General features: G+C 40.1%; 1 protein-coding gene and 1 non-coding gene across 3 annotated transcripts; one reads left to right on the forward strand and one right to left on the reverse strand.

The window, feature by feature from the left end:
- The first annotated feature begins 15,066 nt into the window (after nt 1-15,066).
- On the forward strand, nt 15,067-44,132 carry LOC148025097 (inner membrane protein PPF-1, chloroplastic-like). Of its 2 annotated transcripts, none has more exons than XM_087694807.1 (11): nt 15,067-15,592; nt 26,858-26,968; nt 28,037-28,111; nt 29,160-29,220; nt 29,320-29,393; nt 29,658-29,762; nt 29,863-29,970; nt 30,079-30,182; nt 43,275-43,442; nt 43,545-43,687; nt 43,793-44,132. In XM_087694807.1, exons 1-11 carry the CDS (start codon nt 15,209-15,211, stop codon nt 43,813-43,815), a joined length of 1,356 nt encoding a protein of 451 aa, XP_087550933.1. In that variant the 5' UTR covers nt 15,067-15,208; the 3' UTR covers nt 43,816-44,132. The 2 variants fall into 2 exon arrangements, with proteins under 2 accessions (XP_087550933.1, XP_087550932.1); XM_087694806.1 differs by having other exon boundaries at nt 15,069-15,592; nt 43,545-43,719.
- Nucleotides 44,133-47,885: 3,753 nt separating this feature from the next.
- On the reverse strand, nt 47,886-47,958 carry TRNAR-CCU (transfer RNA arginine (anticodon CCU)). The gene has a single exon. It is a non-coding gene; the product is annotated as a tRNA-Arg (tRNA).
- Between the last annotated feature and the right edge of the window lie 84,395 nt (nt 47,959-132,353).

A 132,353-nucleotide genomic window follows, 5' to 3' on the forward strand; every position in this document is an offset into this window, starting at 1 on the left:
TTAGGGCAATTGGAAGTGGTCATTGCTCTTAGAGCATTCACTTGTGTAGATCGAGTATCAGTTGAGCTAGCCACGGTGGATTGCACAGGCATATCCTTAGGTTGAGAGCTAAGGGGGGTGTCGTGTCCCACCTCTTGGACATTTGGAAGCTCTGATGTAGGTAGAGATTGGGATCAAGTAGCCGCACTTGACAAGTGTTGTGCTTCCCGTGTCCGTTTAGGGGAAGAGGGTGTAGGAGACTTGGGACTCCTAAGTGGCTTTGACACTGGCTGGGAGATTTGCTTGTGGCTGTTAGATGATTGTGCCATTTGCTTTGTTGAGCGATCAGCCTTGCCCTGAGCAATGTTGTGCCTATGATGCCTGTTATCCTCTTGGAAAATCAAAGGCTCTTTAGGCACTAATGGCTATTGTGCATGCTCAATGGCTACATATAACATCTGCTTATTAAGCATGCTAGGCTGTGGCTCTTTCTTTTGAACACTCATGTCTGGTTTCTTGCCTCGAGACCTAGAGTTTCTCTTAGATTTCCTCCTGTTCTTCGTTGCTTTTGATGCAACCTTGCCTTCAGCAGATAGAGATGGTTTAGTAGGGGATTTTGATACCCAAATCCATCGATTACCTACATAATACCCTTGAGCATGTAGCAACGCTTTGGATATCCATCGCGGCATTGTGCTGACCCTCCATCGATGCCTGCGTGTATAAGGCTTGGGCTTCTTTTGGGGTCTTTTACGATATTTGTAAGTCCAAAGCCCGTCCTTAGCATTGTCTCTTGACCTTCTTGTTTCAAGCCTGGCCTCACTCACTAGTTCTCGTCATTCGACCAATGCTTGTATTAACTCTTCCAACAAGTCCTTGCTCTCGTCAACAGGCTTGGCTGTTATGTCATCACCTTGCTTGCCTTTCCCTCGAGGTTTGATGAGGTCACCCTTGCTAAAGGTCGTGACTATCCTCACACCCGGTAGTGTCAGGTGTATCCTCTGTGCTACATAGTCGGCCTCACATTTGGTCGCCCTTTTGAAGGGTCTTCCCAGGAGGGTTTCCTTACCATATTTAGCATTATTTGGAGGAATATGAAATATGATAGGCAAGCTTTCCGTTTCAATTGTCGCAAGGATTTTGCACTTCCCTATGAGTGCTTGTGGGTATCCCCCATAAGGGCTAAGAGTTGCACTAGTCGGTGTGAGCTCTGGTTGGCCTAGTAGGGTCCATGATTCATAGGTTAAGATGTTAAAATCTGCTCCTTCATCAATCAGAGCATCAATAGTATGCTCTCTTTTCGCAGTGAGTTTGACCCTAAGATAAGCAGATGGTACTATGTCTTCATCTTCCGGGTTTTGGCTTGTAAATTTAAGCCTTCTGACAGATACCCTTGAGTCCCCACTTGCATGACTAGACGTGGATTCTCCACCAATGTCTTGGGTTGTCTGTGCAGTGTTGCTCAAGGTACATCTCTCATCAAGAGTGTCATGTCTATCATCTTGGCATTTGCATCTTGCTGATGTTGCATTCCGCTCTGACTAGACATGGTCTGAACACAATGTCTTTGTGTTCTCGTGGTGTGGCCTTTTTGCCCTTGATGGCTAGATTGGCCCATTGATGTTCTAGGGTCTCTGTTTCTCTCTGTTCGGGTATGGGCTTTTGGTTGCTCTTTTACAAGTAAGGATCCATGCTCGTGTAGAGCCATTACTACACTAGGGTCTAATTTGGAGGACCTGTCATGACGCGCATTTTCCCTCCAACCTACTTGGGGGAGGTGCAGAGGGGGCATAGCCCCCTCTGCGGGGGTCCGGGGGGGGGGGGGGGGGGGGGACAGTCCCCCCCGGCCCGCAAGACCATTACGATAAACACCATGCGCAATTTGAAGGACCGTTTATAGCCAAATTTTGAACTACTTGCTCTAAGTTTCAGCCCAGTGATAGATCTGTGATGTGCCTTTAGCTCTACATAGCCTTTGGGGTCAATTTCGGGGTTTAGATGTGTCAAAATTTGTGTTCTAGATACCTGTCCTTTGACAGTTTTTTGTTCGATTCTCAGATGTCTGATTTTCAGGAGTCCGATTACCAAAATCGAACGTCCGATTTTGGGTTGGTCCGATCGGCCCAGTGGTTCGATTTTGACCACGTCCGATTCTGAGATTCGGAGAGAAAAAGTGGTCCGATTCTGGGAATCGGATCGGACAGGGTGGTCCAATTCTAGTAGTCGGACGGCCCGATTTTGGTCACGTCCGATTTTGGGAATCGGATCGAAAAAGTGGTCCGATTTTTGGAGTGGTCCGATTCTGGACTCGACTGGTCCGATCCTGGACTGGTTCGATTCTGGGTGGTCCGATTCTGGACTGGTCCGATTCTGGGAATCGGATCAGAAGGGTGGTCCGATTTTCGGAGTGGCCCGATTTTGGGACTCGGACGGCCTGGTCCGACGGTGCAGATGGCGGCCCGCGAGTTGTGCGCGATGCCTCTAGGTCAACGTCTACTCCACCGAATCATCTAGCGCCTTTCAAATAGATACAAAACACTACAAGGAAATGCCAGACATGCCTGGAATCACTATGGTGCTCGAATCAAACGGCACTCCAAGGATCTATGCCCCTATTTCCCTGTTTTAGCCTGTTATATAGCAACAGAAAACCCTACTATTGCTTCTTTTTCTTTGTTTTTTCCTATCCTAAATGCATACAAATCACAAAGCAATCACCTACACTACTCCAACATGCTTTTCCAAATCCAAAAAACAAAAAACCTACTTGCTAAGGAGATCGAATACCTCTTCAAACTCCCTCGCTTCCTACCTATCTACCTCAAGCACCGATTCGGGGAAAACCCTACTCCAATGCTCGATTCGAAGCGCGCAAGCGCTCAAGGCTTGAATTCATTGGTCTCGGCAACGGAACCAAAATGTGGGAGCTTTCGCTCAATCGCCAAGACCCACGGACTGCTTATTGTTCAAGCGTTCCAAGCCGAGCACTAATGGCTACCTCTCACATAGCCGACGCGCCATCCATATCTACGGGTGTAGTGAGCTTACCTCTATACCGATTGAGTTACCTTCTCTCTTGCGTACTCCGGTAGCTCCACGATCCAAGTGCAAGCTTCAAGCAAGCTCCATCCCCAAGCTCCATGCTCCAAGCTCCATTGCCGCGAGCGAGACAAGAGAAGAGAAGAGAAGAGAAGAAGAGAGGAGAAGATGGAGAGCTTCTCCTCCCCGGTCCCTCACCCTCACACACTCACTCCCTCATACTCTCACACCCTCTCTCAAGCACAAGCTCAAGCAAGCAAGAAGAAGAAGAAAAAGAAGAAGAAGAAGAGGAGAGCTACTTTTGGCCACACACAAGAATGAGCTTTTCATTCACTTTTCAACTTTATATACAAAACCCTAAATCCCTTTTGGGCGGTCATCCCCTTTTCCCTTTTTTTACATGGACGGCCATAGCCTAGGCCCCTTTTTTCCATTGTCCTTCTATCTTCCTAGCTTCCTTTCCACCGCCCGTCTACATTTACAAATTGCACGGGTGAGAGCCCGGCGCTCCTTGAATTACACCACGATGCGCTTGCGCTCTTTTACAAAAGTTTTGACTTGCGCTTTTCCTTGTGCGCCTTTCTCCCTTATTTAGAACTCTTCTCCTTGTGCATCTTTGTCTTCCGTTTCTCTTTGCCTTGGCCTTTGTCTTTGTCTTCTGCTTTAGCTTTTCTGGATTTTCCACCTTCGTTCGTTTGAGGGTTAACAATAGCCCTCTCCCAGGAGTTACTGTAACCCCTGCGCATAGCCTCATCATAGGTGAAAGGCTCTCCTGCATCTGTAACCAAGACATAATGCATCAAGGGCTAAAATCTATCAGGTGGATGTTTGTCTCTAGTAGACCGTCTCACGGCAGGCTCTACTGCCTACCCAATTGCATGTCCAACACCCTGACCATGAGCATTAGCTGCAGCTGTAGGCTGTCCAACTGGCTGTGCGGGAGCTCTCGGCTCCTCCTAAAATATGACCCTGCAGATCTCAACATCTCTCTCAGGCTGCCTATGCATTTTGTCTTCATGGAAGACTACATCATGACTGCGGATGACTTTCCGTGCCTACGGATCCCAGAGACCATAACCCATCTCGCTTGCATCCCCATAACCAAGGAAAATGCATTTGACACTCTTGGGATCCAGCGTACTTCTCTTGTCCCTGGGCACATGGCAAAATGCCTCACATCCAAAGAGAGGGAGATGCGCATAAGAGGGGGGTTTTCCAGTCCATACCTCCTCTGCAACCTGGAAATCCAAACCACTAGAAGGTGATCTGTTTATGACATGCACAGCTATACTAACTGCCTCAGCCCAAAAGCTCTGTGGTAGGCCTACATGACTAAGCATACTGCGTACACACTCCTGGATGGTTCTATTCATCCACTCAGCCAAACCATTCTGAGGGGGGGGTGTAGGGGGCGGTCAACTGATACTTAATATCCCTCTTATCACATAACTGCTCAAAAGCACGTGAGACATACTCACCCCCATTATCTGTCCTTAGGCATTTTAGCCTATACCCAGACTAGTTCTCAACCAATGCAAGCCATCTCTGAAACACAGCCAAGACATCGGATTTCAGCTTAATGGGATAAGCCCAAACTTTCTGTGAAAAATCATCTATGAATGCAACAAAATACTTTGCACCACCCATAGACTGACAAGGCATGGGCCCACAGACATCCGAATGTACCAATGCCAAGGGCTCACTCATGCGTGGCCTACCAGACTTCTTATGCGTAGACCTAGTCTACCTGCCATAAAGACAATCCTCACATGAAGCAAAACATGCATAATCAAGGGGCGGTAAGTACTGCAAACTAGAAAACATTTTCATTCCCTTCAAAGACATATGGCCCAAACGGGCATGCCAAAGAGATACATGTGGGATAGAACCCACAGACAAAACATGATCAAGGGAAGAAGTTGATACAATCAAGGGGTAGAGACTGCCAACCTTGGCACCTCTCCCAATCACAAGTCTGCCACGAGTGATCTTCCATGCAGAGTCTCCAAAACATACATGATATCCTGCGTCATCAAGCTGTCCAGCTGACATGAGACTGCGTGTCAAAGCAAGTACATGACGTACATCTTGCATAACAAAACTGCTGCCAGAAGGAAACTGCAGCCTAACATCACCAATGCCCACAATATCAAGAGAGCTATCATCACCCAAGCACACAGAACCCAAAACAGTCTGGTATGAATGAAACCACTCTCGGCAAGGTGTCACATGAAAGGACACACTTGAGTCCAAGAGCCAACACTATGAATACATAGAGTGTATCTCTATCATCTGCGAAGCACTAGAAGAAGCTACTAGGATATAATCATCATCAACATTCTCAGGCTGCATAACATTGATCTCTTCAATTTTAACACTGGACTTTGCAAGTACTATGCTGCGATCAGAAGACTTATCCTGCACTTTGTCTTTCCCCTTATCTTTGCACCTTTCATTGCGCAATTCATGGCAATGTCGCCTAATATGGCCCTTTTTCCCACAATGGTGACAAGTAACATCTGCATTCTTGCCATGGGATTTGCTACATGACTTCTCACGAGATTTGGATCGAGATTTCTAAGAATCCTGTCCACGACCACTGCCACTGCCATGCTTTCCATATCCATCATTCTTGCCTCTAACTATCATAGCATGAGACGCACTAGAGGCATCCAAATTCTTACGGTTAACCTCTTCCTGTAGAAGAGCACTCTCAACATCAAATAATTTCAAGGTAGCAGTAGAGGCACATAATGCAGTGCATAATACATCCCATGATTTATTAAGAGTACTAAGCAAGAAAAGAGGAGTGACATCCTCTGCAAAAGTGATGTCCTGCGAAGTCAAGTTCTTGAGTATAGCATGGAATTGGCTCAACTGAGCAGACATAGTCACATTCTCCTTCATGCACAGATCCATAAGCTGCTTCAGCCAATACATCTGACTCGCTGGACTTTTCTTGTCATAGAGATTTTTTATCTTTTCCCACAACTGCCATGCACTTTGTTCTTCCTCAAAGACATTAGAGTGAACCTGTTCTGTGAGAGACAATACAATAGTGGACTTGCATAACTCATCAAGCTCAAGCCATTCCTCATCTGGCATAGTTGCAGGTGGATGCCCGCTTAACCTCAAAGGTTTGATCTGCGATTTCTATACCAATACCTGCCAAATATGGCTCTTCCAATAAGAGTAATTCGTACTATCAAGCTTAGTGATGTTGAAAATATCATGATTAGTGGACGAACTGCCATAATACAGGCTGGAAGACTGTACACAGTTCGAAACTGCTTGCTGTTTACTGCAGAAAATGACAAAAAAATCACCAAAATCGAGGAAAAATGGTGAAGAAAGTGGAACCAAAGCTGATGCCCACTAAGTACTAGTGAAAGTACATCATTGTAGAGTGTTTTAGCATGAAAAATCCATGCCAGTCCATATATATATGCTTGCTGTGATAAATTTCAGATTTCAGTAAAAGAGAGCTAACAGTGCCAAAATCGGATCCCAAGGCAATCAGATACTACCAATACCAAAGCTAGCATCATGCAGGCATAGCATAAGCATATGATGGTTGATAAGCATGAATCCAACACCCAAGTATGTCATACAAACATCTGCCAGTGAGTAGGCACACCCCCCAGGCAATGGGGCAAAGTGTTCCTACCACTACCAAAACTTGGCACAAGTAGGTATCAGTTCACGGTACGGATCCAAAACTGAGACTTAGCTCATAAGCATATAGTAAACCAAGACATATGATGTATCATCCCAAAAGGTAAGAAGTCCCAAAGTCTCAAGTTTCTGTAACTGCTCAATAGCATGTAACGGCTCAATGCATAAAAGTATCACCTGCTCAATGTATGATAAGCATTCAAGAATGCTCCCACTGGCACAAAAGCCGTATGTACGAGCTCAAGAGCTCAAGCCAAGGCAAGACACAATGCCAATGACATAAGTCCAAGATAATACATCAATAGTACATCCCGAACATGTAGGCGGTAGAGCATCCGTATGTAGCATCCATAAGCATGTAAGACATCAAGTACATCCCAATCCAAACTCTGACAAGCCAAGTAACATCCAAGACTGGTCCAGATAATCCAAAATGCATCCAAGGTGGAGCTTCAATGAGCACTCAAGCTCAACGTATGCATAGGGTAATCAACCGTGACATGAGCATCAAGCCGTAGGCAATGGGTATGCATAAACCCAAGAAGCATCACTGTCAAAGCATATACCAATGTCAATAAGTGTGGGCTGAAATAAGTTCAAGCTTCCAAAAGCATCCGGATTCAATAACAAGCTCAAAGCCATCCCTCGATGATCAATACATCATAGCATAACCCAAGACATACATCCGGAACCAATAGGCATATGTCAAAGCATGAAAGATAGCTTCAACCCAAGAGTATTCAGCATGCATTTATTGTTATAAACCGCATATTTCCAGCCCCAAAATCAGGCCAAAATCATAGCATTACATGTAGCTTCAATCCCCCCATCAATCGGGATGCAATAGGCATCAAACCGATTATGTAGACATGCCCAAACAAGCATAGACATACAAATACATGCTGTCTCAGACCTAAAATCTATTACAGAAGATTCTATCATCAAAATTTGGCAAATTCAACATTACCGCCGTGTCTGAAGCGTGCCAAAACCCCAACTTAGACTCTTACCTTGCCTGAATCGGGTTCCGAATGCCCGAGATATGACAAAAAGAGTGATTTTTGGGCCAGATTTTGAAACGGGCGCAAAAAAAACGTGAGCTAGTTGAGGGGGTCTGTTGTCCCACTTATCAACAATGGGGCCCAAAGGGGGCACAAATGAGGGCCAAAGAAGGCCTACACTAAGCCTCAGCAAGCCTTGATAGGCTAGAAGCAAGATCCAGGTGAAGGAAGCTCCAAGAGGTGTGAGCTATGGCTGCCCACAACTTGTTTACAGCCTGTGAGACATGAGAACTGAAGTAAACCCTGAAGAAAATGATCAAATACCTCTGATGTAATGTCCTGAAGGTGCCCAACAATGTCGAGAAGGTGCTCGGGAAGCCGGCGAGTGACGGGAGCTCGAAGGAGTCGGATATGGCTGCCGGGAAGGAGACCCAATGTAAGTAGGGAGTTGATGGGATGCCATGAACCAAGCTCAAGAGTTGAAAAGCAAAGCTCTGATACCAGTTGAAAGGGAGCGACAGATCGAAGGTTGGACTTGAGAGCTATGGCGGGAGAGAAAGAGCAAGAAAGGGGGAGACTAGAAATGGGAACTCCAATAGTCACAATGTGTGACCGGACCTTCCTTTATTCAAACTGTCACTAAAAGAATAAAGAATAAAGTAACGGTGACGGGCGCCCGGCACCTGCAGTGTGCAGTGGCAGTGACTGTTAGTGTACTAATACACGGGCGGCTAGGTAGAGGCGCCTTTACCCCCAACATATCCATCATTCCTGCCTCTAACTGTTATAGCATGTGACACACGAGAGGCATCCAAATTCTTACAGTTAACCTCTTCTTGCAGAAGAGCACTCTCAACATCAGATAATTTCAAGATAGTAGTAGAGGCACATAATGCAATGTGGAATACATCCCATGACTCATTAAGAGTACCAAGCAAGAAAAGAGGAGTGACATCCTCTGCAAAAGTGATGTCCTGCAAAGTCAAGTTCTTGAGTATAGCATGGAACTGGCTCAAGTGAGCAGACATAGTCGCATTCTCCTTCATGCACAGATCCATAAGCTACTTCAGCCAATACATCTGACTCGCTGGACTTTTCTTATCATAGAGATTCTTGATTTTATCCCACAACTGCCATGCACTTTGTTCTTCCTCAAACACATTGTAATGAGCCTGTTCTGTGAGAGATAATACAATAGTGGACTTGCATAACTCATCAAGCTTAAGCCATTCCTCATCTGGCATAGTTGCAGGCGGCTACTCGCTCAACGTCAATGGTTTGATCTGCGATTTCTGCACCAATACTTGCCAAATCTGGCTCTTCCAATAAGAGTAATTCGTACCATCAAGCTTAGTGATGTTGAAAATATCATGATTAGTGGACGAACTCGCCATAATGTAGGCTGAAAGACTGTAGGCAGTTCAAAATTGCTTGTTGTTTACTATAGAAAATGACCAAAATCGAGAGAAAATGGCGAGAAAAGTGTAACCAAAGCTGTTGCCCACCAGCAAGTACTAGTGAAAGTACATCATTTCAAAATATTTCAGCATGAGAAATCCATGTCAGCCTGGAGTTATATGCTTGCTGTTATAAATGACAACAGGATACTGTGAGAGTCAATTGCTGACCAAATCACTGCACCAAGTCAATAAATGACAGTCAAGACATGACCAGCCATAAACGGGCATAAATCAGCACCAAACAGTCATTAAGACCTTGAGTAAACACCCAAACATGTCACCAAAGCATCCGTCAGTAGTAGGCATACCCCCTGGATAGTAGGGCAAAGTATACATAACACTGGCAAGACCTGACACTAGTAGGTGTATACTCACAAGAGTGAAAACCCAAGCTCAGGTCAAAAGAAACTTCAAGATATCAGTTCATGAACCATGCAACATTTAAGTGTAAGAGATCCCAAAGTCTCAAGTATCTGCAAAATGCTCAGATAGCATAAACCTCCTGCTCAATGTCGATCAAGCATACAAGATGCTCCCACTGGCACAAAAGGTGGATAAACGAGCGCAACAGCTCAATCAAACCAAGTCAAAGTACCAAAGATAGGTAACCAAGACAATGCCTCAATAGTATCCCAAGAGCATGACGGCTACAAAGCAATTGTAGGTAGCATCCACCATGAGCAAGACATACATCCCAATAAAGATCTCTGACAACCAAAATGACATCCAATACAAAATTCCAGAATAGCAAATGAGAATCCAAGCCAAGTCTTCTGAGACCACTAAAGCTCAACAAGTACATGGTACACTGTGCCAAGACAAATGCATCAAGCCATAGGCGTCGGGTAAGCATGTACCCAAAGAGCATATAACTGTCAAAGCATTGACCACTGTCAAGCATAGACCGATGTCAATAAGTGCGGGCTAGAATAAGCTCAAGCTTCCAAAAGCATCCGGATCCAATGACAAGCTCGAAGTCGTCCCTCGATGATCAATACATCATAGCATAACCCAAGACATACACTCGGAACCAATAGGCATATGCCAAAGCATGAAAGATAGCTTCAGCCCAAGAGTATTCAGCATGCATTTACTATTATAAACTATGTATTTCCAGCCCCACAATCATGCCAAAATCATAGCATGACATGTAGCTTCAATCCCCCAATCAATCGGGATACAATAGGCATCAAACCGGTTATGTAGTCATGCCAAAACAAGCATAGGCATAAACTGTGAATGTAGCACTCAAATGTCTGTAGACTGTTTATAACGGTCCTGAAACACTATTTTCAGCCACCAAACCAATGCCTAATCCCCAAGGATCAATGCGAAGTATCAATACATGTGCAAAAAGCTTGAAATGGAGCCCAAACAAGTGCTTAATGCCAAGCTAGAGCTGGAGCTGAAGTAACTAGTGTGTGGCTGAATGAAATCTGTCCAAAATCAAGTGCAGATCAGTGTGATGATGTTGCTACTCCTGCTGGTCCACTTGGCAAGTCTGGAGAGATTGGAGGGCTCAAACATGAGCCAAAGAGGCCTTGGAACAAGCCTCTAGCAGACCACAACCAGTGGCAAAGAGATATGAATATTGGAAGCTTCAGTGGTGGCTGTCCTTTCACCTAGACATGTGGACTGAAATAAATCTCTAAAAATAATGGAGCTATGTTTGCCGGGAAGGAGACCCAATGCGAGTGGGGAGTTGATGGAAAACTGAGAATGCCACGAGCCAAGCTCAAAAGTCGAGAAGCCGAGCTCTGATACCAGTTGAAAGGTGAGAAGGATCGAAGCTTGCATGTGAGAGCTATGGCGGGAGAGCAAGAGCAAGAAAGAGAGAGACAAGAAATGGGAACTCCAACAGTCATAATGTGTGACCAGGCCTTCCTTTATTCAAACTGTCACTAAAAGAATAAAGAATAAAGTGATAGCGACGGGTGCCCACCACCTGTAGTGTGCAGTGGCGGTGACTGTCAGTGTAGTAATACATGGGCAGCTAGGCGGAGGCGCCTTTACCCCCAACATAATAAAATCTTCATGAGTGAATGAGGAGAGAGAGAGAGGATTCACTTCCTATTTGATGTGTTAAAATAACAAGGTGTGTATAGTGAGGCTATCAATATGACAAGGAAGAATCTACTAAGTAAAACATATGCAAGAGTGATAGGAAATATGTGTCATATTTGCAGACATTGACAACCTAAGAAGCTTCTACTATGCTGAAATCCACCCAAAACCAATAAGATATATCATATGAAACTTGCAAGAAATTATGGCAACCCAAAAGCATAAAGAGGTCAAATTGATTAGTGCTTGCACAAGAGATGAAGCTTTCATCTCTACCATGACCAAGGAATTGCCTTCAAATTGGAGATCCCTGTGAGGCCAACAATAGGCTGATTGAGATGAACCATATGTGTGCATTTAATTGGATATCGAAGAGCAATCGAAGCCTACATTCATGTTCTCCATATTTGCTTAGTTAGGTCGGAAGCTACTCCATCAACTGCAATCATGTTGGGGGGGTGAAAGGTGGATTTTCATGTCTTTTGTCCATGTGAGAGAGAGAGAGAGAGAGAGAGAGAGAGAGAGAGAGAGAGAGAGAGAGAGAGAGAGAGAGAGAGAGAGAGAGAGAGAGAGAGAGAGAGAGAGAGAGAGAGAGAGAGAGAGGAGAGTGGGGGAAACAGAGAGAAAGAAGCATTTACTACTCTCAACTTTCTTTTTGGGGGGGATTTCAAATTAGGTTTAGAAGTTATGTTGAGAAATAACAAATGATGTATGCTCTAGGAAGAGATGTCCTGAATCCCATATGCACAGTGAGGAGAGTGGAGAAGCTGAAAAGCTATAAATACATGTACTTGGTTCACTTTTCAATGCAATGTTATTTTGTACTTTGTACTTCAGTTTGTGTCTATGTCATGGTCAGCTCAAGATTGTGTTTATGAGTCCAAGCCTACATCTTGGAACCTAATTCACTTGAGCAATAGTTTGTCCTCTTGTCTATGTCACTATGAGTGTTCTTATCGACTTCCATCCTCCATAGTCAGTGCTATGCTCTAGATCCATGTTTTGTAACATGGTATCAGAGCCCAGTTGGACAGGGCACAGCTCATATTCTAACTCTCTAGTCTCCCTTCACCTCTAGTGATCTCTAACCGACTCACATTCAGCTCATGTCTCCAGCTTCAACTTCAAATCCCAGTTAGATCTTGTGGTAGCCATAGCCAGCAGATTGCACCTATCCACCTTGGAGCTTCTAGATCTCTTTCTACAGGCCATATCTTCTAGTGATTCCTTTTGGAGATATATTTTTTTGGAAGGTTTTGCCCCTCTGATCTGAGCTCCTAGCTCAGTTTCCAGCAAGGACTCAAGTTGAAGGAAAAGACAAGAATCAAATAATCACCATCAAGAAGGAAGAATAGTCAACCTTAAAGACCAAACATAGTATCTCTTGATACTACAGAGTGTGCATTCACATTATCTTGCACTTGTGTCTCTTGACACATCGAAATACAACTCTTTTGTTGAATAATTAAAGCTTATCAACATGGTAGAACTTGAGCACATAGCAAAGTTTAATGGAGAAGGTTTCCATGCATGGAAGGAAAAGACCATGTACCATCTCATGAGGAAAGACCTCTAGGATCTCTTTGAAAATGATGAAGGTGATGTAGATGATAGGGAAGAAGATTCAGAAAGCAGGATCCTTGTAGTAACTTCATAAAAAACCAAAGAATGGAAGAAGATGAATAATAAGGCACTAGGCATCATTGCCTAAGGACTAAGTGATGATGTGCTAAATCATATCTCTAGCATTAGAGATGCTAGAACCGCTTGGGAGGAACTTGACAGGATGTTTGGTACCCAAGCAAAGAATTCAAAGGTAAAATTACTCATGCAGTTTTATAAACTGGATATAAAAGACAATGCTTCCATGACCATACACATTAACAAATTCAAGAGCCTAAAAACCCAGCTTGCAACTCTTAAGAAGAATATTAATGAAGATGAAGCAATAGCCATATTGCTTGCAAGTGTAAACAAGGATCCATATGAGAATCTTGTGTCAACACTAAGTAATGTTCCCAGTCTCTCACTCAAAGATATTGAGCACTCACTGCTTGATGGAGAAAGCAAATTTAAAAGCAAGGATGTAAAAGAAACCAATTGAAGGGAAAATCTCTTATACACCAAAGGAGCTACTGGACCCAAAGGAAGAGGTTGAGGATTCAACACCGACAACAAAGGTCAAATGACATGTCATTATTGTGGTAAAACTGGCTATATTGCCAATGAATGTTTTCACAAGAAAAGAGTAGAGCATATGCATAATGACCACCACCAAAGTCAAATCATGAATGAAGAAGAAGATGCTTTTGCTACCATCAACAACTCTGACAGATTGTTCTAAGAAATTTGTTCCCATAGTGGATCTACTTTGTAAAAACCCTTGCCAAAGATATAAAGTCTCAAACTTTAACTTGACTAGGTTGCCTATGAGCTAGTCTCCCAAACCATGTTATCCTGTAGGGGGGGCAAAAAGCCAACAAGTGCAGGGACTCATCATTTGAGGGGGGGTGTTGAGAAATAACAAATGATGTATGCTCCAGGAAGAGATGTCCTGAATCTCATATGCATAGTGAGGAGAGTGGAGAAGCTAAAAAGCTATAAAGACATGTACTTGATTCACTTTTCAATACAATGCTATTTTGTATTTTGTACTTCATTCTGTGTCTCTATCGTGGTTAGCTCAAGATTGTGTTTATGAGTCCAAGCCTACATCTTGGAACCTAATTCACTTGAGCAATAATTTGTCCTCTTGTCTATGTCACTAAGAGTATTGTTATTGACTTCCGTCTTCCATAATCAATGCTATGCTATAGATCCGTGTTTTGTAACAAGTTAGGCATGGTATCATTTTGGTGCTTTAGGCATTATTGACCTATAGCCAAAATAAAGATATAGTATAGATATATAAGCACGAAGGTAAAGAGAGAAACAAAGTAAACTAATAAAATAGAAATAAATAGAATAGTAGCTTGCAAGCAAACTATTGTCCAACAAATGATGAAGTGCCTGATCACACATAGGTGAAAAGAAAACATCATTTATGAATATTTCCCAACCCCTTCTTGCAAATGCTATAGTTTCCCTTGCTTCTCGTGGGGGAGGTGAGACATACCAAAAACAAAAGGTGTTTGCTTTCTTTCTTTTCCTCTTCTCATTTTAAAAAATTAATGTAAAAAATGGTATTTATACCATCATATAGATGTGATAGGGAAATAAGTTTCACATAGACTCTAGTTCAGCTAAGAGACCATATTCTACTTTGTAAGCATTTTGAGGGTTTTGAAACGAGCAATTGATTCTTTAGAGTAACCAATTAGGAGTTTATTAGGAGGCAGCTTGAGGAGTTTCAATAGTAGGACTCTATTCCTAATTTTCCATAAATCAAGGATTATTACCGTTTTGTTAACATTCCAAATTGCTAGTGAAGTGGGATCTAAACTAGAGGAGTCACATCTCTTTATCTTCTTCACCTTCTACCCCTTGATATTCATCAACAAGAAAGCTCATGTTGTGAAAATTTGTTGGCAAGTAATCATTCCTTCTTGCTATGTTTCTTCCCTAACAATGAGAGCACGAGCACAAACAAATATATTCAAGGTTATGAGTAGTATTATTCCCACTTGATGGAGAGAGATCATTCCAAGTAATCATGCTTACTTTTTGTGATCATGAGAGAAATTTAGAATAATGGGAGGCCAAGCATCAGCATTACTTCATAATGAAAATAATAATAATAGGGTAAATTTATATTGTGAGATTTTTAACAGGGTCACACGTTGAGAGGCCATGTGTGCTTGATTTGTTGTATAGAAGTACCAAGCAAAAACACACACACACACCCCCCCCCCCCTCTCTCTCTCTCTCTCTCTCTCTCGTGCCTGTGTATCTATAGGACTCTGTGTGTGTGTGTCTGTCAGTGTGTGCGTGTGGTTTTTGAGAGAACGACAAACGCACTCGGCTTGAGAGAGGGGAGAGGAAGCGGCAGTTATGGCGACCTCTCTCTCCACTCACTGCCCCGCCCCCAATCCCTACACCAGACCCTCCCTGCCTTGCCCTTCGTCCAGCTCTTCGTTCCATTCGTGCTTTCGGCCCCTGCCATTCGGCGGTAGGGGAAGAAACCAATACAGCAGCAGGCGCCCCGCAGCAGGCCTCATCCGTGCGAGCTTCGAGCAATTCGACAACGTGGAGACGGCCGGCTCAGCCATATCTCAGACGTTTTCGGACCTCCTAGCCAGAGCGGAGGGGCTGCTTTACACATTGGCAGATGCGGCCGTCTCGACAGATGCAGCCCCAGCTGCGGCCGACACTGTCCAGAAGCAAAGTCGCGATTGGCTTAGCGGCCTCACAGATGTGCTGGAGTCTTTCCTGAAGGTATTATCCATGTCCGCCTTTGCCACTCTGCACATACGTTTGCGGTGAATGCTCCGAGCCATCTTGTAGTGAGGTGCACCTAATTTTAAATTTAGTAGACATCAGCCAATCACATGAGGTGCACCTAAACTTAAATTTAGTAGACCCCAGCCAATCACCTCCAGTCAGAAACCTTGGAGGATTAGAATGGCAAATGGTGATAAGGTTGCGTGGAGCATTAACTTATCGTCTTTCTCACCGATTTCTGCTAAATGTACAAAATGCTATTGATTTTCTCTGGTGTAGCCTTTTGATACCTTCTGGACAACCAGTAACATTTAGTCATGGTGTTGTTCGAAAAATCACGAAGTCTAGGATAGGTTTCAGACTAGTAAAGTGGAAGAAGGTTTATTTAAACATAAAGAATTGGTCAATGAGAATAAGATTTTTTAAAAATTATCTAGCATCTGAAAATAAATACATATCACGACACAATCAATTTGTTATTTGATTGCAAGACCAAATTGGAAGCTAGCTCTAAGTAATACTGTGTATCCTGTGTAATTAGGCTTTATAGGTTACTTGGAGTAACATTCAAGATGTAAGTGATCACACTATAGTTTTAACGATAACAAAAGATAGTCCTCCATGCCATTTCTTTGAGAATGAGTAATGGAAGAAGAAGAACACAACTCTTGACAATGGTGGAAGAGAGTCTACAAGATCTCGAATGAATGAATGAATGGGCAACAGAATTCAGAACTCAAGACATGAGATGTATTGTACAAACCACATAGGTGAACTATGATGGCACATGTTATGAACAATAGTATCTCTAGTTCCCTACTGTTCAAGTGGATGTGATTCGATACAACAAGAGTGGAGTGAAGTAAATATGGATTATAGGATGAGACGGGAGACAAATAGGCTAGCCCTAAATGAGTTGTTGTATTGGGTGACTAAGTTAAGTTGTGCAAAAATATCATTTGTTGGAGTGATCAAATCCCAAGTAGTTGACACTCGAATTCATAGAACGTGAGCATCATTGGATGTGAAATCACTTGCTATACGAAATTGAAATATTTATTAGGGAGCTTGTTCATGAAGAATGTAACCTGGTCGTTAAGGGTCTTAGGAGCCCCTACGGTGGAGAACTCGGCGAGTAATCGTTGATATTCAGCTGACTTAAGCTTAAGGTCATCCTGGTTTGTGATACTAAATTCTTGGAGCTCATAGTTGAGATTTATATGATGAGTTCTATCTTGAGTTGCATAATAGTGAGTCAAATGCTCCCATTGCTCCAATACAAGGTCAAAATACTGAAATTGAGAATGAAACTATGGGAATTGTCTTTGCATCAACTCAACAATGGTAGAGATGTTTCTAGCCTTACAAGAAGGGACCACCTTGTATGGAACAAGGCGAGGGTTTGGGTGGGATTCTAGTCCTTGCACATTGTCCACAAGCTCTGTGATTAAAGGACAAGGAGTCATTGGGGTGTTCATGGCTGCAAAGCAAAATGGACAGAGCTTATGAAAGAGTTTTGTGACTTTGAGATTCACTATAGAAAGTATGCAAGTAATATGGTTGCTGATGTTTTGAGTCAAATTGCTGAAGTTAATGTCTGATCCCTCTCTAAAATCTCGATTCTCTCTATATACCCTCTATTCTCTATATAAGGATATGCCCGTACTCGATCTCAGGGGGTGGCTCCATGTTGACCAAGGGACGAAGAAGATCCACCGTGTAATCTGAGAATACCACTTGAAAGGAGACCTTTGAAGATAGTCAGGAGACTGGATGAGCTGTGGAACGCGAAACGCAACCTCGAGAGAGAAGCCACTACCTTTATGACTCCATGCCGGAAGAAATACGAAGGTCTAGTCACCAAATTGCCCTTGAAGATCCAAGGGCCCCGATCTAAGTAGGTCCTCTAGATCTTGGGTATGAGTAGAGGAAATGATTGCTCAAAGAAGAGCCACTCCTCGAAAGTGAAAGGTGGTGGTGTGTGAAGAACTTCATGGCACATAGGGTCCCTCTCTGAATTAGAAGGAGTAAAAGTGGGAGCCCCCTCTGAAGCCGAAGAAGAACTGGAAGGAAATGATTGCTCAAAGGAGAGCCACTTCTCGAAAGTGAAAGGTGGTGGTGTGTGAAGAACTTCATGGCACATAGGGTCCCTCTCTGAATTAGAAGGAGTAGAAGTAGGAGCTCCCTCTGAAGTCGAAGAATTGGAAGCCCCCTCTGAGGGTGAAGTAAGAAAATCCCCCTCTGAATTTGAGTCTGAGAGAGAAAGGGAATCCAACCACTCATGGCGTAGGGACTGCAAAGCATCTAATGACGAAGGAAGTGCCACTGGTCGTGCTAAAGAAGGTATATGGGGCTCGGAAGAAGCCGGAAAGCACCCAGAAGTGGCCTCTCGAACTTGAGTGGAAGAGAGTGGAGAAGGAGGAGGCTTAAGATGAGCCAAGGGTGGGGAATAGTTGCGGGCTCTTAGGAGAGTGGACTGTGGAGGAGATGTGGGCCGTGGATGCCATTGTACCCAGAAGTGGGTGGGGGAAACCTCCGCGTAGTGGGGTGGTCTCTAAGAGAGCCTATCTCTTCATTAGGTCTTAGAGCTTCCGTGTGCTCGAAAGGACTTAGTGCGCGTTGGTTGCAGCTTATTGCCTTGAGCATAATACTCTGATGGCGGATGCAAAACGATCTCTGTGGCCTAGAAAGGAGAGGTGGCATAGGAAGTGCCAGGTGGAAGACGCATATACTCCATCTCCCAATGCGTAGTGGAAATGATAGAGAAATCATACGTTGATGCCGAACCCACCACCGGTCTTTGTGTTCTCTAACGAGGAGGATCTTTGTGGCCCTTTGAGCACCTCCGGCTCTGATACCATGTCGTGGCCAGAGAGAGAGTAGGGTTTGCGAGGGAAAACACAGTGTGTATGGTAAACACTGAGAGAGAAAAGAAACACAAAAGATGATCAAAGATGAATCATGATGATGAAGTATATTTGATACAAGGGTGCCACAGCACAAAGGAAACCCTGGAGTGCAGGAAGATTGCCAAAGAAGCCTCTGAGTCTCCAAATGCAGGATGAGGAGGTGTCGCCTCGAGTAGGGAGATTGCCGTCAACGGGTGAGGAGCCTCTGAATTTGCAAACACAAGGATGAAGAGTGGTACCTACGAGTAGGGAGGCAACTGATGAAGCCTTCGTCTACAAATGCAAGCGTGATGAGGTGACGCCAGCTGCTAGGAGTGACGCTAGGTGGTGAGGATGAGTCAGATGCTGAAAACACAGATGAAGACAACCTTGGTAGTGAAATGCCAGCTGTGGAGTGATGTCTAAAGGGTGGGAAGCAGCTAGGAACCAAATGCAAGGTGCGATTGCTTTTGATGAAGGTGATGCGTGTTGGAGAGAGATGACAAATGGTGAGGACCCTTCCTGGTAGTGAAACGCAAGAAGATGGAGCTACCAGAAGGGTGGAGGATGACACCGGATAGGGTGGATGCTGACGCGAAGAGAGTGTGGACTCCAAATGCAAGGTGTAGGAGCACATAAGATGTTGTTGCCAACAATGGAGGATGGATGCCAGCCGCGAAGAGTAGCACGCTGGCACCATAAACACAACCAACTAGAGATGAAGGCTCGCGCCAGGAGTGTGGAGATGGTGGTAGGAGAGGAGAGAGAGGATGGAAGAAGTGAGTGTCAGAAGACTGATGAAGAGAGAGTGCAAGTGACGGACTGAAGGATCAGCTGCAAGGAATGAATGAGAGAGTGGCCTATAAATAGGCACAGTCAGTCTTGGGTGGTGCCCCTTTTTGGGGCTGCAAACCCTAAACACAAAACACAAAAACGCAAAAATGCAAATTGCGGGTGAAGGGTTTCTCAACACACCGGCGGAGTATATGTTCTATCCCCAGGCACTTGTGCCACCTCTCTGTTTTGGGCCACAGAGTGTTTTTTGCATCAGCTTTCAAAATTTTATGCTCAAGGCAATAGGATCCATCCAATGCGCACTAAGCCCTTTCGAGCTACAGTATGATTGACGTACCATGGCCTCCTCGTGACCACTATAATGTGCTACGCAGGTTGCTTGTACTTCTTCTAGGGTTTTAGGAATGCCATCTCGATAACATGTGGTTCTATAGTTCGCTCCTTCAAGAGAGAGAGTGGTTGTTCAATACCTTTCATTACTTTGGCTCTGCAGTTCACTCCATTGAGAGAGACTAATTGTTGCCGTTGCCCTTGGCTTAACGTGAGCCTCATCTTTCCCCACCCTCGACTACTTAGGTTCAAGAGGTCACCTCTGGGAGTTCTTCGCCATCTTCAATACCCCAAATACCAATGACAGCTTCCACACCCTGGTGTTAGGCTACAAGCTTGTGTTTGCACTCTTGGTGGATCTCCTCCATCAGACATCATCTCTCACATACTTGCCGTCATCTTGGGAGTTGTGTTTGGTAGATTCTGACCACTGGTGTCATCACAGAGAATATTGGTGTTTGCTTTTGTAGCCTGTCATCATTCCTCTCATGTGGCGTTAGCATCCACACTCTTGGTGTCACCATTTGGGCTATCATCATCAGTGTTTGGCAGCTCACACATCTTTGGCATTTGCATTTTGCAGCTAGGCCATCTCCTCGGTATCTAAGGACTGCAGTTTGCTCCCTCGATAGCTGGTGATCATCTTTCTCATCCCTGACAGCATTAGAGGATTGTGCTTTGCTCCCTTGATAGTTGTCGTTCACCTTCTAGTGATCACTTCGATAGCCCATTGCTCGGAGGACTGTGTTCGCTCCCTTCACCATGCAAATTCCCTATAGGTGTTGCCACCTGATTCAAATAAGACCATGCAATTATGTTTCGAGCTTTGGCTGCGCTGTATAAGCCTTTTTTATCATAGCATGATTCATTGTTGTACACACTGTGTTTCTCCCTGCAAACCCTAGTGTCTCTCTAGTCTCTTTGTCATTTTTTGACATATGTTGTGTGCATATGTCTCCTGTAGAAAATTTAATTTGGAGCATTATCTTCCTTAGATTAACTTTGCTTATAACAATGCTAAACATTCAACAATTGGTTATAGCCCATTTATGCTTATGTATGGTTATGAGCCAAAATCATCGATTGCCATAGAGCTTAGGGGGGTGAAAATGCATTATCTTCCTTAGATGAAAATCTAATTTGGAGCATTATCTTCCTTAGATTAACTTTGCTTATAACAATGCTAAACATTCAACAATTGGTTATAGCCCATTTATGCTTATGTATGGTTATGAGCCAAAATCATCGATTACCATAGAGCTTAGGAGGGTGAAAATGCAGTCGATAGCGGAGTTTTCGCATGATATGCAAGAGATATTGATGATTGCTAGGAAAAGCATTAAAACAACCTAGGATCATACTTGACTTATGCTAAACAACATTGTACTCCTCGAGAGCTCCAAGAGGGCATTTGCGTTTTTCTTAAAGTCCTAAAGGAATTCAATTTAGGGATTACAAAGCAAGTGCTATAAACTGTCTTCAAGGCACTCTAGTGCTTTCCAAATTATTAAGAAGATAAGCAAGCGTATCCAATGAGCTGGATTTACCTTAGGAAATTTGAGTCCATTGTGTGTTCCACGTTAGTTGTTTGAAAAAACGATTGGGACAAGGTGAATTGATTGTTCCCATTGAGGAAGTTCAGAGGCTTGAGGGATACTGCTCGATATGTTCCACTCAAACCCGAATTGGTTCTTGACCTTAGGATTAAATGACCCTATCAGATTGTTTATCCCGAGTATTTGGTCAAGTGGAAAAGTTGCTTGGAGGGGGAGGCTACTTGGGAATTGGTACATTTGTTGAAGAGTTGTTTTCGTCTCTGTCCCTGATGATATTGCTAAGGACAACAATAATGCATAAGGGGAAAAGTGTCATGTCCTTATACATCCGGATGTGTGCTAATTGCATTGGTCACAACGGTCATGAAGTGACTTAGTGCGAATGAACCAAGGGCACTTCAGGGTTAGGGTAGCTGAGTCCAATTTATAGGACTCAAGGCTTTGTTGTGCACATTCATTGTGTGATCAACACTCTTGTTGGACTCTTGGCTTGAGGGCCAACACATCCATATACCGGGATGGTGTGGGTTGGTGGTATAGGATGCCAACCCTTGGGATGTGGTCGTGACTAGGAGTGTTGCTAGCTCGTAGGTTCGAGGGTGAGCCCGTTTGGCTCTATGGTTGGGAGGTGAGTCCTATGCCGAGTCTCTTGTATTCATGGATTTGGCTTGTGTCCTGTCTCTTGTGCAGGTTGGATCCTTGGGGGACGTCAGACCATCCTTACTTGGGTCTTTGCACGGAGGGCTCTGGAGACTGAAGTGTATGAGATGGACAGTGTGTTGTACTCTGAAGGATCTCGAAATGCAGCAAACAGCTTCAGAATATGTCTGGCAGCAGCAAACATAGTCCATTGAGTGGCTGGATTAGTGTCGGTGGTTGAAAAAAGGCAGAAACCTGCAAACATAGGCTGATATGCTGATGTGGCAGGCTGGCAGCAGGTGGAAGCCACAAAATGCAGCCTGATCTGATGGCAGCAGCAGTAAAAGCAGCCTCTGGGGCTGTCATGGCAGACTGGCAGGTGATAATCTGTGGTAAACGCAGGCAGTCAGGTAGATAGCAGCAGTAAATGCAGCATTTCCTGGAATGGAATAGATAGAAAACAGGTTGTCAGAAATAGGATAGGGCTGGAGAGCAGTCGCTAGGTGATGGAGAGGGCAGGGCAGCAGGTGCCAAATGACGACAGTAGTGGACAACTTGAATTGTGACATTCTCCGCAAACGGGGTGTGGACAGCAAAGATAAGGTACGTGCGAATTGCTAAAATGAGATTAGGCTGAGTGGTGGGTAGTTTGTCTATTTGTAGATGGACGTGCCCTCCCAAATTAGGATTTGGCTTATGAGACATATTTTTTCTAGGATCGCATTTATTTTTCATAAAAGTTTGGTAATTCTGAGTTTTGGGTCTCTTATTAGGAGCTAATTAAGAGAGAATGCATTTTTAGCTTAACACTCAGTAGGAGAGGATGGAAATTCTTGCGTGAGAGTGACCCTTGGGGCATGGGACAGCACATTAAAGTAGAGGATGGGTATCCCTTGTTGAGTTAAAAATGCATTAGGTTCACTTAAATAGCCCCAAAACATACTTAATTGAGAAAGAAATCTTGTTTATTTAAAAAGAAGTGTGTTCCTAGAGAGTGTCTGTATCCCATAAGCCCAAACCCACTTGGGAGAGCCCAAACTTTCTATAAATAGGTATGTTGCCCTCCATTCAGCCTTAATCTCGTTTTTGTAGGTTTCAGGTGTTTTTAGCTTGCTGCCCACACCTTGTTTGCAGAGGACATTGCAGTCCAAGCTGTCCATTGGAGTCTTTACTCATTTGGCGCTTGTTTCCAACCCCCTCTCATCAGTTTGCTGCTGTTTCCAGCTAGGCAACTGCTGCTGCCTATCATCCAATTGTTGTACAGCCTGCCACGTCAGCATACTGCTGCGTTTGCAAGCCTCAGTTGCCACCTTGTAGATTTTCTCTCCTCTAGCTGTCGCCATTATGTTGTTAGCTAGTCGTCGTTGTTTTCTCTCTTGCATATTTCGTCTGCTTTTTTCTCTCTCCTCATCTACATTTTTAGTATTTCTCTCTCCTGCACTGCTGTTTGCATTAGATCCAACCTTCATTGGTTGCGTTTGCCGGTGTTTGATATTTGGAGGCTAGGTTGTTGCGATTCTGGATTCGTTCAAAGCATGAGACACTCTCTAGCTCATTACCCTTGCCTTGATCCTTGAGATACAAGAGTTTGAGGTATAGTATTCATTCATTGCATAGTGTGTTTGCTGCATGAGCATGGTATATTCAATGAAAAAAAACCAACGAACTTTTTTTAACAACAAAGATTCATATCATTTCATTCATTCTTTGTGTTCAGTGTCTCTGAGTTACCCTAACCCTAACGGTGTTTTTCTATTAGTCTGTGCTTTGTCGTATAGTGTTATTTGCGTTTCTGTGTTAGGGTATTTTCTTCACATCCTTGCGTTTGAGAGATCAATAGAATGGGTGATAAAACCATCATTCCTCCTCAGATAGGGTGGTAAATAACCTGATTAAGCACTATTTACAGCAATTAACAAATTCACAAAACTGAAATGCACACTTTACCATATAATCTTGGACATTGGACACCCTGTTGGCCCCAAAACTGGCGCCCCTTTTGGTGTTTATTTGACTTAATTGAAGAAGTTAATGTACAATGGGATTCTCCTAACCCCTTTCGGTATTCCAACTCCCCTTGTTGTCCAAAATGACCAGCAAGTCTTCAATTCTGATTTGCCCCTTGATTCGGGCAATCAATTGGCCTTCATCTACTTTGATGGAGATGGAAAATTCCCCAAATTTAATGATTTGCTGGTCCCTCCACTTGAATAGGCTAAAAACAACTTCAGCCTTGTTGAATCCAAGTCTTGGAGCTTCCAATTTTTGGCACGCCTTTCGAGGTTGTTGGTTAACCCTAATTTTTGTTGCAGATTAGGGTTTACAACAGAGAAATCTGAAATTTCTTAGGCTGTGGTGATCTGAATAGTGTAATCTTTGGAGCAAGGCTGTAGAAAGGCCGAGAGATGAGAGAGAATGTTGAGGAGAGAGAAAATTCAGACTTTCTTCACGAAGAACTGAAGAAAAGTTGTCATTTACTGCTGTTGCACTATCTCAACAACTTGTAGATGCAAAGAGTTGAAGAAAATCAGTCATTTACTGCTGTTGCCTTGTCTCAATAGCACGTAGATGCTGTCACCTGTTGTTGATTAGTCTTCTCTTATCCCCGGTTGCCTCAGAAGGTCCTTCAATGGCTGCAAATCAGACCGGTAGCATCTTCTCCCTCTCTCTTGCAGACTGAATCCACTCAAATGCCTCTCTGCAACCTCTAAAGACGTTTTTCAGTCTTGCATGGGCATTTTTGACAAGTGGCAGTTTTTCCAAATGGTTTTTCTAGCATTATCCATATTTAATATTAAATTTCAGTTTGTAAATATTGAAAATTAATCTTATAATTATTTCAGTGCCTTGAAAATTGGCTAGGCAACTTCCATTCTTGAGTGTCTTTATGCTATCTTTGACCATCAGATTAGCATTAGGTATCATTAAATGTCACTTCTCTAGTGTCACCAATTGACACTTATGGCCAAATGAATGACCTAGGCCAACAACTAGCACTAGATACCACCAAGTATGTGTGTGGCATAACTTACAACAACTTTTGCCTTTGACATCTCGTGATTTCCTTGGGTCTTGGGCTCGTAAATTTACTCTAACCCTAGTTACACCTCACATGTGCAACATGTACTTAACCATGTGGTTAAAAATTAATCCACATGTTAACTGAGTAGCAACATGTGGCGTTGAAAAAGAAAGAGTGCTAGGAATAGAAACGAATGACCTTAATCTTAGTGTGGTTGATGTAATTGTGGAAATTAATCCTAAGTTGTTGAAAGTAGAACAAAAAAAAAATCTAAAATTTGATATGCATATGAAAAACCTAAGTATTCACAATAAGAGGGAGGGATGGGAAGGATTTGAGAATAATGATTGCCAACTCCATGCTTAAATAAAATAGAGAATACAATGTCAAGTATACTTGTGGATGTATGTTTGTGTCTAGAGCCTCCTCCATTGAAATTTACATATTCAAACTTGTCATTATCTAGGTTTTGCATACCAAAAGGAAAATAAGGGAGGATTTTGATTCATGTGACTGAAAAGGGTATATGCACTTGGCATTGAGCTGGGTTGAGATGAAGAAGATGCATCGCTAGTCGCCCCAAATGTAGAATGTTCTTCTTGATTGGTGAGGTGGCCGACGTTTCAATGTGTAATGCATCTCTTTTAGCTTAACAAATGATAGTTGACATCTCAATTTTCCACTTGTGGTACATTGTGATGCACTCTTGCAGTTCATCCACAACACTATGATTCAATCTCCATCTTTGGACTTCTTGCATTCCTTTCTTTCTTCACACAATCATGTGTTGGGACCACCTAGTCAATGGGCTAAGTTGATATATAATGTTGATGGATCTGCTTTCATGGACCTTGGCATCAATGGGGGTGCTTCCATGTGGGATGTTGATGGTGCATTGGCATGTTGGCGCTGCCCTATGCATATATATATATATATATATATATATATATATATATATGCCAATCTAGTGGTGAAGGGTTGTTTCAAAATTCACACTATGTGGAGTTATTGCATTTCTTTCTATTTGTCAAATTTTCTCTCTTCTCAACTTGTGTTTGCACTGTTGCTCTTTTTATCTAGCTGTGGTGGTGGTCATAGGGATAACAGTCCATTTCAGATGTATGGTCCCAATCACATCAATCAAATGCCTCCCAGCATTCATTCCTGATTAGGAGCACCTTTCCTCCATTCGGTAACAATTACTTATAGGGACTTGGTTGGTGCTCCCATGGAGGATGATCCTTTGAGAAAGCAGCTATTTCTGTGAATTGATCAGTCGTGGATTATTTTTGTCTATTTGTCTTTTTAAATTTTTGAGGCATTTGTGAGGCATTTAAGTTTGGTTCTTTGCTCCTGTTCCTTTATTTACACTTGTGTCTTGAGTATTTTTTGTCCATTTCTTTAGTATTTGTGAGCATTTTTGGTATAATCTGTCCCGTTGAGTTGCTTTGGTACTAGCTTCAAGATTGTGTTGACAAGGGATGCAGAGTTCTCTTGCATCTTTGCATTACTGCTCGAGGAGCAGCACCATATATCTCTATTCTTGATTTACTTCTTTGGCTTCAGCAAGTTTAAGATTGGGAAGTAGAGTTTTCCACTGTCTTGGGATTCTTGCTGGTGATTTCATATTCTCTTGCATCAATAGGTTTATCATGGTTGTTCTGCTCCTTCCATTACACAGTATACTTATGTGCCAAGGTTCATCCTTTTCAGCCATAGAATAGCAGTGCTGGACTTTTTCACGTACATGTTGTTGGATCTGTCCTTTCAAACTTTAGTTTGTTAGAGAGCTGCAAATGGTAGAATGTTTTTTGAAGAATGCAAAACTGTGCAGACAACCATATGTATTTTGTTGTTGTTTTTGTTCTTTAATAAAGGAAATGGTACTTCAATGCACATTCAATATACTGATGTAGTGTACAATGTAGCAAGCTTTAGCTGGTTAACTGACTGTTAAAACCTTTGTTTGTTCAGAAAGCTGCTAGTCGTTTTTTTCAAATTTTGACATTCTTAATCTGTCCATGTGCAGGTCTTGAAGGCGGGTTTTGAAGCTTTGCATGTGCCCTATTCATATGGATTTGCTATAATTTTGCTGACAATTATTGTAAAAGCAGCTACATTCCCTTTGACAAAGCAACAAGTATGTATACTGTTCCATGTTGGTATTGGCATTAATTCATTCTGATGGCATTGAGTAGAAGTCCCTTAGTCTAGTGAGAAGATCTATTATTGAAGGGAAAAATTATAGCAACTTATTGGGAAAAATAAGTTTAACTTGCATTGCAATCATAAGTCAGATGAGGAGGATGATGGCACTGAGACAAGGCTTCATAGGCAGAGGTTTCCTAGAAGACTGGCTTGAAACCTCCATCTAGTAGCTTTGATGATTCAAATGCCTCTCCCTGTAGGATGCTTCTCTTTGGCTATCTATGTGGGATGCTCAGTTGAAATAAATTTTTAATGAATCGGGTTTTCACTTGGTCAGGCAGGGACAGAGCTTATCACTCAGCAGGGGCAAAATGTTGTGAACAGTACACATTCTTGACCAATGAGGATATATGCCAGTAGAGGTTAGGGAACAGCATTGTCTCCTTTCGCAAGGCATAGGGAAGACCTGCATTATTCCCTTACTGAGAGGGCCTAGAGAGATGAGATTTAGGTGCTTCATCCAGTTAGCCTAGGATGTATGTAGACGTTCTTAAATCTCAGCATCAACATTATAGCTGTGAGCTACAGTAGAGGTGAAAGAGGCTCCAGCTGGCTTGTATTGAGACATGAACAAAGCTATTACTTTGGGCTTTGAGTCTTAAGAGATGACAAACAAGTTTCTGAAGTATGCATTTGTGCATTTGTGGGTTTGTTGATTGTAGGTTTAGCATGTGCATATAAACATGACCTTTCTTGGTAGCAAACACACCAGCTCTATTTATTTTACGCTCTTGAATCCTGGTCCGCTATATTTATGTGTCTGATTGTGTTGGGTTTTGGCGAATTTGTACGATCAAGGACTCTTAAGCTTTAATGACTTAAAACATTCTGTCTTGTCATAACCTTGCCATTTTTGAACTGGACTTTAAAGATTTAGTTTTCCAGAGCCTTTCCTTTGCCATTTTTTTCTTTCTTGTTCGTTTTTCTGGGGGAACCTGCATTCCCCTCCCGTTTTACGTTCCATGCCTATAAAATGGTACTTACCTATTTATGTTTACAGGTCGAATCGACATTGGCAATGCAAAATCTCTCTCCAAAAATCAAGGCAATCCAGCAGCGATATGCTGGAGATCAGGTCTTACTTGCCCTTCCTGTTTTTTAAATGTATTGGATCAAAGTAGATTGTGACATATCTGAAGGTCGACAAATTTTTTTTCCAACGTCAAGCATGTGATTTCATTAGAGCTCTTTTGTAGCAAAAGTGTTCGAAAAAGGATGCAGAATTTGATGCACGTTTTGACCTATCTTGAAAGATGTTAACTTTTTGACCTTTAGTGTTGAAGTACCTGGAATGGTCCTTCTGTGAGAGTTGAGACTTGGAAGAAATAAGGTTGTATGGTAACGAGGAGCTATGACATAGGCAAATGGTTGCTCAAGTTCAAAGGCACTTTCTCTCTCGTCAAAAAGTGTATGAGGGTGTTGGGTATTCACTAGAATATATTCCAACAAACTTAGAGATGAAGGTTGAGCAGGGTTCGAATGCTTATGTTTGCAGGCTTTTTGTGTGTTTTGAAAGAGCAAGTCAATTCAGTTTTTAAACTTATTGAACATATTGGTTGGTTACAAGTATTGATAATCATATCGATACTTGTTGATATGATTAAACTTATTGAACATATTAAACTTATTGAACATATTGGTTGGTTACAAGTATTGATAATCATATCACTGAAAGAGCAAGTCAATTCAGTTTTTAAACTTATTGAACATATTGGTTGGTTACAAGTATTGATAATCATATCACTGAAAGAGCAAGTCAATTCAGTTTTTAAACTTATTGAACATATTGGTTGGTCACAAGTATTGATAATCATATCAATACTTGTTGATATGATTAAACTTATTGAGCATATTAAACTTATTGAACATATTGGTTGGTTACAAGTATTGATAATCATATCACTGAAGCAAGGGCCTTCTTTCAATGTGCTTTGAGTGGTTTTCAATCTTGTACTCTTATCCAGCAAGGTGTCATTTCTTTTTTTAGCAGCCTGTAATTCCTTACTGGTCTTGATTATATTTTAAGATTAGTACAACTGCACAAAGTCTTATTATACTACTTGAGTTGGTACTGTTGTTTCTGAGTCCACTGGGCTCTTCTTATATGTAGTGCATGTTTTCAGGAAAGAATACAATTGGAAACGGCCTGTCTTTACAAGCAAGCTGGTGTCAATCCATTAGCAGGTAGTTGGCCGTTCCTTCTTGTCAATATGAACTTCCCATGTACATTTTGGGTTTTGCCAATCTGATCGTTGCTATGATGCATTTTGTGGCTTTTGGCAGGCTGCTTGCCAACATTGGCCACTATCCCTGTTTGGATAGGGCTCTATCGAGCTCTTTCTAATGTTGCTAATGAAGTGAGTATATATCAGTTGTACTCGAATGCCATTTTCCATGATTTTTAAAAAAATGTATCGTGTTGTTCACAAGTGTGCTAGGAAGGGACATGGTCTAATATTTCTGCATAATGGTGTCCATGATGTTATTATCAGGAAACGAGCTATTGTTTGGTTGACTTTCTTGTCTCTTTGTCAGATGCTCTTGTCTTTTTATCTTCAGTAGTTCAGCTTCTGCATGTGCATACAGGCTTTATCTTTATACTTTGGGGGTGACTTTGGCAGGGGCTCCTGACAGAAGGATTCTTTTGGATTCCATCTCTAGCTGGGCCTACAACAATAGCCGCCCGTCAAAGTGGAAGTGGTATCTCATGGCTTTTCCCCTTCGTTGTAAGTTTGTATTGGGACTAAGTGAATACAATCATGATGCTAGGTTTTAGCTTTGTTTTTGGTTTTTTGGTTATCAAGTCTGGATGTATTATCTGTGTAGGATGGTCATCCTCCCTTAGGTTGGAGTGATACTGCTGCTTACCTGGTGCTGCCAATTTTGCTGATAGTCTCTCAGTATGTATCAATGCAAATTATGCAAACTCCACAGGTATTAATTGATGATGCTTCTTCTTTCATCTTTTGGTGGCTTTTCATGTATCAGGTTGTTACTGGAAAATGCAGTACACCATTAATTGAGATTTTTTCTGTTTTACAGTCAAATGATCCAAGTCAGAAGAACACTCAAGTCATTTTAAAGTTTCTTCCTTTGATGATAGGCTACTTTTCACTTTCAGTGCCATCGGGTCTAAGTCTTTACTGGTAATTATGTCCAACCTAGTGGACTGCCTGAGAATGTATAAAGCAATATTTGGCTCTCTCTTAATACCAAATGCATGTGCTTCTGTTCACTACACCTTTAGAAGAAGAGAAAATGACTTAAAAAATAAATATGAACCGAATAATTTAATCATTTGTCAGCTCTGAAAGCTCTAGCATATATAAATGTGCTCCTGAAACCTAGTCAAAGCTTGACTCTCTGGAAAAGATCATTTATGTGGAAGTATGCAGGTCTGGCAGTGGGTGTAATCCAAAAGAGTCATGGACTAGTAGCCTGGCCTTCTAACATAGACACTTATTAGAGAGGTCTTAGACCCTTGGAGAATTCCTTTTCTAAACACTATTATTTTATTGTTCTTTGGAGCTGCCATAGCATTGCAAACTGCTCACTTTCAAAACTTGCAATTTATTCATGTCAATTTGTAGCAACTTACTGCTCCTGCTCATGAAGCTCTCCACAATTAAGAGTTGCAATATTGTGAATTGACATCATGAATATTTGACTGTTGAAAATAACATTTTCTTAGTATATCCAAAAGTCGATCAGTGGTTGCTAACAAGGTAGGATTTTCTTAATGGCCTTTTTATTGAGAGAGAGAGAGAGAGAGAGAGAGAGAGAGAGAGAGAGAGAGAGAGCACTCGTTCAGTTATGAAAAAAAAAGAACACTTGTTCAAACTCTTGATCTAGTCCCGGCATGCTCCTTGCACTCCTTTTATATCTGTTGAATTCGTTTTGTCTGGCCCCTGCACGATGGCCTAGAGCCACCGTGCATTTGTAATCTTGTAATCTTGTGTTCTTTTTTCGTAATTAATACAATTACCTAATATGGAAAAAACAGAGAGAGCACAAGACAATATATATATATATATATATATATATATATATATATATATATATATATATATATATATAGAGAGAGAGAGAGAGAGAGAGAGAGAGAGAGAGAGAGAGAGAGAGAGTATTTAAAAAAAAAGTACGGAAAAAAAGTGTCTTTTTGGCAGCAATGTGAAAGTTCCAAGGATCTCCATGCTCTAGAGAGACAAAGTCCCAGAACTTAGTGGAGTTTTTGAGGCAAGTGAAGTTAGAGGTAACCTTTCCATATGCTTCTAGGTGAAGTTTTGATATTGTTTCACCTATGATGGATGCTATGGATGGAGGAGGGTGACTTGGTAGATCATCCTCAATGTTGCACTTTACCTTGATGCATCTCAGCTTGAGCCGGATGAGACTTAGTCAGGTTCTGCAAAGCAAGGGTCTAGAGCATTGCCCGATGCTCAAGGGGGAGGTAGCACTTCCACTCCTCCAGTGATGGACATCTCTTGTGTATAGTGGATCTTAGATGCATTCAACGTGCATTGAGGGTATTGTGCTGGTAGTATGTCTTTCATGAGGTCACTATTTAGTGTATTAGTCACTTCAATTGGTATGAAAATGGGTATGGTTTTCATTGTAGCTCTAAAACTATACATTTGTACTAGTGTGCATTAGTTTGCATCAATTTATGATTATTAGAGATTGATTATCGGTTGCTGGTCTTTAGTGGATGATCATTAGCTTTCAGCGGTATCTAGCTGGTTTTTTGGACAGCAGCATGTTTTATGAATGCCATTGATAATTCAGCCATGGGCTATGCTCAGTTTATGCTTTGCTATGGTTATTTGGCTAGAACAATTTGGACATGCTGATGAGAAATGCATTATATGGGTTTCTGACAGTAGTATTGGATTCTTTATGAGTCTTATGTTTTATGTATACTGGTTGGAAATTTTCAGCAAGTGTTTGGCATTGACATGGTTAAGTAGTAGTGGCCAATGTTGTTTTTACTACGAGGCCTTTTGAAAAATTCTAGTGCAGTATGTTTTGTTTAGGTGCATTGCAGTGCAATTGACAATGATTGCAAGGATTTCAAGGGGGTGGTCCACGAGGATGTGAAATTTTAATGCTTGCTTAGCATTTGATTAAAAGTTCATCAAATGTGCAAATTTATCTTGCACATGTGAGGTGCAAATCAATTATTTCACAGTATGGGACCCTAGATCTCGAGATATCAGTTGGTGCCAAAGACAAAAGTCGTAACAAGTTATGTGTGTTAGGTACTAGGAGATATCTAGTGTAAGATTTGGGCCTAGACCAATTTATTGGCCACTAATGCTAGTGGTGACATTAGAGACTAGGCATTAATTAATTAATGCCAATCTAGGGTTCAATAATTTCCAAGGAACACTTAGATAAATTGTCTTAGTGAATTTAATTATTGGTTGGTGAAATAAATTTTTTTGAATACTAAAATAATTATTACATTATTCTTTAGAATTAATATTCTAAAATTTAAGCTAGCTAGCTAGATAATGCTAAAAATTGGGATTAGAAGGCTGTTGCTGGGCAAAGAGAGCGTCATTTTAGCCTTGTGCTAGCGCGCGCGCACGCAAAAAAAAAAAAAAAAAAAAAGACGACTATTGTTGTTGTAATAGTTGATAGGCCATTTTCAACCAGCAAGAGACTCTCCACGAGCTGGTGACATACTCAAAAGAGACTACATTAGTAGGTGACATCAGTTTGAGGGTTGTTTCAACTAGGCAACATCATATTTAGGGTGTTCCATCAATGGAGAAAGCTTTCATGATTGTCTTGATAGGGCAGCAGTAGATTTCTTTCATTTTCTCGTTATGGAAGTTTGAATTTTCTCTTTTCAACATTCTTTCTCATTTTCTAGTCATCTCTCAAGCTATCTTACCAAATTCTAGCCATTTGAGTCATTAGAGGTGGAGATTTTAATCAATCTTTGATGTAAATCCTAATTGACAGAAGAACCCTAATTTACAATAGAAATTACGATTGGACAGCTACCTTTGAATGCATGCTCAAAATTGAGAGTATAGGACTTGAATTTCAGTAGCTAAAATAAAAAAAATTTAGGGAGATTCAAGAGGCTAGCTAGGCAAGATCAAATTTGGGGTTAATTTTGTCTCAGAAAAAGCAAGGTGAAGGCCAATCCTTGAGCAAACCAAGGGGCAAATTGGTTTGAAGACTTGCCGGTCATTTATGATAGCAAGAGGCACTTGGATTAGTGAACGAAATTAGTGAATCTTAGTTTTACTCTATTCATTTCCAATTGAAAATAAAGAAATAATGCAAGGGGTATGAGTTTTAGGGCTGACAAGTTGTCCATTGTCCAAGATCAAAGTGGTATAGCTTTGTCTTTGGCAAGCTTTTCGTTTGTTTTAGTCATTTATGGTTACTAATTCAAACCATAAGTGCAACTTGCAGTCAAGTATGTTTGGATTAATAAATTGAGAAGCCTATGTCAGAATAATAGATATGCTTTTATACCATGTCAGAATATGCGACGAGGCAGAGAGTCGGTAGGGTTTGTGGGGAGAAACCTAGAGTGTGTAGGACAAACACTGAGAGGATAAAGAACTCGAAAAACAAGATGATGAAGCATTAAATCATGCTATGTGAAGAAAGGTTGATACAGTGGAGCCAAAGCTCACAAGTGAACAGCATTGTCTTGTTTGAATCATGTGGCAACACATTCGGGAATCTTCACTATGAAGAGAGCGAAACACAGTCCTTTGGGCAATGGGATATTGAAGTGATCATTGGAAGATAAAGGATAACTGTCGAGGGAGGAGAACACAGTTCTCAGATGCCATCAGGGATGAAGAAGATCATTACCAGCTGTTGAGGGAGTGAAGTGCAGTCCTCAGATGCTGGAAGTGGGCCAGGCTACAAGATATAGTAGTAGAACACTGTAGTAGAATGGGACAATAGAACACAATAGTAGAGCACCTCAGTAAAAGGCAAGAGTAGAACACAATGGTAGAATGGTGCAATAAAACATAGTAATAGAATGTTGCTATAGAACGCTAAGTGGAGACAGATGTAGAAGCCACGAACCATAATGTCCTCGCGAGGTGTGAACGGTAGTGGAGAAGATGGAGAAAGAAGAGAAGAATGTGGAAGAGAGTGATAAAGTGTTAGAACGAATGAATGTTGGGATGGTGGTGTGTAAAAAAATGGGAGAGGTGGCTTATATATAGGCCCTGGTTGTCTAGGGTGGTACAACACCACTGTGTGGGCATCCATTGAAAAATGCCTAGAATGAGGGCGGCAACCCCTTTTAGGATTGTAAGTGTGAAACCCTAACTGAAGTGAGCAAATGAAGAAGGGGTTTCTCAACAACCCCTCTGAGGCCCAAAAAGGGATGAAGAAAGAGAAGTGAAGAGAGGTAAGGAGAAGATGTAGAGGACTCAAGAGATCCAAGATTTCCACTTGAAAGGTAGCTTGTAGTAAGAAACAGTAGACATGATGCACTGTAGAAGTTGACTCCACCTTGGCAGAGAAGCCACTTGTCACAGGGAGGTGAAATTTCTTCGAGATGGTTTAATCTTGCCGATAACATTTGATTATTATTAATCAAATGTGCAAGATTGTTTAGCACATGGTTGCACATGGTTGCACATGGCAATTATTTCATGGTAACAAGCCAAGGACCTCGAGGATGGAGTGGGTGTCAAAGGTAAAAGTTGTGAGAAGGTATCAAGAGGAGAAATGACTGCTCGAAGACACCCATCCCCAAAGAGTCAATGGTGGGTGAAGAACTTTATGATGAGTAGGTACCCCCTTTGAGGGTGGATATGTAGGGGTCCCCTCTAAGGTCGAAGAAGTAGTAGGAGCCCGCACAGAGGGCAAAGAAAGAACATCCCCCTTTGAATCACGAAAGCATAGCTTGATGAGTGATAATAATGGAATGTTGAATAACGAAGATGGATTGTGCTCCTCCATTGGTCTAATGTATCCTATCCAATAACTCAACCTTGGAAATAAGATTGGTGTTGGGATATAAAGGCCCGATAACGTGCATGTACTATAAGAGTTATGGCATAAGAGATTAGGCCATATGAGCCAAAAAGGACTTGATGTTCTTACCTCTCTGAAGAGGGTTGATGGAAAAGGCTCTAAACTTGATTTTTGTAATGAGTGTCAGTTTGGAAAGCAAATAAAAAATTACTTTTACTCTGGTGTCTCTCGTAAGTCCAATGTCTTGGACTTAGTGCATTTTGATGTATGTAGTATGCCCGTGAAATCATTGGGTGGTGCTGCATATTTTGTCTCCTTTATTGATGATTGTTCCAAGAAGATTTGGGTGTACTTGCTGAAAAAGAAAAGTGAAGTGTTTGCTGTTTTTAAAACTTTTCATGCATTTGTGACCACTCAGATAGATAGAAAGCTGAAATGCTTGAGAACTGATAATGGGGGTGAGTTCACATCGACTGAATTCAAGTCATTTTGTGACTTACATGGTATTAAGAGGGAGCTTACAGCCCCTTACAGTCCTTCAAATGGGGCGGCTGAAAGATATAACAAGACTTTATGTGAAAGAGTGTGGAACATGCTGTCCACTACCAATCTCCCTCGTGCATTTTGGGGAGAGGCACTCAAAACCGTGGTTCACATTTGCAACCGCTCTCCAAATAGGTCCTTAAATAATGGCATCCCTGAGGAGGTTTGGTCTGGCAAATCGACCTCATATGACCATTTACGTATATTTGGCTGTGATGCTTTTGTACATGTTAGGGATGAGTTGAGGAACAAACTTGACCCAAAATCCACCAAAGGCATTTTCATGGGCTATGATGATGAGGGTGAATTTGGCTACAGAGTGTGGTTACCTCAGTCCAAGAAAATTATTCGCAGCCGCAATGTTGTGTTTTATGAGGCAAAATTGCTGAAAAGGCTCTTTAGCCTCTAATGAAGATCTGAAAAAGGTGAAATTTCAGAGTTTACAACCACCCATAACTTCAGAAAATGAGCCTCAAGGTGCTGTACCACAGGCTGAAACTGATGATCAGCGGGTTACTTTTGAGCCAGATGATGATGGATAGCAAATAGAAGCACAAGGAGGTCATGGACAGCAAGATAGGCTTGCTGATTATGAAAATGCAGGTGCTGGAAATGAAAATGAAGGTGTTGTACAACATGAACAGGATGTTGAAAATGGTTTACAGCAGCAAATAAATGTTGAAAATAATATACCTCCTGATGTAGACCCAATTCCTGACAATGTTGATCATTGGGTACGCAGATCTACATGTGTAAGAAGGCAACCACATAGGTTTGACCCCTCCTTGCATTATGTGATGCTTACAGATGAGGGTGAGCCTCTTACATACAAAGAGGCCAAGTCATGTGAGTTCAGCAGTAAGTGGGAGCTAGCTATGCAGGAAGAGATTAAATCTCTATATGCAAATGATACTTGGGATCTTGTGTCATTACCAAGGGAAGGAAGCCACTTCCAAACAAATGGGTGTACAAAGTCAAGACAATTGATGGGAAACCCAAGTACAAGGCAAGGCTAGTTGCCAAAGGTTATGCACAAAAGGAAGGGATTGACTTCCAAGAGGTCTTCTCACCTGTTGTGAAGATGACCACTTTACGTGTGCTTTTTGCTCTTACTGCTGTTTTGGATTTAGAGCTGTATCAAATGGATGTAAAAACAACTTTCTTGCATGGTGACATTGATGAGGAAATTTACATGAAACAGCTAGAGGGCTTTGTAGTTCCTGGAAAAGAACAGATGGTGTGTAAGCTAAAATGCAGCCTGTATGGGCTGAAGCAAGCACCACGGCAGTGGTACAAAAAGTTTGATACTTTTATGCTATCTCACGAGTTTACACGTAGCCATGTAGGTCATTGCTTGTACATGAAAAAGGATACAAATGGCAGCCCCATAATACTTGTTTTGTATGTGGATGATATGTTACTAGCTGGGAAAAGAAAGACTAGCTTGGATGCTCTAAAAAATCAGCTGAAATCAGCTTTCTCCATGAAAGATTTGGGGAATGTAGAGCATATTTTGGGCATGAGGATTCGTATAGATAGAATGCAGAAATTGCTGTTTTTATCTCAAGAAAAGTACATTGGAAAGGTACTTGACAGATTTAACATGGCTGAAGCTAAACCTTTTGGGGTACCCTTACCTCCTTATCTCAAGCTTAGCAAAGCCAACAGTCCGAAGCAAATGCTATGAAGGGAGTTCCTTATGCATCAGCTTGTGGCTCTCTTATGTATGCTATGGTTGCTATTCGTCCAGACATTGCTCATGCAGTGGGAGTTGTTAGCAGTTTTATGTCAAATCCTGGCAAAGCACATTGGGAGACTGTCAAGTGTATTTTTCGATACCTTAAGGGTACACAAAGGAAAAGTATTTGCTATGGGCAAGGTGCACTTAGTTTGCAGGGTTATTGTGATGCAGACATGACAGGTGACTTGGACACTCGTAGGCCCACCAGCGGGTATGTCTTTACAGTTGTTGGTGGGGCTGTTTCTTGGTGTTCCTGTTGAGAAATAGACAAATGATGTATGCTCCAAGAGGAGCTGTCCTGAATCCCATATGCACAGTGAGGAGAGTGGAACAACTCAAAGCCTATAAAGCATTGTACTTGACTATGAAATGAAACAATATCATGATGCTTTGTACTTTCAGTTAAGTGTCTGTCATTGTCAATTCTACACAAGATTGTGTTTATGAGTCCAAGCTAATCTATCTTGGAACCTAATTCACTTGTGTAATAGTTTATCTCTACTTGTCCATGTCATTATGAACTTGGTCTTCATCTTTGATCCACCATAGCTTGTGTCATGTCCTAGATTTGCATCATTTAACATGGTATCACAGCCCAGTTGGGCATGACACAGCTCATACTCTGAATCTCTAGTCTCCCTTCACCTCTGGTAATCTCTAACCAGCCCACATTCAGCTCATACCTTCAGTGTCAACTTCAAATCTCAGTTGGACCTTGTGGCAGCCATAGCCAGACTGCACCTACCCACCTTGGAGCACTTGGATCTCTCTCTACGGGCCATATCTTCAAGTGAATCCTTCTGGAAGTATCTTCCCTTGCTCCGGGCGCTTCAGCCTATCACATCGGACAGCAACATTAGCATCCACAGCAGGCAGCATTGCGCGATTTCCAGAAACGGCGCAGTCTGAAACTGCGTGACGGTTCGTACAGCTGCACGCACAACACGCAGCGCAATCGACGCAGCAACCATAGGGCTTTTGTAGCCCATGACATAAGCTTCATGGCCATGTAAAAATTTCTGAGAATGATCAAGTGTGTAATGCACACAGACCAAAAAACCAGGCTGCTACAGAAACCCTAATCCAGGAAGCCATATCCAGAAAGTTGGAAGCTTGGAAACCTTATTCCTCTTTCTCATTACCATCATCAATAGTGATTTTGATCACTGAGGAATACTCTCTGAAGCTCATTACTAGTCTGGAAGTGTCCAAGGAAGCTCAGAAGCCACCCACGAAGTTTCTAAGAGGAAGCAGATCAAGTACCGACTAGTATCCATTAACACTCAACTAGTGTCAATTTGACACTGATTCTCTTGTGTCTCTTGACACATTAAAATACAGTTTTTTGCTGGTTAACTGAAGATTAGCAACATGGCAGAGCTTGAGCAAATAGCAAAGTTCAATGGAGAAGGCTTCCATGCCTGGAAGGAAAAGACTATGTATCACCTAATGCGGAAAGACTTGTGGGACCTGTTTGAAGATGATGCAGGTAACAAGAAGGAAGATGATGAAGACGGGTTCGTTAAAGAAGAATAGTTGAAATCCAAAGAATGGAAGAAGATGAATAATAAGGCACTAGGCATCATTGCCTGGGGACTAAGTGATGACGTGTTACATCATATATCTGGCATTAGAAATCCTAGAACCGCCTAGGAGGAACTTGATAAAATGTTTGGTACTCAAGCAAAAAATTCAAAGGTAAAACTTCTCATGCAGTTTTATAAACTGGATATCAAAGACAGTGCTTCTATGACCATACACATTAATAAGTTTAAGAGTTTAAAAACTCAACTTGCATCTCTTAAAAAGAATATTGAGGAAGATGAAGCAATAGCCGTACTGCTTGCAAGTGTAAACAAGGATCCATATGAAAATCTTGTGTCCACTTTGAGTAATGTTCCAAGCCTCACACTTAAAGATATTGAGCACGCACTACTCGATGAAGAAGGCAAAGTAAAAACCAAGAATGCAAAAGGCAATGTCTCATCATCTAGGGACAATCTTTTGTACACCAAAGGAGCTGCTGGACCTAAAGGAAGAGGTCGAGGATTTATCAACAACAACAACAAGGATCGGCTTACATGTCACTATTGTGGTAAGACTGGCCATGTAGCCAGTGAATGTTTCCACAAGAAAAGAGCCCAACAATTGCAAAGTGATCATCACCAGAACCAATTCATGGAAGAAGAAGAAGAAGAAGAAGAATATGCTTCCGCTACCATTAACAACTCTGACAGATTGTTTTGAAGAACTTTCATTGTATCTTTCATATGTTTTTCCTTAGTGGATTTGATTTGTAAAACCCTTGCCAAGATGTAAAGTCTCAAGCTTTAACTTGACTAGGCTACCTATGAGCTAGTCTTCCGGGCCATGTTATCATGTAGGGGGGGCAAAATCCAGCAAGTGTAGGGACTCATCATTTGAGGGGGGGTGTTGAGAAATAGACAAATGATGTATGCTCCAAGAGGAGCTGTCCTGAATCCCATATGCACAGTGAGGAGAGTGGAACAACTCAAAGCCTATAAAGCATTGTACTTGACTATGAAATGAAACAATATCATGATGCTTTGTACTTTCAGTTAAGTGTCTGTCATTGTCAATTCTACACAAGATTGTGTTTATGAGTCCAAGCTAATCTATATTGGAACCTAATTTACTTGTGTAATAGTTTATCTCTACTTGTCCATGTCATTATGAACTTGGTCTTCATCTTTGATCCACCATAGCTTGTGTCATGTCCTAGATCCGCATCATTTAATAGTTCCAGGTTGCAAAACATTGTTGCACTGAGTACCACCGAAGCTGAATACATATCAGCTACTGAAGCTTCTAAGGAAGCTATATGGTTGAGCAGACTTGTAGATGATCTCGGCATGTCTATGGGTACTGCAGTTTTGGGATGTGATAGCCAGAGTGCAGTGTACCTGGCTAAGAATGCCATGTATCATTCATGCACAAAGCATATAGATGTGCGATATCACTTCATCAGACAGATTCTGGAAGATGGCCAAATCACCTTGACCAAGATTAAAACACAAGATAACCTTGCAGATGTTCTCACTAAAAGTCTAAGCAGAGCTCAACACGAGCATTGCATTCGACTAGTGGGAGTTGGTTAGCTAGAGATTCATATCGGACCTTTAAGTGGGAGGTTGTTGGGATATAAAGGCTTGGTAGCTTCCGTGTATATAGTACACGCACATTGTACATGTGAACGCACCCTTTACGTGCCCTAAGTATAAATACATTTTATTCTTTGTGTACCAACACATTGTTGGTACACTCTTATCGTTTCGAACTTTCACTCTGCTCACACTCTCTCCAGACGTCACACTCATACGCTCCTGTTCGATCTAAAACTCTCTAAGTTGTGTCCTTCCAATCTAACAATTGGCCCTTTTTGGGGCCATTACTGATAGAGTAAAATTTTCCCATTTATTTGTGTTAATTAAAGTAAGATTGGCCAAATGGTTTGAAAATAGAAATACATTTTATGCATTAATGAAAGGCCATATCACTAGATTTAAGGGCAGCAAAGATGCTTCATAAGACAATGCTGAAAATAAAGACAACAAGGCTGAACTTTTGGGCTGCAAGTTAAAATCCTCAAAAAAGGTTCAACAAACGGAAAATCTGTCCAAGTCATTCTTTCAAGAAGGCGGACAAGGCAAAAGGTCATTTGCCAGTGCCAAGAAAGCTGTTGAAAGAAAGGCATTGCATGATGCGAATAAATGCAATGTTTGTACATAAGAATGGCGTAAAGCATGTGAATGCCAAGAATGTAGAGTCTAAAAATCATGCAGATGAGAACAAGGTTAAAAAAGATGAGCACTCAAACATAGATGCTTTAGAGCTATCCCGTGGATCGGTATCTAATCTTGTTGGTGAGCAACTAAATACAGATGCTTCATAGCTATGTTATGGATTGGGCAAAGTGAGAGATTAGTATACTTTAGTTTTCTTTGATGCAGGTGCTCATGCTAACTTCATTTCTCTAGAGTTGGCAACCAAGTTGGGCTACAGATGATGAGATGGGTCCTATGGGTGAGGTTAGCTTGGCTTGTTCGGGACATGTAGATTTAGTCATCCCTAGCATTTTTGAAAACTCCCAACTATGGACTGCATCTTTACTCCTTTGAGCTTGATTGCTGCCCTCCATGTGTATCTTGTGAAGAACCCTATACAAGGATGTGATTGCGATGACCAAGGCTTGCACATCCATCCAAAATGACTCTTGTTAGGCAAAGCCATTGAATGGCTTTGCCCTCCATGGTAGCAAGGGGCTCCTCATCCATCCATGTATTAAACTCCTTGGACACCATGCACTTTTGTATATTGTTTTGCGGTTCTCTCTACTAGAACCTGCTATTGAAGTATGGAGAGAGACATAATACGGAGGAGGGAGCACCTGGCCTATGAATAGGTCCTTAGTGTGATTTGCCAACAATCTGGCATAAAAATAATAAAGTGTCCAGTATGAAGTGTCCGTCAGCCATACAACAGGTGCCAAAAACATGTGACCACAACAACACTGAAAAGAAATGTGCCCAGCCCAGTGTGACATGCACAGCCTCACTCATGAACTGACTAATCTGCTAACATTGCTGTATGTTTCGGAAATGCACTTGTATGCTGCCTTCTGCACATGTTGGTCTTGTGCTCTAGTGATAGCAGCAACGTTGCTGCTGTTTTATGGAGCAAATAGGCTCCTTGAAGGGCTCTCCCAAATGAGCTATCAAACTCTCCAAATGGTGCCTTGTAGCTTCAGCAATCTGGAGTAAATCGGACTGCTACACAGTTGGCTATGGCTGGCACTGCAGGTCCTCTTGATTGCAGCTGTCCAATGCTGACCCTTATGCTCCAAAGTTTGAGAAGTTAGTGATGGCTTTTGAAGACTTATGTGTGGGCTCTGTGATGAGCACTATAGGCTAGAATTTGAGCTCCTTTAATCTGAGAAATGGGCTGATTTCTATGGCTATGTCTATTGTGATTCTAGTTGTGGAGATGCTTGCAGTCTAGATGGCTATGGTAGTAGAAGCCTTCGAGTTTGAGGTGAGAGTGAGATGGAGAGGGCATTGGCTCTGATTAGCATGTAGCAAAACGAGAGAACTAATCAGGACCATGATGCACGAACTTCGTTTTGAAAACAAGAGAGACAAAATGGAAGCAAAAACTGAGTCTTATTTGTTTATTACTAGCTGCCTCTGAAATAGGCTTTGTTTGATACATAAAGTGGTAGCTCATATTCACTTTCATGGCAACCCTAGGTCATGACTGCATCCTTATTTAGTAGGATTCCATTTAAAATGTCTGTACCTCTTAATCTCCTTTAATTGCTCCATCACTTACATTAGTAATGATATTGCTCAGACCTGATTTGCCTCATTTTGAGATAGCTTTCAAATGACTCATATTTTGGCCAAGCTTGGGCCATGCAAGAACCTTGGGAAGCTGAGTGATGTTTCATGTAGGCCTATGCTATTGCCCACTTGAACAAGTTAACAGGAAGTGCAACAATTTGCCAGAGTGCTATTGCCCACTCGATCAAATGTGCCACAAATATAGCTTTTTGTCAGAAGGACTCTAGATGCTTACCTTAGATTCAGGAGGAAGATGGAAGAAAATCAGGGAGAAATATGAGATGCTCTTGCAAACATTGGGATAATGTGGAAGAAACTGGATGGAACAAAATTGGAGAGCAAGCAGACATTTTTTATGTAAAATTATGTAAATGTTAGAATGAACTGCCTGCACTAAGTCGCTTTAAATAAGTTTGTTGGATGCTGTTTTAAGGTCATAGTTACCTTTTTATCTTACATTAGTTTTACCCGCATGAAACACACTCAAATTTTGTTACCTTCCACGAGTTGTGATCACAATTAAGCGTTATTGTGTACAACTCTGAAAAAAACGGATCCTCCTCACATATATTGGTTCTGCTGTTTGTCACAATATTGACAGTGGTGCTCCCTTCAAATTTTGTCAGGTTAACAAACAACATTCTGAGCACAACACAACAAATTTGGCTAAGGAAGCTGGGTGGTGCAAAACCTCCTGTTAGCAAGGAGGGGGGTGATATCATAAGTGCAGGGCAGGCGCTGCGATCAACATCAGCCCCAGTGATTGATACAAAGGAAGAACGCCGTGGGGAAAGGTGCTGATGCAAGTCAGATTTTGGCTAGTGTAGTTCTAGTCTTGAGGAGAGCTACTTAAGCTTGCTGGTTAATTTACATTGTCTTGTTGAAATCAAGTACAGGTTCAGACAGCTAAAAATGGAGGAAGCTCGTAAAAAAGCAGAGAGAGCTGAGGCTGCCAAGCGTGCTGCTGAGGCTGCTAAAACGGCAGCAAATTTACCAGCAGAATCTGATGATGAGGACGACAGTGATGAAGAGGGGCAAGGTGGGGAAACAGTAGACTTGACATCTGCCAAGGTATATAATGGATTTGTTCTTTTGCAAGGCTAAAGCATTTTGTGGATGATGTCTCACTTTGATTATTCTGCAGGACTCTTTAGAGGAGATATATAGCCGGAATGGAGCAGCTGGACAAGATTCATCCACATCGAGAAGCAGCAAGCGGTCAAAAAGAAAACGTGCTGCCTGAGAAAGTTACAGGCTTCCAGTTGCAATTTTGTGGCTATTACTTAAAAGGTCATTGTAACATATGTTCCTCCTTTTCATGAATCTAGGCAAAGCTGTTCCCTTGTTCGAAGTTTTGAGTTCGGACTTCACTATTTATTTAGGTTTGTCAGCGGTATTCTTGGTCCAGCCTCAAACAAGGGAGCCTGTAACATGTTATATGCAACACAGTATTTTCTTTTAGCAAAACTGATGCTTGCCCCTCACCACACTAAAACCTCTCCTCTTTGGGTCTCCCTCACACACATACGCATGCGCAGGCATGCATGCATGCCAACTAACTTACCAACCCGAAGTTTACATATGGTTGTGGACTTGTAGAGCAATAAGTGGCCATCTGGAGAGCATGCAAAAGCCATGGGCATAGCTGAAAAACAGCCTCAACACACACACACACACACACACACACACACACACACACACACACACACACACATGCATGCATACACACACACACACACACACACACGCATGCATGCGTGTACGTGCGCAGAGTTACGTAGCTCGCCTCGTGGCCATACAATAGCTCTGGCTAGTAGCACCATATACTTTTGATGTTCCCTCCATGCAGTCTCAGTTATTACAGTATTATGTTACTATTAATGTCTATGCGAGACAAGGATATTATAATCTCTAATCACTCTCCAAGGGTGATGGGGGACTGTCAGCCTCATAGTTGTATCAGTCTGATACATACTCTTGATAGTTCTCATGAGATCATGTGACTTCTACAGTAGGTCAGTAATCAACATTAGCAGAACCTGCTATGGATCTGATTCAGCTGCAATGCCGACATAGGCCTGCATGCGTAGTGCTAATATGCACTAAGAACTTGAATAATCTATAGTAACATCCTCTTGAGCTTCTCGGGCATGCATGCACATTGCCCATTACTAGCTGATATAACTATAGTTATTAAACACACCTTAATACATCTTGGGCATTAATAGTTGTATTTCAAAAACCTTTCTATCATTGGAAGACTCCATGTATCCTTCCTTGTCTGGGACACCTTTAGGAATGGTTTGTCCCAACTAAATATTTAACATACCCACTTGTGCTATAGCCCCTTACCAAGCTCTCTCATCTGCACGTATAATAGTTCAAAGGATGCTTAATCTATGTTATATCTCTTCAATATAATATTTCACTATCCACATTTGTTATACATAAGCTTATATTAGCTACATAGCTCTTACAATAAGGTTTTTTAATGATGCATAGATACCTTAATGAGGACATTTACATCCATCACCTAAGTGGGGATGCTTTTTGGATATGCTTACTTAGGTTTCTTTAAGGGTTCTTTTACTATTGCTCTACAAGTAGAGCCTTTAAAGGCTGTTAAAACCTCTTGCTTACATTATGGCTTATCCAAAGAGGACTAAAATTGGAATTTATCAAAACACTCTAGTGTTCCTATGGCTAAGGATAAAATTGGATTATTTACAAAATATACTCATTGTTCTTATGTCTAAATAGCTTTGATTGCAACTACTCGAATAACATCCTAGCCATCCCATATGAGATGTTGGATGGTTCGTATTGGAAGTTTTCTCCATGTGGCTTTGCTAGTTAGTTGTTCATTGCATTACAAGTCTAAAAGACATGTATTGCTAGTGACCGCGGAAACATGTATGGTGAGTTTTGTTGGAGGTGATAGGCATAGCAATCAAGGAGGGCTTTTGATGCTTGCAACACATTCTCACTAATGAACGACTTGTTTGGTTTTGTAGGTAAGATTTGCAAATCCCTCTTGAAAATAGATTTGTTTTGAACTAGCCTCTAATAATCTCTCTTAATATTTGAATGTGTACACACGCACGCACATACGCCCGCCTGCACGGTTGTTGAATTATGTAGTAAGTAGATGTACGAAGGGCCATTTGAAGAGCATGCAAATGCGATATGCACAAGAAGATTGCATGACCAGCAATAGGAAAAATTCACTCTTGAATAGCTTCAACTTTGGAGCAACCACATGCTTTGTAAGTCCATAAGCCATTTACAATCATAGGCCTACACACACACACACACACGCACACACGCACGCGCACACACACACACACACACACACACACACACACACACACATGAATCTCAAAAGTTGAATTGAGAAGAATGACATTTCTAATATATAGAGTAGTGTAAGATAGTGTTAAACTTAAGACATAAATCAAAATGTTGTGGTTGTATTATGTTAGCTTGATGAGAAACAACCAAAAAAGTTGGATGTTACTTTTTTAATGTACAAGTGGCCATTTGGAGAGCATGCAAGTGCAAATTGGATAGATGAAAAAACAACCAAAAATTTTGAATGACTCTTAATCGCAAAATGCGACTTGTGAATAATTTCTAGCTACAAAGGAGACCCAACATAGCCTAGAAGCTCCACAACAATAAAATCTCAAAGCTATCAATACATACGTTTATGAATTTTGAAAGTTGAGTTGAAGAAAATTGATATTACTAGTAATTTATGTCTCTAAATTGAATCTACTTTGTCCCATTGAAGTCCACATTATAGAAATGAAACCCTGTTTTTTGAGTATGTAAAGATACGAAGGCAATGAGCACTCTTATTCTATAGCATTGTCACAAGCGACTTATTTTCTAGTCTATAGGGAATGCCCAATAGAACTTCTCTAAAACAAAGCCTTGCCTTCATATGAGGGCCCTTTGATCTTCATAATGGTTGGAATCCATCTTAGCATTTTGTATAAGCATCTTCACATAAACATGCCTTGTTGTTCCTTTATGTTCCTTGTTTATTTTGAAGCCTCTATTGTTGCATTTGTTGAAAATTTCAAATAGGTTCTAGGATTGGTGAAAGCCTAGTCTCACAAGACGTAGTTGTCAATTTGAGATGTGGTAAATGTTGCATAATTTGTTGACATCTCTTTCACTTGTGTTTCAATGTTCCTGAATCAAAGATTTGGATTTTCTTGCATCTAATATGATTATTCACATTTGCAATATTACTCAAGGTCATTGATTAGGCAAAGAAAGTATAAGTAGCTCCAAGAATTATTAACTTTGTACATCTCCTAAAACCTTTTGCCTTCGATTTATCCATAACATGAATGATAATAGTCTATTCTTAGCGGTTGCTTACCATATATCACACACACAAACATCGGTGTGCATGCACATATGCATGTGTACATAGACATGCATGCATACCCACCCACTGACCCAGCCTACATAGAAGGAAGGGTGGATTGTTTGAGGAATGTGGTAATACTATTTAAAAATTTCTTTATAAGTAATGTAAGTTCCAATGCTGCTTAGAATTTTTTTAAAAAATCAATTGGTAGTCAGAGCCTAAATTTGGCATCCCCCTTTGCTCTGTGATCCTCCCCTTTCTTATGGCTTCTATCAAAGTACCCAAATATACTTGCTTGATTGCGCTAACATTTATCCAAAAACTAGGCCTGCCGCGAGGACTTCCAACATGGTAGCAACATACCCACGGGGTTCTCTTGCTCCCCCACACGGGTGTAACTTGTTCTTTCCCGAATTTACATTTTGTGAAAGACTAAACAGGAAACTTAAGCTGATTAAGGCTGCTAAAACGAGAGCATTAAGCCCGTAGCAACAACCAAGCAAGCTTAATTCAGATGAAGGTTTAATGAAAGCACCAAACAATGAGACACTTTAGAGCTTCTAAGAGTCACATTCGGGCGGGGGAATTGGAATAGGTTGTTGACACATGCATCTTACAATTAGAAGAGAATCCCACATCCCGCGATCACGCGTCAGTTTTTAAGAACTTGCGAGTGTGGGGTGGTTTTGCAAGGCCTCGGCCTCTCTTCATCTCACGAGTGGTTCACTTCAACTTGGCCGATTCAAAGATTGCGGATTGCATTCTCATACACACATCTGACTTTTTGGTGGCCTCAACGCAATTTCGTGTGTTGCGTGCTTCCCAAAAAGAAGAAGATCGTGACGTGCACGAGCGCGCCAGATAGGGGTCGAACCTATGACTTTCTGCTTAGGAAACAGACGCTCTATCCACTGAGCTACAGGCGCTGATATTTGCCACCCGCTATTCCAAGCCAATAAGTACCATATCTCTCTCTCTCGCTCAAAAACCGATTAACGCGCGCCCTTTGTATTGCTGAATGTAAAGGGACCGTATACTCATACCATTCGGCCTACCCAAGACCCGCTACCTCAACCGCTAGTGAGATGACACCTTAGATCCAAAGCCAAGGGTTCCATTCTCATGGGCTGCATTAAGGGTATCGAGACGGATGTTGTGACATGTGCAGCTACAAGTCTAGTTGTAAGCCTTGACATTTAATTAATACCAAATGTTTACTTCTTTGCAATGATGATGCCATTAATAGTAAGCATTGCTTCCATTTTAAGTTTAATGAGTGCTAGTTCATAAGCCCTTACACACCCTCAGAAATATATTACTTTGATACAAAATATTTATTAAAGTGATCTATTTATGACTTCCATTTCAAGCTCAACAGGTGGTGATTAATAATGATTAAGGCCTCCCCAAAAAGTAGTACTTCAATAAAATCTATCTATTAGGAAATATGTAACAAGTGTTTCGCACTAACATGGGTATCATGGTGCACTTATGTCTCTTGAGGAATCACACACGCATGCACGCATCATTGTTGACTTAAAAATCTATTCTTGACTCGCTTTAAATGTGAAATACAAAAAAGAAAAGAGATACAAAACATATTATCAATATGTAATGTAAATCTTTGCTACATTGCTTATCTTTAGCAATCACCGTAGACAGAGAGACGCACACACAGAGAGAGAGAGAGAGAGAGAGAGAGAGAGAGAGAGAGAGAGAGAGAGAGAGAGAGAGAGAGAGAGAGAGAGAGAGAGAGAGATTGGCTTCAGCAATCATGGTGGCACTAGTGGTACATGAGAAACTAAAATTGTTGGGATTGAAAGTAAAAAGACTACCTGCCTGCTCATGCTTTGCTAGATGCATCAAGAAGAGGTGGCACAGCAAGGATGCTCATAGAATGCAAGCTTAGGGGTAGCCAACTATGTGGATTCAATTGTATATGTTGCCTTGCTACTTACACCTAGTGTCTAGATAGAGATAGATGGGGGAAAAAATGGAAACAATGGAGATAAAAAATTTGCTTGTGGTGACTGCAGTGAAGACTTTGGTCTGACTAGTTAATGGTCAAACTTATGAGAGATTCTCTCCATCATCTCCATGCACCATGGGGAGGGAGTTGTGAGGAAGATGGGGAGAGGTAAATAGCAAGGGCCGTGGTTAGCTTCTAGGATGGGTTATGCCTCCTCCAACTAGTTCATCCTGTCCATTAGTAGCCCAAACTAAAAAGTCTAATGGTCCCTAAAAGGGAAGTGATGTGGCCTTGCTCTTGTTGGCTGCCTTGACATTCAAACTTGCAATCTTAGTTCGTATGCATCCCCCCAAAAAGAATTAGGACTTCTCATATAACCTTTCCTCAAAGTTGATTTTTCTCTATACAACTAAAATTTATTAAAAGATGTCATGGCAGATTCATCTCGTGTTTTTGTGACTTTTTTATATTGTGATAAGTCCACTAAACATTTCCAAGTTTCTCTACTATGGAAGAAAAATTAATATGAAATCAATGAAAAAGTCACAACAAGTTGCGAAAACAAAATTAAAACTTGGATACTCAATTTCAATTGGCAATATGTATAGTAAACACCGTTTGTGTATATCAGCATCTTAGCCAAGAAACTCATATAAAAATAGCCTTCAATGATTGGCTTCCATTATATTGCATGCATTTCGCACGAGTTGAGTATCCCAAACTATAACCAATATCGAGCTACTTCAAACAAAAAATTAACAACTTTACCACACATGTGTCATTGCTCTTCGGGAAAAGAGAGGAGCAGATCAACCTCTCCAATAGAGGACAATTACTCTCTGCCAAGAGATGCAAGAATTAACATTTACTATAAAGGGAAGTATGAAAAGACTCGAGATAGATGTGCAATGGAAGGAAAAGAAAAAGAAAGCACAAGATATGGACACTCAATCCGTTTTCTTCTTCTTCATTCTTCATTCTCTTCTTCTTCCACCCTCCATGTTCTCTACACGTCGAGTATTTCACAAAGTGGATAGTTTGACTTAAAGTCCCTTTACACGTAGTCTCATTTTATTTGATGCATACATATGATACGACCATAAGATAAGATGTATTTCTCAACAGTCCCCCTCAAGATCATAACGTGCTTGCAAACATATTACTCCAAAGTGCACCTCTAAAATACTCAAACTTATATTTACCTAATTCTTTGGTAACAATATCTGTGACTTGGTCATTGGTTTTTACATGTACCAAGTCTATCTCTCTATCCATCACCTTCTCTCTAATAAAGTGATAGTGCACTTCAATGTGTTTTATCCTTGCTTGATATACTGGGTTCTTTGCAAGCATAATGCTATTGATGTTATCACAATACATGATACCTCCTCCATCTATCTCAATCGCCATGTCACGCAAAAGTAGTGTCAGCCATGTTTGCTCACAAGCTCCTAATGCTACTCCTCTATAATCCACTTTAGTGCCTGATCGTGCTATGGTAGGTTTTTTTTGCTGCTCCAACTTACCATGGCTGAACCAAGCGAGAAAGCATACCCACTAGTAGATCGTTCTATCCGTAATACTTCCCACCAAGTCTGCATCTATATATCCAAACAAGGTGGGCTTGATTCCTTTCTCATAGCACAAGCCCTAAATCACTGTCTTCTTCACATCTCAATACCCTTCTAACTATATCCAAGTGTGATTTGCATGACTTTTCCATGAATTGATTTATCATTCTAATGGCGTAACTTAGATCTAGTCTTGTTATGGTGAAGTAGATCAAACTACCAACCATCTTCCTAAACATAGTAATGTCCTCAATATAATTCCCATCTTCACATTTTGATCTAGTGGTGTATCAATTGGCTTACATGCGATCATCTCATACTTTTTCAACTTTTTCAAAGAGTATTGTTTTTGCACCAACCAGATTCCATTTGGCATATATATCACTTCAATGCCCAAAAAGTATATTTACAGTTCAAGATCCTTAATGTCAAACTTATTTACAGTCCAAGATCCTTAATGTCAAACTCCTTGTGTAAGCCATGCTTTACTTTCACAGTCTCTTTCTTAACATACTTGTTATGACGAGATCATCAACATAGATAACCATGACAACCATACTATCCTAGAAATGTTTAACATAAAGAGAATAAGTATCCATACTTTGCCGAAATCTCATATTCCATAGAAACTTTCCAATCCTATCACACCAAGCTCTACGTGCTTGCTTCAATCTATACAATGTCTTCTTTAGCTTGCCCTTTGGGTGTTACAGTAGATACCCTCCTAGATGCTCCATATACACCTCCTCTTTCAATGTACCATTCAAGAATGAATTTTTAACATCCATCTGATACAGATTCTAATCATAAATGGAAGCCAAAAGCAACCACTGATCTAATTGTAGTCATTTTAGCAATTGGACTAAACGTCTCCTTCTAGTCCAATGCATATGTGTCTTGAGATTTCTTCCCATAACGTAGCTCAACCAAATCCCCCAAGTCTTGCACTTATTAAAGGCATCCATTTCTTAATCCATTGCCTCTCTCCAAACTTTCTTTTCAACTGCTTCATCAAAGCATGTTGGCTCTAAGTAATGTACAACATGAGAAACCATATAAGCATAATGCACTTTCATGTAACCATTTTAGATACCTTACTCTTTCTAATCTTCTCAATTGAGGTGCATTAGATGGTGTCTAAATTGCTTTTGTATGCGGTGGTCCTCAACCTTCCACTCCATTGGCTAATACTTCCATTTGCCTTTTGCATTTTCTTGTGGACCAAATATATCCTCAATGTGTTGATTTCCATGAGTGCTGTTTGTTGTAATTTTCTTCACATAACCTCCGATGATCATTGCTCTCATAAGTATCCATATCAACTACATGCTTAGGTCTATACCATGACTCATACTCCTTGATCTCATATTTATGCTTACATAAATATCTCTAGTAACAAGGCCATAGCACTTACATCCCTTCCTTTCATGAAGATAACCAAGAAGGATGCATTTAACTACCTTTGCCTTCATCTTCCTTCACAAATCATCAGGAACATGCATATAGCATACACAACCAAACACCTCGAAGTATGCAATTGTAGATTTTCTACCATACATTTTCTCATAATGTGACATACGATGCGTAAGTGCTGTGGATGCCCTATTCATAGTATGAACTATGATATGTACTGCCTTAGTCCAATAATTCAATGGCATATGCATTTGATTTATCATGGTGTCTTGTGTTTAGTCTTTGACAAAATGTAAATTGAGGAAAGAACAACTACAAGTTACACCAGTGTTGTGGGGGAGCAAGAGAACCCCGTGGGTATGTTGCTACCATGTTGGAAGTCCTTGCGGTGAGCCTAGTTGTTGGATAAATGTTAGACGAATCAAGCAAGTATGTTTGGGTACTTTGATAGAAGCCATAAGAAAGGGGAGGAGCGTGGAGCAAAGGGGGATGCCAAATTTAGGCCCTGACTACCAATTGATAAAAAAAGTTTTTTTGAAGCAGCATTGGAACTTACATTACTTATAAAGAAAATTTTGAATATTATTACCACATTCTTCAAACAATGCACCCTTCTTTCTAAGTAGGGTGGTTCGGTGGGTGGGTGTGCATGCATGTCTATGTACACATGCAAATGTGCATGCGCACCGATGTCTATGTCTGTGATATATGGTGAGCAACTGCAAAGAATAGACTATTCTCATTCATATTATGGATAAATCGAAGGCAAAAGGTTTTAGGAGATCTACCGAGTTAATAATTCTTGGAGCTACTTATACTTTCTTTGCCTAATCAATGACCTTGAGTAATATTGCAAATGTGAATCATCATATTAGATGCAAGAAAATCCAAATATCTGATTTAGTAACATTGAAACACAAGTGAAAGAGATGCCAACAAATTAGGCAACATTTATCACATCTCAAATTGACAACTACGTCTTGTGAGACTAGGCTTTCACCAATCCTAGAACCTATTTGCAATTTTCAACAAATGCAACAATAGAGGCTTCAAAATAAACAAGGAACATAAAGGAACAATGAGACATGTTTATGTGAAGATGCTCATACAAAATGCTAAGATAGATTCCAACCATTATGAAGATCAAAGGGCCCTCATATCAAGGCGAGCCTTTGTTTTAGAGAAGTTCTATTGGGCCTTCCCTATAGACTAGAAAATAAGTTGCTCGTGAAAATGCTATAGAATAAGATTACTCATTGCCTTCGTATCTTTACATACTCAAAAAATAGGGTTTCATTTCTACCATGTGGACTTCAATGGCACAAAGTAGATTCAATTTAAAGACATAATATATGGGAAATATAATTTTTTTTTAACTCAATTTTCAAAATTCATAAACCTATGCATTGATAGCATTGAGATTTTATTGTTGTGGATCTTCTAGGCTATGTTGGGTCTCCTTTGTAGCTAGAAATTATTCACAATCGCATTTTGCGATTAAGAGTCATTCAAAATTTTTGGTTGTTTTTTCATCTATCCAATTGGCATTTGCATGCTCTCTAAATGGCCACCTGTACACTAAAAAAGTCACATCCAACTTATTTGGTTGTTTCTCATCAAGCTAACAAAATACAACCACAACATTCTGATTTACATCTTCTCTCTCTCTCTCTCTCTATATATATATATATATATATGCTTATGATTATGATTGTAAATGGGTTATGGACTTACCGAGCATGTGGCTACTCCAAAGTTGAAGCTATTCAAGAGTGAAATTTTCCTATACTAGTCATGCAACTCTTCTTGTGCATATGGCATTTGCATGCTCTTCAAATGGCCCTTCGTACATCTAGTTACTCTATAATTCAACTGCCTTGTGTGTGTGTCTCTGTGTGTGTGTGTGCGCACACACAAACACATTCAAATATTAAAAGTGATTATTAGAGGCTAGTTCAACACAAATCTATTTGCAAAAGGGATTGCGCATCTAATGCAATGAAAAACTAACTAGCAAAGCCACATGGAGAAAACTTCCAATACGAACCATCCAACATCTCATATGGGATTGCTAGGATGTTATTCAAGTAGTTGCAATCAGAGCTATTTAGACATAAGAACAATGATTATGTTTTGTAAATATTCCAAAATTATCTTTAGCCATAGGAACACTAAAGTGTTTTGATAAATTCCAATTTTGGTTCTCTTTGGATAAGCAATAATGTAAGCAGGAGGTTTTAATAGCCTTTAAAGGCTCTACATGTAGAGCAGTAGGAAAAGAACCCTTAAAGAAACCTAAGTAAGCATAGCCAAAAAGCATCCCCACTTAGGTGATGGATGTAAATGTCCTCATTAAGGTATCTATGCATCATTAAAAAAACCTTATTGTAAGAGCTAAGTAGCTAATATAAGCTTATGTATAACAAATGTCGATAGTGAAATATTATATTGAAGAGATATAACGTAGATTAAGCATCCTTTGAACTATTATACGTGCAGATGAGAGAGCTTGGTAAGGGGCTATAGCACAAGTGGGTATGTTAAATATTTAGTTGGGACAAACCATTCCTAAAGGTGTCCTAGACAAGGAAGGATACATGGAGTCTTCCAATGAGAGAAAGGTTTTTGAAATACAACTATTAATGCCCAAGATGTATTAGGTGTGTTTTATAACTATAGTTATATTAGCTAATAATGGGCAATATGCATGCATGCCCGAGAAGCTCAAGAGGATGTTACTATAGATTATTCAAGTTCTTAGTGCATAATAGCACTATGCATGCAGGCCTATGTCGGCATTGCAGCTGAATCAGATCCATAGCAGGGTCTGCTAATGTCAATTACTGACCTACTGTAGAAGTCACATGATCTCATAAGAACTATGAAGAGTATGTATCAGACTGATACAACTATGAGGCTAACAGTCCCTCATCACCCTTGGAGAGTGATTAGAGATTATAATATCATTGTCCAGCATAGACATTAATAGTAACATAATACTGTAATAACTGAGACTGCATGGAGGGAACATCAAAAGTATATGGTGCTACTAGCCAGAGCTATTGTATGGCCGCGAGGCAAGCTATGTAACTCTGTGCATGTACACGCATGCATGCATGTGTGTGTGTGTGTGTGTGTGTGTGTGTGTTGAGGCTGTTTTTCAGCTATGCCCATGGCTTTTGCATGCTCTCCAGATGGCCACTTATTGCTCTACAAGTCCACAAGCATATGTAAACTTTTGGTTGGTAAGTAAGTTGGCATGCATGCATGCGTGCATATGCATATGTGTGTGAGGGAGACCCAAAGAGGAGAGGTTTTAGTGTGGTGAAGGGCAAGCATTAGTTTTCCTAAAAGCAATATCAAAAGAAAATACTATGTTGCATATAACATTTTAGAGGCTCCCTTGTTTCAAGCTGGACCAAGAATACTGTTGACAAACCTAAATAAGTAGTGAAGTCTAAACTCAAATCTTCGAACAAGGGAACAGCTTTGCCTAGATTCATGAAAAGGAGGAACATATGGTACAATGACCTTTTAAGTAATAGCCACAAAATTGCAACTGGAAGCTTGCAACTTTCTCAGGCAGACGTTTTCTTTTTGATCGCTTGCTGCTTCTCGATGTGGATGAATCTTGTCCAGCTGCTCCATTCCGGCTATATATCTCCTCTAAAGAGTCCTGCAGAATAATCAAAGTGAGACATCATCCACAAAATGCTTTAGCCTTGCAAAAGAACAAATCCATTATATACCTTGGTAGGTGTCAAGTCTACTGTTTCCCCACCTTGCCCTCTTTATCACTGTCATCCTCATGACCAGATTCTACTGGTAAATTTGCTGTCGTTTAAGTAGCCTTAGTAGCACACTTGGAAGCCTCAGCTCTCTCTGCTTTTTTATGAGCTTCCTCCATTTTTAGCTGTCTGAACCTGTACTTGATTTCAACAAGACAATGTAAATTAACTTGCAAGCTTAAGTAGCTCTCCTCAAGACTAGAACTACATTAGCCAAAATCTAACTTGCATAAGCACCTTTCCCCACGGCGTTGTTCCTTTGTATCAATCATTGGGGCTGATGTTGATCGCAGCGCCTGCCTTGCACTTATGATATCAACCCCCTCCTTGCTAACATGAGGTTTTGCACCACCCAGCTTCCTTAGCCAAATTTGTTGTGTTGTGCTCAGAATGTTGTTTGTTAACCTGACAAAATTTGAAGGGAGCACCACTGTCAATATTGTGACAAACAGCAGAACCAATATATGTGAGGAGGATCCGTTTTTTTCAGAGTCATACATAATAACGCTTAATCGTGATCACAACTCATGGAAGGTAACAAAATTTGAGTGTGTTTCATGCGGGCAAAACTAATGTAGGATAAAAAGGTAACTATGACTTTGAAACAACATCCAACAAACCTATTCAAAGCGACTTAGTGCATGTAGTTCATTTTAACATTTACATAATTTTACATGGATTTTGCTCCCCATGCTTCTAAAAAAAAGTTTGCTTGCTCTGTAATTTTGTTCCATACTATTTCTTCCACATTATCCCAATGTTTGCATCTCATATTTCTCCCTGATTTTCTTCCATCTTCCTCTTGAATCTAAGGTAAGCATCTAGAGTCCTTCTGACAAAACGCTATATTTGTGGCACATTTGATCGAGTGGGCAATAGCACTCTGGCAAATTGTTGCACTTCCTGTTAACTTGCTCAAGTGGACAATAGCATAGGCCTACATGAAACATCACTCAACTTCCCAAGGTTCTTGCATGGCCCAAGCTTGGCCAAAGTATGAGTCATTTGAAAGCAATCTCAAAGTGAGGCAAATTAGGTTTGAGCAATATCATTACTGATGTAAGTGATGGAGCAATTAAAGGAGGTTAAGAGGTAGAGACATTTTAAATGGAATCCTACTAAATAAGGATGCAGTCACGACCTAAGGTTGCTATGAAAGTGAATATGAGCTACCACTTTATGTATCAAACAAAGCTATTTGAGAGGCCACTAGTAATAAACAAATAAGACTGAGTTTTTGCTTCCATTTTGTCTCTCTTGTTTTCAAAATGAAGTTCGTGCATCATGGTCCTGATTAGTTCTCTCATTTTGTGACACGCTAATCAGAGCCAATGCCCTCTCCATCTCACTCTCACCTCAAACTCAAAGGCTTCTACTACCATAGCCATCTAGACTGTAAGCATCTCCACAACTAGAATCACAATAGACATAGCCATAGAAATCATCCCATTTCTCAAATGAAAGGAGCTCAAATTCTAGCCTATAGTGCTCATCACAGAGCCCACACATAAGTATTCAAAATCCATCACTAACTTCTCAAACTTTGGAGCATAAGGGTCAGCATTGGACAGCTGCAATCAAGAGGACCTGCAGTGCCAGCCATAGGCAACTGTGTAGCAGTCCGATTTACTCCACATTGCTGAAGCTACAAGGCACCATTTGGAGAGTTTGATAGCTCATTTGGGAGATCCCTTCAAGGAGCATATTTGCTCCATAAAACAGCTGCAACATTGCTGCTATCACTAGAGCACAAAACCAACATTTGCAGAAGTCAGCAAACAAGACCAATATTTCCAAAACATACATCAATGTTAGCACATTAGTCAGTTCATGAGTGAGGTTGTGCATGTCACACTGGGCTGGGCACATTTCTTTTCAGTGTTGTGGTCACATGTTTTTGGCACCTGTTGTATGGCTGACTGATACACTTCATACTGGTCAATTTATTATTTGCATGCCAGATTGTTGGCTGACCAAATCACACTAAGGACCTATTTATGGGCTAGGTGCTCCCTCTTCCATATTATGTCTCTTTCCATACTTCAATAGCAGGTTCTAGTAGAGAGAGCCGCAAAAAAAGGTACAAAAGTGCATGGCGTCCAAGGAGTTTAATACATGGATGGATTAGGAGCCCCTTGCTACCATGGAGGGCAAAGGCATTCAATGGCTTTGCCTAACAAGAGTCATTTTGGATGGATGTGCAAGCCTTGGTCATCGCAATCATATCCTTGTATAGGGTTCTTCGCACGATACACATGGAGGGCACCAATCAAGCTCAAAGGAGTAGAGATGCAATCCATAGTTGGCATTTTCAAAAATGCTAGGGATGACTAAATCTACATGTCTTGAACAAGCCAAGATAACCTCACCCATAGGACCCATGTCATCATCTGTAGCCCAACTTGGTTGCTAGCTCTAGAGAAACGAAGTTAGCATGAGCACCTGCATTAAAGAAAACTAAAGTATACTAATCCCTCACTTTACCCAATCCATAACATAGCTCTGAAGCATGTGTATTTAGTTGCTCACCAACAAGATTAGAGACCGATCCAGGAGATAGCTCTAAGGCATCTATGTTTGATTGCTTATCTTTTTTAACCTTGTTCTCATGTGCATGATTTTCAGACTTTACATTCTTGGCATTCACGTGCTTTATGCCCTTCTTATGTACAAACATAGCATTTATTTGCATCATGCAATGTCTTTCTTTCAACAGCTTTCTTGGCACTAGCAAATGACCTTTTGCCTTGTGCACCTTCTTGAAAGAATGACTTGGACTGATTTTCCGTTTGTTTAACCTTTTTTGAGGATTTTAACTTGTAGCCAAAAGTTCAGTCTTGTTGTCTTTATTTTTAGCATTGTCTTATGAAGAATCTTTGGTGCCCTTAAATCTAGTGATATGACCTTTCATTTATGCATAAATGTATTGCTATTTTCAAACCATTTAGCCAATCTCACTTTAATTCACACAAATTAATGGCCAAATTTTACTCTATGAGTAATGGCCCCAAAAAGGGCCAATCTTATTTCCAAGGGTTTGAGCTATTGGATAGGATACACTAGACCAATGGAGGAACACAATCCATCTTTGTTATTCAACATTCCATTATTATCACTCGTCAAGCTATGCTTTTGGACTCAAAGGGGGATGTTCTTTCTTTGCCCTCTGCATGGGATCCTACTTCTTCTTCGACCTCAGAGGGGACCCCTACATCTACACCCTCGAAGGGTGTACCTACTCATCATAAAGTTCTTCACCCTCCATTGACTCTTCATTTGTAGTATCTTCTACATCTTGATTACTCATGGTTTGATTCATTTGATCGCATCCTATATGATAGGGAGACATATAACTCATAAATATTTTTATTCTATGCACATGGGGGAGCCTTTGGCTCTTACCCATTTAGATGTTTGTGGTCGCATGCCCTATCGGTCGTTCGGTATTCTCTTATGTATATGGTATGTGTTTGGCATAATAGTTCAAGCAAGTCCCTCTATCATGTGATTCATGGCATGGTATCATGGCGGAACCAGTAAGAGAGGTTGATTTTGAGGGCTAAAGTGAAGGAGAAGAAGCAAGGATTCTAGCAAGCAAGCAAAGGGTAAGAAGCTCTCCCATTCTTCCACTCTTTCTCTTGGATAACTCTTGTGGAGGCATTGTAAATAGAGAAGAGATAAAATCTCAAATTACTTTTTTGGCAAAAGGCTATTCCTTGTTGAAATCCAGAGCCAAGAACAGTTGGTATAAGAGAAATCAGAAATCCTGGCCGAGGTGTACCACAGGCTTAGCATTGTCGATTAAGCAAGAGGGATCGCTGAAGAACAGCTCGCTCAGAAATTAAGAGAAAGAAACCAGTTATGGTTTTTATCAAATGAGCAGCAACAGGTAGTAACCACCCTAGTGAGCCAGCTGGAGGAACAAAGCCAAAGGATGGAGGAGAGAGCCATGGAGTGGGAAAGGAAAAACTTTGACAAGGTAAGGGGCTTAAGTGAATGCCTGGCGGTGGCAGAAGGCGAAAGAATGCTTGCCAAAGCTAGGGTTGAGGCTGCAGAGATAACCACTAAGACCCAGCAACTGGCCTTTCTGGAGCCCCAAGAGGAACACCAAGGAAAAGGGAATTATCTTGCAAGAAAATCTATCTTGTAACATCAACAAGCTTGTTTATTATGTTTCATATGATCACAATGAAGAAAAGAACACCAGGCACAACAAATCTTCATATAGCATCATGTAGATCTCCCACGAATTTGATAGAATCAACCATATTCTTCAACATCTTCATAAAATCCATCAATAGAATAAAGAAAGCAAAGGAATACACCATCTTTGAATGGAAATACATCACATAGTATTCATCTTCAATATCTTCATAGTCTTCTCTCTCAATCTCTCACATACAATCACTCTGTTTTAGTAGAATTGGCTATCTCTGACTCTCTCTCTCTCTCTCCATCAATAATACATCATATCCTCACTACAATCTCTCAAAATCACTCTCAATAATCCTTCCTCGGTCGTGGATACCCCTCCCAAGAGGTATGTCTGATATGAAGAGTCACCAGAGCCACTATAGTGTCCTTTCATAGCTCACTACTCTCACTTCACTATAGTCTTCACTTGAGTCTTCAGCAGCTACTTCTTTCACTTCTTTCAGATCTTTTGCACTTGCATTCACCTCTTTCCAAGGCTAGAAAACTTTCCCAAGCTACACTCTCATCCATCAGAACACATACAGAAGCATACAGAACAGTCACAGAACAGTACCAAAATAGCTACAGTACAGAACAGAACAGAACAGAACAGAGACAGAAGCTCTACAGAAGACCTACAGAAGGTCATCAAAACCACATAACTCATACTCAAACCATTCGAAACTCTCATAAACCATTCAATAAACTTTCTCAATATCTCAATCTTCATCAATCAATACTCCATCCCTCCTTACAGAAGATAATCAGAACAAAACAGACCAAAACAGAACAAAACAGAAAGTATACAGAACCAATCAGAACCTATCAGAACATCACAGAACCACCAATAATCATCATGATCTTCCAAAACACAATCAATATCATCCAAAACACTCTCAAACCACTTCCAAAACAATCAATCATCTCATAAAATCAACCATTCTGCCGTTTCAGGCCCCTTTTTTAGAGCCATAAGGTTGCGGACATCACTTTCAGGGTGTGTACTATGATTTTGGTTATGTTGACCGAAAGTGGATGCATAGGTTACAAATTTCAAATTTATAAGTCTTGAGGTGTTTTCCATAAAGAAAACACAAGCTTTATTCATAAACAGGTTGCAGATTATATGTACTATTGAGCAATTAGTGAAAAAGACTACTTACTCTATTGTTATGCATTTGTTGTGAAAGATTGTAGAAGACTTGCCTGCTTTTTTGTAACAATTTTGTGATAATGGCAAAGAATAGGCATAGCCAACTTTGAGATGCTCCACTAGAGCCTTATGTCCTCCTAATTGTTTTAAACTCTCTATGCATTATGTCATGGTGACAAATGCTGGCGAGCCTCTCACTTATGACAAGATTATGTATAGATGTGATAGTCACTCTTGGAAGAGGGATATGCAATCTAAGTATGATCCATTGCCTAATGGAAAATATGCATTACTATGCAATTGGGTGTACAAGTTGAAGAGTATACCTAGTCGCCCCAAGCCAGTATATAAGGATAAATTGGTTACCATGGATTCTAAGCAAGAGAAGGGAGTTTATTTTTATGAGATCTTCTCTCATGTGGTCAATATGACTAACCTACGCTTAGTATTGGCCTTGGTTGTGTGGATATATTGGACTTATTCCAGGTGGATATGAAAATGGCTTTGTATGAGGACATTTATATGCAATAACGTAAGGGATTTGAGGAAAAGGGTAGGGAACACCTAGTGTATAAGTTGAGGAAGAGTCTTTATGGACTTAACTAGGTACCTGGAGAATGGTAGTATAAGTTTGATGCCTTTATACATTAGGATTACTTCCACTTGCAATACTACCTCTTGCATGAAAAAATCTTTTAGGATTTGGACTACAGTTTGAACAATATGCTTGAATGAAAGAATAATGTTAGAGATTGTATGTAATCTTCCTTTTTCTTTCCTTCTACAACATCTTTATCTTCTATAGGATAGATGGACTCATTTCTGCCACTTCATCCAAACACATCCGAGGTTGTAGTAGCATTGTTTGCTTCATTTTGTAAGAAGTGCTAAGTACAAGCTCCTCCCCTAAATTCTTCTTCATAACAACCATGTATCTTTGTCTCCATGGACACATATAGGGCTCTTGGGGCATTTTCTTCCTCCATCTTCTTCTTTCATGAAAACTCAAGTTTTGTAGTCAATCATGACAAAAATGAAGACAAAAAGCACTATTATAACAACAAGCAACTACTAGCTACCACTCTCCTTAAGGTAGCTAGCTTCATACTATCATCTATGAGCTTAGGACTTGGTAACTATAATGCTACTATTTTGGGATTGGTAGCTATTTCTCTTGAACTAGTAGCTACCAACATACCAACATGGAATGGGAATCTATCAATTTACAATTGATAGCTACTAGTCTACTAGTTAGGACTAGTAGCTCATATGATAGCTAGTAGATAGCTTTACCAATTCTAAACTGGTAACAACTAGTCCTATCTATGTTTACTACTAGTCTAAAACTAGTATACTGGTAGCTTTCAATCTTGCTAGACCGGTAATCCAATCCTATACTAAGAGTTACCAGTTCCAAACTAAGCGCCACTACTCTTAGTGATAATTACTACCAATCCCAATGGTAGCCACCAATGTTAACCTACTAGTCTAGTAGCTACCTTGGGGGAATTCACTATATATGTAAACACTCTATATCATGCGCATCCAAGACCTATTTAAAAATTCCCTTATTTGTGATTTTTTGAGAAATAAAAACACCCATTATCTATTCAATTTGTAAATGATCCCTTTATATGGCACCTTTAATGTATGTAAAAAATGTTTAAAAATGGCATTAAAAAATCACTTCTTTTGAACCTATTAACTGCAGGCACAAGAAAAAGCGAAAAAAGTGAAAAAGCACAAGTCGGGACCTAAAAGAGGCAGCCCAGAAGAAAATCAGAGACAATGGAAGAAGCAGGAAGGGAAACGGCCGAAAGCGCAAGGGCGGTCTCAAAAGATAAGGCAAAGGCAAAAGCACACTTTAACATGCGAGGCGCCCCTACAATTTTTTGTAAAAGAGTACCAAGCTTCCTCCTGTGTAAATTGTAAAGGTAGATGGGCGGTAGGAAGGAAGCTAGGAAGATAGGAGGATAATGGAAAAAAGGGCTTAGCACAACTGGCCATGTAAAAAAGGGGATAGGGGGATGACTGCCCAAAAGGGATATAGTGTTTTGTATATAAAGTTGAAAAGTGAATGAGGAGCTTGTTCTTTGGTGTGTGGCAAAGTGGACTCATCTTCTTCTCTTCTTCTCTCCGTCTTGCTTGCTTGTGTGTGCTTGAGAGAGGGTGTGAGAGTGTGAGGGAGTGAGTGTGTGAGGGTGAGGGATCAAGGAGAAGAAGCTCTCCATCATCTCCTCTCTTCTTCTCTTCTCTTCTCTTCTTTTGTCTTGTGCGCAGCTATGGAGGATGGAGCTTGAAGGTGGAGGCTTGAGGTTGTTGGAGCTTGCTGTAGTGGGAGCTCATGCTCAACCGCCAAGACCCACGGACTGCTTATTGTTTCAAGCATTTCAAGTGAGCTCTCATGGCTATCTCTCACCTAGCCGACGCGCTGTCGATCCTCTCGGGATGTAGTGAGCTTACCTTGATGCCAAAATGAGTTGCCTCCTCTCTCGCACATGCCGGTAGCTCCACGATCCTAGATGCTAGCTCAAGCATCCTCAAGCCTCCTCCATCTCCAAGCTCCATCCACCATAGCCGCACGCGAGAGAAAAGAGAAGAGAAGAGAAGAGAGAAGAGGAGATGGTGAGGAGCTTCACCCTCTTGATCCCTCGCTCCCACACACTCTCACACTCCCTCTCTCAAGAGCACACACACAAGCAAGGTGAAGAGAAGAAGAGAAGAAGAGAGGACTCTTGTTAGCCACACACCAAAGAATGAAGCTTCCCTTTACTTTTTGAACTTTATATACAAATCCTAAAATCCCATGGGCACCCATCCCTTTTTACATGACCAGCCATTGTGGCAAGGTCCCTTTTTCTAATTCCCTCTTCTTGCTTCATGCCCTAAGCCTATACCTGTCTATTCTTTTACAAATGGCACAGGAGGGAGCCTAGCGCTCTTTTACAAGAGTTTTTAGAGTTTTTTGAGGTGCCTTTCATTTAAAATTGTGGTTTTTGCCTCAGCTTAGCCTTAGGGGCCACCTCTACGCGTTTGCTCTTTTTCCATCATTTTTTCACTTTTTCCTTTATTTTTTCGCCATCTCGAATTGAGGTTAACATTACCCCCCTCCGAGACGGGTGCCAGTCCCGTGGCACTTCTAGCTGTTTGTTGGGAAAGGGTAGGCGGTTGGCAAGTTGTTGGTTAGGTGATAGTAGGGCCGCATATGGAATCAGATGCTTTGGAAGCTTTGGCAATGATGGTTGATAGAGAAGCCAATTAGATGTCAAGTGGATGATGGGGCCTCCGAAGTTGGTGATTTGTGCATTTTGTAGTACCTGAAAGGAGAAGGTGCGATGTTCTACCTGAGGGGAGTGTCTACCTTACTATGTGGTGCATTGTGCTCGTGCTGGTGGAACGGGGAGCTGGGTCTAACCACAGGCAGGGTTGGGTGATGTCCCCCACACTTGAGGACCCCGTTCGTGCAGTAGGGAGGTGCGGTGTGTGTAGCGTAGGGTGACAGGTCTAACCATAGGCGAGTGTTACCTCCCTAGGTATGTCTTGTCCTTGGTGTGCCCTAAGCGTGAAGTGGGGGGTCAAAAAAGAGGCTAGGGGATTAGGAGTGGAGCTGGCCAACCAAAGTTATCGGACATGCCTAACTTGAGGACCCCTAGGTGCAGTGATCGTGTACCGTGTTGTCTTGGTTGTGTCTTCATGTGAGTCTTTCTTTCCATGTCTTTTTCTTTTTTCTTTTTGTGATGTGTTTTCTTGCCTTCCTTTCTTTCCTTTATTTTTCTTTTCTTTTCGTTTTCTTTTTCTCTTTTTTTTATTTTTAAGAAAAATGAAGCCAGGATGACAACCAATTTCTAACTTTCATCGTCAAAGTGAGGTGGAGAAGGGGGCCAGATAGATTTGCTCAAAAACTGCAAGCTTTGCATGTACCCCTTGAGATTCATGCGAACATGGAGTGAAGTGGTGGAGAGGAAGGGGTGGTTACATCGGGTGAACTGCTGGCATTAGGATAAAAAAAGAGGGGTGGGAGGCCACGTTCTTGTGGGATAGGGTCCTGCTTAAGTAAGTGTTTAAGAAGCCTAAGGTAGTTACAGGTGGTTATAAAGGCTGGATCAAGGGCAAGAGGAAAAGTCGGCGAGAAAGCGGGTCATGGAAACATCTAGGCTTTCAAAGGTGAAGGTGAGAGCTTGTTCAAAAGAGGCACAGTTAGGATTATAGTTAATGGGGAAGTCATAGCGTCCATGGAGGGTAGCGTCAAAATCTTCTCCTACCCTATGAGGGTACACCATAAATGTAGGGTTGTTCCTCTCGTAGGGTAAGGTGCTGCAAAAGGTCATCCAGGCGAGCATGCTAATGTCGCACACCTGTCTCCTCCACATGGACTGGCAGTTATAGCCTTGTATAGAATGTGGGACTTCAAAGACCTTATTCTGCCAAAAATCTGCCTCTTCGATCTCCCAGAGAGTGGGATTCTTTTCTCTCTCTTCCAACCATTGCTAGCCTAGTCGGCTTCCAATTGCAATCACTTCCTCCACCACTTTAAGGGGCATGACTCTCCTTAGGCTGTTGGGCAGAAGGAAGATAAAGGAGAAAGGTTTTTTGTCCCTTTCCTATCGCTCCTAAACTATTAATTCAGAGTGGAAACTTGCTGGAAGGTCATCTGGGCATGGTGGTAGGAGTGCCCATTCTTCGGCTCTCTTCTTCATTTCCTCCATGACTTCCCCCTGCCTTTGCACCAGAGATATGAGTCTTTGCTCCTAGTCTTTCAATTCTTTGCTCATTCTCTCCTGCTCTTTTCTTTCTAAGTTCAGCTTCTCAATCATGGCCTCCATCTCATTGTGATGTTGTTCTTCCTCTTGCTTCCTTTTCTCTTCTTTGGTAGCAAACTCCTCCATGCCTTGTTCGATCTGATCAGTCTTTGCGGTTAGCTCTTCATGTTGCATGATCAAGACTTTATACTCCCTCTGCATTTTTACCAACTCCTGAGTCTCATCTTCCAGCCTTTGCCTCCAACTTTCCTCCCTGTCATCCTTAGCCTTCAGTTCCTGTTTGAGATCAAAGATCTCCTTTTGTTGCATGGCAATATGTTGAGTATTTTCAAGTTGAAAAGCAACTACATACTCTTTTTCCACAGCTAACTTGGCCACAGCTATCTTCCTCTCCTCTTTAGCTTTCTCTAATTGACGGAGCAATTCAGCAACGTATTCGTCATAGTTAGCTAGTGGCGTCATCGTCGTGTGGATCGAAGTGGTTGAGGCCTCCACTTTCTAGCATTTTGGATCTTGTCTAGATTCGGCGTTTGTGGCTAGCCTCTTCTACCCCGTGGCCGTGGTTTCCATGCTCTTCCCTTGGGCTAATTGTTTATTGATGAAATATTGCATCCAGGCCACAAAGTTTGAGATGTTGGCACTAGTGGGGATGCTTGGGGTGAGGGTGGCTGCTTCGGTGGTGGGCACCAGGAGGGTTGGGATAGGATGGATGGGGGCTTTACCCTTGCCTTCAATGACGATTGGCGGTATGATCTCCGGCACCTGAGTGCTTGAGCCTGGCCCCTCCTCCCTAGGGAGGCTCAGAGCTCCTAGGTCATTTGCTTTGCTTTGTTGCTCTATAGACTGACGTGTGGCTTCAGCCGTGTCTTCCTCCCCCTTCCTTTTCAGCTCCTCCTCTTCCTCAACAGCTCTTCTCTCCCTCTCTTTTTCTACTTTCCTAGATTCTTCCTCCAATTTATTTGCTTCTTCTTTTTCTTTCTTCTTCCTCTCTTTGGCCTCCTGTTTTGACACCTTCTTGGCTTTCTTGGCTTCTTCCTTCGACTTTTTTACTTCCTGTTTCTTCTTCTTGTCCCTCTCTTCTGCTTCTTTGAGGGATTCCCTTTTTGCTCTCTCTGTCCTCCTTCTCCTTTTTGTGGCCTTCATCCTGCTTTTTTTTTTGTGTGGTCCTCTTCTTAGGTTTCTTTGCTTGCATTTTGCTTGACTGTTCCTTCTGTTCTCCCCCTTCTTCGTCACTTTCGGTCTTGTCGCTAGACAACTCTTGGTCCTAATGAGGGGGCGATCTGTCGAGCGTTTCTCCTTTTGCTTCCTCTGCATCCTGTGCCTCTTTTATTGCCTCCTCGATGAGGGCAGTCAAAACACTTCCATAGTCGATGAAAGAGGCTTTGGATGAGGCTTTTTTCCTCTCCGTGCTTTTGGAGGCTGGGGACTCCCCACCTGCTGGCTTTCTCCCCAAGGCTAGTGCTTTTGCTGCCTTCTTTATGGTCTTGCGCACATAGCCATTCCAGTCAACCTCATCTAGGGTGCGAGCTGCCACGTTCTCCTGCACAAGCACGCTGATCCGATGCATGAGGGAATTGTAGCGCTGGCTGGAGAACAATGAGTGCACCAGTTCCAGTCAACCTCATCTAGGGTGCGAGCTGCCACGTTCTCCAACACAAGCACGCTGATCCGGTGCATGAGGGAATTGTAGCGCTGATTGGAGAACAATGAGTGCACCGGTTTTGCCTGCATGCGGACTTCAACATCAGGGATATCCTGGATGCTGATACCGTCGTTGGTCAGCACCTCTATCCTCTTCATCTTAAGCATGGCATAGACGTCTCTTTTCTGCTTCTTCTCCACCTTGGGCTCTAACCCGAGTGCCTTCTCCACCAAGGCTGGGTTCAAGGGTACCTGTACCTATTTGGCCTTCTCCCCCCTTCCCACTGTTACAGTTCCACATTCCTAATCTGGATTGTAAGTTCTGAGGAATTACGCACACTTTGTGTGGTCAGGCTCTTGTGCAAACTTCTCGAGGTACTTAGCGAGGTTGCACTGCTCTACGACCCTGTTGGCTGCTTCCTCCTTGGCCACTACTTCCTCGATGTTATGGATGGTTCGAAATTTTAGTTGGTTGTAAGCACGACTTGCCAAGGAGATGCCGTACTAGGTCCTCTCCTTTTCCGTGAAGGGGAGTCGATGGGTACGGTTTTGTTGCGACATCTTTTGTTCTCCTGTCATGAACCATAATTCCCATTAGTGCTTTTAAAAATAATAAATTTCTGAAAAAAAAAGGCTTTATGTTTGTTGAATGAAAGCATTAAGATCCAACATAGATTTTTCCCTTCAGACTTTTTGCCTTTTATTTCAAAGCTTTTGACATTCCTTCTACATCACCAGTTTCTTATGTGTTTATGCGTCTGCTTGATCTTGGTTGTTTAAATCTGATCCACCTTACCCCCTCCCCTTTTAGATTGAGAAGAATCCTTCCAAGGATTGAAGGTTAGGAGGTCAAGGGCATTCAACATTCATATATAAGGGTTACTTGCGCATGAGCCAAGTATAGAATTTTGGGTTATACTCTAGCTAAGCCTTGCGGTCCAGATCGAAGGGTCGGGTACTTACGTGTGTGATGTAAGTGAGGACATCCGTTAGGAAATCGCCGGAATCGACACTGTTAGTGATGTGTAGCTCTTCTTCGGTTAGGAGACGATCAAGATATGGGTGTCCTTTGACGTGCTCTTCCATGGGTCGGCCACAAAGAGTGGTTAACACTCTATATGAGGTGGGTATAACATAGTTTGGGTCATACTCCGATGTCTTGATTGCATGGTGCCGCTCAGCATTGGTCATGATTTGACATTCTTCGAGTTTCCACTGTAATCGCAAAGTGTACCAGTTTCATAAAAATGGGGAGTCGGTGTCAGCTACTAACGCTTTCAACTCCTCGACTTCTTTGTCAGTGATGGAAGAAGTCACACGCTTATTGTAGGATGTAATGAGGCACCGTTTGATGGCTTGTTCTCTTGATATCTCAGTGCATAGCAACTCGGTAGTTAGCTGAGTGGGGTGTTTTGACAAATGCGAATTTGAATGTTTCCGAGGAACAAGGCATCGTGCGAACTTCAGTTGCTAAAGGCTCTTGCAACACGCCTAAGTCTAAGCGGTCATAACTTAGAGCGCAACATGAACATGGCATCTAAGCATCTAAGACAAGCAATAATGTCATCCCCTGTGTCTTCGGCTAGGTATGTGGCCAGAGTTAAGAATGATTTCCGCTCGTAGGAGGGTTTAAGGCCTGCAGGGTGGCTGGGGTTTGATGGGGCTAGAAGGCTTGGTGGCAGATGGCGACAGTTGCCCATGAAGCGGTAGTTAAGCCTTGTGGATGAGTGTCGGAGTAGTAGTTGCTACGGATGGGCTGCTATACTCGGATTGGGTTTGGAAACTCTTATCGGCACCAGCAGGGGTTGAAGTGTGTAAAGGCATTTGTGGTTTGGGCTGATAGGCTTGCTCAACTCTTCTGGGATTATGTGTGGGTGAGCTTGTAGGAGGCGAGTCCTGAAAGTGATGCAGCTTTTGGTTCTAAGGTTCTATGGGGCTCGAGGTGATCAAGCTTGAGGGTGGTGTGTGAGTAGTGCCTTGGGCCATTCGGGCCTTAGGGATCCATATCCAGGCATTTCCCTCATAGTAGCCTTGTGCGTGCAAGAGGGCTTTAGGAACCCATCTTGGCTTGATCATGCTTTGATTTCTGTAACTGCATCTCGGCCTCCTAGATTTAGAGTTTCTTGTGTTACGAGAACATGAGCTTACCTTCTTTCCTTTCTGAGTGACTAGAAGGCGAGTTTCTGAGAGGCGTTCAAGTTGAACCAGGCATTGCATCCATGCCTTCTTTCCTTTCCATTATTGTTGAAGCGCTATTCTCAGGCTAGGAATAAAGAACTCTACTAGTAGAATTGTCTCAGTCCCATAGGTCAACCTAAATGGAGTCTAGCCGACAACCGTTTTATAAGCTATATGGTAAGCCCACAAGGCTGTCATCAGCTTGTTATCCCAGTTGTTGTGCGAAGCAGAGACTACTTTGGTCAGGAAATTTACAAGGATCTTATTTGTGGATTCTACCTGCCCGTTTTCCTGAGGGTAGTATGGAGAGGATTTTCGATGGATAATTAGAAAGGTGGATAGAAGATGTGCTATCACTTCATTGATGAAGTGCGTGCCCTGGTCACTGACTAGTTCGATGGGGCAACCGAATCATGAGATCACCTACTCCCATAAGAACTTGGCAGTCGTTCTAGTGTCATTCTTTCATGTCATTGTCGTTTCTGCCCATTTCGTTAGACAGTCTGTGGTGGCCACAATGATATATTTGGCCTGCGAATACTGTGCCGTAAGACTAATGGGTCCTATGAAGTCGATCCCCCATTTTTTGAAGGGTTGTCATGCAATGATTGGGGTCAACTCCATTTGATCCTTGCGAATCGAGACCTTTGTCCGTTGACACTCATCACAATGCTTGATGAATCATGTTGCATCGCGAAAAAGCATGGGCCACCATAGTTGAGATTGTAGCACCTTGCGGGTTGTCATGTCTCCACTAAAGTGCCCTCCAGCAATTCCACTATGTGCCTCTGCGATGAGCACATTGTGCATCTCATGCTCGCATACGCATCTACGCAACAACCCATCTTGCCCTAGCCTATAGTTGACCTGCTATCAACTGATAGGGTTGGATTTTGAGGATAAGTCGCCTAAGTCGGGCTTTTTCTATCGGTCGCTCAGGCAGTCCGTGCTCTAGCACTTTGACGATGTCATTTGCCCAATATGGCGTTAGATCAGTCTTGAATAAATCTCTCTCATTGGAAAGGTTAAACAGATGGGCGTCTGGCAATTCATCGACAATGCCTTGTCCAGCGGCCTCTCCTGTGGGGATGTGGGACATGTGGTCAGCCATGTAGTGTTGTTTTCCCTTCCATACAACGACAGAGAAGTCAAATTCTAAAAGTAGAAGGAGCCATCGAGTTATGCGTCCTATAGCGCAGGGTTTGTTTACTAGATATAGCAAGGATTGATGGTCCACAAAGAAAGTAAAAGGCGTAGCCAACAAATAATGTCAAAAATTCTTTATAGCAAATACCATGGCTAAACCCTCTCTCTTATCGAGTAATTCATTTCAGTCTCAGTGAGTTGTCCATTAGTAGCAAAGCTCACTGGATAATTGAGGTTGTGTTCGCTAGGTTGGCACAACACTGCCTCCACGGTGAAATTCGAAGCATCAATATGCACGTGGAAGGTAATGGTCCAATCAGGGGCTTGTAGAATCGGTGCAGTAGTCAGAGCCTTTTTCAATTCCTCATATGCTCATTGGCATGCTTTAGTCCACTTGAAGATGATCAATAGCTTGTACAAAGGTCTGACAATCAATGCATAGTTCAGCACAAACCGTCGATAGTATCCGGTATGGCCTAAGAAGCATTGAACTCCCTTATAGTTGATTGGGGGTGGAAGATCAACAATAACCTTGACTTTCAAGAAGTCAGTTGGCAATGCTGTTCTTTGACACCACGTGCCCTAGGATGCATCCTTGTTTCACCCAGAACTGGCACTTTAAGGGGTTCAGGGAGAGATGATATAGGCGACACCACTCAAAGATTGCTCGGAGTTTGTCTAAGTGTTCTCTCCAGGTCGATTGAACACACGTCATCCATGAAGACTTCCAATTCCTTGCGAAGCATGTCTTTAAATATGGTGCATATGAGGCATTGAAAGGTGGCTGGGGCATTAGTTAACTCGAAGGACATGACTATGTAAGCAAAGACGCCCCACTTAGTGGTGAAGGCAGTCTTATGCCTGTCGGGAGGATGCACTTGCACCTGATTGTATCCAGAGAAGCCGTCCAGAAAGTTGTAGGCCTCTTTGCCCGCCACTCTTTCGAGCATTTGCTCGGTGTACGGAAATGGGTAGTTGTCTCTCTTGGTGGCAGCGTTCACCTTCTTGTAATTGACACACACTCTAATCTTTCCGTTTTTCTTCATCACTATGATTATAGGCGATATCTAGTCTGTGTGCTCAATTTCATAAATGAATCCTGCTCTCATCAACTTGTCAATCTCTACATGAGCGTGTTTTGGATTCATCGGGTATGGCCCCGCTGCTTGACCGGCGTTGCGTTTGGCATCATGGGTATGTTATGAGGTCATGCAAGGTGTATGGGTATACGTAAGTCTCTTCCTCATTTGGCTCCTCCACGTAGTGGACTGGAGCGTCACTCGGTGGATGGGTCACGTAGGGACCAGGCGGTCTAGGTATGCATGTAGGGTTCATGTCCATTCTAGGAACAACCGGTTTAATGTCATTAGGCATAGGAAGGGTCAATGGGGCTCCCCTTCCAAAGAATTGTTGGGGTCTGCTCGCTAGATATGGCTGGCCGTATGGTTGTGAGTACTGAAGTCTTCTCGGTAATCTGCAATGTGCGACGTTGTGACCGAATCTACCGCAATTAGCACAAGGTCATGACCTAGGTCTTGACACTCGGCCGACAAGTGGTTTTTGCCATAGTACATGCATTGGACGTGTGGGCGCATTGGTCGTCTCAACATATCCTGCAGTTTGGATATCTCCATTTTTACCTCAGCCAATTGGTTTGTCTTGGTTTGTCTCAATGGCTTTTCCTTTGTCCTGGGCCATTGGACCTGATCGTTCATTAGAAACTGACACTCTCTCTGAACTCTATTTGGAGCTCCGCTCTTTCAGCTAGTCATCTACTCGAATGGCCTCTTCAAACACCCTAGCTAGTGAGTCTCGCTACAAGCTTGAGTTGCCTGCCAAGGCCTTATATAGCTCCTCACTTCGTATTCCATTGATAAACACGGTGGACACTGCTCTTTTGGTAGGTCGTTCGCCCATGGGGATTCTCTTGAAGAGGCTCCTCATGTGGGTGACATAGTCACGGATGTCCTCTTTCTCTTTCTTCTTGACATTCATAAGTCTTACTAGCATATTGTTAGAGTATCAAGGCTTGGAGAATCTCTTGATGAAGAGGTTTTTGAGGCCATTAAAGTCCGCTTGTTCTCCGACATCTAGACTCGTGTACCTGGACTTTTCAATAAGCTCTGCATAATGAGATAACTCATTGAGAACTAATATGAACTATTCCACTACATAATGGGAAGGCTTAACAATAATTTATGCAATAAAGAAGTTTTGGCATTATTTGCTTGTTGCCACTCCCTTCATGTTTTTTTGTTGATCATCAAGCTCTGCTTTATTTTGCGAACAAGCCATATGCTACAAGACGAATTACCAGATGGCTATTACTTTTTCTTGAGTTTGACTTCTTTGTGGTCATGTGCAAAGAAAAGAAACATTACGTGGCCGGTCACATTTCTTGACTGATAAGTGGAGAAAAGGAAACTGGTATAGATGACAACTTACCTTATGCGCATTTGTTTCGACTTCAATAGGAGGCCGAATTGTTCAAGGTTAATCTCACACCTCATTGGGCATATGATATTGTTGCTTTCTTTGAAAATGGAATTCCTAAATGCCCCATTGAGAAGGCTCATTTCACTTGCTTGTTATTTAAGACCCAAACCTACCAAATGGTTGCTAGTCAACTTTATCAACCAGGGCAAGATGGTCTTCTTTGATGATGCATGTGTAAACATGAGATTGGGCATGTGCTTCAAGAATCCCATGGTGGCATTGTTGGTGGACATTTTGGTGGCTAGGCCACAACTCGTAATGTTTTGCAGTCCCAGTTGTGGAGTCCCACCTTGTTCAAGGATGTGGTATGTTTTGTTAAGCATAGCGACGAGTGCTAGTGCACTAAGCTTCCAATTTGCAAGGATAAGATGGAGCTCTTGCCAATCATTGTTTGCTAGACAACCCTTTGAAAAGTGGGGAATTGACTTTATAGAACCTATCACTCCAATTGCCCAATACTTCGAAGCATGCTACATCATTGTGAGAATTAATTATATGACCAAAAGGTCTGAGATATGAGCCATATGCAAGAATGATGCCCTCACCATGGCTAAGCTCTTATGGGAGCAAGTTATTTCTTGCTTTAGCTACCTATTGAGCTAGTTAATGATCAAGGGTCTCACTTTTTGAATAAGGTTATTGGGCATTTTTCTCCCTACCTTTCTGATTATCTACTGTAAATCATGTCCTTATTATCCTTAAGGCAGTGGACAGGTTGAGTCTACCAATAAGACTTTGCTTATTGTTTTGACCAAGACTATTTGTACCTCATGTCTAGACTAGGATAATAAGCTTATGGGGCAGCCTTGTTGGCTTATCGCATAGCTTTTAAGACCACAATTGGCCAAACTCCATTTTGACTTACTTATGGCACTGAGGCCATTATACTAGTAGATTTTCTCATCCCCAATATTTGCATTGCTGTATAGGAGCATTAGGAAGACAATTCTTGGCCTAAACCACCTTGTGGAGTTAAAACACTTTACAAAAACCTCTGTTTTGGCCACACATGCCCTCCTTTTGTTGAAAAGGCCCAATGTAAAGCTTGGTTTGATAGTCATCTACAACAACAATCCTTTGATAAAGGTGACTTGGTGATCATGTAATCTCTTGAGGGCCACAAGCAAAAAGTTAAACTTTGGGGCCTAGGGCCCTATCATATTTAAAAAATCTGTAGGATAGGCACATCCAAACTTTAGACCTTGGAGGGGGGAGGCGTACTGGGCACTTTAATGGTAGTCGTATTAAGTAGTATTACCCCCTAAGTAATTACTTACATGACCACCCCATGCACCCTCCTGATTTTCCTATCCACACGGTCATTGTGGCTGAACAAACATAGTACTATCCACTTGAGAAAAAGACCAATGCTCATAAGTTACTTCTATCGAGCTAGAACTCCCCTCCATTCCTTAATGTTCAAGCGATTTCTATTTCTTTGGTGGATCCCAAGGATCACCCTATCATTTGGTCTTTCCTAGAATCCAACTAATTGCTACACAACAAGTCACTATTGATGCCCTTATTGATGAGGGATCCAACTATAACACTCTTCCATATAACATATGGATGTAGTTGGGCCAACCCACTTGGCCCACCACTCACACCAAACTCAATCCCTATGGTGGCCAACCTACTCGCTCCTAGGAAAATGTAATCTCTTTCTAACTATTGCAATTGAAAGCATGCCCCTTTTTTTTTTGTTCTTACAAACCATGAAGATAAAGGGAATGTAGTTCTCTTGGGTCGGCCCTTTAAGAGTTAAGTTCCTTGAAATATCAAATATATTTATCAATGCATTCGTTTGTAGTTTTGTGGTGCCCAAGCTGTTTCTGTTTTCAACAAAGGGGATCTTTTTGGAAGGCAAATATCAATGACTCATCCCACTCCTTCTCACTCCAATGGCTCATTCCTCTCTCAATTGCTTATGGACCACCACATCCATACCACTCATGTTAGTCAAGCCTCCATGAGGTTTTTTCTATTAAATAGGCCCAAATAGGGCACAAATAGGGAGAAAAATGGGAAAAAAAGAGTGCTTAGAGGTGTTAGAATTGCACGAGGAGTGATCGGGTAGATTAAGGCTGAGTTCAGCAAGGGTTTAGGACCTTGGGAGGCAAAGGGAGACCTCATTTTCAAGTTCTATAGTAAAGAGAGAGAGAGAAAGAAAGAAAGAAAGAAAGTTATATTAACGTCTTCTAAAGACCAAAACTGGCCTATGAGACAAACTGTGATACAACTGATGAGGTCCAGCTATCCAAAATAAAAGTGCTGAATGAAAAGCTAAAAACTGGAAACTGAAAATACGGTGATGTGAGTGTGATAAGTGTCGTGTATGTGTATGTGCGTATGTAGCTATGGTACTCCAGAAAATGGCTACAAAAGGGGAACAAATGTCGGCTGTGATAGGGGAACAACTATCGGCTGTGATAAAGTGGTGCGATGTGTATATGTAACTGATGCAGGGAGATATACTATCCTGGGATGTAGTAGCAGTCGTCGAAGTCGCTAATAGCAGGTGATCCCTCCTGGATGCAGGATGTGGTACATCGGCGGTGGAGAAAGAGCAAACTGGAGATCTGAGATCCAATGTGTCGAGTGTCGTCGGATCTCAGTCTGCTATCGATGTAGATCAAGAATCCTCTGGATCTCCTGTCGGTATGGCTGTGGGGTCCAAAACCCATGGATCCTCGTGCGGCGTCGGGTATGCTGGTCCTCAGCCTACTGTAGTGTGAGCCTGGAGGTCTGGCTGGAGGCTGGTACAGTAGCTCTCACTCTGTCTGTCTGAAAGAACTATGTAATAGTCGTCTGGGTGGGCCCCTCTCTGACTGGGACCCGCTGTGTGCTTTGCTCTCTGATGTGCCATGCCTCTCCCAGAAAACGGCCAAATGATCTCTGATCCATATCAGTCATACATCCCTGAAGTGAGCTGCTCAATGTGTATCTAGATCTCAACTCTGAGTATGCCGGGCATCTGAGAACAAAATGCTCCTCACTCTCCACCTCTGATCTGCAAAGGGGGCATATCCTCTCCTCCCGTGGGATGCCACTGGCTCTGCCACTCTCAATCATAAGCTAATGTGATGATACCCTGAGCTGTCTAATAAGAACTCTCAATCGATGTGGCATATAGATCTGCATATATCTCGGAATCTCTATGAATCCCTGCTCTGATATACTTAAGAACTGTGTATAATAATGTGCCATCTTCGATGGTAGTGGCTGTGCAGGGCTGACCCATGTCCTCTGTATATAAATATGCCATATCTCCTGTTTGATGACTCTGTTCCTCTCAGAGAGAGAGAGGGTGTAAGTGGGAGCCTGAGTATCATATAGAAGAGGTGGGAGTCTACCAATGTCCAGCCCATGTCTGTCAAACCAAGCTCTAGTCTGTGCATACCATGATGTGGTATCCCCCGCTCGAGCCATCTCCTGAGATGCCATATATGCTCTATATGCAATGCGATCTCTGTCCATATCCTGGAATCTGTGTAGGAAGCAGACTGTCTGAAATAATGCCTCGACTAGCATGGGTGGTGTGGCAAGCTCTGCTCGCACAATGTCATGTGGGACTGAGGCCTTGCTGCGAATCAATCTAGATATCATGATTACCTGAGGTCTCTCCATCAATGTCCATACATAATCGGCAAGGCCTGGCTCCCATATAGCTGCTCCATACATCAGTGCTGGAGTGACTAGAGTATCAAAGAGCCACCCCTTGGTGCGGGGCTCTTGGAAATGTGCCTGATGACATTGTCGCTCCATAAGAGCCAATGCTGAGTATCCTCTAGTGAGGCGGTCTCACGAGCTGCCTGTGTCATCGAGAAAGTCCCTGAAGCTGCTGTAAAGGTGACTCCCAAATATACATATGATCCAATGACCTCAATACTCCCTCCTGCTGCCATGAAAATACTCTGTCTGCGTATCTGAGCTGATGTATGGAATATAAGAACCTTGGTTTTACCAAGGTTCACTATCATGCCTCTCTGTATGCAAAAATCATCCAATGCTAATAAATGCTGCTGTAATCCCTGAGCTGAGTCTGAGACCAACACAATGTCATCTGCATATAGTAAGATATGAACTGTGGCTCCACTGAGATCTATACCTCCACCGGCTCGCTGTTGAATAAACTCTGCTATCTCATCAATGTATAGCCCAAATAGAGTCGGTGAGAGTGGGCATCCTTGCTTCACACCAATGGTGCTCACAAGGGGATCTGATATACCTCCCGGACATCTGACTCTGCCAGTAACCCGCTCATATAGTGCATAAATACCCCACATCATGTCATCATCCACCCCCAGATCAAGTAGGCGTCTGAAAAGCCTCTCTCTCGGAACCGTGTCAAAGGCTTTGCAGAAATCCACAAAGCAACAATACAATCTCTGTTTCTTCACTCGTGTCTGGTCGATCAGACAACGGAGAGTGAAGATGTGGTCTATGGTAGAAAATGCCCGTCTGAACCTTGCATGTCCGGGTGTGTGCATGCACTCTCTCTCTGCCAGCGTGCTGAGCTCCTCCTCCATCACCGTGCCATAAAGTTTGGACAAAACTGGCCCAATCATGATGGTCCTATATGTGTTAGGATCCATAGGATCCCCTGACTTGTGGATAGGTACAATGGTGTGCTCTGTCCACGAGTCAGGGAACCCCTCAGACAATGCACGGTTGAAGAGGTGAGCAATGAGTGGAGCCAATGTGTCTCTGCCATATATAATATGCTCTGCCTGAAGATCAAATTGGTCTCGAGTGCGGCCATGCTGTAACCGTGAGATAGCATGTTTCACCATACTAGTGATGAAAAAGGATGAAATACCCGGTCTCGGTGTACATGGTGTGGGTATCAACGGCTGTGCGGGTACATGATATAAACTCTGTGCATATCCATGCCATACTGCAGGGTCATGTATCGGTGTGGGTGAGCGTGGTTCTCTGATCTGCCTCCATGCCTCTGCGCAATCTCTGCTCATAAGAAGGTGGTATATATCCCAATATCTCTCCTCCTCCCATTCCCACTTTTTATGGCGGGTCAAGCGGTGCATGCGTCTCTGCGCCTGTCTGTGTGTGATCTCTCCTCTGGCCTCCAAATCGCGTAGCTGTTGACGTAGATCTCTGCACTCATCATCATACCACCTGTTCTGTGGCATGGTACCGGTCCGAGGGGGGGTGCGTGTATGTGTGATGTGGAAAACTGAGTGTAGCAGAATCATGTAGAATGCGTGTGATATCAGTGGTCAGTGTATCAAGGGGTGCGTATGGATCAAGTGACGTGATGTGCTCCTCCAGATGCTGTGAGTAAACATGTGAGAGCTCATGAGTGAAGTGTATGGTAGTATGCATGTGGGGTATGATATCTGCAGGTGGTGATGGTAATGAGGCGAGGAGTGAGAAACTGAGAAAGGTGTGATCGGCACCGAGTGGAAGTCTCCCAAGGCCGAAGGACTCGATAGTATGCATCCCATCGATCGGTCCGAGCAGATAATCTACAGTACTCTCGCCCCCCCCATGTGGGAAGCATGTAAGACCTCCTGAATATGGCCATCGTGCCCATCCCGTTATAAATAACGAGATGATGTCTACTACCAAGCTCAAGTAAATGCCCTCCATACCCTGTGGTGTCTAGCCCAGTATCTGCTGACTCCCTACTAATCCCCAACTCCTCAGGGTCTAATGCTCTCATGATCTCTGGCTGCTCCATATCAAAACTCTCACACTGTCGGCTCTGTGTGCGCCCGTTGAAGTCCCCCATAAGGAAGACCTCACCCAAACTAGAATACAGAATAATGTCCTTTGAGAGCTGTGAATAAGGGGAGGGGGAATCTTTGGCCTGAATATCACCCTGCGTAGTAGCATATCTGGACCCTCGTGGTGAAAAGTAGCATACTGCCATATAGATCCATCTCTCATCTGATATCTGCACTCTGATCCATATGTAACTCGCCTCCTCATCTCGTCTCACTAACTGGATATGTCTCTGTATCCCCTGACGGAATAGAACTGCCACCCCTCCTGAGCCCCTAGATGTGCTCTGCCTAGTAGTATCCCGGTATGCAGATACCCACTCAAATCCTGTAATGCGTGGAAGCCCTCTCTCTGGGCTCTCATGTGTCTCTGTGGAGAGAGAGAGAGAGAGAGAGAGAGAGAGATTGTGCAAGACTTGGTGCTTTCGACGAATTGATCGAAGGCCACAAGAGTTTTTTGCTTGGATTAGGTGTGTAGAAACCTTTATGTGCATCTAACCTTGGATTTTGGTGAATCATGCTAGAGTGCATGGCAAAAAATAATTGGCATGAATCGATTTTTGTTGCCACTGTTTACATGCCGATAGAATCAAACACGATCCTGCAGGCATCTGAATTTGATGCTCGGATGCTTTACACCCATTCGATTCTGAGAATCGGACGGACCAACTTGACCAGTCTGATCATGGGACTCAGAAAAATTAACTCAGACACTCGAACACACCAGACTCGGACACCCCAATAATTGGACCACTACCACGTGCGCGATTCTGAGGATCGGACACTCAGATTCAACAAGTTCAATTTTGAAAATCAGACTCGTGGACCACGCTGTTCGATTTTGGCAATCGAACACACTCAAATCGAAACAACCCATCCTATCCGGTTGGATATACCTTGTCCAAATTTAAGAATTGGACATCCCATAATCGGACCATTTAGAATCAAACATTTTAGAATCAGACACCTGTCAAATTGGACGTCCGATTCTTAGAATCGGATTCTGCAGAATCAAACCAGATTTTGACACATTAGAATTGACAAATTTAGAGTGTCTAGAATGACAAGGAGTACAATTCGAACAAGAGAATTCACCGAAAGCTTTATAGGCAAATCTAACCCTAGAAATCGTAGCTGAATAGCCAGGCACAGTGCTGACACTCACATCAGCATATTCGATACACTTAGAGCCATAGGCTAACCAACAAATCCCATTTGACCTTGAGCAAGCTGAATGACATAGCACGAACCATAGAGACCAAATGAAGCAGCTATAGGAATTGAGCCTAGAGCCCTGCTGTTAGGCTGAGTATGTAGACGAGAGTGCAAGAGCTGCAATTGTCACTTTGTATTCACACCCACATTGTTTTCCAACACTTGAAGTGCACTTAAGAAAAGCTGAAAGCCTGATTTTGCACGATGCATGGAAGAGAGCATGCATGCGCGTGCACACACACACACACACACACACACACACACACACACACACACACACACACACACACACACACACACACACACACACACACACACACACACACACACACACACACACACACACACACACACACACAGTGAGTGTAAGTTGAAGACTGTTTGTAAATAATAAGAAACTCACTTAGACCTAACAATTAGAATGAACCCGTGAGTTAGGAGAAGATCCTGAAACGTAGTTGGGTGATCAAGAACCCCAAGTGTAGGACCAAGCAAGGACTGACACCATTGGAGGAGTGGATCTACCCGACTTGATCAATCTCATCGACAACCTGGTGGAGCATGAGACCGTGAACATGGCATAGCCAAGCACTAACCACAGACGTGGCGAAGAGCTTGACCTAGGTGATTTCATGAATGAAAATCCAACATCTAGTCACCAATTATGATCTACAGACCCGGACCGACCACCATGATAGGACGTTTGAGGATATCATAGTGGATCTCGAAGAGGAGAGGAGACTAGCGCGGGAAGCTTTGCAGGGCATAGTGGCCTACAATCAGGAACAACAAGCAAAAAGCTTGACCTAGCTGATAACACAGGAGATGACTTGATCACTTGCATCAAGTGCTTGGATGCCACATTCATCCTACTTCCTAAGAGCTATGAGCATTTGGACCTAGGCCTGCTTGATCCATCCTTAGCATTGGAAGTCCGTTCCATGACATGCATTTGGGAGGAATACGAATTTGTGATGGTAAAAACCCCCACGGTCGTGGAAGAATTGATTACCAATGCCGTGATATCGCAAGATCAAGCCCTCAAACAACATTTGATCACCTCCTATAGCAAGAGCAGAGTTATTGCCACAACCCGAGGCTAGCCAATAATGACTCATCTTTCTTGATGAGGAAGTGGTATGCTCTTAGACTCTAGTGGGAACAAGAAGGGTGCCAAATCATGACCAATGCCAAGCAGGGATGTGCCATTAAGACCTCCGAGTATGATCCCACTTATGTAGCTTCAACCTCCTAGAGGGTGTTGACCATCATTCGTGACCAACCCTTAGAAGAGCACATTGTGACCCACCCATACCTAGACCAAATTTTGACTGAGGAAGAGTTACACATTGCTAGCAGGATCAACTCCAGTGACCTCACGGATTTTCTCACCTACATTACTCAAGTCAACATCCATCCTTTCGATATGGACCACTATGCCAATCTAGAATATAATCCAAACTTCTATGATTGGCTCATGCGGAAGTAAAACATTGCAAGCCAGTGTTGAATGCTCTTGACCTCTTAAACCCTAATGCTAGGAAGGATTTTGGGGCAAGGTGGAATCAAACATGTAAACAAGTAAGGTGAATGAAACACACGGATGAAACATCCATCAGTGACCAAGATCGGAAGAGAGTGGATAAAGTTCAACTCGTGACAACTGATGAAAAGTCAACACCATATTGGGGAATATGGGAATTTCCCATAAGTTTGGGACATGTGGTCAAATATTTGGATTTGTCATAACTTGAACACTATAACTCCAAATTGAGTACTCTATAGCTCAATAGATTCCATTTTTCAAGTGCTTTCCAATGATAGGTCACATCATATGGTTTTGAGAAACTTATGGGCATGTTATCTGAGTGCCACCTTTTTTGTATTCAAAAAATTAGAATTGGGAGATTCCCAAACTCACTAATATTGTGTTAGTCGTAAAATTTTTGGAATGAATGGGCTGCTTGAAGGAAAAAATGCTCTTCTTTGTAATTAAGCATATTACTCTTATGCAGAAAGCATAACTAATTCCTGCTCACCTTTTTGCAAGAAATTACCTTGAGGACACTAATGGTGAACTATGGCATTATGATAGGTACCCACTATGGCAGGTCAAGAGAAAAGCAGCGAACTTCCATTCTCAGAAGAGGATTAGGCGAAGTATGGCCTCTCATTCAAGATGAAGGCTTACAATCAATTCAAATTTTGACATATCTTGAATCTAGAAGACATAGTTGTGGAAGAACCAACCATCCAACAAAAGTGAAACGGTGCAAGCTACAAAAGTATGTGGAGAAGGTGGGCCAAGCCATGAACTATGAGAAGTGTGCTGAGATCCTTCAGACCTTCAATAGAAACTGGGGCAATGTCATGGTGCATCTAGAAAATGAAGCCCGCCAAGTAGAAATTGAGCTGAGCCCTGAGCTGGAACAAAAAGCACTGGGTCAACCAAACAAAGTGGAAAAACAACCAAAAGGAGATGTGTACAACATGTTGGGGATGGACAAAGTGATAGTCCACACCAACGACTGCGTCAGCCTAGTCGACATCCTCGATCCCAAGGTTCAAATCCATGCCAAAATGGTGCATGCCCTGTTCTTTAGTCAACGGTATAATGCATTGATGAACAAAATCAATGTACTAATGCTGGAGAGCATTGCTGCCCGATCCTTTAGCAAGATAAACCTCAATGGCTTTGTGAGGAAGATGATAGAGATGTTGGAAAAAGCATTAGCCATGGGCAGAAAACCCAAAGGGGGAGAGTCCCCAGCCTCCAAAGCCAAGAAATCGTCGTCCTCAAAGGCCTCCACCATTGGCTTCGGAGGAATCTTGACAGCCATAATAAGAGAGACACTAGGGAAAGCACAAGACGACAAGGCAATCAATGAGATGCCAGACTAGTCCCCTCCGCACCAAGGACAGGAGCAGTCCAACAAAAGGACCATGAGTGAGAACAAAGGAGAGTAAGAAGCACAATCTGGCCAAGGAAGGGCCAAGAAGTCAACGAAAGAGACTCCGTAGAAGAAGGCCAAAGAAGAGAGGGGGAAGAAGGAGAAAACAGACCTACACAAAGCACAAAGTGAGTCCAAAAGCACGAAAGAACGACAAAAGAAAGAAGAAAGGAACAAGGCAAAGAGAATAAAAGAGGAATCTAGAAGAGTTGAGGATAAGAGAAAAAGAAGAGTTGAAGAGGAAGAGGCAGAGCTTAGGAAGGAGGAAGAAGACATAGCTCTCACTATATGCTTCTCAGTGGAGCAACCTTCAAGAGAAGAAGAGTTGGCAGCCATGAGCCCACCCCGACATGGAGGTCCATGCACTAGCTCCAAGACACCCAAAATCCTCCCACCCCCAGTGACCAAGGGAAAGGGCAAGGGTTTGATAAACCCTATCCCACCCGTCCTACTGCTCACCACCCAAGTCATAGCACCCACTCAAGACTCCTCAACCGCGGTAGATGCTAGAAATCTTGTGGCATGGGTGAAATTTTTGGTCAACAAAGAGGCAACTCAAGGCACAAGTGCAGGAACCCCTATGATGGGCACAAAAAGACATGCAACCTGTAGACACAGAATCTAGACGGGACCTTAAACGGCTGAAGATAGAGGCATCTAAAACCACTGGTCCCTTTGCACTGCTGTTGTCCACAACCTACGATGCCTATGTGTAGAAACTCCTGTGACAACTGGAACATGCAAAGAAAGACAAGAAAATAGCCATAGTTGAGCTCAAGGCTGAAAGGGAGATGATGGCAGCCTCTTAGTTAGAGAGAACCCATCAAGTGGCAATCTATCAAAGAGAGATCAAGGAGCTAAAATAGAAGCTTGAGGCCAAGGGAGGAGAAGACGATAGATGGCAAGCTAAACTCATGCGGCAGAAACACACAACCTCATGAGCCTACAATGCAGTTTTGATGAGCTGGTGGTGATGTAGAAAGATCTACAAAAAGAAAATGAAAAGATTTGAGATGCCGCAGAGCAGCTAGTAGTGGTAGAAGAAGAGAGAAGCAGATGGTACCAAAAGCATATAGCAAATTTGGAACAAATGCTAGCATCGGAGCTTGAAGAACAACAGCGGTTGGAAAGAGAAATTGAAGAATAGGAGAGGAGGCTAAGGGCATTAGCTTGTAGGCACAACAAAAACCTGGAAAATATGAAGAAAAAATGAGATGACTAGGTGAACATGAGCGAAGAAAAAGTGAGCGCCTTAGCGTGCTGACTAGCCCTTGTTTTGCAAAAGGTGATAAGGTGCTAATAGAGAGCAGGGTAGAGGCCGCACAGGTGACCTTGGAACCCCAACAACGTGCCTTCCTCTCTGCACTCTCTTGGACACCACACAATTTGAGGAAGAGGAGGCCATTGAGTCCTTAAGGAAAAAGCTGGAGATCACCCGCAGGGATCTAAGGCATGGGCTACATGTCCAAACACAAATTGTAGGACCCATAGAAGTAGAGCCACTAGAGCATAGGGGAGGAGAGAGGAAAAGGCTGACTAAAGACATAGGGCCAAGTTTTGAAAGGGGACAACAAGATGCGGCTCCTTAGAGGGAGGTTTTTAGGACAAGGGTTCCCCCACCACTCTTTTTGACCTCAAATGCTGGCAAAGATATCTATGCTATGGCTAAATCAATGCGTGGAAAAAAAACAAGCACACAGGTGACAGTCACTGCACCTAGGGAACCTCAAGTTTGAAATGCCAAGTGGCTTTGGTTGGCTGACCCCCTGGCCCATTTTCATTCCCCACTTCACGCTCGCACACCACACCTCTAACGATGCACGAATTGGGTCCTCAAGTGTGGGACACACCCAGGCTTTGCCTGTGGTTCACCCAACTTCCAATTCCAGTAGCATGAGCACAATGCACCACACGATAAGGTAGACATGCCCCTAGATAGTGCACCTTTTTTTCTTTTGAGATAAATACAAATGATGCAACCCACAAACTTTGGAGGCCCCATCATCCACTCAATTCACTCTCAGTCCCCAAGACCAATCCCCATGAAACCCTATCATCATAGACTTCCACGACTGCTGTCGCTTGATGTGTCACCATGCAGCCGAAACAAAGCAAAGGAAGATAAAGGAAGCCCAAGTCAAAATGTAAATGAAGCTCATTTTGCTCAGGCATGACAAGTGCAGGAGATGGCAACTTGAGAAAAAACGTGGGGGAGCTCCAACTACTTTGGGCCTCTCAAGGATGAGGGAGGTCCTCTCAAGGATGAGGGAGGCCCTGCCAAGGATGAAGGATGCTCTCTCAACGATGACCGAAAGCACCAAAGATTCTAGCAAGGTGCTCAGAAATGATGGAGGTAAGCACTAAATATTCTAGCAAGGCTCTCTCAAGGATGAGGGAGAACATCTCGGGCTCTGGGAAGGAAAGCGTGGGGCGCAATGTACTTTGTTTTATAAGAAGTGCAGGTTTCCTCCTATACAAGTGGTAAAATCTAAACGGACATATGTGAAGGGATAAGGCAACTTGAAGGGAATAGGAAAAAGCCATGTTACGCTCATGTCATCGCAACCTTGAAGGGTGAGAGGGGGATCCATCCAACACCATCTTCAATCTCAAAGACCGATCTACCCCCCCCCACCAATCTCCCCACTAGATCTGTCCAACACCATTGTGAATTTCAAAGATCGATCCACCGACCTGCCAATATCTCAAGGGGATCCATCCAATATCATTTGCGATTTCAAAGGACCAATCCACCCATCATTAGTGTCAAGAAGGGATCAGCCCCAACAGCATATTCAATTTCAAGGGCTGATCCATCCAACAGCATCGCCCGCAAGGGCTTGTATACAAACTCAAAAAAGCCATCTGGCTACACCCATCCCACCTTCCACTTACTACCCATCAGTGCCATGGGAGTGGCACTAGGCTAGGAGGGATATAATGTTAATCGCAGCACAAGAAAAAGTGAAAAAGCGCAAGTCGGGACCTAAAAGAGGTAGCCTAGAAGGAAATCAGACACAATGGAATAAGCAGGAAGGAAAATGGTCAAAAGTGCAAGGGCGGTCTCAAAAGTTAAGGCAAAGGAAAAAGCACACTTTTAAATGTGAGGGACCCCTAAAACTTTTTGTAAAAGAGCTTCAGGCTCCCTCTTGTGCAAACTATAAAGGTAGATGGGTTGTAGGAAGGAAGCTAGGAAGATAGGAGGACAATGGGAAATAGGGCCTAGGCCACTATGTAAAAAAGGGGATAAGGGGGTGACCACCCAAAAGGGATTTAGGGTTTTGTATATGAAGTTGAAAAGTGAATGAGGAGCTTATTCTTTGGTGTGTGGCAAAGTGGACTCATCTTCTTCTCTTCTTCTCTCTGTCTTGCTTGCTTGTGTGTAGGAGGCAACTCGTTTGGGCATCAAGGTAAGCTCATTACACCTTGGTAGGATCGAAGGTGTGTTGGCTAGGTGAGAGATAGCCATAGGTATTTGCTTGAAACACTTGAACAATAAGCGGTCTGTGGGTCTTGGTGGTTGAGTGTGAGCATACCTCTATAGAACCCATGTGATATGTTTACATATTTGTGTGCCCCCCTCCCCCGCACCCCCCTCGAGGTAGCTACCAAGGTACTAGTCTAAGACTTTGGTAGCTACTAAGGAGCTACTAATCTACAAGTCTAGGACTAGTGGCTACTAGTTTGGAAATCATAGCTATCAATGTAGCCTAGTAACTATGAATGTGGGATTGGTAGCTACCAACATACCAATTTGAGAATGGTAGCAATCATTGGGATTGGTAGCACTATTTTTCTTTTAGACAAATTTTTCCTTTTTAGGCTAAAACCATAGGTCCCTTGACAAATCAAGCAAACAGTAGGGCCATTGTTGAGTCCTTACAATCATAATGATTGCTAAACATTAAACCTTTTGGCACAAAATTTGAGTTTTGATAACCTAAGATGGATCTTTTTATAGAGGAGAGGTATAGGTATTCACATACATCCATATAGAGGTATATAGCAAATGCAATAAGGTACCTCTCAAGTTGAGGATTTGATCAAATTTTTGAGTGAGGTATTTGAAAAGAAAATCATTGAGCACCATGTTAGGAGATAGCTACCAATCATAGACTAGTATATAATAGTCATGGGTATGTTAGCTACCAATCCCAAATTGGTGTACACTATAGTAGCAACCAGTCCTAATGGGAAGTGGTAGATTGGTAGCTACCAATCCCTGATTGGAAACTGTGAGACTCCCAAGCCACTAGTCTGAGACTACTAGCTACCAATTATAGACTTGTAGCTATCACTTCGAAACCTCTCATCATCATAGATAAAGGATACTTATAATTAGCTCAATAGGAAAGTTAAAAAATAAATGTGACTTAATGTCCTTTTCAACATCATAATTGTTGAAGGCAATATGGGAAAAGTTAAAAAAGCATACCTAAATTTATTCATTTTTTAGCATTATAATATTGAAGATGGTATTCTTTGTGAGGCTCCTTGGTAGGAGGCATTGATATTCTCTTGGAGGAACAAGGATTGCATTGCATGGGAGATTCCTTATGTACATCTAGTACCTGCTCACGTCTCCTTGCACATGGCAATAACATGGGTAAAACACTAAATGTGATAAGCGTGGTCACATGGTAGTGTAATCATGGCAAGTGTATCTTCATCATACATGAGCATCCCACAAGCACTATAATTTTTCTTTGAATTAAAAATATCCATCTCGGTAGGTTGCACTTTTGATGGGTGCAAATTTTTTTTAGACTTGAATACTTCTAACAAAATGTAGTTGCATATGTGTGAGCCTCTTTTTGTTGGGTTAAGTCATGCTCCTCTTGAGCCCTATGTATAGTTTTTGTCGACCACCTATCAATGACCACTCCCTACAACACCTTGTTAATGACCACTCCTTGTAATGTCTACATTGTCAATGATGACCTTAAACAATATTTTTAAAGTCCTCCATTTTGATGCATACTGTGCACATCATCATTGTCAACCTTTGAACAATATTTTTTAAGTACTCCATTTTGATGCATCCTATGCATCTCTGTAGTCTTTTCATTGTTGCAAAGCAACTTGTGCATCCTATACCTATATGTAGGGACTGCCCACAAGGGAACAAGCTTCTTCATCTCTCTACATGTCACCTTTCTGTACTTCAAGTTTTTGCATAGCTTCAAGAATGCAACCCTATACGATGAATATAGTAAGTCGATTTTGGAAACTTGGTTGTGGAGTCCTTTAAGAGATGTGGTACATAAAGTGTCATATTATTGGAAATTAATATTAAAAGTTAATCAAGCGAACTATTAATGTTTTAAACTCTTCATTTTAAAGTTAGAAAGTCAATTTTGTTTGAAAGAGTCACCCTATCAGCACTATATTCAACAACATTGTATTCCATTTACTTGGTCCAGTTTTTTTGAAAACCATGTTGATGTATGTCAAGATGCTTTGCATTTATAGCTATAGCACGCCTAAATCTGATACCGTATGCAAAAGTTATGGCCAAAATATGACAATGATGTCAAGCTGCCATAGATATCCACGACTTCTACATCATACTCTATATACACTCAAAATGGATAAAATGGCTACTCCTCAACTCAATAATCACTCAACAAGGCTCAGTTAAGCCTTAGGAAGCTCCTCAACAAGCACATAGCAAGCTGGAACAAGCCAGAAAACAGAAGGACTTGCTGCATACCTCAAGAGAAAGAAACAATAGCTGCTATAAAACCTTGAGTTGAAGCTTTGAATATGGCCTGAAGTAAAGGATGAAGAAGCTCCTAAAATGGTTGGCTTTTATACCAATTGAAGGGAGTGGCCCTAGAGTGGAAGCATGCAAGCAGAAGCAAGAGCTATGGTAGAAGGAGCAAGAGAGAGAGAGAGAGAGAGAGAGAGAGAGAGAGAGAGAGAGAGAGAGAAGATGTGGGAACTCCAATAGTCACAATGTGTGATTGGCCTTCCTTTATTCAAATGTCATTAAAATAATAAAGAATGAAGTAATTGTGATAGGTGCTCGATACCTACATTGTACAGGTGTGCAGGTATTGCCAATGTAGTAATACACAAGTGGCTAGGCATAGATACCTTTACCCCCTACATGTGTGTGTGTGTGTGTGTGTGTGTGTGTGTGTGTGTGTGTACACGCACGCACGTGCGCATGCGTGCGTATGAGAGAGACTCACGATCAGTTAGTTTAATTGTGATATTTTTACTTTTCTAGTAATTTGAAATGAAAGGATCCTGAATTAGCCTAACTTAGCCTAAATCTAGCCGGAAAATTGAATATGAAATGAACTAACTATTGAAAATGACAGGAATCCATCACTTAGCTATACTAAGCTAGGAAAATGAACAAGAAAACCAGAAAAATGGAACTAAATCCACAAACTTTGATTGATTATAATGACCAAAAAGTATCTATAATAGTACTCTCTTCCCTATTTTTAGTTTTCCTCCAACCTCACTAGTTTCAATTATTTTCCAATTATACACAAGGCTTTGGAGTTCTTTATCCAACTTTAATACAAATATTTATGGATTAATTTTCTACATTACAGACCATCCCCTCCTTGAAAGCTTTGTCCTCCAATTTGGAGAAACAAAACTATGAAAATTTGCATGCTCTCTTGAATAAGGCTGTAGAAGAAATACTGGCCATAACTCGAGAGATACTCCTCCAAATGAGAAAAATGAAGTGTCTAAATGTAGAAGATACTTAATAGTATCAATCTATACCATAAAAATAGGATTTTGATGGAGTTTGATAAATTATTTTGAATGCAAGAAATTATTACAACAAGTTGTACCCTATTCTTGGACATTATAAAATGGCCAAAAGATCCACCGGATCAAAAGGTATACCTACATAATAGTCATCACACACTAGCAATAATCATCCTCTCGAATCAAAAGGTATTCCAAGATAGTATCTATCCAAGAGAGGAAAACTGTCGTCAATCCTATCATCCATGTCATATCCATATGCAATCCAAGCATAATGTCCATATGCATCACCATCAAGAAACTCATATGCATCTAAAAGAACTCCTTCTCTTGGTTGTTGCATACCATGGTCATGCATATAGTCTGATGTAGACTATCATAGACCATAAGAGTTACCCTTCAGTTCATTTGCATAGGGTTCTCCGTAGAGGTCACAAGAATCTCCTTGAAGTATATAGGAATATGCATAAGAATGTTGTCCCTCAGCATCACAACAATGGTCATAAGAAAGTCCACAATGTTGGCCTATAGAATCATAAGAATGACTAGGATTATATCCATAATGCTGGCCCATAGTATGCCCAATAGAATCATGAGAATGACTATGAATATACTACTAAAGATTCCCATAATGTTGTTGATCAACATGTGACTACCTTTGCTCAAGAAAATATGAAGATTGTGTCCTGCTCAGTATGTCCTCAATAAACCTCATTTTGCTTTCCTCATACCTAGCATGAAATTTATCTTAAGATGTTGAATATTTGGATTGCATAGATGATACTTCATGATTCTTACATGCATGGTGTTGTCTATGATAATAGGCATCATAGACAATTGCATGTTTTCCATATGCATAAGCTTGATGTTAACCAAGACTGCATGATGACTATCCATGTGCATGGTATGATCCATCTGCATGCATTTGACCATGAAATTCATTATATGACTATTGTCCATTTGCCTCAAAACCCTCACTACATCTTTCGTAGGTCTACTATCCATATGCCTAATACCTTCCATAAGAATTTGTGTCTTGATTGGATATTGTATAAGTGCTATCCATAGTACCATGCAGTCATCACTAATTTGCCTCCAACTTGAGAACTACTTGTTGAAATGAAGTCTTTGATGGCTCTACTTGAAGACTATAATGTACCCTTCAACTAGTTGCATTGATTTTTCCTTAGAATGTAAATATTAATTTCTATAGTAGATTTACTAATTCTATCCACATGCAAACAACACCCTAGTTTTCCCTCTTATGACCATGTTTGGGCTTGTAAATCCATGTATTTCATCCAAAGAACATCGGGAAACCTTCTAGACAACTAATAGAATCATTTGGGCATGTGTCGGACCCAAAATAAGTATGTGATGAGTCAAATTTTACCCAAGATTCCTTGTAGTAGCAATCAAGATTGACTTGTTTCCTATGGCTTGCAATAGACCTCAATCAACAAATACTTGGAAATCTTCCTTACTTTGAAGAATGGAATCTCTCAAAAGCATTCAAGAGACCACAAATAGATTATCTATACATGATTCATATGCAATGTGCAATATCCTTCAGCATTATTACAAAATCCACTCCCAAAATATTAATCATTACATAACAAAACCCCCAATACTTGCCTTCAAATTTTCCCAAAGAATAAAATTGTATCCAATGCCATAAAACTAACAAGCATTTGGTCCAATCACTAATTAAGGAATATTTCAAGGTAATATGGAGTGCTCCTCTTCAAGATTGTACCACCATTGAACCAAAATTGAAGAACCTGTTGATATCCCTGCTTCAAGAGAATGTAAATTCCAAAGATCCCATCATGGATCATCAGTGCTAACCAAGGATAAGTTGCTTGAGCTTCTCCTTACTTCATCAAAGTGAAATATAACAAAATCCCCATGAATAGAATCATAATGGACCAAGATTTAAGGAAATTTCATGCTATCCTGTTGTCTAAGAGATTAAGGAAGAAATAATACTCCAAATCCTGATGAATCTTGATGATTTGGCACAATGTATATATGGTGTTTGATGCTGAGGATGAGGTTCAATCCAAAAGGAGACCCATGTTTTCCATAGCAAAAATTTGAGAAGAACTTCAAACGATTGAAGACAATGCTTCAATCCTTGACCATTAATGTATGTTCGAGCTTCAAAAGGGTTTATAGGAGGAGATTGAGCCAAAAGCCCTTTCAAATGTTAAATCTTTAATCAAAGAATTCTTGCTATCCACTTATTATCCAAAACATCCATATCTAGGGTTTGTAATGCTCCATGGAAGCTCAAAGGAAGAGAAGATCTTATCCAAGACTAAAGATAACCGAGAGAGCATAGGATGGAACTTACATAACCTCTATATTAAGGCTCCATAACTCAAAGTTTTTGCATGAAGTAATGGATTATGTTAGTGGTGCAAATAGTGCAGTGGCTAATTCTTGTACCAAGAAATCAAAAAATCCAAAGCATGGCTAATAGCTACTCTATGACATGCTTGTGAACCATAGGATCTCATACTTTGGCCCTTTGAGGTGCTTGAAGCCATAAGAGGAAGAGAGAAATCAAAATCCTCCATGAGAGCTTGCCAAAAGGCTTGGAAAATAAGAGAAAAGCACGTTTCTCAAAAGTAAACCCTTCTTTTTTCTCCCGCCAGTCATTGTAAGCCCCTTTTGGTCAAAGAACCACCAATTTTGGCTCCATTGTGTCCAAGACCTACTAAAATGGCCTAGACACTGCCATTTTTGTCAAGATCCTCCTCAAATGTCTTCAATTGTAGTCACAGTTAACTGTAGAAGTCTTCCCCAGTCTAGCTTGGTACAACAACCAAGAATGCACCTCCAGTTACTTATCACAACTATTGACACCATGTCTAAAACTTGAAAATGACCTATTGTTGGATCTAAACTAAACCTTTGATACCAATTAAATGAAAGGACCTTGACTTAGCCTAACCTAAAAATTGAACATGAAATAAATTAACTACTGGAAATGGCAGGAAGCCATAGCCCACAACTATGTTAAGCTAGGAAAATGAACAAGAAAACCAAAAATATATAGCTAAATCCATAAATTTTAATTGGTGCTAATGACCAAAAGTATCCACAATAGTTCTCTCTTCCCTATTTATAGTTCTTCTCCAACCTCACTAGTTCCAATTATTTCCAAGACTTTGGACTCCTTCATCCAGCTTTAATACAAAGATTTATGGATCAATTTCCTACATTACATAAGTAATTCAATTAATCTTTATGAAGGGAAAAGATAAACACTCAAGAATGAAGAATATTAGAGACCAAAATCTAGAATAGAATGTATACAAGGGCTAAGCATTTAAAGGCAGTTGGTCCTCTTAGAAATAAAGGTACCATCCATTTGTGCAAGGTCCCTAGTTTCCTTTGCTTGACATTCTTCTAAGTACATTTGCTAACACCAAATGCGATGAAGTTAATTAGCAGTTATGAAAGCAAATGATTGATCAATATACATTAATCACCTCATGCTTGAGTTAGGAACTACTACCAAGGGGGATCAAGAGAGCAAGAAACAAACCTATTTTCTAACATATCTCATTATCAAGTAAGAAAGCCAAGATTGTGAGAATCTTTCTTAGTCTTTCCCATCTCATCCCCCTTTGCACTTACATTGACCCTAACATTAACATGAAAAAGAAGAAGGATTGAAAAGATTCTCTGATCAATCCTAATGTGCACATATAAAAGCAAGGAGATATATATGAAGGCGTATTGGCATGTGGAGGAGGCACAACAAGGGGGATGAGAAGAATAGAAGAAGGCAACAACACAAGCAAAAAGGACAAAAGTAGAAGAAAATCAAGCGGAGAGGACATGGTTTTTAAACTCAAAAAAGCAAGAGAAAAAGAAAATAAAGTGAAGAAGATATGATTTTTTAGTTTTTTTTAAAGAAAAATTTGTAGGAAAAAGTGATCTATAGTTGCATGTGTAAAAAGTAAGTCACTTAATTGAAGAGATAAGCTAGTTGAGTTAAGTCAACTATGGATATTTTTTTGGGGGTAAATAGAGTTAGTTAGAAAATAATGCTTCAGACTCTGAAGTGCACATTGAATTACTTATCCACCATGTCCAAGACATGCATGCTTGACTAAAATTACAATCACCTTCATTCAATATTGGCCATAGAGGCACCTTATGCATAAAGATTGTAGTAGGATTTCTAAAAAGCTACAATTGACCCTTGTGTGCACAAAGTTATGTTTCCTTAGAATAATGTGAGTTGACATAGCTTGTGGATGTATGGTATGTTTAAAACTCTAGGTGAGGCAAAAATTGTATCATTCTCTTTACAAGTAATGGTTTTGACCCATCAAAAAGCAAGAACATTCACTAAAGCAAGGTTGATCACTAGCAATATGAGATTATTAAGGTCTTAGTATCCCTATTAAAGCACTCTGAGAAGCCACAAACCTTGCTATGCAGCTCCACACCATCTACTTGCACGTAAGAAAGTGAATGAGCTTTCATAGATCTCCTTTACTATAAGATATCATCTCTTTTATCAACACATGAGTAGAATAAATGGATTAACCTCGCTAACACTCAACAAGCCTCTTGTATTTGTTCTTATTATCATGATAATACTTGGATGAAGGTATGTAGCCCAATTTGTGGTATGAATCATAGTCCCTTCTTCTATGCTTATTAGAGGCATCAAATTCCTTTGAGGATCCACAATACCTTTTCTTCGATGCATCATTGTGACTATAGGAATTGCACTTTTTTTTGGTGCTATATTGGTTTTCTCTTTGCTCGTGAGAAACTTGTTCCATCAATTCTTCACTTCAACACGTTGAATAAGCAACAACTATAACAACACCTATAGGTACGACCTTAGAAGTTGCAATTCCTGCCATAGAAGTAGATGTCATGAGATAGAGCTCAAAGAAACACAAGACATGTCTTTTCTCAGTTGCACAAAGTCAACAAAACCACTATGACTACTAGATTGCATTCTACTTTCCTTGGTAGTGTCAACAAATAGGGGTTCAACTCAAGGCTTGCAAGGAGCCATAGAAGCTAGATCTGTAAGATTGTCTTGCAAAGGCTACTTCCTAGATTGGATTCTCCCAAAGTGGTCTCAATAGCAAGGGGCTCAAAGCATGTGTTGCAAGGAGCTACAACAACTACTTCTATAGGGATGTCATGTGTCATGACATCTATGTAAGTTGCTTTAGGTTGTTTGTACAAGTCCACCAAAATAGAGCAAACTTCAAGGACTTGCTCAAGGGTAGCATCAAATACATACCACCAAGGAGGGTTCTCAGGTAAAGAACCAATCACCTTTGTATAACAACATAAATAACAACACAAGCAACCACATTACCAAGGAAAGTCACATAGAGGGTGGAATGCAAGCTATTATTTACCATAATCCAAGCCTCTTGATAGAACTCCTAGGCCTTGTTTAGATCAAGAAGGTTGAGGTAACCAAGGAGAAGCTTGTGAGGGTGCTCTAGTGGCAAAAAAACCCTAGCTCCACAAGAAGGCACATCATCAACTCCAACAATTCATGCTTTCGCTTGCTACAAGCCTCTAAATTGGGGATCAAATGTGGATCACCCTCCCTACACATGCAAATGCACTCGAACATCATCACGATGTATTGGAGGTGAGATGGCTTCTCACCACAGTTGGAGGTGTCTTCCTCTTTGAGTTTCATCAAGAGCCAAAAGCAGCTTGTGGCCATGCTCCAAACATTGAAGCCCTTGAAGAATTGCTTGTAGTAGAAGCAATGGAGGAGGGTTTGAGTGACCATGACAATCTAGGGCATGTGGAGAAGAATGCTAACCTCTTGGATGACCTCACATGTGTAAGAGCAGAGGGCCTAAGGGCATAGGAGCAAAAAGTGGGGGCGGGAATGAAAGGAATATAAGAAGGTAGCAATCCAAGCAGAAGAGGAAAAAAGAAGAAAGTAGAAGAAAATCAAGCAAAGAAGATATGGTTTTTTAAATCAAAAAATCAAAAAGAGAAGAAGAGATAATAAAGTAGAGAAGATATGATCTCCTTTGTTTTTATTTCATTAAATTCAAAAAGTGAAAAAAAAATTGTAGGGAGATAGTGATCTAATATAGTTACATTGTAAAAAGTAAGTGAGTTAACTCAATAGAATAGGCCACATAACTTAAGTAAACTAAGGTTAAAGCAAATATAAAATACACCCACGTACATACAAAATCAAGTCATCTATCTTCCAAAATTGTATTAAATATATTATAAGTATTCTATATATGTAACAATCATTATACCAAACCAAGCTTTTATAAACATAATAACTTTGTAAATATTTAATAATACATATCACAAATAATTTATTACAAAAAATATTAATAATAAGAAGCGCATCAAGGATTTTATGCATATAACAATTGTATCAATTTTTTGTATCACTGACTATTTTACATAATGAATATGTATATAAATTTAACACTTAATTTATTTAGTTTAGATAATTTATCTTAATATTGTCGTAATATTAAAAATTAATAGTATTTAAAAAAATTTGTCAAAGTATCTTAATATTAAAAAGTAATGTTATTTTTTATATCTTATTTTGTAATTGTACTTATAAAATTTCTCAATAGTGAAATGACAAAAATTATAGACTTTATAACCTTCTTCTTATGAAATTAGAAATTTTTTATTAATAGTATTTTAATTTATTAGTATTAGAAGGTAGATGTTCGAAAATATAATGATACATAAGTAAAAAATTCATTAACTAGTTTAATATTTTTTAAATGTTTTATAGGTACGAGTTTAGCTATTAGTTATTAAAAAATCATATTCAAAATTATACTATTTGTTTAAACTTTTGATGGTTATAATGAAAAATATGTTTGGAAATAGCTTATCATTGAAATAAAGTTGTAAGTCAAAGTAAATTTTTTTATTTGTATGCTATTATTAAGAAATTACTTTAGATACAAATTTTTGTATAGATATTGTAACTTATATGGTAATTAAATCATTATTGATTGATTATTATACTAATATAATATTTGATCTTTTTTTAATATAATCATATATAATTGGAGCTTTTAGAAATATAAATCACATTATATTTATTTTTTTAATCTAAAGTAGTAAATAATTTAAAAGATGATTTGTATACATATTCTTTCAAAGTATGATATATGAAATTTCAATTCAAAAGCATGCATCCTATTAGCCCATATTATCATCAATATAAAAATATTGATTTTAGAAACCTATCTATTATTTTTTTTAAACATCCAACATAGAAAACTTCTAACATTTGATCGATAGAGTTTAATTGATAAAAAATAATCAGATTTTAAATATTTAAATAAAATTTACACTTTTGATAAAAAGAAATCAATTTTGTTGTAGCAAAATATTTAAATTCAATGAATAAATCCAATATTTCATATACAAATTTAAAATAATTTTTAAAAGACAATATTTTTTTAAAATATTATGTAGCGTTAAAAATTAATTTTAAAAATAAAACCAATAATTTTGAGAAAAAATGCAATTTAACAAAACATGTCAAATAGAAAACTCACCTTTTATTTTTAGGTGTCCTCGAATAACTATTTTTAAAAAATATAATATAAAATAATAATAATGACTAAAATAAAATTAAAAATATGTTTTTTAAATTCCTCTCTCTCTCTCTCTCTCTCTCTCTCTCTCTCTGTCTCTCCACGTCCCGCCGATGGTTTTGCCCTCGCGCTAACAACCGCCGCTTGCAAAACATTGAGCCTACCATCGTCGATGCCGCCCAGCAAACCGCCCCTACAGAACCATCGACGCCGCCCAGCAATCTCTGCATGCAGGGGGGAGAGAGAGAGAGAGAGAGAGAGAGAGAGAGTGTGTGTGTGTGTGTGTGTGTGTGTGTGTGTGTGTGTGTGTGAGGTCGTTATCTCACTCTGTCTCCTGCCACCACGAACTGTCACACCATAACCGCCGCCACCACGAGAGAGAGAGAGAGAGAGGCTTATCTCTTCGTAGACTACGTCTTGCTCTCCCTTCCTCTCTGCACTCCGACCCCCCCCCCCCCGGGGCCTCTCTCTCTCGGCTCACGTTAAGAATCGGCCTCCTGCCCACCATCTTTTCTCTCTCTCAAGGGCCCGGGTGTTTCACCCTCTCACGGTACTCTCACCACCGTTTTACCTCCTCGAGACGGAATGATGCTGGTCCCACCCCGCCCCATTCCTGCTCCGTCCGAGTATTCCCTTAGCAACATTGAATGCACCTCCCTCCTCTCTCTCTCTCATCTGCCACATTTCCAAATAGTTTCTTTCGAGTCTTCCAAATAGTATATTTGGATGCAATTTGTAGTAGAAGGGTTTTAAAAAATATAGCACATCTAGTCTCTCTCTCCTCCAATCTCTCCAATACTTGCACCTCTCGTACAATAGCCTCTTGGGCACCTTCCCGACCTTTCTCGCTAATTCTTCTATCTTTCCCGCAAAATCTTGTTCCCACAAAGATACATGTACTTTTAAACATGGAAATAGATGCATTGTAATACGGGAATTTTGGTCTAAGGTCTCAAAGTAAATGATTATCCGTACCTTCTAAAGTTTTATACACTACCTATAGGACATAATGAGATATGATTATGGGTGACTTAATCAATACACTGATATATTTTACAAGAAGTTTTAAGTATCAAGAACTAAACTTTGTGGTTAAGTTAGGAGTAGAACTTGTTAAGTCTATTTTGCAACTGACATGATGTGTGACTTTGGGGGGAAGTAACTTATGGAACTTAGGCAAAGGGGGTAAATAAGGGAAAACCCAAGCGTGGCATTTTTCGCAAACATTTTTGAGAGAGAGCGAAAGAGAACGAGAGAGATCACGTCGCAAGCTCAATGAAAATGCTAGCATCAAATATTACTTTCATTCAATATTACTTTGTCTTACTCTCATTCTCTCACACTCAAAATTTCCTCCCCCTCTCTCATTCAATATTACTTTTTCTTACTCTCATTCACTCATTCTCTCACACTCAAAATTTCCTCCCCCTCTCTCACTCAATATTACTTTTTCTTACTCTCACACTCATTCTCTCACACTAAAAATATAGTTACAACTTCGATTACATTTCATGCTTTGCATCATTAATAGTTATGTGCATACCTTTCACCATAGTAGCTTAAAATCAATGCAATCGAGTAGCATAAATTCCTATAGTACAAACATTTTTAATTGCATCCATTATGTGATAGAGTAATGTTGATTCTTGTAATACATAGATTGATGTAGTTTAGCTACATATAGTGGTGTATCTATTGGTCATAGCTGATGACATGAAGTTAAAACTCGGCACACTTTATGCTATATATCTTTAATAGTTTTGTGAGTATCTTATATGCATTCATTGCATACACTCTTATAGCTCACAATACATACACTTTTAAAGCTTATATTCAATGCAATTTATAGACTTCAATACATGCATTCTCAAGACACATAACAAATGTAATAGAATAGGATAGAACTTACATTCTTATTTTTTGATTGCTCATAACAAATGTAATGGAGGAGCACAAACATACATTCTTATAGCTCAAAATCAATGTAAAAGACCGGAATAATGTTCTTGTAGTACGTTCATTCTTATGGGTGATAATCGATCTACATACATAGCTAGAATAATCAATGGTACATCAATAGTGCAAAACATTATTTGCAATAGCCCTAAATCTGATTTAATGGTGCCATATATTCAATATTCAAGGCGTTTTGGACTGAATAGTCATCTCCTTTATGCATCATAGTCTGCCATATATTCTGCATATTCAATCGTAGGAAGTTATAGGGAATCAACACAATTGCTTACAGCAAAAGAAAACACGGCCTGATCTAGACTATAAGTACATCGACATGAAAATTGACCAAGGGAACCTATACAAGCGGTCCCAGTAGCACGCTGACCTATACAGCCAACGTCCTTTGCTCTGTGGTGGTGGGCAGATGGACTCGAATGTAGCTCCAAACCTCTCGGTCATTTGTGAGAGGAAGAGGGGGACTGGGCTGGGAGACGCACATAAAAGATGGAGGCGTAGGGATTGCGAGAGAATAGAGAGGGAGGGAAATCCAAACCTCTCGGTCGTTTGTGAGAGGAAGAGGGGGACTGGGCTGGGAGGCGCACATAAAAGATGGAGGCGTAGGGATTGCGAGAGAATAGAGAGGGAGGGAAATGTGGCGGATGAAAGGGAGGGAGGGAGAGAGATGGAATATGGAGATTGTGGAATAAGTAGAGGGAAATGTGGCAGATGAGAGAGAGAGAGGACGGAGGTACATTCAATGTTGCTAACGAAATACTCAGATGGAGCAGGAGGTAAAACGCAGGTTGCTAATTGAATACTCAGACGGAGTAGGAGGTAAAACGCAGGTGAGAGGGTGAAACACCTGGGCCCTTCGGGGTGGGCCTCCTTGCCACGTAGGCAAGGAGGCTGATTCTTAACGTGAGCCCTCTCTCTCCAACTTACCTTCTTTTTTTCTCACATGTGCATCTTAGAAAAACAAAATCAATCATGTTATATCTATTATCTCCCCAAACTTAGTATCACTGTTACATTAATTTTGCACTCTCGAATTTCAAACATAAGACTTCTCTTCACAAATCATGAACGTTGAATATGAACAATATGGTGGTGCTTTTTACAGGCAGGACCAAAAAGTTGAGACCATGCCAAGAGGCTCTAGCTCAAGTGATAGTTAGATTGTCTGCTAAGCCTAAGGTTATGGGGTCCACTCCCAGAGGCAATAGTGATAGCACATTGTATAATGCAGAATGTGATTATGGCCCTATTGACTGGTCACCAAGATAGACATTATAATGGGACCACTTGTGTTGAGTCGATAGTGAAAGGCTTAGGCACCCCACAACTACAAGTATGGATGTAAGCCTTGATATTCGATTGATAGGAAACCATTTCGCATCTAAGAAGTTTGAGACCATGACTACACAAGAGACTAATGTCTAGCACATGAAACTTTATTTCGAAAGGATGAATAATGATGCATGTGATGAGGTGGCTGACTTTGTGCTTACTGTGGGAGCTTATACACATGCCTTAGCCTATTGAGAAGATGTGAAGCCAAAGTTTGCTAAGCAAGTTCCATCTTGACATATATCAACATGGTTTTTTTTAAAGTAGTCCTTGCCAAAGTAGATCGTATGGAATACAACATTGACAAATATAGTGTTGATAGGGTGATTCTTTCAAAAAAATAGGCTTTCTAACTTAAAAATGAAGATTTTAAAACTTGGATAGTTTAATTGATTAACTTTCAAACTTAATTTTTTATAAAATGGCATTTCATGTACCACATCCATTAAAGGAATCCACAACCAAGTTTCCAAATTTTACCTATTATATTCATCAAATAGGATTACATTCCTTAAGACTTAATAATCATTATCCATGTTAAATGCTAACCATAATTATTATAAAGATACATTTAGACCTCATAATATTAACCCATCTTTAATGACTAAGAATCATCACTAGAGTTACAATTGTGTTTATCAAATAATTATGTCCTAGGAAAATCACTCATGTGCCTCTTCTAATTGCACGCACACGCACACGCACACAGAATTATATCTGGTCATGGATAGCTAACCTATCTCTTATCATTAATAGGTATACCAAACAAAGAGGGGGCAACACCAAAGGAGTGTAGCTCAATCACTTGGTTAAGTTAGAATGTGTGGCCATTAGAAGATTTTGGGTTCAACTCTTACATTCCACATGTTCATTTAGTATAGGTATAGAAAATGGTAGATTTCAATTTATGTTAGTGGGTTAAGTTAGAATGTGTGGTCATTAGAAGATTTTGGGTTCAACTCTTACATTCCACATGTTCATTTAGTATAGGTATATAAAATGGTAGATTTGAATTTCCGTTAGTGGGTTAATAAACTAAGTAGTTTACCACTAGGGGGGGGAGAGAGAGAGAGAGAGAGAGAGAGAGAGAGAGAGAGAGAGAGAGAGAGAGAGAGAGAGAGAGAGAGAGAGAGAGAGAGAGAGAGCCATCCATATCCATACTTTTAATTAGCTCTTTACATCTTTAAGCTAATGCACATGCCTTAGCCTATTGAGCAAGATGAAACCAAAGTTTGCTGCTACAAAATTGAGCACACATAGAGTTGATCTTATGCAGTTTTTGTTCTTTTTTTCACATAGAATGGAACTGTTCTAGTTTGGAAAACAAATAATAAATTCCTTAATGCATGTTTGATGCTTTGGGGATGCTATTTTTGGTGCCCGGAGGATGGTATGATTATGCTTTTGGGCTGATTTGAGCACACATTTGGCTCAGTTTTCTCAGAGATTTCATTGCTGTAAAAATAGGGCTAAATGTCATTTATTTGGGAAAAGCATATGCCTCTTGTCATTTGATGCTTATGGGGCTTGGTATTGATGCCCGAATGTTTGCTTAACACTCGGGGATGCTTATCACATGACTTAGAATTCTTTTGGGCTTCGATTGAGCTCACATTCGCTTAGTTTTGACTATCATATCCTTGCTGTTCATAGCAGACATCAAACAATTGTCTGATAAAGATTATGCTCATTATGGTTTGAAGCTACTCGGGTACCACATATTGGATGTACTGACACTTTGGTTGTCATGTATGCCTATGGATATGTTTATGAGATGCTCCTAAGCCAAGATTAGATCTTAGATGCTTTGACATTGGTTGTCATTCCTGCCCTTATATGCTACTTGGATACTACAATTAGAGTCTTACTACAGATTGCTTGGGTTCAATGCTTCCGGATGTATGCTCTATGAATCTTGGATACTTGGATGTCATTCATAGGATGTTTTGAGCTTTGCTTGCTCATTTAGCATTCAACTTTTGCTTCAATGGGAGCTACTTGGCTTTATGTATTGAGCCACATTGGCACTTGGATGAATATTAAATGAAGATGATTGTAATTTTAGTCATGCTTGCATGTCTTGGACATGGTGGATAAGTAATTCAACATGCACTTCATAGTCCAAAGCATTATTTTTATAATTTGTTAGCATTTCCCTTTAGGGCATATACTATTGTGCAGTGGCAAGGTGGTAGCTTCCCTCGAAAATCACCTATAGTTTACTTGAGTTAAGTGGCTTATCTCTTCAATTAAGTGGCTTCATTTTTAAACATGCAACTATAGATCACTTTTTCCCTATAAATTTTCATTTTTTTAATATTTACCAAAATAAAACTTTAAAAATTATATCTTCTTCACTTTAGTTTCTTTTTCTCTTGCTTTTCCGAGTTAAAAAATCATGTCTTCTATGCTTGATTTTCTTTTGCTTTCTTCTTCATTTTTTTCCTCTTCTGCTTGTGTTGATGCCTTCTTCTAGTCCCACCCCCCAAACCCCCCCCCCCCCCCCCCAACCTTTACTTTGCCTTCTCTACATAGTAATAAGCCTTCATATATAGCTCCTCACTTTTATAGGTGCACATCATGCTTGATATGAGAATCTTCTCAGTCCTCCTTCTTCGTGTCAATGCCAAGGTCAACATAAGTGTAAAGGGGGGACGAGATGGGGAAGACTAAGAATGATTCTCACCATTGTGGCTTTCTTGCTTGATATTAATGAGATATGTTAAAAAAATAGGTTTGTTTCTTGCTCTCTTGATCCCCCCCAGGTCATTCCTAGCTTAAGCATGAGGTGATTAATGTATAATGATTAATCATTTACTTCCATAATTGCTAATTAACTTCATTGCATTTGGTGTTAGCAAATACACTTAGAAAAACATCAAGCAAAGGAAACCAGGGACCTTACACAAATGGATGATACATTTCTATCTAAGAAGACTTGCTAACTTTAAATGCCTAGCCCTTGTACATATTCTGTACTAGATTTCAATCTCTTGTATTCTTCATTTTTGAGTTTTTGTCTTTTTGTTTGGTAAAGGGTAATTGTATTACTTATTAAAAAAGTAAAAGCATCATAAAGTAAACTAGCTGCGAGTCACACATACACACGCATACACACACACAGTGGACTCCTAGTCTTGGATTATCTCATGACATATACTCTTGCCTAAAACATGGTACAACAATATATGTCGCGCGCGCTTGTGTGTGTGTGTGTGTGATAGTAAGTTTTATTAGAATCCTAGAATCTATATTTGTATGAATTATTTTTTTAATTTGATTGAATAGAGGGAGAGAGAGAGATATATATATATATATATATATATATATATATATATATATATATATATATATATATATATATGCATGCATGCATGCATGCATACATATGTATGTATGTATGTATGTACACACACACACACACACACACACCGAGGTTATATGGTTAATAGTTATGAAATTGAAATTAATATATAGGGTAAAAATATCTATTAAAAAGTTGATAATAGTAAAAAAAAATGGATTGTATAATTATATTTGAATTAGAGTATTGATATCACAGAGAGAGAGAGAGAGAGACGCGTGAGTGCGCACGCACACACACACACACACACACACACACACACACACACACACACACACACACACACACACACACACACACACACACACACACACACACACACACACACACACACACACACACACACGATAATATGATAGTAGTATACCTATTTTGTAGTCCTTGAAATAAGGTTTTTTAATAAATTGAGTTAATATTTTAATTAATTTATTATATTTTATAATAGATATGTGTACTATTAAAGTAATGATATCTATAAATGTTGGTATCGTAAGATAACAAGAAAATGTGAATGTTTACATGATACATGGTTTATAATAGATTTATATATAATTATTAAAGAGTAAAAATGATAATACTAGATTTTACTAAAACTTATAATTTAAATCCATTATTAGTTTGTTAATGTATTGGATCAATGTAAATAAATAGCTTGTGAAACTAATAGTTAAAAGAATGCAATTATTATATAAATTAGAAAAATCTACTCTAAATTATTGATGATAATAATATTATAGATTATATGAATATATTTAAATTATTCTAGTAATATTGTACATATAAATAAATTATATAAAGTGTAAACACACATGTCTAATAATAAATACATAGGATAGGATAGAATTTAGATTTATATAAAAATATAGTAAGCTAAAAATAGAATGTGTAGTGGATATAAATTATATCCATGTAAAATATATCTATATTAAATTAAAAGTAAAAAATATTTATAAAATAGTAAAAATTTAGAAAAAAAAATCATACTTATATTTTTATAAGTTTTAATTAGTATTATATTCTTAAATATTTATATATAAATTATTTTAAATTTAAAGAATAATAAAAAGTGTATTTATATCATGTTTATTGTATATAAATAATATTCATAACATATTTTAATCTTTAAGAAAACATGAATTTATATAGTCTTTCTATTTTAGAAAAGTTGTTTATGATTAATGGAGTCAAAGTAAGTTTCAATACAAAAAAATCTTGTTATCACTTATATTAGACATACAAAAATATCTAATTTGAATAAGCATGTCAATAATGATATTCTGAAAGTAATCAATAGTAATATGTAGAAACACAAATTGAAAGAATCTATACTGAAAAAACTTTTAAGACTGGAATCAGAAGGCCATGAAGAAATATAATCTATGTTTTGGTCACAAATTTAGATGATCTGGTAAATATTGGAAATTATGATTGAAAATACACAAAAAGTATACATATGTCTTGGTACTAGTATTTCAAAAAATATTGATGTATGAAAAGTAAAATAGTGGGGTGATATATGGAATGATTATAGATGCATATAAAAAAAGCAAGAGTATTAGAACTTCAAGTTAAAATCATCACTTGAAAACACTATAATAATATCAGAAGCAACATTGTCGACAAGTTTGTCACATAATGCAATCGAGTTTAAAGAGAAAATCGCAGCTAGGAGTTTTGGAGAATATTACACTCAATATTAAAGGTATTCCTAATTACATAAGCACTGAAATATATTGTGTAGAAAAATACAAATGATGTTGGGGGTAAAGGCGCCTATGCCTAGCTGCCCATATATTAGTTACACTAACAGTACTTGCACATCTTTGTACACTATAGGTGGTGATCACCCATCACTGTCACTATATTTTATATTCTTTCAGTGACATTTGAGTAAGGGAAGGCTAGTCACACATTGTGACTATTGGAGTTCCCACATCTTGTGTCTCTTGCTCCTTCCACCATAGCTCTTGGTTCAATCAGCTCGTGGGTTTCTACTCAGGGCTCACTCCCTTCAACTAGTATATCAAAGCAACTCGAGGGCTTGAGCCCAACCTAGCATTATTTAGCTTTCATTTTTGAATACCTATAGCAAGATTTCCCTATTGGTAGCCATAGTTTCACCTCTTGAGGTTCATATTGGTCTTCCATTGCTTCATCACTCCTCAGGACCTTCTAAGGCTCGATCTAGGGCCTTATTAAAGGCCTTTGAGCATTGTCACAAGGCCTATTGAAGCCAACATTTGAAGAAGTCCCTCCATCATCATCCCATGTATTTGCACATGTTTAGGCAGCTCTTCCCCCTGTCAAGTTTGACACCTCTCCCACCTCTCGTGTGGCCATTGGCATTTGGATAATCATCTTGAGTACCCTTGGCATTGGCATTGAGCATTGGAAATGAGATTTGAGCTCATACACTTGATTTCACTATTGTATACAATAGTAGATTTGGTACTTATAGGTCTTGAAGGCTTTACTTCATTGCTTGGAGCTTGTACATGCTTCTTGGGATGCCCGTATGCGCATGTATTGATGCCAGATATTTAGGGGATGATATGACATTATGTGAGATGCTATTGAATTTATTTAAGCACACATTTGCTTAGTTTTTAGAGGTTTTTTCACTGCTATTATAACAGGGAAGCATACTATTTTGCCATTGGATGCTTCCTGAGCACTCTAGATGCTACACAAGGATATACCAATGATCTTACATGCTTGGTTGTGCTCCTAATGTGCTATTGAGTTGAGATTGGAGCTTGATTTCATTGACATTGGTTGTCATTCACTGTTATGGATGATACTTGGATGCCACAATAAGAGCTTTGTAGACTACTTGGATCCATGCTTCCAGATGTCTGTCATATGGATCTTGGATGTGTAGATGCCACACACATGATGTGTTGAGCTTATTATGCTTGTTTGGCATTTGACTTTTATTCTAGTGGGAGCTACTACTTGACATTTGGATGTTACATAGAGCACTTGATATTTACAGTTGAGCTTGAGTGTATTGCAAAACGAGACATTAGGACTCATTCTGACATGTACATGCTCTCTTGATATGTATTGGATGCAGTTATCCTATCGTGGGATGATTTGATCTCTTTGCTTGGACATGGCACTTATGTCTATCAGGGTGTTATCAATGTTACTTATATGCTTTTGGGTTATCTATTGAGCTTTGCTCAATGGATTATGCATCTGGCAATCCTCTTTATTTACCCTTGAGATCTACCCTATACATGATATCTATGCCTATTGCATGTATAGGTACCGACACATTGCAATTGTGACAGTCTTTAATGTCGATTTTTCCTAGCTTATTCCTCTTGATTGCTCATAGTGGGTTGTTGACCCATTGTTACAGTTTATTACAACAGTCTATCATTTTTTATCTATACATTCTTTTTATGAGGGTAATCACTTGTATTTGACAATTTCTTGATTGCAGTTTGTAGACATCTCATTACCTTGGTAGCCTTTCTTGTTTACAACTTGATTTGATACTAGTTTTGGGGATGATTTGCAAGAAATTAGAGCAACCAGTTTTTCCCTTATGTGCACTTGTTTGGTCTCATTATGGTTGGTGGTTCTTATGATAGTACTATCTTCAATATTGAAAAAATGGATGGGACCAACTACAAGTATTGAAAGACATAGATATGTAAAGTTTCAGTGTAGAAATTGCAAGTTAGACCACTAAAAAATGAGGGTGCAAAATCTAAAAACATTGATGCTGAGGATTGGGCTAAAGTGGATGAGCTATGTAAGTCCACAATCATTTTATGACTCTCTAAGCAGGTTCACTACAATGTTGTGATTGAAAATTGGTGGCATATCAGCTTTGGACACATATTAAGAATTGTTATGGCAAGGAGAGTCCTGCATCTCAAATGTATTGGTTGAAACAATTAATGGATCTTTGCATGAAGGAAGGGACCTCTATGTCTGCACATTTGAATGAGTCGTGGGAAAGTCATGGGATACTTCTGTATGACTCTATGTGCTAACACAAAGGATAGGTTGAAATTATAGGATGTTGAGAGTGCCCTCTTAACAATAAACAGAAAGGATGTGGATTCTTCCCATAAATCACATGCATGGACTATGAGAGGCCGGTAGGACGAAAATGGCCATGGTAGAGACTCTCAAAGGTCTCAGTCTAGGACATGTGGATAGTCTTGCAGTAAGTCCCATGGATATAAGTCTGATCTTACAAGCCATTATTGTGGGAAAGCACGTCATATTTGGTGACAACGCGAAGAGAAGCACAAGGAAAAGGGTAAAGAGAATGCATGAGAAGAATAATGATCGTAGCATTGTGTCTAGCAAGTCTAGCATCAAGATTGAGAAAATTAATGTGGTGTATCATGATGAGTCTGATGATCTCATATTAGCAATCTCTTCCTTGGATGCTTCACAACAAATTGATGATTTGTCAGGATATACTCAATGTTGGTTGATAGATTCAAGGACTTCCTTTCATGTGACCCCTCATAGAGAGTGGTTTCACTCCTATCATAGTATGACTGGACTTGTACGTTTGGATAATGACCTATCATTGAAGTTTACTCACATAAGGTCTAGGCTTATCTTACTAAGTAGAAATTAGATGTCATGTCTACCTTTTAGCATTGGGTTGCTCTTGTTGAGAACTAGTCTAGGTATAGGCTGAAATATATAAGGTTAGATAATGGGGGTGACTATGTTTCAAAATATTTTGAGTAGTTTTGAGATGAGCAGGGTATTAAGCATCAGTTGACTGCCCCTTACACCCCTCCCCCAAATGGTATTGCTAAATGCATGAATAGGACGATTTAGGAGAGAGTTCGCCACAATATTCTTAGCCACGTAGACTACTGCAACACTTTTGGAATTAGGCATTTACTATTACCATACACTTGATTAACATGTCCCCTTTCATTGCTATTGATTGCTAGGTTATAGAGGAGGTATGTACTAGAAGACCTTGTCTATTTTTGGTTGTGAGGCATTTTGCCATATTTCCAAGGATAAGTGCGATAAGTTGGATCCTAAGTCCTTGGAATGCATCTTTCTTGGTCATGGGGATGCACGTGAGATGGGCTATCACCTATGGGATCCCTAGAGGTTCACTAGGTTATTTACAGCCATGATGTACTTTTCCATGAGAAAAAGATGCATAAGCAATATGAGAAGGTAGTTGATATACACAAGATGATCTTTTAAGAGGAGCCACCTACTTCCATATAGCCAACTAGACAACCTGCCAGTAGTTGACACTCCAGTGGCCCAAGACCCTAGGATAGATATGCATGCTATGTAGGATTACCCTCTTTCGAGATGCTCTAGTAGAGTAGACATCAATCTGAGTGCTTCACGCCCTCGATGGATCATTATATTATGGTGATAGATGTAGGTGAGCCTCTCTCTTATGATGAGGCCATGCACAAATATGATAGTCACTCATGGGACATGGCTATGCAATTGGAGTTTCACTCTTTATAGACAAACCATACACGGGATTTGATTCCTTTGCCTAGTAGCAAGAAGGCATTGTCATATAAGTGGGTATACAAATTGAAAAGTATCCCTAGATGTCGCAAGCCTTCATTGAATGTGTAACCACACGATATCCACCCCTCCAAACCTACACATCCTCTAGATGGGCCATGCAATGTAGTCTACCTAGATTGAAAGGCCACACACATGTTTCCTAAAGTATCATGTATAGAATCATCTTGCCATTGAGATAAAAAATCCAAACACCTATCATTAACATAATCATGTAGCTAATCCAATCACCTCCACCTCAATGCTAAGGCATCAAAAGCTCATACATCCCAACACCTATCATTCTCACAATCACGTAACTAATCCAATCACCTCCACCTCAATAATGAGCCATGAGATAAAAAATTCAAACACCTAACATTCTCACAATCATGTAGCAAATCTAATCACCTCCACCTCAATAATAAGGCATTAAGATCTCATACATCCCAACTCAAATGTATCTCTATGCATCCAACCTTGGTGATGATAGCTCATCAAGCCTTTTGGAGCATCCCAATCCCTATAAATTCTCCTAGATCATATGCTATCCCAAGTTCATATGTCGACTCATACCCTTCTTCCTCTTCTTTATCTTTGTCAATCTACTCATCTTTCACTGGGTTCTCCACTGCAAAGGCATCTTTTGTGTCTCTTTCTTGCACGTCCACAACCTCTTCCTTGTCTTGGGTACCCTCAAGTCAGCTTCAATTATCTCTATCAAAGCATATGTAACATGCAATAATCTACATCCATCAGACGTAGTTTCTCTGTATCCCAAAAATTATTCTATAGTACAAATGGCATCACTAGGAAATGGTATAACCCACAATCAGTCCTGAAGGCAATTTTAGCTTCATCACCCTCTCACATCTGGATCTGATGATATTTGGACCTCAAATCAATCTTGGTAAAAGTCTAGTCCCCTTGATCTCATCAAGCAAGTCATCAACTCTAGGAATTGGATATATGTTCTTTACTATGATCTTGTTTAGATCCCTATAGTCAATACACATCCTGAAGGATCCATCTTTCTTCTTTAGTAATAATAAGACCGAAGATGCATAAGGTGAAGAATTAGGCTCAATGAATGCCATCTGTAAAAGCTCTTTGCTTGACTTCTTCTTCATGCTCACATTTAGACAATCTGTAGGATGGCTTATTAACTAGCTTTGAATGAGGTCGTAAATCTATAGGGTGATCCACTGCTCTCTTAGGAAGTAATGAAGTAGGTACTTCAAACAAGTCCCTATACTCCTCAAGTAGAGCTTTCAAAGTTGGATGCTCAGCTAAAGTCTTGGACTGATCTTCTACCTCTTTATTTATGTGTTTAAAAAAAATATGTGAGTGCCTCGTGTGCTCCTTGAGTTGTTTAATGGTAATAAGCTGAAAATCAAATTTACTTGGGATTTCCTATAGATGGTTAGGCTATCCATCAATGGCAAACTCCATGTACATTTGCAAGAAATCCATAGTAATTTTTCCTAAAGTCATCAAGCAATGACACACAAGCACAATATCTATGGGTCCCGTTTCCAAAGCAATTAGGTTCACCTCTACCTCATAATTTTCAACTAACTATATGGAAACATGTGAACACATTTGAGTGTTGATTTTCTCTTCACCATTAGCTACTCGTATGGGTTGCTGTAAATCAGTGAAAAAAGAGTGTAAGCTGTCCACAATTGACTTATTCACAAAACTGTGTCTTTTACCACTTTTTAACAAGATAAACACATCCTTTACATGAATGGTACCCTTCATATGAAGTGTATTAGGGCTCTTTGAACCTCTCCAAGCATCCATGAAAATAGAACAAAAGGAATATGCCCACCAGGGTCAAATGGAAATCCATTTGCAACCTCATAAGAATGATCAGGATCAAGATCCTCATCATGCTCTTCAAATTTAGCTTGTGCACTCATTGTGGTTCATCAATAACCTCATCATCCACATCCTCAAGTACTATCCTATTGTAATTCTTGGTCTTGGTATTCTTATAAGTGCACTTGGATGCATGATTAGCCATGCATTTTTCACCAGATTTGAAAAATAGACCCTTATCTTTTCTTTCCTTGAAAATATCCATAGGTATGAACTTGCCATTGTTTGTTGAATTATTTCAAGGTCTATTGTCACCTTGCTTAGGCTCTACTTTATGGTTGATTGGTGACTTTGAAGCACTTTGCTGTCTTGAAGCATTGAAAGTAGGGTATATAGGGACTTTGGGACTGCTAAATGAAGTATGAGATCCTCCATAATTGCCACCAAAGTTGCTACGTTTAGCAACAACCCTTTGTTGTCCAAAAGAAGCCTACATAGGAATATTCTTCATATACTTATAAGCATACCTCTCTGCTAGCTCAATGGTTTGGAATAGTGTGGCAGGTTTCTGAGCCACAACATCAACTGACAAATTAGGCTCTAGACCATAAATATACTTATGCAACTTTTCATCATCACTTACACTCTCTACATATATGGTAAGATTCAAAAATTGATTTGTATGCTCTCTAACGGATAGGCTTCTTTGGTCCGATTGATACCATCTTCTAACCAGCTTTTATTTCTCAATGGGGAAGACAAACACTTGAGCCATCTTAGCTTTGAATTCTTTCCAACTATCTACCTACTAATTTTTCCTCTTTATGTACCTCCACCATGTATGAGCAAATCCCTCAAGGTGAAGTGTGTTAAAGTGAATCTTTTGATCATCTGACCTAGGGAAAATGTCAAAGTAAGACTTTAATTTTGAAGTCCACTCCTCGAAATTAGCCAGTGATGATGTATGGCCACTATATTTGGTTGACACAATAATATAAGGAAGTTCCCTCTCCACAAAGCCTTGCTATCCATTAGTTACTTAGGGCTCAATTGCAAAATCAAAATAAAATATTTTGGAAATATTTTTTTCCTACTATACAAAATAGTCATGCACCCTATAAAAGCATTGTTTTAGTGTATTCACCTCCCCTACGTCTCAAGTGAAGGTCTCCCAATCCTATGGTACCCTATATATAACCTATAGGAATTGAATACAAGTTGCAATACCATGTATAGGTCCTAGAAATTCTATGAATTGCCTTGCAACACCTGTAACCAAGTAAAAAGCTTCCCAAAAGTTGTCTAAATTCACTGTTTGAGTAAAATACTCTATGTAAGACCTATGACCAATCTGGAATAACTTGTAATATTTGTAGATGACTAAAAACTAGCCCAAATCAAGGTCCAAATGCCCTATTATACCTAAGCACACCTATCCCCTACTATAAGGAGTGTAATTGCTAAAATTTTCCCTATAATAAACATGTGATAATCTGTATAATCCATGTAACTAATCAATGGAGTCCCAATCAATGCTATCCAGCTGAAATCTTTAGATCTTCAATAACTCCACTCGCGATACCTATGGTGAGGAGCTATCCAGCTGAAATCTTTAGATCTTCAATAACTCCACTCGCGATACCTATGGTGAGGAATATAACAGCATGACAGGCTCCCTACACAGGCTCCAAATCATTGGGAGGTGGGCAAAGCTCTCCTCGGGTCAATTGGTTGCACCCCTTTAGGATATTTAGTAGCGGGGGAGGGTCATCTCACTATTGTCCCACTATCTCCCTCAGCATCTACTTTTTTTCTCAGTGGGAATATCAACATGGTAGGAACATTCTAATTAAGGAAATAGGGATGAGATGCATAACTGAAATTTTCTTTCAACCTTCAATGATATGCAAGATTTGATCAATGAAATTTTGAAATCAAGAAATAGGGTTTGGTTTAGGCTCTTACCAATGCAATTCAGTGACTCACATATTGAAAGTACTTACCCTTTACAATATTTCTTTCTTGGGCAAAGAGAATCATACAATCAAATCAGGTTTATGCATCAAGATAATATAAATGACATTCATGATGAAATAGGACTCAAAAGAATGTTGAATTTCAATGGAAAAACTCCAATCAATGAGAAGAAATACTAATTTTTGATCTATTGATCAATTTCAGACAATTAATTAATCAAGAATCTCCCATCAACAAGTGGAGAAGCTTTAAACAAGTAGATATTGAGAGATTTCAAAGATTAAGCAAGTAAAATACCTTGGACAAGCTTGAAGAAGATGATTGATTCACTTGGAATCAAACTTCAATCCCATGGTTGAAGAAATTTCCATAATCCATCATAAAGCTCCAATAATCCATAGAATTCTGCCCATGCATGATTGAAGAAGATTAAATCCCTAAAGCATCAATACTCCAAGCCTGCTTGGACACTTGAATATCAAAGATTCAAGCTCTTTGAACAAAAGCCCCAAAATAAAACTCCATTATGAGCTTCAAGAGGCTCAATGTGCTGAAATCTTTGAAATGTCATCAATCTTGAAGCCAATCTTGCTCCCAAATGGTAGTAGAGAAGCCTTGAAGGTTGGAAAGAGCCAAATATTGAAGAAATTGAAGCTTCCAAACCTATGGCTATGGTTGCCCTACTATGTATTAGGGTTTTAGAGAAGGACGATGAATATTATAGGCTTCAAGAAGCTAATTCCTGCTAAGAATGATGTCAATCGCTAGTCCAAGGAGTAAGCAAGCTGGAGATGAGCGATCATTGGCTGCCATTGATTGTGGAGAGATAGCAAAAAATCAATGCAAATTGTGGCACAAATTTTGGGCTTGATCTAGAATGTTTCCTCTACTCAATGCTTCAACCTAATATTTCGCCATAAGACCTTGCTATAATTTTTGAAGTACATGGCTAAGCTCATCATCCAAAAGATAGGCTTCCTCTAATTCATTTCTTGAATATCTAAAGGGGAAATTGTGGAGCAATCCCTTTGCTAATCTTAAGCCTCTGGAAGATCTCATGAATTCCCATATGGACCAAGGTCCATGATGCTAATCTATTGTATCATTGGGCTCTCCTTAAAGACAAAGATCCTTACCATCACACCTATGGGAGATAAGCTCTCAAAGCAAGAGGATTCAAATCATGAATTCATGGATTGCGACTCTTAGGATGAAACCTCTACTGTTGAGATTGAAACCATTAACTATGATGTGGATGGATAAACCATTGATAAAATCATTGTAGACTTAAAACCACGAGAGAAAAATGCATTACTCATAGAGAGGGGAGTTGTTCGAATGGATTGCAATTGCTTGTGGCTAGAATATGTTAGAGTTGTAGATTACAAATATGCAAGGTTAAGCCGATGGGATAAATCTACAACATTGTATGAAATAGGAGTTGAGTCCAAGTTATGATGACTTGGTGAGACTCCCTCATTGAGCAAGGGTGTGAATTCAACTTTGAGTCCGAGGTTAGCTCAAATAGCAATCTAGAAATTCTTCGACCGCCTAGGACTCAACGCATCAAAGGGGACCTTCCAGTCAATCCTAGGTGCTGAGATGGTTGAAGGAAGCCAAGTTGAAAGGGTCTACAAAGTCAAACAGGAAATGATAGAGAAACCTCGGGAACTACCTAAGTGATTCATGACATTCAAGGGAAGAGACCAAATAGTAGTATTGCTAGGAGCTAAAAGAAAAGGGCAAGCTAGCAAACCTATTGAAGGACCTGCCAAGGTCAAGTCAACTTGGTTGGCAATGGCAAAAAGCCCTAATCAGTGTTCATAGTTGATGATTTGACCAAGGAAGAGGAGGCCAACCTCATCAATCTCTTGAAGAAGTTCTTTCATATGTTTGTTTGGTTTATCGAGAGCTAAAAGGAATAGATCCTAGCATGGTTTTGGACGTGAATCTAGTGAAACAATGACCATATAACATGAATCCTAAGCACTCTTGTGTAGTAAAAGAAGAAACTTATAAGCTCTTGATTGTAAGATTCATCTACTAAATCAAACACACGGACTAGGTGCTAGCTATAGTCATAATACTCAAGAAAAATCAAAAAATTTAGAGTGTGCATGAACTACAAGAAAGTCAATGCAACAATGAAGAGAGACAACTATTCTCTACCTTACGCTGAGCACATCTTGAGAGAGTAGTAGGAAAGGAAGCATACAACTTCCTACATGGTTTTTTTGGAGAGTGATACGAAAGTAAGCATACAACTTCCTGGATGGTTTTTTAGGGTACAATCAATAGCAAGTCCGCTTGGACAATAGGTATAAAATGGTGTTTGCTACTACTAAATGGGGAGTGTTTGTCTACATAGTCATACCATTTGTCTTAAGAAATGCTCATGCTACCTTCCAACACCTCACATGCACTACATTCAAAGACATGCTAAGAAAATGGTTGGAGGAATTCATGGAAGATCTCTATGTTCACACTGATTGGGAGGAACACTTCGAGAGATTTCGCATTGTCTTTGAAAGCTGTAGACAACACAATCTCCCATTAAATCCCTTGAAGTGCCAATTCTAGGTTAAGTACGGATGCAAACTAGGGCAAGTTGTGTCAAGGAATAGAACTACTATTGATTTTTTAAAATTCAAAGTAATTGTTGAACTCCCACCTCCAACAACCAACTACAAGGGTGTGCAATGCTTTCTCGGTTGAACAAGGTACTATTGGTGGCTCATGATAAATTATGTGTTGATTGCTCGACCTGTATAGGAATTGTTGGTCATCTTCCAATAGACTGAGGAATGCTAAATAAGCTTATGAAAAGGTAAAATGGGCTCTAACTTTAGCCCCTATCTTGAGAGTCCTAAGTTGGTCAGTTACCTTTCACGTACATATTGACACATCAAAATTCATAATGGGAGCAATGTTGTGCCAACCTGGTGAACATAACATAGATTTTCTAGCAAGCTTTGTGAGTAGGAAACTCATTGAAGTAGAGATGAAGTACTTGACTACTAAACGAGAGGGATTAGCAATGGTGTTTGTAGTTAAAAGTTTTTGACATGATCTTCTTACAACACTGTTTACCGTATTTGTAAATCATTGGGCACGGCTTTATCTTGTGAAGAAACCATGTGCAACAAGATGCATTGCTAGATGGCTATTGCTTTTATTAGATTTTGATCTTTCACTAGTGATGTGTAAAGATAAACAAAACTACATATGGTAGATTCTATGTCTCGCATAATCATAGGAGATCCAGAGAGAAAGGCATCATGGATGATTTCCTTAATGCACATTGATTCAAGGTATCCAACAAAGAAGAACTATACAAAGCAAATCTCACACCATATTGGGTCGACAATATCATCCAAATCTTAGAAAAAGGGATCCCAAACCATCTAGTCAAGAAAGCATGACTAAGGTGACTCATTTTGCAAATTCAACCCTACTAGTTGATTGCTATCAGTTGTATCGATTAGCGCAAGATGATCTTTTAAGAAGGTGCATTTGTGGGTATGAGACATATAGTGTGCTTACAGAAGCACATGGGGGAATCGCAAGTGGACACTTCAATGGAGGCACAACTGCAAGAAAAGTACTCTAGTCCTAGTTGTGGTGGCTCATGCTTTTCCACAATGCAATAAAATTCATTAAGCATTGCGATGAGTGTCAACACACAAACATACCTACATGAAAGGACAAAATGGAATTCACATGTCATTGCTAGACAGCCATTTGAAAAATGGGGCATCAACTTCATTGGCCCAATCAGTCCCATAGCTCAATACTCACATGCCAAATATATCATCATGGCTATGGATTAGCTTATTAAAAAAATGCGCAGAGACACGAACCACTAGAAAGAATGAAATAAGGACCATAATAAAGTTTCTCTAAGTAGATGATCTCTAGGTTGGTTGTCCCAATGAACTCATAAGTGACTAAGGAATCTGTTTCATTAATGAGGTCATTGCTCTTGTTATCCACCTTCCTAAATTTATCTACCAAAAATCCTCCCCATACTATCCATATGCTAATGGGCAAGTGGAAGCAACAAACAAAGTCCTAGTTAATGTGATGACAAAAAAAGTCTTAGCTTCTTACACAATGATTGGGATAACAAGTTACTAGTAGCTTTGTGGGTGTATAGAACAGCCTAGAAAATGGCCACAAAACAAACTCCTTTCAAGTTGACATATGGGATACATGTGACCCTTACCTATCGAATCCTTTGTGCCAAACCTATGAATTGTTATCCAGGAATGGTAGCAAGGTAGGGAAGCCTAGACTGATTGTTTGGTAGGATTAGACCTCCTCTCAAAAGCATGACTAATTGCCACACATGCACTAATTTGTGAAAAAGCAAGGAGCAAATCATGGTTTAACAAACATGTCAAAAAATAGGATTTTTGAGAAAGGCAATTTGGTGCTACTTTATTCCATCAAAGGTCACAAGCAAAAAATAAAATTCAAAGGTCTTGGGCCTTTCTGCATGCAACAAATTAACAGGACTAGCAATGTGGAGGAAACCTCGGAAGGTGAAGGGATCAATTTCTTCAATGGAAACTGTATCAAGAAATATTACGTGCCCACTCATCCATTGTATGAGCCTCCCATGCTACTACCACCCATTGTTGCACATGCAATCAATCTTGAAAACAAGGAACCAATTGCACCTATATCTAAGGTTGAGAATCACGACAAAAAAGAACTACACAATTGATGCCTTAATTGATGAAGAAGATGACTAGAAATATCATTACATACCACAACTAGACAAAGATAGGACAATCTCCATTGATTCCTACAACAATTAAGGTCAACCCATATGGGGGTACACCCTCTTCCTTACTAGGGAAATGCAAGGTCATAGTGACCATCAAGAGCAAGAGCATCCCAGTGATCTTCTATCTACTTCAAAATACTAAAGGGGTAGGCAAAGAAACACTATTTGGCAAAACATTCAAACATCAAACACAATTGCATGTCAACTATGAAGCCCAACGCATCCATCTCACCCTCATAAATGTGTGAATCGTCACTACTTTCAACAAGCATAAGCTAGCTTCTGCAAAGCTAATCATACCACCGATGTCCTCACCCTGTAATAACTCTAGTGAGGGGCTAAAAATGTGTTGAATGAATGACACAAGGCACAAAAGAATAGAACTAACCTAGTGAGTAAAGCTTTAGACTTCAAACATCACCAAAAACAATGAGTCCCTAGAAACAAATATGAAAACAACAAACCTCACACTAGCATAGATTGCCCATCTAGTACTGAGGTCAAGACCAAGAGGCCAAAACTATAAGAAACAAATGAGTCCCAAGCCACAATGGATTTTCAAATCCCTACTGCATGTAGAAGGGTACTATGAGGGCAATAGGTGGTTGTAGCTTCTTGAGAATTCTATGGACTTTCAAATCCCTACTGCATGTAGAAGGGTACTATGAGGGCAATAGGTGGTTGTGGCTTCTTGAGAATTCTAGGATATCTATTGTTAGCACATCAAAGACCATGGCCACAATAGGAGCCCTAAAGTCCTTCCCATCACTACCACCACCCACTCCAAAGGGTAACAAACACATTTAAAAATTAAACTACAAATAAAACCTCTCATGATTTCAATGATGAGTTTCCTTTTGGTAGCAAAGGGCTAGAGCCCACAAACTCTACATGCCCCTCAAACCCCTTAAAGTCAAGTTATGACAATACAACTTCATCACCACCAAATAGGGCAAAGGATTAGAAAACCCTTCAACTTCCACCCCCCATTGGCAAAAGTGGAAACCTAAACAAGGGTAAACTATAACTTCAATTATGAATTCTACCAATAGCGACCATAGTGACTCCAAAGCACTGATTCCAAGCATTCATGATGCTCAAATCTCAATCATCTCACCCACAACTAGCTCCCCAAGATAGAATTCTTCCAACAACCAACAATTGACCAATGCCAAAAATACAACACCCAAAACCATGACCAATCCTATGGAGCCAACAAAAGACCAAGAGGTAAATCCTCCCGTGAGATCATATAATAGTATCCACTAGGCATGTATCTAAACCAAAACCACTCCAAGATTGCATCCCTCATATATCAAACTCTCTCTATTCTAAGTCACACTATAGACATGGCTTCCAATACTGGTGAAATTTTTGTCAATAGCATCTCATAACTTGACAATACTTTTACTTTGTATTTTTGTAGCTATGAACATCTAGACCTAGGACTTTGAAATGATGATACAACTATAGTTGTCAAGACCCTTGCTCATGGGAAGAATATGAATTCATTTTCACAAAATACCTCACCATCTTGAAAGAGTTCATAGCTACTCAAGTGACTAGAGACCAAGCTCTCAAGGAGTGCTTGATTACATCCTTTAAATGCAATTGTGCAGAGACCACACAAGAGGACCTAGAGGAATTATATAATCTTGCCAAGTCATTATTTCTCCAGAAATGATCCTACCTATATTGCTCCTACAACATTCCAAGTGCTTGCTCTCACTCATGATCAAACCCTTGGAGGACCATATCATGCTTAACCCTTATTTGGACCACATTTTAAGTGAGGAAAAACTTCATGTGGCCAACCACATAGGCTCAGGGGATTTCCTCAATGATGTCATCACCTACATTATACATGTGGGCATCTAATCGTGCAATATGGATGATTATGTAGCAATGGAATACAACCCTCACTTCTATGAATGATTGCTGCAGTGAGAGCCCAAGATCAACACAACATCCTTGCACCCTTGTACGTAATTCCACTTAATTTAGGGATTGCCAAATTATTTTGCATAAGCTTGCTTAGTCCTCTTCAAAAGAAAAACACAAAAGAGGTTAAAATCTTCACTCCACAGATGACTTCTCCATACCCCAGTAACCCTTCACAAAGCAAGAAAGCATTGCAAGTTCTTACAAAGGGGAGGGGGCAAAAGAAAAGAATAAAATAAGAATAATCAAAACTCATAGAGATGACTTGCACACCTAGGGCACATGCACCTTAAACATAAAAATAATGTAGCTATTTCACTAAGAATGGATTTTGTAATTCTAATCAGCTAATGAGATGGTCATCCATGAATGGCACAGAAAAACCCAAATTCTCTTCATTGAGGAAGAGCAGACAAAGTACAATATGAATTCTAACATACTAAGGCAAGGGAATCTAGAGAAGTCAAACACTTAGGATCCAAAAGAATCTAGAGAAGTCATAGTTGGAAGCAAGAAACCCACTAGAGGAAAATCATTAGGGAAGGCAACTCTAGTTGGCTTTGGTGGAGTAATCACTACCATTATTAAAGAAGCTATGAGAGACCCCAACACAATCAAAGAGTTCATAATAGGTGTAGATGAGGGGTTAGCAGCGTCATCGACATAGGAAATAACCTTGAAGAGACCAAGGAGACTAGAGAAGAAAATGAAAAAGGAGCTCAGTTGTTGGAAAGAGAGGCTGGCCTAGCAATGGAGAAGTATGAAGAAACACAAAGAAAATTGGCCACTTGCAAGGAAACTAGCAAGGCAATTTCTAGTGTGCCTGCCCAACAAAAGCCAAATGCAAGAGAGTGAGTCCCCCATTTCTCTCCATGCCTTGGAAAAAGAAAAAGGAGTCCCCCATTTCTCTCCAAAGACAATAAACCAAGGATGTGTACAGTCTTAGGTTAGAAATGGCTACCCTAGCAAAGAAAAGCAATGAGAGTGACAAGTACAAGGAGATGTTGCTTCAATACCAACAAGAAAAGGAGAATAGAGAAAGGTTAGGGACTCAACATGAAGAAACCATGAAGACCATGGTAGGATTCAAAGACGAGTTGAGGAAATAAGCTCTACAAATCAAGAAGCTGAAAGATGATAGAGAAGAGGCAACTAAGATGAAAGAATGGTTGCTAAAGGTAATTGAGTAGTGGGAAGAAGCAAAGGGAGATGCATAACAATACAAGCAAAGAGTGAATAACTTAGCCAAGGAAAATGAGGAGTTGTAGCATCTTAAGAAATAACACCTTACAACCCTCTAAGTCTTGACCAAATATCAAGATAGAGGGCTAAAACAGGCAAAGAGGAAAGTCAAGCCGATGAAGGAGAGGGATATAGAGACCATCCAACACTTAGGCACAAAAATTAACTAGAGTGCACCTCAAGGAAGAAGTTGGCTATGGACAAGGCCAAGGTAGTACAAGAGCTCCTAAAAATCCAACAATGAAGCTTTATACTCATGCTAAAAGATGTCACAAGCCCAAGTGAAGAAGACAACATGGAAGAGCTAAAGAGAATACACTAGGTAGCTAGGGAAGCTCTCTGCATTAGTATAGAGTCATTACCATAGCAACCGAAGAATGAGCCCTTGCAAGATGAGGTGATGCAACAACTCAAGGAAGAAGGGGTCTCAACTAAAGTACTAATCAAGATGGGATTCATGGATCCCAAAGAACCATCATGGTCACATCGCCACTAGAGGCAAAATAGTATATGCCAAATCTAGTGGGCACCGTTCCTCTAGACCAACTAACTATGGGGCAATCACCAATCCACCTCATTCGATACCAACAAGGATCTAAATCAAAAAAGGAAGGAGGAAATTGAAAAAGTAAAGGAATGGCGAAAGGCAACCCCCAACATACTGTTCCAAAAGGAAAAAGAAGCCATGTCCATCCCCACTAGGAGGAGAAATTTGTTGACTTGGGGAGGTGGGAGTCTCATGCCTCACTCATGCCCTCATGTATGGAAAACTCAAATTGATGTCACCCGTGAAGTGGTGCAATAGGTGATTAACATAGGGGATGCCTTGAACAAGAGCTAAATAGATTAGAAAATATGAAACCCATACCCAAAGCCATGGCAGCAAGAAGAAGAGAAGCATTAGTATAACAAGATCGGGTAGATACCCAAAATAGTGAAGGGCTTTGAGGCATATCTAAGATGGAGAGACACCATCTTGGAAATTGACAACAAAGCCTAGATAGCATTTTGCAATTCCACATTTTTAGAAAGGGAAAACCCCACCTACCTACCTTATCAATAAAGACATGGAGTGGACTTTGACCCTAACCTCCACAATAGTATGACTTTCCACTCATCCATAATATCAAAGCCATGGGGCTAGAAGATTGCCTCAAGTTCCAAGAATGAGATCTGGTCCCATCTAGCAAATTTTTTGTGGATACCTTCTTAAAGTTATTGATATTGTTGCTAAACTAGAAGAGAGATATACAGGAGGAGGGGTTGCACCTCTTATTTTAGAATGTCAATACAAGAATAGGTAAGCCCACCATTGTTATGCTAATCCTCCATGTCCTATGTCTCCAATCTTCTACCTCAACCTCCTAAAGGATATGAATGCAAGTTGCTTCAGTAATTGCCATCATCCATTCCTACCCACCACTCCAAGAGGGACAACGAATAGCTAACTCATGAGCAAGGCATGGTTAGAGCAAAGGAGTTGTTTCTAAATGAATATATTAACCAACTTTTTGAAAATAAAATTGTGTGAGATTCCATCATCATTCAAAATGCTAACATCAAAATCATTGATTAAGCCTTTCTTGTGAAGCAAAGCATATAAAGAGATAGAGTTACTTGATGATTGATTATCTTCATTAGTTGCCTATTGCTATAGAGAATACATCGTCTAGCTGGGAGTGTAATATGGTAATTCCTCTATGTTGTGAAGCTCCACGGTGCTAGTCTTCTCAATAGGTATCTTAACATGGTAGGTAACACAGACATGACCAAGCTTTCCACATTAATAGCAAGTGATACATGGTCACTTGCATTGGACATTGATATTTGCACTTTGTGGCTTATCCTTGACTTGAGGTGGCTTAGCTTTAACTCCATTCTTTAAGTGATGCATTAGGTGCACATGGAATTGTGGATGTGCTATTATGAAAGGAATTGAAAGCTCTTTTTAAGTTTCTTGATTCTTCCCTTGGTTGGTACGTATAAGTTAGGCTGTGGTCCAGAATTCTTTCTCAACATCGTGGGCATAAGAAGAAATAGATTCGTAGAGTAAAGAAGGTTGAAGAGTGTTAAGTTTTGCTTGAATTCTAAGCTACAAACCATATTCATATTTTCTTTGCAATATGTCCTCACATACTTCTGCTAGCTTGCACAAAAGAAGTAGATGTTACTAAAATCTTTCAGTGTATATGGCTACAATATCCCCATCTTGCAATTTGAAGTTAGCCCAATTGTGCCTAGCTTGTAAATGGAACTATGAGGGAAGGAATGATTCATGTACCTTTAATTGGTAGTCATCCCAAATAGTAGGCTAATTAGAGCTATGTCAGAGAATGTTCCACCATAAGGAAGCTTCATCGGAAAGGTATTTAGTGGGACATTCTATTTTTATTGTTCTCAATGATCAAAAAAATAACCATCGAACTAACTTAGCGATGAATAAATAGTCTTCCCATCTTTTCTTCCATCAAACTTTGTGATGATAAGAAGAACACCAACATGAGCGAAGCAAGAAAATGTTGTTGACACTGAGGCCAATGGTAAGAAAGAAAGCATTAATTATACTACTTTATGGTATTATAGTATTGGAGAAGAAAGGCAAAAGCTTTAAGAAATCAAAAGTAAGGTGGTCATTTGAAGACACCAACTTGAGGAGTATAGAAATATAGCAACTATGAACAAAGGGGGGAGTCATTACAAAAGCAGCAACCATAAGGAGGAGAGGAGAATACAATGAGAGGATACCTACTACAAAGGTGTTGATGTGTGTGTGTGTGTGTGTGTGTGTGTGTGTGTGTGTGTGTGTGTGTGTGTGTGTGTGTGTGTGTGTGTGTGTGTGTGTGTGTGTGTGTGTGTGTGTGTGTGTGTGTGTGTGTGTGTGTGTGTGTGTGTGTGTGTGTGTGTGTGTGTGTGTGTGTGTGTGTGTGTGTGTGTGTGTGTGTGTGTGTGTGTGTGTGTGTGTGTGTGTGTGTGTGTGTGTGTGTGTGTGTGTGTGTGAAGTTGAGGCTAGTTGGTGCCATTTTGATGTTGTTGTTTAGAAGCATGGTGTTAATGAGGTCGTATGTCTTATGTCAAAGGCTTGCTAACTAACATGCTCATGGAAGTGTGGGAGTTTCTCATGGAGTTAAGTCCTTGTAGAGTGGAACTCTCTTAGAGTTTAGACCTCCTTGAAGAAGATTCAAGGGTTTCCACTTGCCCTTTTTGCTTAGAATTGTAGAGGATTGTGATGCTAATGCTCTTGATGTGCAAGTCTTGGGTTGAAGTTTGGTTTTCTTGAATTAGGACTACAAGTATGATGGTTCTATTATGTCTCAAGTCAATTTTTATGTGGATTTAATGATTAATTTTATGTGGATTTTTATTTCTAGTTATTCACCACATGGTCATGACTTGTCGCATGAAGGCAACCCTCCCGCAGCAACAATGAAACAGAAAACTGAGGAAACAACACACAAAATCTATGTGTATGGCTTTATCATTGATCTCAAAACATAAAAGAACCACAAATCTTGCTCTTAACAATGAATATATTCATCATCTTCATCACCTTCATTCATAACTTCAACCATTATGCACAAAGGAAAGAGAGAAAGCCAATTTTTTTGCATAGAAGAGAGAGGAGAGAGAGAGATATAAATTTTTCTTGGAAGAAAGGGCATAAGAGAGGCACAAAATCAATTGTGCACACCACTCCACCTTTTCCCAAAAGACATTAACACCCCTTCATATTTTAAATTTTTGATATATTTGAATCCATAAGGCTTTGGCCTTCACATTTTGATTCTTTCTAGCTCTTTACACATGCAAGCACTTACATCTTATGCGTACTATTTATGGATGGGTATGACCCCTTCAAGTGATATCCCTTTTTGGTGATTTTATAACAATGTAACTATTATTCTCCCCATAAAAAATGGAAATGTGGTGTATACAATGATGTCTTTATGCCTTCTTTTTGTGCTTCTTTAGGTGTCATCACATGCAAACATGTACCACTAATTGCATCATGTTAGATGGATATGAGGAGATTTAACGTGCCTTGTGTTTTTAGTGGGTAGATTATTAGATTGGGGAATTGGAGTAAATTAAGGTTTTTATTTTACAAAGGAGTGCTAAGTGGAATGCAAATAATATTTTTGACATTGTGAGATGCATTATTTATATGTTTAATACGCAAGACATTTTATTTCTTGTATGCTTCTATTTTGTAGTCCTAAGGTTGCACATATTTATTTAAGCCCCAGATATATTGTCTAGAATCGTAGATATTATTTAAATATTAGCATTCATGAAAAGGAGCAAAAAATGTGGATGTGTCATTCGATTTTGGGCACAAGACTAATGAAATCAATAAATGCATGCAATGAGAAGAGCCCTCTCAATGCATGTGAGGATTGGTGTTGTGCTCTATTCTTACATTTTCCTTTCTATTTCTTTTGTGATCAAATTCAATTTGTGCAACTAGTCTTTCAATTTGTGGTTCAATTTCTCTAATATTGGTATTAAAGCATACATATGTGATTGGAGGAGCTGTCAATGTCAATCATAGCTTCTCCATGAGCATCGGGATATCCCTCCTCCACACCATTAAGGATTTTTATTCTTGACCCTTGGATAGAGATATTGCCTAACTAGTCATAATTGAGTTCTTCTCCCTCCCCATATTTAGGCATAGTATCCCCCTTTCCAAGATCAAGCATCCACTTCCTCTCTCCTTTCATTTATCATATACTATGTGATATTTTTGCTAGTGCAAAGGGGAGGAATTTAGTCCAAAAGAAAGCTTGTCAAAGGCTCTTGCCACTAGTATTACACTTCAATTCATGATCTTCTAATAAAAGAGGAGGGTATATTAGAAGAGAAGGAGGGAATATTTACTAATAAAATATTAACCACTTATTTTATTCCAAATATTTAAACGTTTTTTTTATGCTACTTCCTTCTTCACACCCGTCTATGCCTCTTGACAGGCACTACCCTGTAACTTTGTGATCTCTCCCACAATTTGCATTGCAATAAGCAATGTTGCCTAGAGTTTGTCCTACAAGCAGGAGGGAGCCTTAATATAGGCAACAACCCTATGGACATTTTCCAAACATATGGGCCATGAGGCTTTATTACTCATGCCTTCCTCATCAATTTATTGAATTCTCTTTCCAACTATCTTTATGGAGTTGCTCCTATATTTCGTGTCAATTCCAATTTCAAGTGTACTCGCAAGATCTATGGTCAACTAGAGGAAGTAGCCACCATTTTGTTATGACCTAATACTCTCAACCTTACTATTATCATCATCCCCTCCTCAACACTATTATTATTATCATTTTTCTTCAACCGACCTTTGACTTTTACTTTCAACACAATTGGCATCACCTCTAGGATAAGAAAATATCATTATTACATACAAATATATACTAGAGTTTCGTGTGCACTTTGCACACACAGAATGCTAGGCTGCTTCGCGCCAGTGCCACAAAGTAGTAAGCGAAGTTGTCATGCGCTTAACAATCCATTTCTCCTCTTTTGCTATCCTCTTTTTTCTCTGTGTTTCTAATTTTTTCCTCTCTCTCTCTCTCTCTCTCTCTCTCTCTCTCTCTCTCTCTCTCTCTCTCTCTCTTTGTGCCATTTATTTTAGTTTATTTCTCTCATCTCCTCATTCTCTCTCTCTCTCATCAAACATAAAATTCTCTCTCTCCTCTTTTCTTCTCTCCCTCCTCTCTCCTTGTTTTTCTTCTCTCTCCCCCATCTTCTCCCCCCTCTCTCCTCTATTTTCCTTCTCTCTCCCTCTCCTCTTTTTTCCTTTTTTTTTATTCTTCTTCTTCTCTCTCTCTTCTCATTCTCTTAAAAATTTTGATTTTTTCTCTTTTAAATTTTATCTTTTCTCTCTCTACAATTCTCTATGTGTTCATGTTCTCTCTCTTCTTTTTCTTCTTCTTTTCTCTCTCTCCTTTTCATCTCTCCTTGCCTTTCTTCTCTCTCTCTCTTCTTTCTTCTCCCCCCTCTCTCCTCTCTTTTCCTTCTCTTTCCTCTTTTTTCTATTTTTCTTCTCTTTCTCTATTCCCCCTCCGCGCTCTCTCTATCTCTCATTCTTATTCTTCTCTCTCTCCCTTCCTCTACTCTCTCAAAAAAGATTTAAATAAAAAGAATTTTCTCTTTCCTCTTTTCCCCCTCTTTTCCTCTTTCTTCTTCTTCTTCTTCTCTCTCTCTCCCCCCTCTTTTCTTCTCCCCCCTCTCTCTCTTTTCCTTCTCTCTCCCTCTCATCTTTTTCCCTTTTTTTTTCTTCTTCTTCTTCTTCTTCTTCTCTCTCTCTCTCTCTCTCTCTCTCTCTCTCTCTCTCTCTCTCTCTCTCTCTCTCTCAAATTTTATCTTTCCTCCCTCTATAATCTCTCTCTCTCTATGTTCATATTCTCTCTCTCTCTTTTTCTTCCTTTTCTTCTCTCTTTCTCCCCCCCTTTTTCTTCTCCCCCTCTCTCTCCTCTCTTTTCTTTCTCTCTTTCTCTCATCTTTTTTTCTCTTCTCTCTTTTAAATTTTATTTTTTCTCTCTCTTCCCCCTCTCTCCTCTTTTCCTCTCTCTTTCTCTCTCTCTCCAATTTTTTCTCTTGCTCTCTTTTCTCTCTCTATATATTTTTTATTCTCGCTCTTTTTTCTCTTTCCTCTCTTTTTCCCTCTCTCTCTCTTTTTCCCTCTCTCTCTCTTTCTCAAAAGTCAAAAGTCAAAAAGTATGTCAAAAAAGGTTTAATTTTAAAAAGACTCTTCTTTTTCCTCTTTTTCTCCCTCTCTCCCCCTCTCCTCCTCCTCCTCCTCAAGTCAAAAAGTATGTCAAAAAAGGTTTAATTTTAAAAAGACTCTTCTTTTTCCTCTTTTTCTCCCTCTCTCCCCCTCTCCTCCTCCTTCTCATCCTCCTCCCCCCCCTCTCTCTCTCTCTCTGCCCCTCTCCCTCCCCCTCTCCTCTTTTTCTTCTCTCTCTCCTCTTTTTTCCTTATTTTCTTCTTCTTCTTACGTCTCTCTCTCTCTTTTAAATTTTATCTTCTCTCTATAATTCTCTCTTTGTGTTTATTTTCTCTCCCATTTTCTTCTCTTCCCTTTTCTTCTCCCCTCTCTCTCCTCTCTTTTCATTATCTCTCTCCTCTTTTTCCTTTTTTTCTTCTCTCTCTCTTTTGAATTTTATCTTCCTCTCTCTCTCTCTCTCTCTCTCTCTCTCTCTCTCTCTCTCTCTCTCTCTCTCTCTCTCTCTCTCTCTCTTCCCCCCAAAGTATGTGAAAAATTAAGTCAATTTTTTAAAAATTAAAACTAGGTTTACACATGCAGCCACATGGTAGATTTGTGAATTTTCTATAAATAAAAATATCCAAAAATTAATTTTTCTATGAAAAATAGGAATAGTGCGTTCTCCAACATTATATCAAGGTAGGATAAGCCTATTGCATGTAAGCTGTATGTTTTGAATGTTGTTGTTCTTTGTAGAATATTGTCGAGAGGATTATGCATACAAACTCATGTTGATCGACCTTTTGAAATGCTTGTTGTTTGTTGAGCTCCGACTATGTTATCAAGCAAAGTATAACCTACTTCATTTTTTGTTTGTAGTATTGGATTGAACGGGGATCTTTCATGATGATGTTCTAGAATCCTTTCAATTGATTGCTTACTAAGGATGCAAAGGCATGTCTTTGAATGTTCATGTTCTGCTATTGTGTTGTAGTTTTGAATAACTAAATTGTGCATGAGATTAAATGTGAATACATCCATGATGGTAGATGTTGTCAAGTTAAGTCTTGTGGATGGATAAGAAAGTAGTACATCATTCCAATAGATCAAAGGATTGTCAAGAATCAATCGTCGATCCCATGTTTCATTTGCGATTCTCGTTGTTGTTTTGGAGACTGACATGGAGACATCAATGATGCTTACAAGCTGTAGTTGTAGTGGTTCAGCATGCAGAATCCTTTTATGTAACCTATCCAATAGGGCCACTACGTGTTGGTTTTGACCTTTATTTACATGACATGATGCATATCTTGCCTCTAGGATGTCAACCACTTGTTGTTGGCATGCAAGAATCGGGATAGTGCTTGACAAAGATGTCGTAACTAATTGCATTTGTTCTATATATGTACTACTTGTTTGTGAGGTTGTAGTTTGATGATGCATCTTGACTACTCCACAAGTTGAACATATTGTTAATCTGCTAATGATACGTGCACATTCTCTTACCCAAGATAATTCAAATTTTTGTATATCATACCAACTGATAGCATATGGTTTTAGTATCGTTTTTCTAGAAGCCATAATTTTCCTTTTCCTAGAAGACCATAATAAGGACCTATGATTTGGTATTTGCATGGAGTCCATTAATATTGTGCATCCTATTAACATAAAAATGTATATTTATGTGTTACAATAGTACGATTTCATAATTAAATGGACTGTTACATCTTAATTAATATGCTTGAAATAACTAGAAAATGTCTTCAAGTACATCTAAGCAAAACGAAATGACATCTCTTTAAAAATATGAAGCACGTGAACTATATACTTACGAGTTTTAAGAGCTGATTAAATATTGTTCGAAACTTGTCGTACAACTTGGCACGTTCTATTAATCGAGAGTACTTTGCAAAATAGAAAATGGAAAATCAAAACATTACTTAGTCAAAGTTTGAGATGTGTTTTCTATTTTTGACTTTTATTAAAAACACATTTTGTTTGAGATTGAACTTATAAGTTTGTAAAATTGAAGAAGTAACAAAAAAGAAGACACAAACATGTTATACAAGTAGAATGCTGAAGAGCTAGCACATGTCTCTTCATTGTTTTATAATTATGGGGAATGTGCCATTCCCTTGCCTTTGAAGAAAGGGAGGACTTTTCTTTGCTCTGCTTTTCTTTTCTTTACTGTCGATCATAACAAAAATTAGAAAATATAGAATCTAGCCTAGTCAAAGATTATATGTATAACAATTGTAGCTGCCTTCGCTAAACTTAACCCTACAATGATAAGATAGAAGTAAATGAAAACTAGCACTTAGTGATTAATTAAGCAATTACTTTAATGAAAACTAATTTTTAACCCCTATTTAACTCCTTATTTTAAATTAAACTCTTAAATCTAACACATAACTAACAAAGTTATTTAAAATTAACTCATAGTAGTAATTAACTCAAACAATAACTACTCAAATTATTACTGAATATTAACTACTAAACCTAAAAGTATAACTACTAAAACTACATATAAATATTAACTTTAAAAAAATAAACATATAAAACTAACACTAACAACTAAAACTAAACTAACACTAGTTTATAAACTAATGCAAACTAACATGCATCACTAATTAATTAATTTAACGACAAAATTTCTAAATTAATACAAACTAATGCATATCATTTTTTGATTAATCTAATACTAGCTATTAATGAGTAGTGTAATAATTAAGTATTAATATTAAAACTATTAAATTAATTTCTAAATCTCTTAATTACTAACTAATCATTTAAATTAATTAAAATTAATTTAATTTATTAATATAATTAAATAATACTAATTACTAAATTAAATTATTTACTTGTCTATTTAATTAACTAAATAATTAAATTATTAACCAATATAATTATTAATTAACTTAATGAAATATTTACTGAGCCAATATTTTATCTTGATCAACTAATTCTTAATTTAAATGTTTCATTAATTAATCACTTATCATTAAATTAATTAATCATTAACTATTTAAATAAATAATAGATAAGTAACTAATAATTAAATTAACTATTTAACTAATTAATCATTAAGTATTAAATTAATGACTAATTATTAATTCTATTTAATTAACTAACAATAAATAACAACTAATCTAATTGTTAATCATTCGTATAACTAACAAAGTACTTAATTATTACTACTTAATGATTTCAAAATCTAAATAACAACTAATCTAATCGTAACTAACAACTAACAACTAATCTATTTCTTAATCATTCATATAACTAACAAACTACTTTATCGTTTCAAATTTTGATTGTTGTATCATTCATTTTAAACTCTCGTCTATCATCACTTGTGACAAAGTAGACTTGAAGATTCAATACGCTGACATCGAAGTAGTCTAATTAGTCGATGGGGCAAAGGTCCTCTCTCTCTCTCTCTCTCTCTCTCTCTCTCTCTCTCTCTCTCTCTCTCTCTCTCTCTCTCATTTGTTATTTATCAATGAATAAGACAAAAGTTAAAAGCAAAATGAAGGAAAAAAGCAAAGCAAAGCAATGGCTCAATGTTTTTATTTTTAAATTGAACGAACATAAATTGTTGAGTTTAATGTGAAATTTTCAAAAAAAACTACAAAATAGATCATTAAAAAGTTATCATTAAACCGAACCTGTAAAAAGGCTTTTTAAAATGCTTAATTAAAAGGGAAAAGAAATTTTAAGGCTTTTAAAAACATTCAACTATAAGAGGATAAAAAAGAGAGGAAAGTTTAAATTAAAAATTTTCATATAACTAAAAAAGAGAGAGAGAGAACCTACATGTGTGAGAGAGGGGGTTTTAGTTCAAGAGCAGAGGTTTGGGAAAGGGGGTAGGTTTGGGAAGCCCTCTAGAGGGTTGGGGCTTCTTGAACGTAAGTATAGATTCGGAGATGAAGAAGGCCATCCTTTCCCCCCAACCCTAAAAGATGATCTCATCACATATATCCTTCATGGTATCTTTGATGCATACAAGCACAAAAGGAGAAACGAATTAGTCATAAGTCATTTCAATTCAGTCCAATCTACATTTGTGTATC

The sequence above is a fragment of the Lygodium microphyllum genome, chromosome 15 (assembly GCF_053477565.2).
Source record: "Lygodium microphyllum isolate KBCC chromosome 15, Lygodium_microphyllum_v1.1.10, whole genome shotgun sequence".
Lineage (NCBI taxonomy): Eukaryota > Viridiplantae > Streptophyta > Polypodiopsida > Schizaeales > Lygodiaceae > Lygodium > Lygodium microphyllum.

Bases quoted from the DNA above. Each gene is read 5' to 3' on its own strand.
- LOC148025097 (XM_087694806.1), top strand. From the start codon at position 15,209: ATGGCGACCTCTCTCTCCACTCACTGCCCCGCCCCCAATCCCTACACC. The intron at 28,112-29,159 runs GTCTTACTTGCC...GCATGTTTTCAG, and splicing joins AGCGATATGCTGGAGATCAG to GAAAGAATACAATTGGAAAC. The intron at 29,394-29,657 runs GTGAGTATATAT...TGACTTTGGCAG, and splicing joins TTTCTAATGTTGCTAATGAA to GGGCTCCTGACAGAAGGATT.